The sequence below is a fragment of the Xenopus laevis genome, chromosome 7S, assembly GCF_017654675.1.
Source record: "Xenopus laevis strain J_2021 chromosome 7S, Xenopus_laevis_v10.1, whole genome shotgun sequence".
NCBI lineage: Eukaryota > Metazoa > Chordata > Amphibia > Anura > Pipidae > Xenopus > Xenopus laevis.
In genome coordinates, this window is record NC_054384.1 from 25,735,708 (window position 1) to 25,879,255 (window position 143,548).

The 143,548-nt window shown below is 40.0% G+C and overlaps 2 protein-coding genes across 3 annotated transcripts in view; both read left to right on the top strand.

Annotated features, from left to right (window-relative positions):
- pcdh8l.S (protocadherin-8-like S homeolog) overlaps positions 1–3,999 on the top strand; it is a 6,648-nt gene extending 2,649 nt beyond the window's left edge. Inside the window, exons 2-4 of the mRNA NM_001199796.3 lie at positions 353–420; positions 993–1,126; positions 3,043–3,999. Coding sequence (NP_001186725.2) covers positions 353–420; positions 993–1,126; positions 3,043–3,416 — 576 coding nt within the window. The 3' untranslated portion in view covers positions 3,417–3,999. The remainder of the gene's footprint in view (positions 1–352; positions 421–992; positions 1,127–3,042) is intronic.
- A 35,515-nt stretch (positions 4,000–39,514) lies between these two features.
- Positions 39,515–110,178, top strand: entpd1.S (ectonucleoside triphosphate diphosphohydrolase 1 S homeolog). 2 transcript variants are annotated; one of them, XM_018227510.2, is made up of 10 exons: positions 39,515–39,986; positions 93,103–93,230; positions 95,552–95,669; positions 98,595–98,745; positions 100,192–100,351; positions 100,699–100,932; positions 103,222–103,482; positions 105,310–105,423; positions 107,710–107,847; positions 108,656–110,178. In XM_018227510.2, exons 1-10 carry the CDS (start codon positions 39,971–39,973, stop codon positions 108,860–108,862), a joined length of 1,527 nt encoding a protein of 508 aa, XP_018082999.1. In that variant the 5' UTR covers positions 39,515–39,970; the 3' UTR covers positions 108,863–110,178. The 2 variants fall into 2 exon arrangements, with proteins under 2 accessions (XP_018082999.1, XP_041426957.1); XM_041571023.1 differs by lacking the exon at positions 39,515–39,986 and adding an exon at positions 64,372–64,539.
- Positions 110,179–143,548: the final 33,370 nt, after the last annotated feature.

The following is a 143,548-nucleotide window of genomic DNA, read 5'->3' on the forward strand; positions in this document are numbered from 1 at the left end:
TGCAGTATGTCATTATCAGAATGCAGACAATCCAGCAATGTATTATTTTTTGGACCAGTATAGCATAATAGAATTAGCCAGTGACATCAATTTATTCCACATTCTTACTCCCACAGTACATAATGTTTGTGGTATTTCTGCAGTTAAAGAAAAGCAGAACACTCATAGAAAATAATGCAAACCCATTTTGTCGACACAGTTCTGTATTTCATGTCTAGGGTTCCTAGAGATGTTTTTTACAAGACAATTGGGGCACATTCTCATACTAGCATTGCAATGTCAGATACATATATATGTATTGGAAGAAAATATAGAATATAAACAATAAAAGACTGTTTTCTTTTTCTTTCAGCGCCCAGAGTCTGTCCCGACTTATGAGACATCTGGTTGTCAGCGGGACAGTTGTGCCGGAAGTGTAAGGTAAAAATGACTTTCCTCTTGCCTCATATCAGTTCTGTTTTAAAGTTAGGAGCAGTATATCAAAAATCAAGCTAATATCCCATAATCATAGTGTAGTACAAATGCAAAATATTGAATCACAATTATGTCACCTATTGTCTGTGTAGTACTTTTAGATTTTCTTTGCAGAAAGGAAATCAATATGTAAGCCCTCTCTGTGGTTTACCTGAAAAATTAAACGCATCAACAAAACTAATCATTCTATTCCTATAGTCCATCTTCCAGGGAATTAATAGAAAATAAATACATTTTTAGGTTTTAAAGGATGTTTGACAGGGATAGACAGTAAGATTCTTCAGCTGTTGCTACTACACTTGGCTTCCCCAGTCAGGAAGATGCTGCGATTTGCAGTTGAACAATACCTAGAGGGCGGTAGGATCCCTATTCAACACATCTTCAATTTAAATACTGCATCTCAAGCCCTAGTGTTGCCCAGCAGAGGTTGTGTTATATAGCCACTATAGACATAGGTTATTAGTTGACACTTTGCATGCAGAAAGTGCCTTTGTGATATCATGTGTTTACCATTGCAGTGGAAATTCTCATGTGGAACAGTACAGCACAAAGGACAGTGGCAAAGGAGACAGTGACTTCAATGACAGTGACTCAGATACCAGCGGAGAAGGGCAGAAAAAGAGCTGTGAGCAGCCAATACAGACTCAAGCTGGTAAGTGATAAACTATGTGATAAAATGTATAACACATGAATACTGTTCACTTTCTCTTCACATATAAAGCTGCTCTGCTCAAGCTTACGGAGAACTAAAGCCTTACTTGTACCAGCTCAAAGCAACCACAGCATTTTAGCAGTAAAGATCTATCTCTCTGAAGATGCCACAGTAGCTCCCAATCTTCTTTTCTGCTGATTTACTGCACATGCTCTGTGCTGCTGTCACTTACTGAGCTTAGGGACCCACTCAAAATATACAGTACACATAGAATAGAAATGTCACAATATAAGGCTGATTAGAAATTACTTCATGGCAGCACAGAAACCAGTGCAATTAGCATCAGAATTTAATAATCAGCCCTGTAGCATCAGCTTATATTACAGACAAACCTCATTTTCTGTTTGATAATTTGCAACCACCCAGCAGCTTCTCAACAGTTGCTCAATACTGTGACCCATGTGCCAAGTTTGAAGTCCTGGATCATTGCTGCTACTGAGAAGCTATAACTTTAGGCTGGTGCAATAAGTGCAATATATAAAATATGGCATTTTTAAGCCATATTAATTTTTCGGGTTTACTTTTCCATTAAAGCAGTCATTTTGTGATATTCTGAGACAATTTGCAGTTGCTTTTCGTTTTTTATTATTTGTGGTTTTTGAGTTTTTTAGCTTTTTATTCAGCAGCTCTCCAATTTACAGTTTCAGCAATCTGGTTGCCATGGTCCAAATTCCCCTAGCAACCATGCATTGATTTGAATAAGAGGCTGGAATATGAATAGGAGAGGCCTGAATAGAAAGTTGAGCAAGAAAAAGTAGCAATAACAATAAAGTTGTATTCTTACAGAGCATTTGTTTTTTTAGAAGGGGTCAGTGACCCCCATTTGAAAGCTGGAAAGAGTCAGAAAAAAGGCAACAAATCATTCAAAAACTATAAAAAATAGACAGCCAATTGAAAAGCTGCTTAGAATAGGCCATTATATAACATACTAAAAGTTAAACTAGAGGTGAACCACTCCATTAAGTAAAACAGTTTACACGTGGCACTCCCATGAAATGGTGTAAAAAATGCAGAAGCATTCATTTTCATGCGATTACACAGGATTGCTGTATGTTTTAGACATGCTTTTTGGCACCCATGGGAGAGGCAATTTCCTGCAGATGACAAAGCACCCCGTCTGTCATTGTCCTCAGCCTCAGCACCCCCAGTCTCTGCTTGGGGGGCATGTTTACAGTTAGGGAGCCACTGCTTTAAAATATAACTTTGACTTATGTGAAGTTATTGTGATGCCGACGTTAACATAACAATGCAACAATTGCAACATTTTTACCAACAAGGCTATAGTCATTAATGTCATAATTAAGTGTGGGATATATCCTGGGTGAATTAGGCCAATATTTTTAGCAGAAAGAAGCACAGAGGAAGGACTGAGGTCACATGACAGCTGTATATACCATGTGTGCTACTTCCTGTCCTTCCCTAAAAGAACCTCTCTGTGTCCCTGTGTTGTTTCTGTGACAGGACGGTGCTGCTTCCTCTTTTCTGTTTGATGATGTTTGTTTTTACACATCTGGCTCATTAGCAGGGCAAATGTGTTGCCTTAGGGTAATGGCATTTTATCTAGCAAGGGAAGCAGTTTGACAGGTCCTCTAATGCAAACAAGAGGTGCACCATGCTGTGTTGCTCATGCATATGTTACCCACATGCTGTACTACAACTCCCACATATGATCAAAAGAGAAAGCATACTGGGAGCTGTACATTACGCACTTAATGCAAGAGGAACGTGTCATGTATGTTCTACATAAATTTGCATTATTATTTTTCATAAGACATTCATGTGCGCAAATGTCTAGACGGCTGCAATTTAAATGGAAAAATATTTACTTATTTCTTATTTAATTATTTCCCCCCCAGGTGTGCTCTACACAAAGGAAGTGATGTCATACCGGCATGTAGATAACCAATTTGGCCACAGAAGCATCAGTGGTAATCAATGTGGAAACCTTACATTGCAAAAGGGTTACACAGTGTCTTACTCATTAGCTCCTACTAATTACAACACCTATCATGCAAGACAACCGAACCTGTTGCCTCTCCCTCACAACAACCCATATTACCATATCAGCCAACCTCACAGAATGCGGGCAGAGTATGAAAGAGAAATAGCGGCCAGAAGTGGAACATTATCTCCTCAAAGATTGTCTAGAATAAGGCACCAAGAACTCTATCACAATCCACAGGTTTCTCTACAGCACTACAGCCCTACAGAAATAGCTACAGCCTTCTAAGAGGCTAAGGAAATGTAGCATCGTCTCAGTATTTTAATATGGAATCTTACAATGTATCAACTGCCCATAATTATGACTGATACCTGGGAATCAAATATAGAGCTTGTTAATAACTGGCTTCCTATGACCAGTTTTTTTTTACGCCACGTTTTGTCTGTATGAACCTAAAAGAATTCAAAGCCCCTTTCATCCAATGTGGCTGTTTAAATAGGGATTATAGATGTCCCACCTGAGAATGACAAAACAAGAACTTTTGTACTTATTCTAAACTTGTTTCTGTCCAACCTAACATGGGGCTCCTTGGACATAAAAAATTATTTGTTGAAGTCCCGCATTATTACACTGAATAATATTTTTGTTTGATATTCTTAACGTTTAAGTCAGGAATGACCAATCTGTGGCCAGAATCAGAATCTTATGTTTTTTCCCCCTAAATTTGTGGCCGCATTCATGCTGTATAGTCTGTATATAATAATATATTGTGCATTCATGTACATTTTGTGTCCGAATGTCTGTATATAGAAATTTATTTTGATGTAAAATATTCTTTAAGATTTTCAATAAATATTTATATGAAAATATACAAAACAAAGCTGTAATCATTATTATCCTGTATATATATAGCGCTGGTATATTCCCCAGAACTTGTTCTTTCCCCATAACAATCTAATTTTACAAGATAACCTTAAGTTATACCCTGTGTTCATTACAAGAATTCATAAAGGGGACTACCTACAGTGTATGTCTTTAATTTGAAATATTTGTAAAATGTGTAATATAATAGATTAATATATAAAGAAAGCTTAGAGGCCAAGAGCCCTCAATTAAAATTCAAACTGCCTTGTTTTTTTAAGCACTAGATGCAGGTACAGGATGACAAAGGGCACTTTCCATTGAGGTAAATATGAAAACAATAGTACTCTATCTCTTTTTATTTAAGTCTTATAAGTTTAATATGTGCACAAAAATATTATATATATATATATATATATATATATATATATATATATATATATATATATATATATATATATATATATATATATAGAAATGCTCTGGGTGTCCGCACTCGATCTCAAGTAGAGCAGAGGTGCACTATCAATGTTCAATGGATCAGCACACTCATTGTAGAAGTGAATAAAGTGTTTTATTGGTAACACAGCATTGTTATCCGACGTTTCGGTCCCACCTGGGGACCTTTCTCAAGGATGGTGTGTACAAAATGCATCAAACTTTAAATACCCACCCCCACCAGTGAATTTTGGCTCCAACATGACATCCTCAGTCCATATACAGCTGTGTGGTCTTTTTTCAAACAAGTCTCTTTAGTTGCATGTGTAAAGTGTACTTCAAATTTTCACCATTAGGTGTCAGCCTTGTGCCTCTGTGAGTTTTCTGTGTGTGTGTATAGCTTAAAAATTTACTGAATTAAATGACATACAAGGAAGGAAGGCAGTCCTTTAAGTTTAAATGTTACCTCGTGGAGAATCGGAGGCGTGAATTACTGTTAACAATTATTCAAAAGAAGAGAAAAAGATAGTAAGAGCCCCCTTACTCTCAAATAAATTAAATTAGTTATCTAAATTATATGGTGAACCAATCAATTGATAATTATAAAGTGCTTGTGCTAATAAAGAGGACTTGCTTGATTAATTAAAACCTTCTAATAGGTTTAAGTAGATATTAAACAATTCACAAAACAACAAGTTCAGAGAAGCATAGAGTTGCTTTTTCTGTGTATTAAAAATAGCCAGTGCCAACTTGTTAGTTTATATACTGAATCTGTAAGCGATAGATTCAAAATTCCAATACGTTATAAAGTGCAAGTGCTCAAATGTTTTCAGTCGCTGACTGGGTGTGGTTCAAAATGAATAATTTATGCAATTCATTAGTAAAATTAGTTTAAAGAAAAAGGAACCCGGACCGACATTCAAGGAAAATTAATTAGGAAAAGGAAAATAGTGTAGAGGTGGAGAAGTCCCATTCATTTCCTATTAATAGGGTCAGCCTTAAAGTAAAAAGCTTGTGTGTTCATAGTTCATTGGCCTCCATCAACAATTCGAAGAGACGTATACGGAGTACAGTGGTCCCTTTATCCAGTGATACAGTATCTTGACTTTCAGTGCTTATTTTGAAGTTATAGATATAAATGACCACAAGATGTCTCTAAAGAAGCATGTTAGAGACAGATTCATCAAAGTAGAATGTTTATAGACAACAAAACACATTCAGGCTAATTGTAAAAAGAAAAACCGAACAGCATTCATTACTTTTACTTTTATATATGTTTGTGTGTGAATATACAGTATTATAGTATATACATATTGTGGGAATCTTTGAATCCAATTAAATGGCAGAAGCAACAATACCTTTTTAAAAGAAAAAGATAACACCCAATTTAATTTTCAAGCAGGTTTGCCCCTGTGTTTTATTAACATAAGCAAGGAATTTTTCAATTCATTCAACCTAAGAAAATAAATACGGTGCTTGTTTATACTCCAGAGCAGCCCAAAAGCCTTAAAACTTACTTTTAATTTATATATATACACTTTGAGAAAGGCTAGAGTGCTAGCCGAAACGTCAGCAACTTTTTTTTCTAAATAAAATTCACCTTATTCTTCATAAGACCTGAGAGTGCTCGCCTTCCTTATGGATATCTATGGACTCTTCATGATGATAGCACCAAGGCACATTGTACCTATTTTACGAGTTGTGCCGACTAGACACAGACTTCTCCTAGCACAATATTAATAAGAGAATGAATCACAATGCTTTAGGTGATATCCTTGCAACGTTGTATAAATACGTATTAGCTCTCAAACAGGGTATATGACTCCGTCCAGTCATAGAATCTCAAAGATCAATAAATAAAGCTTACCCTGGAGAACCTTAAAACAATTGTCTTGTTTTTATTTCAATTCACACAACATGTTTCGAGTCCAAGGACTCTTCATCAGGTGCTTAAGCACCTGATGAAGAGTCCTTGGACTCGAAACATGTTGTGTGAATTGAAATAAAAACAAGACAATTGTTTTAAGGTTCTCCAGGGTAAGCTTTATTTATTGATCTTCAATATTAATAAGAGAACTGACCTTCCTGTCAAATTGAAGATCTTCTGAAATAGGATGTGTATACAGACTGAAACACAGAACTGCATCTGTTTCACTGTTGAGTTTGTGATGTATTTTAGACACTGACCAGTCTACACGTGAATGCAGTGTTCTGTTTCACATTTAAAGTGTATTGTCAGGAAAAATATTTGGGTAGCTATGGAATACATCAATTTGAGAACCTTGTTATTTAATACTGAAAGTATTTACGGAGTTGTACATAAAATGTACAACAGCATGTACATAAAAATGTAATCAATAAAGTGCCAGTGTATGTCTTGCCCATTGACATGAATGTTATAATATCATTGTGCAGTTAGCTGACCATAAAACCTTAAAATGCTTCTATACAGTTGGTCATTTTTTAAAGATAATCTGGCAGATTTCGTGGGACAAAAAAAAATCACTGGATTGAATGGTCAGAAATGGGGCAATGCCTGGAATTTAGGTTGCTATGACATACAACTAATGTGAAACTGCAGCAAAAATATGCCATGAAAATTTGTGCCGTAACAAGAAATTCCCCAAGACAAAACAGAGACAAAAAAAGTCGCCATAAGAAGAAACGCCTGACTGCATTTGGACAAAAAAGTCACTGAAAAAAAAAATAGGGTTGCCTAAAGGTTAGGGTACTCCCCATGAATTGTAATCACTTACCTGATACCCCGGGCCAGTGCTCCTGTTAGCAGAAAACTGCACTGGGCTGAGGTACATAAGAGTGAGAGATCCTCCTCTTGCTTCTGTATTCATGGCACTTGAGCTTGTGTAGTAGAGTGACAAGCTGAACTTTAACAAAAAAGCTGGGATTTTTTCACTCTACTGCACATGCATTGGCTGTGGAATTTTGACAAAATAAAAAGGGAGGTAGAGGATCGCTCGCAGTACCCTGGGCTGGTGCCGTTTTCTACTAACAGGAGCACCAGCCCAGGGTATAAGTGAGTACAATCCTTTTGTGGTGCCCTAACATTTGGCACCCCCCATCGATTGGACCTTTCCTTCTCCTTTAAAAATATACTAATGGTAAAGTATGGATAAAATCAAAGGTTGTTTCATACATTCAGATTCTGTCTGTGAATACAGATGTGGTACAGGGCTGTTGGAAAGGGAAAGTATAATTTTGAAAAAGAGACTCTGCTATGGGGGCTGCAAATCTTCTAGGGTCTGTTGTTAGAACTAATATTTTTGCCTACTTTCACCTGTAATAAAAGATTCTGCACCGCAGTGGTTACAGTCTAGTGTCACTAGGCCAGAGCCTGCTTTAAAAGTAAAGACAATTTTTGGCCTTTGTAGTTGTGCTAGACTTTGTACTTATACCCTCTGCACTCTATAACATGTGTGTTTTTTAATATACAGTTTTTGCTCAGAAATACAGTAATTGTCAGCTTTGACTTGTAGATCAATAATGACACTGACCCCAAATATACCTGAGACAGAAAACAAGTATAGGGGTGAGATCAAGCCAGACAGGGTACCAGATTCACGGTCAAGCATATCCAAAGATGGGGCTCACTAAACAGATACAAAACAGGTGCAAAACAGGCCAAAGGGCATGTGGCAACAAGTGAAGGTCAGGTTTGGGTAGGATGATAACAGATAGCAGTACAAAGAAGAAGAGCGGGCTTTCAATGAGGAGACTAGATAACTAAGCACTGATTCCAAGGGCTGGTGCCAGGCAGCAAAAAGTCATAGTGACACAAAGTGCCATTACATGAGTGCAATGTTTGCATATTCACACATCAGGAAACCTAATATATAATTGCACAATGGGAAGGACAGCAATGCGCAAAAATGTGAATCCCAGAGCAGGAGCACATAAAGGGAGCAGTGGGTTCCATAAAGGTAATTACTATATTTGAGAGGCCTTAAGGCCAAGAAGACCTATAACTTTAATACAAGCTAGAATGGAAGACAGGAGGGTTCACTTACATTTGCAGACACGGTGGGCAACTTGCACTTACGTTGCACCTAAAACCACTTTCATTAAAGGTACTTGTGTCTAAATTTGCTATTTGCTCTTCCATATAGTTGCTGTCAGCATCACTCAGTCCTTTCTGCCTTCAGTTTTGAATATGGTAATGTTGTGCCTATTGACGCACAGCCCTAAGAGCACCCCGGAACTACTGCCTGGTCAGGAGGTGGTGGTAGCTCCAGGGGTCCTTCAGCGTCCTGCGTCAATTTTGCTTAATTGGACATTGTTGTGGTAGACACAGCCAAACAAATTGTCCTGTTGCCCCTGCAATGTCTCTAGAAAAACAAGGTGATTTCACGTTGCATAATGCGTCAAAGTAAGTTAATGTGCCCTAAGATCTGAAAAGGTCCCAGAGATTGCTGGCTCAGAATATAGTTTCACAATTATAGTTCAGTCTCTGAGCAGATAATACAGACAGTAATAAGTCATACAGGAGTCTCTCGTGTACTGGAAAGAAGATAAGTTCAGCTAGAGAACAGATAAGTGCTTTCAGGTGAGTAACAATATAGACCAAAAGCAGGCTGATTAATGCAATAAGAACCTTTAATTTTCAGGCACAATGGGGTTTCTGGCAATCAATGGTCCAGAGGCTTCAGTACAGTGTTGGAAAGAGGGTGGATCTTCCTCTTATGCCTTCCACTTCAGGTGGGAGTGGATGTTGCTGTGAGTCTGGGCCTTAGGTCGCAGTAAAGGAAAGACCCCATGGGTGGTGAGGCCCTTAGTGAAGTCAAAGATACAGCGACCCCATGAATGAGGTGTAGTCAGGACAGGGTAGTTCTCTGTAACAGCACTTTCTAGGAAAACGAGGCAGATCAGAGCAAGAGCAGTCTGTGCTCCAACTAGGAGGAATAGCAAGGGGGTAGCTCTCCCCTCAGGCAAGACTGGCATGTAGTGTAGGGATCACTAAGCTGAAAAGGGTTTTATGTTTAGTGTATTCCCTGATCCAACTTGTGGGGATCCAGGTCACTGTCCAGAAATCCTGAGGGTGCACCTATCAATTTAGTGTGTTCTCTCCACAGGAATGTCACAAGGTGCTGGCTTTGAATTAGCTGTGATGTTACCTTACATGTATGTGAATATCTCATGGATTGTAAATATGAAAACCCTAGTTGTGCTTCTGATGTCCATTCTTTTATTTAGTGATACAGCTTAAGTCAAGTGTAGTTGCACAATACCATTCCTTCACCCTTTCATATAGCAAAGGCCCATCCTGTGGAGAGAGGGTCAATATAACTGATGCTCTGCCTGTTTCTTAGCCGGACAAGATCTAGCCTAGCCTAGATGAGGCGCCACTTCTTCAAGCTCCACTTTAGGCAAATAAAATATTGCGTCTTGGGGCTTAAAGGGCATGTAAAGGCAAAAAAAATCCCATTTTAACTTTCTTTAATGAAAAAGAAACATATCTCCAATATACTTTAATTGAAAAATGTGTAACGTTTTTATAAGAAACCTGACTGTATGCAGTGAAATTCTCCCTTCATTTACTGCTGTGGATAGGAATTGTCAGATGGTCCCTAACTGCTCTGCAGGGAAACAATCATACTTATGAACAGCAGGTGGAGCCCCCCCCTTACTTACCAGCCATGCAGACCTCAAGCAGCTTTGTTTATGATGATCCCTAAGCAGCCCAGACCACACTGAGCATGTGCACAGTCTTAGTCTTGCAAAGATGTTTAGCAAAGTTACAAGATGGTGACCCACTGTAGCCAACTTTGAAAGCATAAATTATTTGTTGGATTAGGCTTGTGGTGCAGTAAGTTCATGTTTATATTTAGTATACAAAATACAGCATTTCTAGCCTTATTCTATTTTAGACTTTACATGCCCTTTAACACTTAGGGGTAAAGCAACAAACAGTGTTGTATGTGCCCCTCTTTTGTACTTTGTGCCTTGCCCTATATATGGCAAATGAGGCCCACAGCTTTAATTTTTTATAAAGTAATTCACGTTTACTTTTACTCCTACAGCCTTCACTGAAGCTGAGAGCAGGAGCAGTCATTTGGAACAGGTAAAAATGCCTAATAGTCAACAAACTAACATACTTTCTGCAAGAAAAATGTAGCATGCTGGGATACACTAATAAACCACCTAATTTAAAAAAAAAAATGTAGAATAGATATTTACTGTGTGAAACATCCACTACACTTTGAGTCCATTCTTTGCTTTACACATTTAGCCAGTAGAGCTACCCAAATTTAGCAGACACAAAATGCTGTGCTCCCAGGGGTGCAGTGTGAATGAATACACAGAACAGACGTCCTTCCTGTTGGAAAACAATGTTGTTTAAATTCACAGACCGATCTCACAAAGACTACTTTGTCTTTTTCAGAAAAGTCTATTTTAAAAATGTCTTTTGTGAATAAATTGGTACTAGAGGTACAGTCATTAAGGGGCAGACTTACTAAGGTTCGAATAGTAAATTAGAATTTTCGATTTTTGTTTTTTTGGTCAAAACTCACAATTTCGAATTTAAAACCACCAACTCAAATTTGAATTCAAATGTGAGATTCGACCCTGGAAATAGTTTTAATTCGATACTTCACCACCTAAAACCTGCCGAATTCATGTACAAGTCAATGGCAGAGGTCCATTGAACCATTTGAAGATATTAATAGCCTTCCTGACATTCGAGTTTATTTTTGGAGGAAAACTAGATTTGAATTCGACGTTTGAGTTTTTTCTTAAATAACCTCCCATTCGAGTTGTGAGTACATTCAAATTTACTAGAGTTAAAATTGGTTTTGTATCCAATTGGAGATCCAGGGTTTGCCAAACGTCATTTTCATAAAGCAATAAATAAGGCTTCAGATATATATACATAGATACACCACATGGCCATACAGTATGCACATAGACTATTCTGCAGAAACACAGGCAGCTTGTTTTAGACTATCAACTAACTCATAGAGGGCTTCATTTATTTACGGTGCAAAGCATTAAAATGGATACAAAATTGTACAAATAAAAATGCCAAACAGGATTATGGTCCAGGAGAAGATGTCCAGTATATTATTGGACTCCCATCACAAATACTTCTTGGTTTGGAGTCCTTGGACTGAATATAGATTTGGTACAAACTGCCCAACTACCTTTTTAAGCATTTAAACCGTTACCATTCAATCATGTCATTTGTAACACTTTAAATAGGATTTAGACGTGTCTGCTAGTTAAGTGGTTACATTTGTATTGTCAGTTTTACATTATGTGTAAATTGGCAGTGGAAGATAATAGTTTAGCTACGAGTCATATGTTAAAATTATGCTTCATTTTGGTGTAACTGTATAAAAGAGACAATATGGTGTATTAGAGGTTTCAATCTGTAAAGGCTCTTATTGTATGCTACTGTAAACTACTTTATGTGCAAAACACAATACAAATATTGGAAAATATAAAAATGCCAAACAGATTGGATTTGCACCAAACCACTATTGTATAATTTATGGGCACAGCAGAAAGGATGAGCAGACAACTAAGATTGTCAGCCAAATCACACGTTTAACACATTGCCCATAAATATACGAGGTGCATCGCCACCTCGCTCCCACAATTATGCTGGAATTATTTTAAAAATGCTGCATTGTGGGTAACACAACATGGCAACTTGTGCCTGAAATTAAACTTTGCACATTGCACTTGCTCTTTTAATTAAGCCCTTAGATCTTTTAAAGTCTCTAGTTAAAGTCGACTGTTAAAAATGTCAAAGATTTACTTTTCAACCAGTGCATCATGTTACTCGTGGGCATTCATTTCAGTAACATTCCTCCCCTTCTGTGCCTTGTAATAACACTGCTCTTTTTCCAATGCATGTGTAGGCTACAACTTCATTTGTACAGCTGGATGTGCCTAAATCAGGTTGGACACAGAGAACTTGTTTCCTGGCAAGGAAAGCCTGCAGTGCTTGTTCCACTTAAACCTTACTGACCCTTTTATCTCAAAGGAGTAGCTAGTGAGGCAAAATTAGCAATAAATACCCAAAATTAGCCAACAACACCAAACTAGAATAACAGCCAGAGTCTGGGAATGCTGTCAGTTATGGTTCATCAACCTTAAAGTCCAACAGGCAGCAGATTTATTATCTGTTATTTATCCAGCTCCAACACATTTCTGCAGCACTTTACATCATTCACATCAGTCCCTGCACCAGTGGAGCTTACAATCTAAGATCCCTATCAAATTCATATGCAGTAGGGAAAATTTTATAAGGAGCCATTTAATCTGCCTTTATGCTTCCTTTAGGAGTGTGGGAGGAAACTCATGCAGACATGAGAAAATACAAATTTCTTGCAGCTGAATAGACTGTAATTGAACTCAGACCCCAATACTGCAAGACAACAGTGCTATCCACTGAGCCACCATGACACTGATACGTTATTACTATTATTCTTTATTTACATAGTTTAGAGTCCTGTAGCTGATCTGGTACCCGAAAAAACCTGCGGTACCCTGAGGGTTGCAGGTAGAAGTTCGCGTATAGACACAGGTCGGCGGTTCTGCGGGTTTACGGGTCGCGGGTCGGGCTGTGGGTCTTCTAAATAGGGATATTTACTCCATTTTTCTGATCATGTCTACTTCCGATGATACCACTTCCGGTTTACAATGACAGCACTTCCTGATTCTTGATAGTCAGCGGGTAGCGGATCCGGATTGCGGATAAGGTACTTGCGGGTTGGGTCGGGTAGCGGGTCCAAGCGGGTAAGGACTTTAACATAGTTCTGACAAGTTTCTCTGCTTTTTCTAGGGATTGTTAATTTTATTTTTTTTATTTTTTCATTATTCACCCCCCCCCCCAGTGGAGTGCACAATCTAAGTTCTGTATTACATTTGAACACACACTCCACAACATTTCTCATCACAAACCAATGGACAATGGAAAATGCCACTCTGTGGGCAAAAAATATCAGCACCAGTTATGACTAGCTCCACTAGACCAGACCAGCCCCCCAGTCACGCCTGCAATCAGGAAAAAAGGTACTGCAGGGGGCCGGAAGGGAGGTTGCGGCTGGGGTTGGGGCGGGGGGTAGTGAGGTCCAAACCTGAGCCCTTATTCTGCAAAAATGTATGGTGATTTTTTGACTGAACAGTTTAATCATATTTATTTTCTTACATTAATATGACTGTGCTTCCTTTTCAAACTTCCTTATTTAACTTGCAATGCTTTAAGTTGAAAATGCAAACAAAATAAAAAGTGGATGTAAACAAGTTCCTGTAAAAGGCATGTGTGTATTGTTCTTCTGAACAAATTTGTTTAGATGTGTTGTGAGCAGAGAGGAGAAAGAGAATTTGTATATTGTTTCTGAAATGCAAGAAGTTATTTTCTTTTTTCTGGGCTTAGTAGAAGAGAAATTATATCGATGTACTAAACCATTGAAAGACTAAATGAGCTGCGATAGCAGTGCGCCATAATGAAAGTCTGATGGTATCAGTTTTAGTTTCTTGTAATGATTTTATGGACCTTTGTAGTAGTATCTTATGGTTCTTCATTCATCATCACACACCTATAGAAGTCACATCAGCAGGGCAGGATTTACATAGTGGGTGCCCCTAGGCCTACAGGCGTTCATTTCCCCAACCCCTCTGCCTTTTTTCAGGCAAATTCTCATCTTCAGGACCAGAGCAATGGGGATTGGTGCGCAGGATATTTAAAAAACGTCCGTATCTATTGTGCATGCCCAGTGTTTCTGGGTGTGGTTGGGCAGCATGCCGGCCCCTAAAAGTCTGCCATCCTTGGCCTTGGTGGCCTTTCCACAAATCCGGGCCTGCACACTAGTGCCAGAACTATTATGTGCTGTTGGAAGCATTCCCTGGGCAGGGGGCTGTTGGATAAGATGACTAATTATAGTTGGGCTAGAGCCCATAGTGTGTTACAGCTCTAGATAGGACAGATTTGCTGTCTATAGAAGAGGAAGAGAGCAGAACTCAGTAGCATACAATAGTTCAAAAGACTATGGCTGTATATTGGTGGTGCTCTATCCAGAAACCTTGCTGCTTGTCTTGGTTCCCTTGTTCCATATAGTAAAGAAGTATGGTGTGCCATCCTACTTCTTTACTATATGGAAGAGAGCAGAACACATTTCTTCTGAATAGATAAAAAAACTACTAAAGCAATATACAGGGGAGAGGTACGGGCAGGTGACAGGCAAAGGCAAAGTTCAATTTACAGGCCAAAGGTCAGAACCAGGAAATTCACTGAATAAAAGAGGAACCAAATACTCCAAGAACTCCAAACCAAATGTAGGAACAAGGTAACGACTTGGGAACCAGAAAAGGACCACAGAAACCAGGAAGGAATACAGAAGCTTCTGAAGATAATGTGCGGCTTGAGTGTGTATAACACTTTATAGCCAGCATGGGAATATGGCTGGAAATGAAGCGGTTAATTTGTATACTTACCTGAGGTAAAATGTAGTCTGCGTAGTCTCAGTCTTGATTGCAGGTCTCGAGCGGCAGCTGTGAAGAAAGGAAGTTGATTGGTGGATTGATAGACACGTGACCGAGACAGAGGGGTATAAAAGCCGGTTTGCGCCAAGCTTACAGATCGTTGATTAAGGAACATCGTCGTCATGCTCTCCAGATTTGCACCCACCCACCCAAATTTTGTTAGATATATATTGTTATAATATAATAAAAAAAAATATATATTGTCGCAGCTTGGAGGAAAATTACATTTTGTTGTGTAATTAGTTTCCTGGGCGGAAGAATTAAAAGGCTGAACTATTTTGGGAAAGGTGGCCCAATGAAGGAATTGGGCTGGCTAAATTAAAGTATACTAATAAAACACGGTATGTTGTAAAATGTGTTTATCAATAAATATGCTGCGGCCATTCTCCATCAATAAACAAGTTGTCAAGTGTATTATTGGTTATGGGTTATTTTCTATAATACAGCATACTGTTCCTATGATTTGGTAAGAAAAAGCTTTAATAATAAAAATGATAAATAAATATAAAAAAATAATATTAAGTTTAGTAAAATAATAATAATAAGTTTAGTAAAATACTGTTTAATTCTCTCTTTCACTGTTTACCACCATGTTAAAATGTCAGCATTGTATTTTTTTTGCTGTCCCTTATAAGCAATGTTAAAATTAGAATGTATATTTTTTCCGTCAAACAAGAGTTGATGTGTTTCGCGTCATTCGATGCTTCATCCAAGGAGCTAATGAAGCTTTCATTGATGCAAAACTTATAAGGAGGGAGAAGCTGAGGACCATGGAGCACCGAAGTAGCTCTGTGCTTTTTGGTTAATTTTTTTAATTTTTTGTTAAATGTATAATTGTGCACCAAATAAATGCTTCCTGTGTATTACTGCTGTGACGTATGGTATCCCAAAACCCAGAGTAAACATCAAAGTCCCAGTCTAGGCTCGCACTTCTGCCTTTAGCAGCCGCCTTTAGCTTCGGAAGGAGCTCTCTGCTAATCAGATGCCGCCAGGACTTTACGCGAGAGAACCAAGGGGAAAGCTCTGGCCAGGCAAGGGAACCGTAACGTATAACTGGAACGGAGAAGAAGAAGCGAGGTCAAGGGACAGGCCGGGTTGAAACCAAACAGACAATATGTAACGGTTGGCACCCTAAAACTAGAACCGATGCCAAGCTCCCTGGTTTCGCTCGTGATTGTGCCTTTGGCCTCAGGAGGAGCCCTCAGCTACTCAGATGCCGCCATGTCTTAAAACGAGAGGTGCAAGGCAAGGGGTTCTAGACAGGCAGAGGGGCACAACTGTAATGCAAAGTCTTTGGGCAAAAGGTCGTAGTACAAGGCGTTAGGCAAAAGAGTAGTCAGAGCAGGCCGGGTCGGGGCAGGCAGAGAATAAACGTAGTCAGGCAGGCAAGGGTCAAACCAGGAAGTCAATCACAGGGGTTAAGCAGAATCAAAGTCGGTAATCAGGCAAGGGTCAGAATTCAGAAGTCAGGCTCGTCAAATAGCCAGGCAGGGGTCGCAACAGGAATCAAACAGGTTCAAACAGAATAGCACAAAGCTCAAATAGAACCAGGAACAAACTCCTATAATGGGCAAGGTCTGTAAGCCCTATTAAGCTATTTATACTATTTGAATTTCGCGCCCTCGTGCACTGACATCATCACGCCAGCACGCCTGCGCCTTTAAATATCTCAGCAGTGCGCCGCACGCGCCCTAGAGAACAGGCGCCTGCGGCCTAATAGACACAGCACGGCGGGCGTCCCTGCCGTCCCCCCACTAGACCACCAGGTCGCTACACAAAAAGTACAGAATCAGGAAGCTGAAGCGTTGTCAAGGTCACAGGTGAAGGTCAAACACACCGATATCAAGGTACAAAGCAGGATCCGAAGGAATAGTCAAAGTTCAGGCAAGGGTCTGGACAGGTGGCAGACAATTCAAGAACAGGGACAGGCAAGGTCAAACACAGCTTAAACAATAACAGATCGTACCCAGAAACTACCAAAATAGTCCTATACTGGGCAATGAGTCAGAGCAGAGTAGGGGTTTTTATATCCAGTCAAATGGCTTACACAAATCACCTGTGGCCAAAGTAGCAACAGGTGAAACAAGCCATTCTTCCTAGCAATAGCAAGCATAGGAATAGGAGTAAGTCAGGGACTTCGCTGTCTGTTTGTATAGAGCAGTGGTAAGTAACAGACAGCACAAGAACACCAGGTCCCTGGCTCAACTTCAGGCAGGTTATCACAATTGCCTTTCATTTGTATTAGTATATAATTTTATCACATGGTCCATAGTTGGAATCCTGCTTAGTCACCAAGAAGAGTCCACATCATCAAAAGTGAACTCTGAATCCCTTGTCATTGTGGCTATAGTTTGTGGCATAAAGTCCACCAGGGCATAAAGAACACTTTATAAATTCAAAATAGGAGAAGACATACCTAAACCATGTGTCTTTCTTTAAATACACACAATATAGAGGTTGTTGATAATGCAGTTGATGTTTGTTACTTTTCATTCAGTAAAGCACTTAAGGCTTAACACTAGATCTCTGATAGTGAAGTGGCAACTGATGTGTAACAAATGTTTATCTCAACAGAAATCTTGCTGATCCTATCATGTTATTTTGTACTGTAATGATTACCGTTATAAGAAAGCACAGAAATGCAGCCAGCAAGCTGGTAATATTACGACGTGTTCCTAGGAGTTAGCTTAAATATTTATGGATTTCACAACATTGAAAGTAATAGTTCATGCAAAACAAACAAACAAAAATGTAACTTCCTCTTTTTTCATGTCCTGCAAACACTATGCAGATACCTAAATAAAAATTATTTTAGTATAGGCATGGAAAAAGATGGATAAAGATAAAAAAAAAAGATTAAAAAAAGCAATTATATTTACTCCATAACAAATGAATTATAATTCTTTCTATGGTTCTAATGTTCTTATGCTAGCTGTGCCACACAATTCTATACTTAATCTTACTGCCAGTGCTAGAAAAATACATGTACAATGTTACAATGAATCCAGTGTTAGCGATGGCCTGAATGGATGATGGCAGGCATGGATTCCCCGCAATTTCCACATTTCGCCACCCGTGAAAGTTTTCATGAAACTGAAAATTCGCCATGGAAAATTCCTAGCAAAAAAAAAAATTGTTGCACGTCAGAATTGGGGCGCATCAAAAGTTATTTGGATGACCATTGACTTTAATGCATTTGGACAAAAGAGTCGCACACATACAAATTGTTGCTCGTGTCAAAATTGTCGGGAGTCAAAATTATTTTGGCGCTCATTGACTTCAGTGCGTTCTCCTAATTACTTAAAAAATTAAGCAGCCGATTCTGTTGCAATATACAATGACTAATTGATATAATTACAATGCTCCCCGAGCGTACACACTTTGAAAATGCTTTGTAAATGGCTGTAACGTGCTCACCATTCACATAAACAGCTCAGGTGCTCACATCCCAAACCCATTGCTTCAGATATAAGCATGTGGTACACCATCATCCATGCACATTAGCATATATGGTAGATCTCACTTACGTGCTCTTACCTGGGCACAGCCATCCCAAATCTTTGGTATGGGGAGATAACAATATACACTAACAATCAGTTGTAACAGCATACTCCAGAACTTCAAGGAATGCAACATTATCATTTTTATTTTATTTTACTTTTAATGTTGGGTCTAGATTCAAAGCACTTGTGTTGTTGTGTAACTAATCCAAGGCTCTTATCTCAAGGTGGCCATAGACGTAGAGATCCGCTCGTTTGGCGATGTCACCAAAGGGGCAGATCTCTCCCCGATATGCCCACATTGAATTTGGCTGATCCGATCGTGGGCCCTAGGGCCCAACGATCGGATCATAATGCATCCGAAACAGGTTGTCAGATCGTGGGACTGCAAAAACGCACAGATGAGGGTGCGATCCGTCGGTTTAACCTGCCCGATCAAGATCAGCCAGATATCGATCAGGGAAGCCCGTCGGATGGCCCCACACACTGGCCAGTAAGCAGCTTTTATCGGCCCCCACGCTCACAGTTCAATCATACATCCAACATCATTCCACTTTCCAGTTGGGCTCACAGTTCCCATGCCAAAATCCCATAGTGCCTTTCCCAGATGTTAGGTTAGGTTAACACTCACAGCTCCGCTCTTTACCTCTGCCTGGTTCGGTAATCTGATGCATCGTAGCACCCCTTTACCATTCCACCAAGCCTTCCCGTTTCAAAAAATCCGGTGCTCGTCCAGCACCCCTTTGTTATCCTGATCGGGTTCACCTCAACTCTCTGACTTTAAGCCCTTGTTATCTCTAGCTCACCTAATCCCTTTCTCTGGGTCCCTATCTTGTGGGGTATCCACGGAAAACTGTTCCCACTATACTCCTAGTTGGGGCACAAGCTACCCGTTCTAACTTCCCTAACTCAGACACCTAGTGCCTGCTATATTTACAACTACCGTGCTAATTGCTATCTTCCCTTACTGTTTCAGGTCTTCTTCATCACAGAGCCTCTGTATCTGACAGCTTCCTCCCATCAAAAAGACCTTAAAGTGCATGTAAAGTCTAAAATAGAATGAGGCTAGAAATGCTGTATTTTGTATACTAAATATAAGCATGAATTTACTGCACCACAAGCCTAATCAAACAAATGATTTATGTTTCAAAGTTGGCTACAGGGGGTCACCATCTTGTAACTTTGTTAAACATCTTTGCAAGACTCAGACTGTGCACATGCTCAGTGTGGTCTGGGCTGCTTAGGGATCATCATAAACAAAGCTGCTTGAGTTCTGCATGGCTGGGAAGTAAGGCGGGGGCTCCCCCTGCTGTTCATAAGTATGATTGTTTCCCTGCAGAGCAGTTAGGGACCGTCTGACAATTCCTATCCACAGCAGTAAATGAAGGGAGAATTTCACTGCATACAGTCAGGTTTCTTATAAAAACAGTACACATTTTTTAATTAAAGTGTATTGGAGATAGGATTCTTTTTCATTAAAGAAAGTAAAAATGGGATTTTATTTTTTTGCCTTTACATGCCCTTTAACTCTAGGAGTGGCTCCCTTTTATACTCTTTATCTCTTCGGGCTCCCTCTAGTGGTGGGGGAACAAATTACACTTTTTACCCGTGTGCACCACCTGGTGGCCAGTTGACCACATTACTCTCCCAACACTTTCAACACATACACACACATTATTTAACTAACTTTTGAACATAAATCAGTTACATCAATTTGTTCAACCTCTTACACGTGTATGAGGGCCTTTAGTCAAATGTATGTGTGTCCAATTAATAAAATCCCCATGGTTTCAAACACTACTGTGGAATTGGGCTCTATGAGCTTCCTTATTTAATCTTTTAAATGTTCCATTTTTTTTTATTCCTCCCCCAGCAAAAAATAAGGCTTAATCTATTTCCAAGTCAGCTAATGAACATGCACTCATACACAGCAGCAATTTATAAAAAGCATCCTGGCCATTCCAGTATTCTAAAAGTCCCCTGCTGGCAGGGTAATTAGGTCATCTTACTTAATGTGAGACTACAGAGGATTCGGCACAGCACCCATTTCAATGCAAATTCTTGCTTAATGAGAAGTTATGAAAGGTACTGTATAAGCATATACGTTGTTGTTATCGTTGTCCTTCCTGGTTGCTCAAATGAATGAATATGTATTCCAAAGAAGGGGCAGAACACAAGAATACTGCCGTTTTTCTGTTTCTCAGTTCCTTGTTAGTATAAAGTTAAACTGTTTAAGCCTAAGGATTAACAAAAAAAATGAAAAAACTAAATTAAGATTTAGTTAAAATTAATTACAAAATTGCATAGATCACATCCATCAGCAAGAACTGGACATTTTAAATATACAGAGTTTTAATGTTTTGTGTGTTGAATGACAATGACAGTTTCTATCACACTAAAATAATCCCTGCGTTTAGCTGTGTGTATATATACTATCGTTCAGCAGGGGATGGATTTTAAAAAGAAAAAAGATCCCTTCCCAGGGTTTCTAAACACATAGCAATCTTTGTTCACAAGTGGTCCTTGAGTGCTGTTTATGATTATGTGACCCTGTAAATCTGCACATTTAAGGATCACTGAGAAGTGGCCGTTTATGCATCGGTACTGTTAACCTGGAACAAGTTAAGTCGATTTATTTATTAACAGAAGCAGCTATCTTTATCAGTTCAAGGCCCTATTTGGCAAGGCATCCCTAGCCTATAACAAGATTGCAAACATATGAAAACATTCTTGTGTCAGTCATTCAGCCATAGTTCTAATAATATCTAGGCCATTAAACAAGTCAGTGGAGTAACTACATATTACTTAACCCCACAGCAAATTATTTTTCAGGCCCCCAAAATGTTTAGAGGTTGACTTGTTTTACCAATATTTATTGAAACTGTATATAAATTTGGGCCTCATGGGGCCCCTATACCTCCTGGGCCCTGCCGCAGCTGCAGGGTCTGCTTCCTCTATAGTTACGCCCCTGAAACAAGTGTTCACCTAATCCTAATTTACCTTCAAGATGTCCTATCAGGTGTAACTATAACAGAAAAAGGCATTCTACTCAAATATGTCTAATTAGTCTTCAGGCTTGGCGCCCCTAGGGAAGGCAATGAATTCTGATAGGAAGGTGCACTGGGAGATTTGTAGAGTTTGTCACCCAAGCAATTTATCATTCTCAGGGAAGGGGGAAGCAGCAGGTTTCTACACTCTGAAATCCATGTTAGATGGTGTCTCGATTATAGTCAAAAATTAGAAGAGTGGGACGGACTAAAAAGCCATCATGGCAACTTACAAAAATAAAGTACTATGCTAAAATAGTGCAAATAGGACTCCTGGGCAGGACAGTTTTTTCCTATTTAGGTCCACGAGGGCAACTGTCTAAGGCCACATTAGGAATAAAGAACATATGGTTAAATCCAGTGACTGGGAAGAGGGTTGTACATCTCTTCTATGCAACTGCGACATGTGCATGGATTGTCCTTTGAATTCTCTGATCCTGTAGGTAACGGCAGAAGAACAGGTGCCATGCCAAGGGTTGCATTGTAAATAAATCTGACATTGCTAATGCATCATACAATAACATATTTTAGTGCTTAAAGGAAAATTTAACCTTAAAGTTAAAAAAAACCCTACCCCTCTACCCTACATAAACCCCCCCCCCCAGCCTAAGTGTTAGTGCGGGCAAATCCCCCTAACATTTTAGGGGATTCAGGCATCAGAGTTCACGGCATCCATCTTCTAGATCTTTGTGTCTTCTTCCGGACATCTTGAGCCGCTTCAGTAATCTTCGTAGCGAGATCGGCGCTTCAGCAATTTTCGTGAGCTTCGGCACATGCGCAGTTGTCGCAAAACAGAAAATTGCTCCAACTGCGCATGCGCTGCCAGCTTGTCTCTTTTTTCAAAGATTTCTGAAAAGAAGAAGATGGCGCCCGTAAACTCTGATGCCTGAATCTGCACAGAGAGGTAAGTAAAACGTTAGGGGCATTTGCCCGGGGTAACACTTAGGGTCAAATTTACTAAAGGGTGAAGTGACTAATGCTGGCTGCCTACATTTTTTGCACAGGGTAACTACATTTTTCTTGGTGTTTCATCTTGCTTGCTGTTTTATTCACAGCACAATATGTTTGAATTTGATTTGAAATTTTGGGTCGGGAGTTTTAGATCGAAAGCATACGTTTCAAGTTTCACAGACCTATACATAACAGATGTGTTTTCATGAACAGATATAGAGAGTCAAGTAGTTAACTGGTAAGGTGCCCCGAGCAATAAAGAAATCGACATCCATATGGTTACCCCACCCTAGCAGTGCCACTAATAATTCAGCAGCCAATAGCAGGAATGTTCTTCCACTTCTCCAAGCACCAGTTGTTTAATCTTCTCTGGTGCCCTATTGTTGCACCCCTTAGCACTCTTGGACTTGCACTCTGGGGATCAGTAAATGACCCCTTATTTGTCAAATATGTTTCTGCAATTAGTTTGAAGACCTTGGAGAAAGAGTCTTATGCAGTGCAGCCTTAACAATAAGCCTGTTACGACAAAGAAAGCAAAAAAGTAATATTATTTTTTCATTTTACTTGTTTCTTTAAACTCACAGGCTGTTGTTACTGGCACTAGGACAGGGATGTAATATCCTGCATGGGGAATGTTGTCCCAGGCATCATCTCATCTTACCAAATACATCATCTCACACTTGTCTACCGACGTCCATGGTACATGATGGTGTTACTTTCCTTTCCTTCTGCATACATCCACTCTCTTTTGCATCCTCAGCAATAGCATCTCCCTAATGAGAACTTTGCTTACAGTTTCAGGCTATTAGCTGGTCTATTTAGATCTTAAAAAAATATCCACTTTACAAATGTAAACTGTGCTTCACAGATGTGACTTGATAGAGAACAGATGCTCACCTAAGCATTCTTTTACAGGAAGCAAAATATCCAAGGCTCATAAGAGTAATGGATTTCATTTAAATGATTTCTTCTCCTATATTGTGTTTCCCACAGCACTACTTACAATGATACCAATATCATAGACTAGAATATACATTATTGCAGCTGTATTTTACTTTCTCCTGTGAGCCATGACATATATTGCACTGAATGTGCAACAACTTGATACAATTGAGCCAGCTTTGAGCATTTCTGCACCTAACATAAGAACTTGCTTACCTGTTTTATCTTTAAGTTCCAGAACCAAGGTTCAGAGTCTCTTCTCATGAGATCCTGTGTTCCTGGAATTCATGGGTGCAACAGAGCTGAAAAAAGTAGCAGTATTGCCAAGCAAGTTAGAGAATCAAAATCAAAATGATGGCTGGAAAAGCTGAGATCAAGCATTGACCCTCCCATGTGTAAATGTGATAGAGACCTTTTATTGTTAGATTTTTCTTTTAGGAAGCTCAAACAATCTTCTAAGAGGGAAATGCAGTGTAGGAAAAATCCCATTTGACGACGTAACCCAAAATTTCATTAAAATGGAGTCTGTAAAGTTATGTTTAAGATATAAAGCTAATAAAGTAGGATTTAGTCAAACAAACAAGGGAGGCCACCATGGAAAGAATAATATAACTTTCCATATTCTATACAAAATCCCTTTTTCAAAACAATGGTCTTCAAGTAAGGATGGAAATACCAGGATATAATAAAGATAAACATAGTGGTCAAAGTGGTCATGAAAAATGCTGTTTACAAAGCATTGGAATATAAAAGGGCATTTCTGAACTAAAAAGCAGGACTGCGCACTCATACCCCCATATGTCATAAAAGGCACAAAGGTTGATTAGGTGCAATAACCCATAGAAACCAAGAATTAGCCAATTAGACCTGTAACATTGCACCTTTTACTACATAAGCAGAACACAAGCCTGTCTTTCACGCATCTCCTTCAGGGAAGCAAAGCTTCCATTTTATCAGTTTTAGAAAGTATCTATGGACATGATCTTTGACAGAATCTTTGAAACAGTTCTAGCATGATAGACAATATTGATTCTTGAGCTATGATGTTACTTTAGTAGAAGAGAAATTCAAACTCCAGTTGGTAAAGTAGAAAGAGTACCAATCCTTTGTGGAGTCAAAAAGTCAGTATAGTTCTTCAACTTTAATGCAAGTATCAAGTGTGTAAACACAAGCAAAGGGAATAGGTTTCCAAGGAAAGAGGTTACTTGAGCAGTTGTATTTTCAATGTATTTGAAAATCTCTTGTAAAACACATCTAAGATATAGTGATAGTGTTGGGATACCAGCTGATACCCATCTTCTTCCAAGCTAGCTGATACCTGTCTTCTTCCAAAACAGGATACACAGTTCTAGAAATTATAAAAATGTCAAACTAATCCAGTCAGCCTATGGTTGAATTATGGGCATTTAACCAATAAACAACTAGTATTACAGGAAAAAAGCAAAGATTCCATAGATTTATATTTCATTAAGTCTATGACAATATATGGACAGTGCCAGATGTGGAGACGATTCTAGAATAGAGACTGGAGACCTATCTATGGATCAAATGAATTATGTATTTTACATCCACAAGCTTGAAGTAATAATTTTCTCTACTTCTACTCCCACTGCAGAGAACTAGGGAAGAAGATGTAGACAGGAGTAAAAATTAGCAGATGAAAAAGCAAGCGACCCTCTGATCAGAAGTGAGAGCCATCCTCCCCATAGTAAGAGAAAGGGTTCAGTCATCAATAACGAGAGGACAGTAGATGACATTTAAATACAAGGGTCTACAGAAGTAAAGGTGGTCATACACGTAGAGATCCGCTCGTTTGGCAATGTCGCCAAACGAGCGGATGTCTCCCCGATTTGCCCACATTGAGATGGGCAATATTGGGATGATCATATCGTGGACCCTAGGGCTCAACGATCAGATCATAATTCAGGCAATACGGGCGGTCAGATCGCAGGACCACATCAATGAACAGATGCGGACATGATCCGACGGGATTTTTACTTTCGGTCAGATATCGAACAGGGTAGCCCGCCGGATGGCCCCACACACACAGGCCAATAAGCTGCCCTCTCGGTCTGTCGGCAGCTTTTATCGGCCTGTCTATGGCCATAAAGAGATGGTAAAACTACTTCAGGCAAGCCAGGAGCTAAAGCTGTAGGCAGTAACCAAGGATAATGTAGGAATAGGACTTGCTTGCCAACTGTTATTTCCTCAAATGGCAGCTTATATGTAAGGCAAGTGGAATGAAGTCATCTGAAGTATCATAAACTTTAACTCAGACCAACTCATGATTTAAAGTCTCTGAAAAGCCCAGAGAGTATTGATGGGTGTCCTTATAAAGCCACTGAACAAGGGAGACAAAATGCACCCCTTTTTTCACATGTATAATTTTGCTATGAGGTGGCAATACGGTACTCATAAGCACACACTTATGTGTACCATGTGTGTTCAAAAAAAGTATGTGTCTGTTGCCCACCGGGACACAAACCTATTTTCATTTTCTTGTCCTAAATTTTATTACAGTGATCTGTTTATCTGCCTTTCAATGTTATGTCCATTCTTTCATTGGAATTACAGCTAACATGTTTGCACAACTTGGAACAGAAAGCACTTCAGAGTACAAGTAACCAAGAATCCTACATTTGTAAGAAGGATGCAAATGAATGCAGATTTGTAAATGCATGTAGTGCTTTGTCAGATTTTGTTGTCACTTACCCTTTTATACTGTAGGTTCAAGCTCTCAAAGTCTGTTTATTTTAAAAGTCTCCTGGCATTCTAATAATATGAACGGCTATTTATGTGGATTGACCAGATGGCTATGGAAATGTTATAAAAACATAATAACATTTCTTCAGATCCTCAGAGAGTTCACCAAACCTGTATTGTGAAATCATGCTTGGACATGAAAGAAAGAGAATTTTAACTACAGTGTATACAATTCCAATATACAATATAGATGTAATTAGACACCTTTGGATTTAGCATTGATTTTTACCTACACAACGTCCTCTACTTCATTGTTTCACATCAGTTTAATGTTATTTACAGGGAAGGTTTAATGAATACATAATGGGGTCCTAGTTATATGTTTTGATTCTTTTAGGCCATAGGGCTGCTGTATACTAGACACTATCAGCAGTTCTTTCTATGCCTCATATGAGTCCCCTCCAGCATGGCTTCTTAAATCCCCTGCACCAGTCAGAGTACTGGATACACAATACCCAGAGGACCCATAGCAGTAGAGCCAACGAAAAAGACCAGATGTCTGTGCTATGCTTTCAACACATAAATTAAAGAGACAAGTACAGAGCATAGCTTTTAAGCGAGCATGTAACCAAAATAAAACACAGAGCTATTAATTATTGGAAATGTTCGTACTCATAACTTACTGAAATGAGCAAAATATTAGTGATTACTTATGTGATAAGTAGTTCACCAATCTCTGCATGTACCACTTCAAAGCTGGGACACACATGGTAACATTTTGTAAAGCATTGTGTACATTTGGGGTGGTATATAAATAAGAAATGCAATACAATATAACCAAAAGTCAGCAGCCTAAATACAGAAAGTGCATAGATAGTTTGGGTCGCTGGCACTTAAGGTTGCCATCTGGCTGGTATTTTACCGGCCTGGCGCTTGATGCCAATGTTATTTATAGGGAAAAACCATAAAAATATAGGAAGGCCAGTATTTTTTCCAGAAAAGGTGGCAACCCTACTGGCACTCATAAAGCTGTTGAGCTGAAAGCTTGTCTAGTTGTATACAACTACTAATATGTCAGAAAGCACATGCAATAGAAAAGTCATGTAAATTCCAAGTGCTCTGAGGACCACTCTTCTTAAACAAATCTATTTTTTGGGTTAAGATCCCCTTTAAAGGAAAACTATACCCCCCTAAACATTGTTGGTCTCTATAAAAATATATTGCATAAAACAGCTCATATGTTAAACCCTGTTTCATCTACATAAACCAGTGTCATAATAATATACTTGTTAATTAGTATGTGCCATTGGGTAATCCTAAATAGAAAAATGGCATTTTAAAAAATAAGAGCCGTGCCCTGGGATCCTAGAATTCACGGTGCACACAAACAAACCATACATGTTAGGTCAGACAAACTTCTGTTTTTTGCTTCTTTTTTTTTTTGAAAATATTTTATTAGATTTTCATGTTAAACAAGCGATAACAGTATAGCAACAAATATTTTGCAGATGAAGACAGAAATGCTGAAATCGATACAATGACATAGTATTATTAAAGACTACATATCATTTAAAGAGACTGACAACAATGAATTGAAATTAAATAAAATTAACTAAACTAAACCAGTGGATGTGTACATATTGAAAGAAAGAAAGAAAGAAAAATGACCATTCTTCGACTGGAATGTCAGAAATTGCATCTTACAACTGGAGAAATCGTCCTATTTGTTCACCTGTGTTGGAGGTACAAGCTTCAAGATAACTATGCTCGTACTCAAGATATAGCCTACATTTTTATTTGAGTATGATCTGATATGGTAATTTAACACAAGAGTACATATTAGAACTAACAGGAGCTTACAAATTAATTTTTTGGAATGGAAACTGCATACTTCCGATTTGCCATTGCACAGTTCTGCATTTCAAAGCTGCCTCAGGCACGCAAAAGTGTGTCCCAAATCTGTGCATTCTGTCGATATTGTAAGATACCTGTACTTGTCATGGAGGTACCCATATGTATAAAACATGCATCCAGTCAATGCACACAGATGCTAAACTGAGAATTTATTTTACTTAAAATACATATCATTAGATATATTACCGACGTGGAAACAAATATTTGTACCATATCAGCACTCACTAGATCCCCTTTAAGCTGTGTTTGTGAGGGTGATGGGTTTGACATGTGTGATATTAAAGCAGTGAGTCAGTGTGAGAGTTACAAATACATGCGTAATCTCACATGACTCAGTAACGTCACAGCAATTTACAAGCTTGCATTGAAACAAAGCAATTAATTTTTCGGCACATCACTTAAAATTCATGCTTCAAGCAGAAAAACAGTTTGCCAGCAAGTTCCCTTGCCTTCTGCTTGAATCTTCCCTACAGACACCCACGTGAGGGAACAGATTAAGTTTATCTCCGTAACACCGGGAGCCCCGTCTTCTCTTCCCACATCTTGAACAAAAGAGGGGACCGTGTGACGTAGTTGCAGTCACAGATGGATAAACTGGTTGGCTCTCTGCTTATATTCTCCTCCAGATCCAAAGCTCCTTTAATGGAATTGTTTCTGGCTATCACGTGCCATCCGCAGGCAGCCCTGCTTTTCTTCTGTTTGAGAAAAAATGAATGAAGTGGAACACGAATGCAAGCGTGCCTTATGAATAAATGTTTTGGCCAGGATTTATTATGAAGAGGCGTATGAGTAAATCCGCTGCATGTCTGCTATCCTCATCCTAATGATAACTGTAACACAAATATTCTGTATAGCTGAGCCATAAAATGGCAATAGATATGATAATGCATGACTTTTTTTGGTGTGAAATTAAGGTACCGGTAATTGATATCCACCATCACTCCCATATCTGCTGCTACTCTGAAACCTAAATGTAATTAGTCACAAAGTTTGCCCCTGATCTATAAACCAATCCGATGCATCATTTCATACAGTTTACCAATAAATGCTACCTCCTGATTGGTTGGTATGGAACTGGTGAAAATTTTTGTGAGTTTTGTTAAATTAACCTATCATCACCAATGACCTCAACTGACAAAAAGATATGTGATACACACCAGAAGTAATACAGGATGGGTGCACAATAAAGTACACATAGGGGCACATTTACTTAGCTCGAGTGAATGAATAGAAGAAAAAATACTTAGAATTTCAAACTTTTTTGGCTACTTCGACCTTCGACTACGACTTTGAATCGAACGATTCAAACTAAAAATCGTTTGACTATTCGACCATTCGATAGTCAAAGTACTGTCTCTTTAAAAAAAACTTCGACCCCCTACTTCGCCAAGTAAAACCTACCGAACATCAATGTTAGCCTATGGGGAAGGTCCCCATAGGCTTTCCTTGCAATTACTGATCGAAGGAAAATCCTTCGATCGATGGATTAAAATCCTTCGAATCGTTCGATTTATCCTTCGATCATTCGATCGAACAAATTGCGGTATTCGACAGTCGAATATCGAGGGTTAATTAACCCTCGATATTCGACCCTAAGTAAATGTGCCCCTAAAGGTACAATAAATACACCTGAAACCCTGGGTACCCTGTGTATGTTTTGCATTCGGTTCATCATAAAATGTTTAAATATAACAGACATTATATCATTCACTGTTTATATTTAACTTAATATATATTGAAAGGGTATTCCATCCATTCATATTTAGTAATATCATATAGGAGATAGCACTGTCTGCAGCTCATTGATTTTTAAGCAAAGATTCTAAAACCCACCTCCAGCAAGTCTCCAGTTTGTACTGCCCACTGCACTATATTTTAAAAATAATTATTAGCCTTCTGGGTTAACAGTTCTTACAGTGAGAAATGGATATGGGTCTATTGCAATGGATGCAGAACAAATTTGTGCGAATTCAGCATGCATTTCTATATTTTATTATATTTTAGAAGAAATGCCGAATGAAACATGCTTTTCCTAAAACACATATCTGAATGCTCATGGCTACAACCAGGCAGAACAAAATGAAATCAATTAACACATTAACCATGCATGAAAAGTCCATGTTTAATGGTCATTGCTATAACACTGAGTACCACTGACATACATATGCTGTATGCCTGACAAGGGATGGGTTGAGCTGCATTCTAAACAGTTACAGAAAAATCTAAAGCTTTCATAGGAACATTGTAATCTCTTATCAAGCATTTTTGGAGTATATTCTGGTAAAGCTGACCATGCACATTAAGAGCCGCTCGTTGGGCGTAGTCTTTTCCTGATTTGGCCACTACACGCAGAAGCAAATTAGGCCCTGGGGCCAAACAATAGAATCATGATGGAGGACTTTGCCGAGGACCCTCTGGGATTTTTAAATCTTTCCAATATTTGTAGGGGAGGAAGCAGGCCTGGACTGGCAATCTGTGGGTTCTGGCAAATGCCAGAGGAGCTGTAAGGTGGGCTGGTGGCAGGGCCGGAACTAGGGGTAGGCAGAGTAGGCACGTAAGCTGGGGGCGCCAGGCATGTACCTTCTCTGTCGCCTACCCCATGTCCGGTCCCAGATGTCCCCGACTATATCGCTGCATTTTCATATATCTGTTTTTGCGCATGCACACACGAGCATGCACCGATTTTTACAAATTGCCCGCACAAGAGCGCACTATTTTGTGCAGTACTGAGTACTTGGAATGCCTATTTTGACTCCCAGTCCAGACCTGGGAAGAACTGCCATCTTGGTGTGAAGGGCCCAAATGGGCAGCTTAAATCTGCTCATTTTTAGCCAGCTTAGTTTGTGGTTATTACACAAACAGTTTTCAGATTACTACTTTAGTATACTCAGTGTCAGACTGGCCCACTGGGATATCAGGAAAACTCCCGGTGGGCCCAGGTGTCACCGGGCCCTCATGCTGCTAAACATTGGGTCTATTTAATGGCCATTCCCTATTTCTATGAGAACAAAGAGGCTAAATAGTAAAAAAAAAGAGACTAGGAGAATAGAGGTTGAGTGAGGAAAGTACTGAGAGTGGGCCCCTGGTCTAAGGTTTTTGGGTGCGCCGCTGTGTCCCAGTCCAAAACTGATTATACACTCAGGGACAGTCACTGGTAAATGTTTAGACCATGTGATTTTTTTCCCATTAAAAACCATAAAACCTTTGAGTCAAACTTGCATTATATCAAACAGGTAGAAACTTTTACTATTCCTTACAAACAAAACAGCTAGAAAATGATCAGACCCTATCTAGGCTATCATCCTTCTACCTGAGATATCCTTTTGCTGGTTAGCACTGACTACATCCAAACTCATTTTTATTTTCTCAATGTAAAGTGATGAACTGGTTAGGATGCTCATAACCTCCAACATTCCATCTTAATATAGTATATTTCTAAGGAAGGAAGAAGCCTTCTATACTGAGATCTCTGTATAGATCTGTTTAAGTGTACATTGTTGAAGTGGGGGTTGGAATGTTTAGATTATTTTTCCTTATGAGGTTTTGAAGAGATAATGTGCAACCCATCAGTCATAGCCAGTTAAAACTGAACAACCAAAAATATGCAATATCATACCTTCAGCTGAGAATATATACAAAATAGGTACTGCATGGATGCACAGATAAGTATAGGAGGTTCTGGAAAGGCCACAAACTGCAGGGCTTGTTTACATTACAGAGTAGTATAGATAGAAAGCAATACACCTACCAGTATGTATCACAGTTTATTAGTTATCAGCCCTGCTGCATGGGTCATTTACTGTAGGTGCTTGTTTCTGCACATAAAGTCTGAAAAGTCTAAGCTATGTATGGATATGCTCCATAGTGTTCTGCAAGAGTTAGGCACATGAATGTTTGCATAGATGAAAAAATATTTTTTAACATCAGGAAGAACTCCGACTGACTCCCTGACCTTCTCAGATATAGCATATCCTGCTCAATGGACAAGAATCTATTGGTAGTCCATACACATTGTTTTATTGAAAATATATACTTTATTATATAGATATACATATATAAAATAAGTATAATATATATATATATATATATATATATATATATATATATATATATAAAATGCAGGGATTGACAGCACTCCAGGGAAATACATCAAGTCAATAATTCAAATGAAAGAGAAGATTTATTGGTGATCCAATGTTTCGGCTCCGCACAGAAGCCTTCGTCAGAGAAAGACGAAGGCTTCTGTGCGGAGCCGAAACGTTGGATCACCAATAAATCTCCACTTTCATTTGAATTATTGACTTGATGTATTTCCTTGGAGTGCTGTCAATCCCTGCATTTTGTCTACATACTTCTCAGACTAGCACCCAGGTTTCTGCATACTAATGGTTGTGCATTCCATTCTGTTTGATTATATATATATCTATATCTATATATATATATATATATATATATATATATATATATATATATATATATATATATAGAGAGAAAGAGAGAGAGAGAGAGAGAGAGAGAGAGAGAGAGAGAGAGAGAGAGAGAGAGAGAGATATAGATATATAAAATATACATTTACCCTATGTTCACAAAAGATCTTGGCAGTTCTTAAAGGGGACCCGTCATCCAAAAAAATGATTCAGAATCCTATTTTATCACGTTAGTCAAGCAAAATAAACTTTGATTACATTTTATAAATTATTTGAATCTTGTTTCCTTCAGTCTGGGAATTCATAATTATAGCAAGCAGATAGGAGCCATTTTGTGGACACTGTTATTAAGACAAGCCTTGCATCATCTCAGAATCTTGTTTGTGCACCAGAATGGGGGACCTGATGTCCATCCCCATGCCCTGGTTACACAATTAAATGGTTAAGAGAACTGGGGGAATGTGTGGAGAGCAGTGACATCTAGTAAGTGCTGAATGAAAAGTGAAAGTAATTGTCTGCCGCCTCTATGCCTAAGGCATAGAGGAGGTGCAGACAATATTTGATTGACAGCTGAGATTTTTAAATGAGCTTACAACAGCTATGAATGCTTTAATAAAAAATAGAAATTGGATTTCATGTTTAATTTGAAAAGGACTTTTATTATACCGATTTTTTTGCCTAGATGACAGGTCCACTTTAAAGGACATGTCAACCCAGAAACACATTTTTTGCCTAATAACAGAAACCGTATATTGTAAGCAACTTTGCAGAATACATTCATTACAGATTTTCTAGTGTTTTAAGGTTATTTGTATTTGTATTGCTATTAAAAGCAGCGTTTTTCAGTCTGTCCCTTTCTATTCTCGGTCCTGGTGGCTTTTGAAACAATGTAACACACATCAAGGAATTAACAGACCTGCCTTGTTTGAGGACACTGGTTTTTGCAACATTATTTAAAAAGTAACAACCAGCTGCTTTCAATAGCAGTTACATTTACAAATACATTTTAAAGCACTAATAATGTTTAATAATTCCAGAATTCCATATTGGAAAGTTGATTATGTGTTTTCTTTAGGCAAAATGTTTTTTTTTTTGAGTTGACATGACCTTTAACAATAATAAAGCTACATAGGGTAGGGGGAGTGAGAGGGCAGAATTAAGTGGGGAAGGGGTAGTGGAGTTACTGGTCCAAAGCTTTATTTTCAAGCAATATGAGGGGAGGATGGGGAGAAGTAGAGAGGTTTTCAGTCCTCTTCTTCTTCAAGGATGTTGCAGACTGTGGCAATCTCGGATGATCATTCTTACTCTCCTTAGAATGAGGCGGTTCCTGGCAAACCACAAAACGTCCTTAACACAATTTATATGGCACATGGCTTCCGGGATGTGTGGGTGCCCTGAAACAATCATCCGTACAACACCACGTAGTGATTGAAAAGGTTTCTGGGCACATCAAGTAGGGCTTGTTTAAATTCACAATCACAAAAAGTGTGCATAGATGTTTCTTCATGTATAATGGTCCGTAGGCAATGACGGTACTTGCACAGGTTACAGGCATCCATGATGCCCTGAAGGGAAGACCCCACTGAATAGCCATCCATGCGATGCTCTTGTGCTAGCTAAGCTAGCAATAGATATAAAGATTCCACCCTTGTATCGGATGAATGATTGCAATCTTCTGACTTGCCACTAACCATTCAGATTAAATAAAGCAGTAAAAGAACAAATCAGACGATGTTCTGGCCATGACTGCAAACGTATAAGTTATATCGACAAATTCTAGTGACAATCACCCATTCATATCCTCAGATAGGCAATACATGCAGAGATATTATGGTTAGCCGACAGAAATCTTTTAACCTGTCCGATCTACGAAATGACTGATTGCCGTTGTATAAAATGTTGGGACGATCCACACATAGTCCGAAAATCGGCGAAACTTTAATTTGTACAACTATATCTTTGCGTCTATGGCCAGCTTTAGTCACTCTGTCTAACGAGACATTCTCCCAAACAGTCTTTACATTGTCAGCAGAAGAGACTCCATAACATCCTTGGCTCTGATCAACTTGTGAATTGTCTTTGGTTTCCACAAGTCGGCCTTGACGCTCTCTAGTTGATGTGCCCTCACAAACTTTGTAACATCCAGGTAGAATCATAAAAGTGGCTAACTGGCTAAGATCAACTAATAGGACTAGAAACCTGTGCTAGAGGCCTTCCTGAAAAAGCCATTAGTAGTAGTAATAGCAGTAGTCATTATAAATCTGGAAGTGATGTCATTTAAATGCATGAGCAGATAAAAATTACACTAAGAACAAAAAGTTTTTAGAAAAATACTAACTCCTGATTGAACCAAATCCAAACCATTTATATCACATAAGAGATTAAACATTGCACTTTACATACATAATAATACCTGCTCCATCCTTAAGATTTGGTCCTATTATTCATGGGGATCCAGATGCAGAACCTGCATTAGATCCTTGGGAACTGACGTCAATCACTGTACTTACAGCAGCAGTGCATAGAGTGATAACACCACAAACACCCACCTATACCGATGATTTATATCAGCAGCACTACATAAAGAGAATTGTTTAGGTAAAAGAAAAGCCACAGAAGTTGCCACTGGTGATTCAGGCAGCAGGAAAATAAATTCTACAGATAGCTCTTTAGAGGAAAAATAAATATAATCCCTAGTGTAAAACTGGATTTGGGGCCTCAAAAGGAGGTATGGCACTCCTTGATATACACACACAACACACACACATGCATTTCAACAGGATGTTAGGAATTGCATTTTGAGAGCTGCAAGTCATCTGCCATGATATAGTTTCTAAAAATATTTGGTTAAAACTCTTCCCAAAGAGAGCCCAGAATAACCAACCAGCTACTCAAATCACATCAACTTAAAGAAAAAGGAAAGGCTTGCAGCACTTAGGGGTGCCAAATATTAGGCACCAGGCCCGGACTGGCAATCTGTGGGTTCTGGCAAATGCCAGAGGGGCTGCTATAAAGTGCCATAGAAAGTCAGTATTTAGTGGGCTGGTGGGGTCTGTTTGGGCCTCTGTGTAGGCTGATTGGGCCTCTTTGTACCTGAAATGCCAGAGCCTATTTTGACTCTCAGTCCAGCCCTGTTAGGCACCCCCAAGTGATTGTATGACCTCGAGCCGGTGCTCCTATCAGGAGAAAACTGCACTGGCCCGGGGTTATAACAGTGAGCACCACGGAGCAATCCACTTCCACCTTCTTCTGTCTTCAAATTTCCCGGGGCAAACACATGCGCAGTTGAATGAAATAGCCGACTTTTTAGTTAAAGTTCGGCTCTTCGTTCTACTGCGCATGCGCAGGTGCGTAAAGAAGGAGGAAGACGGAATAAGATCTCTCCGTGGTGCTCACTGGTATAACCCCAGGCCGGTGCAGTTTTCTGCTGATAGGAGCACCGGCTCAAGGTTTCAGGTAAGTCAATACAATCACTTGGGGTGCCTAACATTTGGCACCCCCAAGTGCTGCAAGCCTTTCCTTCTCTTTTAAGTGCCAGTGAGGAGATTGCACAGACTTCTTCCCATTTATGGAATCTGAAAAAAAATGAAAATAATGTTTATACCTCTTTCCTGGGAAAATAGTGTTACTCCCATTCTCTTTAGTTTCTTGTAGGTCAGATCTTGGTGTCTCAATTTGCCTCCATTTACTAAACTGAAAATAAGGGTAGTAATTAACAATGAATCCATCATTTTTGGATTCAGTCAAATACTAAGACCTCCAGAAATACATAATTGAATCCAAACCCTAATATGCATAATGAGATTAGAGAAGAATTAGAAAATTGCATTCATTCCGAGCAAAGAATTTGAAGTGTTGAGTTGTCTAGAGCTTTAAAGCCGTGTGCCTTTTAGGGCAATGGCACGGGACGTTTTGGGTCAGGAAATTGCCTCTTGTGTGGGCAACAAAATGACCGAAAATGCCTTTCACAGAGATCACCATATCCCAACCAGTGCATCACATAATCGTGAAAAATTGCTTCGGTCTGCATTTTCATCCTATTCACTTAGGGTTTGGCTAAATGTAGCTAAATCCAAACTTAATACTGGATTGGGTGCATCTCTAGAGATAATGGCTGTCAGGTGTGAGCACTCATTTTGGGCTGGAACTACAGGTAGGCAATAAAGTTGACTGCTTCGGGAGAAACAGGGTGGGGGCAGTAAGCTTGTGATTGGTGGAGGAGGCGGTAAGTGAATGACTGGTGGCAATTGTGAACTAATGAGCTTCTGGGGCAATGAAGGGAAAGCATGATGATAGGGTGTCAAACACTGATCATCAATATAACTTGGCCCAGCCCTGGCACCAGTGCACACTACAGTTTCCCACACTGGAGGTTCAAGCTATTCACTTTCAAATGAGGGGAAATAGCATTTTTTTAGCATTTTTTCTTGTGACTAGTACACAGCCCACAGCAAGACACGCTGACCAATCCTACATGACATGCATGTGAATAATGAGCGAGCTGTGGCACACATACATCATGCCCAGGTGTGTGCCTCAATGTTGCCATCCACACCCATAGCCCCCTCCTGGTATAGGCAGCATTGCTCTTACAGAGTTGGTATTGTTGACAAAATAATGGTAGTGTGGCTCAGAAGTTAACATTTTTTCTGTCAATTTGACCACTGGAGGGCACTGTTCACTGGCAGTTATACTGTAAGACAAGTAATAATCACAATCAATATGGCAGCATCCCTGTATATAGGTATACAGAATCATATTCTCTTTCAATAAGATGAAAGGGGCAAATCCCAGTGAAAAAATCTGTATTATTATAAGTTTTTAATTTACAGCACCACACATGCTTCAACCCTCCTCCCTCTGAGGACAATAAGATATTGTGTTACCCGTGGGTGATCCAACCAGTTCAGCCCTCTGCTGTGGTGAAAGCTGAGAAGCCATACCAAAGAATGAGAGGTGAGGATCGTACCACAGGTGTCCGCAGAGGGGGAGTGGGTTCTATTTTCATTGTAAACCACAGCCTGGTCACATGATGCTGTTTGAGATACAGATGAGAGACTGAATATACTTGTTACTCTGTGTGTGTGTTTGAGTGCATTATTGTGTATTATTGTGCAGTAAATGGGCAGCATGTCAACCTGTAGCCGTTGCACCAAGGGAACCCAACAAAGCCCAGTCTGAGAAAGTTTCATTGTTCGTTTATCACTTCCCACAAAGCCTGTTATGTTTTGGCTTAGTCCCCCTATTGATTGGCAATTCTTCCTTGTTTGCCAGTCCTGCTTTTAAAGTATTCCAATAAGTCTCTCAATATTAAATATTTAGGCACCATCAAATTAAATATAAGCTAGTGGCTGGCCAGACTTCTACGTGTCCCCGAAATGTTGCACCATGCATTAAATAAAATTGTAATTGCTTGCCCCGCTAAACGCATATCTTGTGTGCCGGTGATATTACTACATGTACAGACTTCTACGTAACCCATATAGTGGACTTTTTGGACTTTTGCCAGTCCCAGCTGGGATAGCCACATTAATGACTGTTTGCATATGATTAATATTTAAAATAGACATTAATTTGGAATAGAAATTTCTATCAAGTGTGGAAGGAGAAGGAAATTCACCTCTCAGTATTATTATTAACATATATTTATAGATATTGCACAGTGCTGAGAAGGAAATTCACCTCTCAGTATAGGAAAAGAAAATTTTCTTCTGCCAATGAGAGCTGTGTAGTTCAATAAGAGCTTGAGGGATGCAGATAGGACTAATTATTTTTTTTGTGTATTTATGCTAATATGGGGCCCTCATCAGCATGGAGAATAATGTCACTCATAGGTGGGCGTTATCACCCTATGTGCTGCAAGTACAAGTAAATTACTTGAGTTTGCAAGGATTTGATATAGGTATTGAACCTGACCCCACATGATATCACAACTGTGTCTATATATATATATATATATATATATATATATATATATATATATATATATATATATATATATATATATATATATATATATATATATATATATATATATATATATAAAAGAGAGACCACCAGCAGCACCGAGATATCTCGTGAAAAGCTTGAAAGTGTATTGAACATTACATGAACATCTGACGTGTGCAAGTGGTAAAGCATATCTGGCTTGTGTTGGTGCAGAATAGATAGTGGTGTTGAATAGATAGTAATATAACATTGGTGGCCCCCATAGCCAGAGGAGTACAATGGGAATAAAGTAGAAATAAGAGACTGACCAGTTTGCACATGGAATTTTTTATTATCCTATATGTATTTTTTTTAATATCATCACATGAACACTGTCATAGATGCATTTTATGTAACACATGCATATACCATGTCTTAACTGGTTAATAGCACAACAGCACTTGTTTTTTAACATTAGTTGAAACAAATGTACAATATCATTAGCTGCATATTTTTGATGTACTGTGTATATCAATATCTGATCATTGTATAACACTGGACACTTTACAGCGCTTGGTCACTTTGTAACATTTCACAGCGCCTTTGCGCTAATTATTTGCAACAGTCACTTTATGGTATTGATGTAACTTCCCGTTGATGGGTTTATGGGTGTATATATATATATATATATATATATATATATATATATATATATATATATATATATATATAAGTTTGGGGTATATGCATGGTTGCCTTGAGAATGGTCCCTGTGTGGACCAAAACTTCACGTCGGCTGTTCATGTAATGTCCAATGCACTTACAAACTTTTCACAAGAGATCTTGGTGTTGCTGGTCTTTAAATATTTAAACTGTTTACCATGCCGATGCATCCAAGGCAAATTTTACAAGCGGAGTGCTGCCCACAGGGATATATGAATACATTGCAATGCTTTTCTGCTATTAAGCAGCCACCTAGTTGTGAAGTTATATAAACTGCAGGTTGCTTGCTGGGCTTTGCCACACCTGGCTTTACCTTAACCCTCAGTTATTGCATACCGGCTCAGGTTAGGGAAACAGGTTGCATTTGGTTTCTGACTTTGCCCTCCCCTGGAAAATCTTCTGCAGCCGCGCATGGTGGGAGCTGCATTGTGTGTGTGTGGCTGCTGCCTCTTTAAACAGGTCTTTTCCCCTCCCTCTCCCCTGTGCATTCTCCTTTCCAGTGAATAATGACGCCTCTCCCTGCTCTCCAGGCTGATCCCATGTGAGAAGCTCAGGCTGCTGCTGCTGCTGCTACTCGGGGACTGCTGCTGCTGCACTTGCTGGCTGCGCCAGGGAGCTGGGGGCATGGGCTGTTTACGTGAAGGAAGCCGAAACCCAGAAGGATAGAAGCCAGTTGAGACTCCCTGGTTTGTATCATACAGGAAAGCACAGCATCTGCAGCCCAGGCCCCCTGTTCCATCCCAGGAACCAGACCACACTAACCTCCTGCTACCAGGCTCTCCCATGTCAGCGCTGTGAGTCCACCCCCAGGCATGGACCTTTAAATAGGCAAGTCCCCTGTGCATCAGTCAGTGAGAGCATTCCAGGCACAGGCTGAGCCACGCACAAGCTGAGCTGAGCTGATGGACGAACCAAAGGGTAAGTGCAACAACACTGACTTTTTTATGATATAATAATATAAACTTCCCCATTAAACCTCTGGCATTTTAAGGGTTAAGCCTTGTCTGCATAGGGGGCCCTGGATCAGTAGGGGTCACCGTGGAGAAGACTTCATACAAAGTTTCCATTGAAAGAGCTCAGAAGATGTCAGGCTTGCCTGCTGTGTCCATCCGGCTTCTCGTTTACTTTACAGTTCACTTCACTGGGGAGATTCGCCTCAGTCTGTAGTGACATGTAGTAGAGAGTCAGTTCCTACAGTACCTGGGAAAGTTCTTGTCCCTTGGGAGTTTCTCACACAAACATTCTGAAAAAATGCTCTTTAACTCCCCGCCTACCTGATAGAATTGGTACCTTTGTGTCAGGTTCTCAATCTCAATCATGCTAAACGGTTCTTTGCCAGCACACGTTGTGTTACCGCTGCAGACAGAACACTTCTGCATATCATCCATTCTTCATTAGTGATGCAGGACCCTAGGGGGTCCCACAATTCCTACCCTCCAAACTATGCTATGGGCAAACTCCCTGTGTTACTGTCGGACACACTGGTGGAGGTCAGGATATTAAAAACTGGTGTTCTGATTTATGGCACAAGAATCTGGAGAAGGAATTTGCACAGGATATTATCATTATTGTAATTGTTTTGTTACAGCAGGGAGTATATTTATAAAGAAGTCGTTCATCTTTAAATTAACTATAACTTTAATATACCATTTGTAATTTATGACACTTTTTAGGTGTTTTTTTTAACATAAGCTCTTCGTCTTAGACTTTCAGCAGCGTTTTGGTAGTTTAGCTTTCAATTCACCTTAGTAACCCGGCAGTGGTTTAAATAACAAAGTGGAAGATGAATAGGAGAGGAATTAAAAGAAGTGATGAGCAAAATTTTTCTGACTCCAATGGGTGAAAAAAAATTGTCCAGCATCAAAAAATTTGTCACCCATAGACTTCAATGCATTTGGCGAATATTTTGCCGTTTGGGAATTTTGGCGAAGCAAAATAATCAGATTCGCCCATCATTAGTAATAAGCATTAAAATATTTTTTTTGCCTGCCAAAAAGGCAAAATAGGAAGGCAAGAAGAAAAACCTAAAAAGCATTAAGGCCAATGTAAAAGGTGCTAGTAATCCGACATTCTATAATTTCTTTAAAAGTCAAAATTTATGGGATAACCTTTTTCAAATATTTATGTCAGTCATACATGTTCTTAAAGAAAATTAGTAGTTCCAAAACAACAAAAGAGGCAACGAATAACAATAATGTTCCAAAGAGCTGACAGTCTATATATAAAGTGTATTTTAAATCATGTCATTAATACCAACCATGGAGGCTAAAATACTCAATTCCTTACAAAATGTATTAACTGCACTCCCCAGAGTCCTACAGAGAGATGAAGGCAGTCAATGCTTTGCAATGGATATAATGGCCCATTTAATCACTGTTCTAAAGCCTCATGCAGTCTGGGTGTCACTCTGTACTATCTGCCTTTTAGGCAGATTCGAGGAGATTAGTCGTCTGGCGACAGATCTCTTCTTTTTCGGGGCGACTAATCTCCCCAAACTGCCTCCCCTGCTTTACCCCTGGCACATGGAGCAATTACTTCGCCCAAAGTTTCCTCGTCAGGCAACTTCGGGCCGTTGTTTTGCATTTTAGGCAGGAAGGCAGGGGAGGCAGTTTGGGGAGATTAGTAGCACCGAAGAAGAGGAGATTTGTCGCCGGGCGACTTATCTCCCTGAATCTGCCTCTGTGCCCTGACCCTTAGAGACAACTTGCATAAGGGCAATAGCTCTTGGGGCACTTTGCTTCCCGCAGGTGGCAAAGTGCCTGAAAATACCTTTTCATTAAGGTGAATGGGAATCACTATGGGTAAAAAAAAATTCACATAATCATGCGAAAATGCAAACCAATGCACCGTAATCAGTCAGTGAGAGCAGGTGAAATCTATCAGTGACTCACAGCATGAGTCTGTTGGTTGCAGCCAAGAGGAAAACATTAGGTTGAAAGTGTCACAAATTGTTAAAAGGAACAGTAACATAAAAAAATGAAAGTTTTTTTAAAGGGGAACTATCATCAAAATGAAAATTTAATATAAGCTTCAGCATACTAAAATAAGAAACTTTCTAAATACAATCAATTAAAAATTCTGTACTCATTGGACTTCTATTAAAATCTTGCTATAATGGTGTCAGGTGCATGTTGTTTACCGTATGGAATGTCTATAATGTAATTAAAGGGAGCACCCACTCTCGCCAGTCTTCCTCTCTCTCTCTTTTCTTCTTCTAACTCCTTCTTCTGTTCTTTTCTCTGTGTTTCATGTTGTAATATGAAAATTCAATCAATAAAAACAATCTGATAAAATCTTGTTTGTTTATGTAAAACACAATAAAAATCTTGAAATTCAAAAAATTCGATACCGTTTCTGAAATAATCACGTTTATCTTCGCTATTCCTGGATTGGATTGAACTGTCAATGAATATCTGACACCCAACTCCTGCAAGAAGACAGAATGAAGAGCAACAGATGCTGAGAGAGAGAAAGAGAAGATAAACTTGATTATTTCAGAAATGATGCCGAATTTTTAATTGATTGTATTTAGAAAGTTTCTTATTTCAGTATGATGAAGCTTAACTTAAATTTTCATTTTCACAATAGTTCTCCTTTAAGTAATAAAATACAAAATGTAGTGTTGTCCTGCACTGGTAAAACTGGTGTGTTTGCTTCAGAAAAACTATTATAGTTTATATGAACAAGCTGCTGTGTAGCCATAGGGGCAGCCATTCAAGCACAAGACGAATAGTAGATAACAGATAAGCTATGTAGAATTGCATTGTATAATACAGGGCTTATCTGTTATCAGCTGTGTAACCTGTGCCTTTTCTCCTTTTTTAGCTTTGAATGGCTGCCCCCCATGGCTACACAGCAGCTTGTTTATAATACTATAACAGAGTTGCTGAAGCAAACAAACCAGTTTTACCAGTGCAGGGCAACAGTGCATTATATTTAATTAATTTAATACACTTTCATTTGTTGGTGTTACTGTTACTTTAAAGGAGAAACAAACCCCTTATTAAAAAAAACCTATCCCCCACCCCACATAGACCCCCCCTCCCTGCTCTCCCCCAGCCTAGTTGCTACCCAGAGCAAATGCCCCTAACTCATATTTACCCCTCATTGCAGATTCAGGGATAGGAGTTCACGGCAGCCATCTTTCGGGTCTTCGTGTTTTCTTCTGGCGCTTCTGCAATTTACGTCCATTTCGGTGCATGCACAGTTGTTGCAAACCATGAAAATGCTCCAACTGCGAATGCGCCGCTCACCGGTCTCATTCTCAGATTACCGAAGACCCGAAGATGGCGGCCATGAACTCCGATCCCTGAATCTGCTACGAAGGGTTAAGTAAAAAGTTATCACAATAGAACAAACTAAGTAAATAATCAAGGCATTTGTTGGAAAGCTCTCTCCAACAATGCTTCAAAAGTTTTTATTCAGTTTATGCCATGTTAGCTCAGTTAAGGTCAGGCCATAAAATCAGAGCTAGATTTCCATCTGATGCTTCCCTCCTGCTCCAGATAAAGTAGTCAGACAAGGCTTCCACCTTGGTTTGATATGTTTGACTAGAACTTAGAATAAGGCTTCCATCCTGAGCTCTTTGCCACATGGGACTGCCTCCTGTGTCAAAGAATTAAAAATGAAAGTCTTGTCTGCTTATCCCAAGTTTCAGCCGTAATATTTGTACCAGTTGTCGGAACTCATTGAGGGTACCGGATAAAGACACCTTTTGTGGAGTTTTTTGGGAGCAAAACTCATTGTCAAGCTGCCATAGCATGTCAAAGTAAACCCAATATGGTGGTCCTAACCATTTATCTCCAGTCAAACTTTAATTAGACTGGCACCTCCCTGCATGGTTGCCTTCCTTAGGAAAATGTCTCACAGACATGACCCTCTCCGTTATATAGGGGGAAAGATTGGAAGTATCAATACCCATTTTAAAGGCATAAGACCTTCAATAAAGGGAAGGGTGTGGAGGTTCTACAACCACATGAACATTTGGCCATTCTTCATATGTTCCCAATAAAGGGAGGAATGGGCATGGAGTTTGCTGCTGTGTAACATAAAAATGTGCAGCAGAGGAATTAAAGAAAGTAAAAACTTGCTGGTAGTGCCTTTACCCAGACCACACGTGGCCTGTGGTTTTAAAGGTAAAGGTTTTTCTTTTCTAGGATCATAACTTAAGGCAACTAAGCTCCAGTTAGATAGTTTTGCCATCAGTATGGCTTTATCTTAGCTATCATCCTAGTATGTACTCTCATTAAAAAACAAATCTGTCAACGAAGGCTTGTTAATGTAAATAGGACACTCTGGGGAATGGCATTCCAATACTTCAGCACTTTTCGGATACCGGGTAACCAGATAATACAGGAAAAATTTCCTGACATTCCCTTCATTTTCTCTTCATGGTGCAGAAGTTAGCTACTCAGCAACAAACAGAGAGCTGCTTTATAAAGCATGATATTATCCCCAAGCCTGTCGGAGTGACTTGTAAGGATAGAATGGGGGAGGGCTGCCCATCTATTGCTGTAAGTGATGTTTATCATTTTACTGAACAGAATGACCTTGCTCGGCAGTGGAAGTTTGAACTGAAAGGCAGTCTTGTTGCTGTGGCAATTCTCAATAAAGAAATAGTAATGCTAAAATACTTTTGGGGTAGAAATGTTGTACAGTAACACATACTAGATAGAATTCCTGCTCTTTCAAAGCAGGTTGAGGGGAAAATATTCCAGGCTTTGGCATCTTGGCCTGGTAATGAGTTGCTATCCTTCACTAGGGGTAAACTAAAATATTTAGATACAACAGCATTTTGCAGCCCTAGAGCCTTAGAAAACTGCCAGCACAGGTGTGCTCTTATAAGGGAGCAACAGCCATGCAGTCTTTCTATTCTCTGTCTATTGCACTTGGTCATCTTTAGTCCACATGAGCTTATTATTATGTGCCTATATCAGTGCTGCCTAACTGTTTCTATATAGGAGAGCCGTTGGTCACTATATAACATGTTTGTGGACCCTAAAATAATAAAAGGATAATATCATACAAAAAGGTCTATCGCAGTCTGGGTTACATACTAATGTGCAACTGGGCAGCCCTGGCCTTGATGCTTATGTATACAGTCTAAGGCCCAGCTCAAGGGAAAAAGAACTGACATCCGTAGACATTAGAGTCTGTCTCTCATAGCAACTCAAAGGACAGACGCAGTGGGTGTTCAATTGGTCACATTGCCCCAATTTTATATACATGTGTATGTTTATGCAATGACACAGCAGTTAGGTCTTCTTAATTTTGTTCATTCCTAAACAAACTAAACACAGGGCAGTTAAACCACTCTCTTTCCACTATAGCAGAATGCTGTACACCCCTGGGGACAACAAGGCCAGAAACAGGTTACTGACCAGTTAGTGTTAGGGCATTGATCACAACTAGTAGCTTGTCAGCAACATGTTGCTCTCCAACCCCTTGTATGTTGCTCTCAGTGCTCTCAAACCAGGTGATTATTTTTGAATTCCAGGCTTGGAAGCAAGTTTTAATTGCATAAAAACGAAGTATAGTGCCAAGCAGAGCCTCCTGTAGGCTGCCAGTCCACATTGGGGCTACCAAATAGCCAATCACAGCCACCTTTTTCATGCTTGTGTTTCTCCCCAACTCTTTTTACATTTGAATGTGGCTCCCGGGTAAAAAAGTTTGGGGACCCCTGTGTTAGGGGGTCATTGTTGTGTGCCTACAAGGGCAAACAGTGCCCTGCAGGTTAAGTCATATCATATAAGGAAACTTACTCTACGGGGCACATTTACTTAGCTCGAGTAAAGGATTAGAATGAAAAATACTTCGAATTTCAAAGTTATTTTTTTGGCTACTTCGACCATCAAATTGGCTACTTCAACCTTCGACTTCGAATCAAACTATTCAAACTAAAAATCGTTTGACTATTCGACCATTCGATAGTCGAAGTACTGTCTCTTTAAAAAAAACTTCAACTACCTACTTTGCCACCTAAAACCTACCGAGCACCAATGTTAGCCTATGGGGACCTTCCCCATAGGCTTTCTAAGTAATTTCTGATCGAAGGAAAATCGTTCGATCGATGGATTAAAATCCTTCGAATTGACGAAACGATTTTTCCTTCGATAGTTCGATCAAAGTAAATGCGGTAAATCCTTCAACTTCGATATTCGAAGTCGAAGGACTTTACTTTGATGGTCGAATATCGATGATTAATTAACCCTCGATATTCGACCCATAGTAAATGTGCCCCTACATGTATGTTTGTGTTTCCTGCAGAATGACATGCTAGGAATAGATATGTTTGATAATAAATCCCTATTTATTATACAATAATTCTGTTAAGCACACTACTGCACAATGTGTTTGGATGTTTATCCACATCTTAACTTATTTAGGAACTCTATCAGGTACACTTGCAGCTTTTTTGCCAGAAATCTCTCTTTTCCAAGGACAGTGCCAATCTGCAATGTCTTATGAACAGAGGTCAATGTTTACCCCATTTTAGTAACCCATAACATCCACTCTGCATAAACACTGCTCCCCGATATACCACCTGCTTGACATACACAGTTGCCTTATAACAAGGATGATTACTTTACTTAGTTCCAGAAAATCAATTAAGGTGGGTGACGGTATACAGAGGTACTTTAGCTTTGATTGGCCATTTGGAGCAAGACTAGGAGATGTACAATTGGCTATTATGTGTAGATTAATGTAGCAGTGTTAAAGATGCACTTTTGTGTTGAATTGGGAGCAAAAACATCCCCATATCCATAGGACCAAACAGGTACAGTAATTACACATCAGACAAGAAGGTCTATATCCTCAGTCAGCTGCACCACCCATCTTACATAGTTACATAGTTAAATTGGGTTGAAAAAAGACAAAGTCCATCAAGTTCAACCCCTCCAAATGCAAACCCAGCATCCATACACACACCCCTCCCTACTTTTAATTAAATTCTATATACCCATATCTATACTAACTATAGAGCTTAGTATCAGAATAGCCTTTGATATTATGTCTGTCCAAAAAATCATCCAAGCCATTCTTAAAGGCATTAACTGAATCAGCATCACAACATCACCCGGCAGTGCATTCCACAACCTCACTGTCCTCACTGTGAAGAACCACCTACGTTGCTTCAAATGAAAGTTCTTTTCCTCTAGTCTGAAGGGGTGGCCTCTGGTACGGTGATCCACTTTATGCCGACTGAGGATATAGACCTTCTTGTCTGATGTGGAATTACTGTACCTGTTTGTTCCTATGGATATGGGGATGTTTTTGCTCCCAATTCAACACAAAAGTGCATCTTTAACACTGCTACATTAATCTACACATAATAGCCAATTGTACATCTCATAGTCTTGCTCCAAATGGCCAATCAAAGCTAAAGTACCTAAAGAGGTTGGTCATTTAAGGAAACTCCCAACACACTGCCATTTAGTGTATAACTTGCATTTATATTATCTTTACCAAAGTGCATAACCTGCATTTATCAACATTGAACCTCATTTTCCAGTTTGCTGCTTAGTTTTCCAACTTAGACAAATCACTCTGCAAAGTGGCAGCATCCTGCATGGAACCTATAGTTCTGCACAATTTAGTATCATCTGCAAAAATAGAAACAGTACTTTCAATGCCCACCTCCAGGTCATTAATAAACAAGTTGAAAATCAAGGGACCTAGTACAGAGCCCTGCGGTACTCCACTAACAACACTGGTCCAATTAGAAATTGTTCCATTTACCACCACTCTTTGTAGTCTATCTTTTAGCCAGTTCTCTATCCAGGTACAAATACTATGTTCCAGGCCAACATTACCTTTTGTGTGGCACTGTATCAAATGCTTTAGCAAAATCTAAGTAAATCACATCCACTGCCATCCCAGAATCGAGGTCTTTACTTACCTTCTCATAAAAAGAAATTAAGTTAGTCTGGCAAGATCTATTACGCATAAAACCATGCTGGCACAAACTCATAGTATTATCTGATCATTTTCTCTGTATAGTGCTGTCAAATTCCAGGCCTCCTTGTTTGGTAGCTGGTCAGATAGGCTGATGTTTACATGTATAGGAGGCTTAAAGAGCATCCAACCCCAAAAAAATCAATTGATGCATCCAACCACAAAAAAGTAAATGGATGTTTTCAGTGGTTTGGTCTGATAGTGTGTTTATTTGTTTCTGACATTAGCAATTTACAACAGTTTTAGAGTGGCCCTAACTCTATCTATGAACTTTCTGTAGAGTCAGTTAACCCTAGGGTTGCTGTGTATTACTTTCAGAGAGATCTGTTAAGCCAAAATCCTGGTATTAGTATATGTAAATTGCAGAAAGTTCTTATAGGCTCACTCTGAGTACTTGAAATCAATTAAGTGTTTTGGGTTTAAAGCTCCTTTATTACATATATATCCTAGGCACATCTCTGCCACCACTGGACATGAAAATGCATTAATACGTAATTGAGCTGGTATTTTTATTCATGTTTATCAAGTTTGCTATAAATGCATTTTGGTTTTCAGAAAAACATTTGGATATTATGGCTGTTGAGGCTGCTGGTTTTTATTTACAGTATGTGTGCTATGTTTTAGTTTTAAGGTGCATTCTTGCTATTTCAAGTCCGTTTGACAAACAGAGTACAGCATCTAATCCAAGCTATAAGCAAGGAATTTCATGTGTTGTGTGCACGTCATATTACTCCTTGTTAAATTTGTTTCTTATGGCGCAACTGATTTAAAGACACAGGAAAGGGGAAGTAACTGCTCTTGCATTCTTTTGTTTCCTTGAGAGTCCCGAATAGCAGTGAACAACTTCATGACCTGAAAATGGGAACTGAAAAAGAATGACTTTCCAGTCTCCGTAAAGCAATTAGCTGAAACGTTTCTTAAAGCGATAGTTGTGTTAACCTCTTATGTGCCATAGAATCCAAACCCGTAGAGTGTATGTTTCTGGGCTTCGCTTTGAACAAAGTTGTCTGTAAACATACAGGGTGGACAGATCAAAACAGCCTAGCACACATATGGTTAAACGATAACGTGTCTTTTAAAGGCCCTGCTCTGCTTCAAATGACCAAAAGAACTGTAAAACCTATTTGTTAAAGCCTCCAGTAGTTTATTCCTACATGACAAGGATAAAGGTGGCCATAGATGTTAGAATTACGATCTTTCCTGGAAAAAATATTTCCAGGAAAGATTGTTTCTTTCAATACACACGTGTAAAGCTGAATCATCAGAAATACAGGTAAAAAAATAGAATTATATCTGTATCTGACGATTGAGCATTAACAATGGCCGATGTTCGGGTGTCTTCAAAGGCACCCGATCAAAATTATCTGGCCAGCCAAGTCTTCTGCCGATATCGGTCGGATCGTCTCCCACCTTACATGCACCGAATATCGTATGAAAATTCGTTTTGTATGATATTATCTGTGCATCTATGGCCGCCTTTAGAGTGCAGTCTAACTAAGGAACGTAACTCTAAGCATCAGCTTTCCCATGTCAGCAGAGAGACAATGATGCAGTGTTGCCATTAAGAACCTTATTTCAAACTTTTTTTCTGGTTTAAACTGCATTAAACACTTTAGAAAGGCAGAGAATTGTTTTTTCTGTCCCTAAAGAAAGACAGTTAACCTATATGTTCCTTAGTGTGGAAGGTACAAAAAGCTACCACAGTGGAGCACAGTTAGAAAAGCCCATGTGATTAATTAATGTAACACCCACAGTCAGGTTATGCTGCAACATTTGTCTGTGGTTACCACATCTCCTCTTTAAAATCACTGACACTCAGCACAGTTAAACAGCAGTGAACTTAGAAGCACTTCATTCAGACAGTCGTGCAGCAGTAATGAATTGCTAATTAACCAAAGAGATTGTGAATCTAATGAGTGTGGTTTCATGGGGTGAGGTGGCACTCATAGAATTAGGTGCAGCTTTGATACAAATGACTCAGGTTCATGTTTCATCTGTTTGACGCAGAAGGAAATCTCAGCATACTCGTAGGTGTGCGTGAAGCCTTCACGTCTATGATTTATAAGGAAAAGTGTTGCTCATGGGAAATCTGGTCTTACAGAAACCAGAGCAGGAAGCAAAGCAAAAAAAACAACATATTGATTTTTACTTAAAATTCATTTCTTTTCTTACATCATATTCCCATGGGCATTTTCCTTTGTGAGTTTATGATAATAGGCTTGTCCAGGAAGAATATCACCCATGGTTGTGTCAAGGCACCAGTCATGCATAAATACTTATCCTGAGCACTAAACCCATACCCTTGAATAGACACACCAAGAGTCCAAAAAAGGCCACAACTATATTAACACAATGGTTAAAGGGATACTGTCATGGGAAAAAAAAATATTTTCAAAATGAATCAGTTAATAGTGCTGCTCCAGTAGAATTTTGCACTGAAATCCATTTCTCAAAAGACCAAACAGATTTTTCTATATTCAATTTTGAAATCTGACATGGGGCTAGACATTTTGTCAGTTACCCAGCTGCCCCAAGTCATGTGACTTGTGCTCTGATAAACTTCAATCACTTTACTGCTGTACTGCAAGTTAGAGTGATATCACCCCCTACCCTTTTTCCCCACAGAAGCCAAACAAAAGAACAATGGGAAGGTAACCAGATAGCAGCTCCCTAACACAAGATAACAGCTGCCTGGTAGATCTAAGAACAGCACTCAATAGTAAAAACCCATGTCCCACTGAGACACATTCAGTTACATTGAGAAGGAAAAACAGCAGCCTGCCAGAAAGCATTTCTCTCCTAAAGTGCAGGCACAAGTCACATGACTGGGGGCAGCTGGGAAATTGACAAAATGTCTAGCCCCATGTCAGATTTCAAAATTGAATATAAAAAAATCTGTTTGCTCTTTTGAGAAATGGATTTCAGTGCAGAATTCTGCTGGAGTAGCACTATTAAATGATGTGTTTTGAAAAAAACATGTTTTCTGATGACAGGATCCCTTTAAGATAAACAGTAAAATGCAAGTTCAAAAAACACTATCAAGGACAATAGCAACATTGGAATGCTTGTTAAGATCTCCACGGAAATGAACGGGCCACCCACCATGTCAGCCAGGCAGCACATGGTTGCCAGATTAGTAGAAAATTCAGGGATGTGACTAATAATTAGTAATCTATCTGGATATTCTAGATTTGGGCCTGAATTTTAAACTGATCTGGTAACTTTAACCCAGTGCTGTGGCCAAGCAAAAGCAAAGTAATTTTGAAAAACCTAGCTACCTCCTGGGACCAATGCCCAACTTCACACCAAACTGCTACTTAATAGAGGAAATAGCAGCCGCCTCCCAAGTCTGGTAGATTATCGGTGACTGGCACTAACCAATCCTAGCAAGAGTGATTATGACAGAAACCCTGCAGTGCCTAACAAGAACGAGGGTGGGATGCTGCTTCCTGTTGCCAAAACTGGACTGGGACCCTTATTTGTCACTACCCTCTTTTTTGCCCCTGTCCTCTCATTCTCTTTTATTTATGGCCTTTGGGGAGCACTTATCAATGAAAAGTTAAAGATACTTGCAATAAAAGGTGCAATTTGCACTTCACAGTCGTGCCTAATGACAAAGGGAAACCCTGGAGCTATGGCTTGTTTGGAAGTGGCAGCAATTTCTTGGTTCCTACAGCAGCCTGCATTAATGAATGCACATGCCACTCACATACTGTATGCCTGAAATTATGCCAAATGGCCAATTTTCAGTGCAATTGCTTCTGATGGGCTTTGAGTAGGGCCGGATTTACATAGCGGGCGCCCCTAGGCCCACTGCCGTTTGTCCCCTCTGTCCCCTACCCTTTATTCATGCAAATTTTCACTGAGATTGTATCTCCTGCGCATCCCCAGTGTTTTTGAACCAATGTGGGTGTGGTTGAGCAGCATGCCGCCCCCCTAAAATCCTGCCACCCTAGGCCCGGGCCTAGGTGGCCTTCCCACAAATCTGGGCCTGGCTTTGAGGTTTTCAACACCCGGCAGGCACAATTTTAAGAAAAGGCCAAAATTGTATCAGGCACAAGTCTCCCTGTTGACAGCAGCAATGCTGGCATTTCTGGGGAAAAATGCTGCATTGAGGGGTGGGAAACATGTACATGATTCCTATTGTTTTTTATACCAAAGTCAGTCTAGATATGACTTTTTAACACAGCAAGATTTAACAAAATCTCCACACAAAGCTGTGGCAGAATTGGACAGAAGGTTACAAAGTGTTTAAGAGGTTTGTGCAATCACATACTGTAGAGCAGTGAGAGAAAAATGCACCTTCCACTTAATAGAACATGTTTGTTTCTAATGACCTATGAAGAGTCACAGAGATGTATCATGTTTTCAAGTCATATTTACAGTACAGAATTGCAGTGTGTGTGTTTAGGGGGATGCAGCTAAACTGCCGGTAAACAGTTCCAGGATCACAGTTTCATAGATACCAACTCCGGCTGTACATGAGAAGTTGCACAGCAGCCTTGTGCACCAAACAAGCATATATTTTTAGGGGCATTAGCTGCTTATAACACATTTTGTACATAATTCAGATTTCAGTGGCAGCCCGTGCCAGTTCTCTGTTCAGCGGCAAAGCTAAACAAGGTAAAATCATTAGGTAAACATAGTCATCTTACTCAGGCGAGGGATAAGTGGGAAATAAAGCAGGTGTGCATACAATTCCAGGTATCTTCTCCAGCTCCCACAGTTTGAGAGATGGACATTATAGTAAATAAATAAACCAATGACAGGAATAATTTCCCTTTATTTAAAGGACGCATTTAACTAAACTATATTTTTGTCACATTTACAGTTTGGGGGGCTACTGACATTCTGCGTGCTTTTACACTCCATTGCATGTCGCTCAGAAAAGATACTCCCCACAACAACATTCTCAGCTATGTTGCCAGGGTTGGTAGTATTGTGTGGCCCACAATACTACCAACCCTGGCAACATGTGGCATACCTAGCAGGCGAATAGCGAGTGACTATTGTATTTGGCAGCATTAGCCCTGGTGGTTGGAGTAGTGAATAATTGGACTTAGTGAGAGTGGGTGAGTTGGGAGGTTGTTTGTGTGTGTTTTGTCTGTGATTCTTTATACAGGTAGGTATGGGGCCTGTTATCCAGAATGCTCGGGACCTGGGGTTTTCCGGACAATGGATCTTTCCGTAATTTGGGGCTTTGTGCCTTAAGTCTACTAGAAATTCATTTAAACATTAAATAAACCCAATAGGCTGGTTTTGCTTCCAATAAGGATTAATTATATCTTAGCTTAGATCAAGTACAAGCTACTGTTTTATTATTAGAGAGAAAAAGGAAATCATTTTTAAAAATTTGGATTATTTGGATAAAATGGAGTCTATGGGAGACGGCCATTCCTAATTCGGAGCATTCTGGATATCGGGTTTCCGGATAAGGGATCCTATACCTGTACAACAAAAATCTCTTCTATTTTTTAACTACATAGGTACAATTTTACATAGATATTTGTTCCATTTATAGTTAACTCCCAGTCTGACAAACTACCATACAAACACTAGTAACACACTGTTCATTAATGACTGCCAGGCTGAGTAGAGTGAAATCTTTGTCATCTGTGTCATATTAATAGATCTGATGTATAGATGCCATGTTATCCCATGTGTCACCCACTTTAATTACACTTTGGGAGGAAAAGGAAGTGAGGCACACATCATCATCATTATCATCATCACATTAAGATAACCACAAATTGTTATCTTTCAAATCACTGGGGATTTTAGTCCTGGTGCGTGTGAGGAATTTCAGCCACACCTGATGTAAAAAGGAATTATGTAGCATATCTGAAACTTTCTCCATCATGTAGGCAATGATGTATGATATAGAGCAGGGGTCTCCAACCTTTTTTTACCCTTGAACAACACAAGCATGAAAAAAAGTCTCTTGGGTATCAAATAAGGTCTGTGATTGGCTATTTGGTAGCCCCTACTATATGTGGACTGGTAGTCTACATAAGGCTCTGTTTGACAGTACATCTGGGTTTTATGCAACCAAATCTTGCCTCCAGGCCTAAAATTTAAAAATAAGTATATTTTGAGGCCACGGAGAGCAACATCCAAGGGGTTGGTGAGCAACATGTTGCTCGTGAGCTACTGGTTGGGGACCACTGATATAGAGGGCCCCTAACTTCAATTAGGGCTTAGAATGATTATTTACTTTTGAAAATGACACTTTCATCGGAGCTTCTCATAGGTCCTCTCTGGCATATCTGAATATCCTGAGAAGGGGAATAGTTGGCTTGTGCTAACAAAGTTTATTTGGGAAAGTATAAGCCATTAAACCATAACTTTGTCAGTGTCAGGTCTATCCCTAACATACCCCTATGCATGTTTTATCCTTAGTATCCTTCATTTTCTGGCTACACCCAGGGCAGCCCTGTCCTGGCAACTGTACAACCCCTCCAAATTACAATCCCCTTAACACCTAGCCTCATCTATTAAAGTGGCCTAATTTGTCCCCAGTTAGGGCCCCTTGTTTCTCCACCAGTCTGTGTGTGCAGGATATCAGACAAAAGTCAGGTGCTTGACCCACATCTGCTTTGTTGCTGTAGCAATGCAGAAGGTGAGTGAATTAGGAAGGGTGGCCAGCAAGACTTTTGAATTAATTATAGGTTAAAGAGTTGGGTTTGAGCATGTTGTACAGATTTTTGTTTTTAGATTCATAAGCAATTTAATTGGACCCTCTTCTGCTCTGGTTGGACTGCATTAAATAAATGTATCCAGAACTAACACTATCTTTATACAGCCTGACCTTCCTCCCCTGATTTCATACTTGTCTGAACAACGCTGGTGAGCACACACCCTTTTACACCCTGTGATATTTATATCTGATTTGTGTATATATGTCTTGATTATATATTCCAGGAAACACTAGTACTGGGTGGCATATGGGTACTGCTTATTACTGCAATTGAAGTTCAATTACATCCATGACACGCAGACCTAAGACCACACAGAAGTAAAATAGTATCATATCTTGTTTTCATGCAATTTGTTTGCGTGTTTTCTATTTATTAATATTTTGAAGGTAAAAGTAATCTAAGCAGCATTGCAATTGGCCTTTGTAGCTCTAGCCAGTAGAGTCATATCTCCCAAAATGGCATCATCACACTCCAGCTAGTTGCCAAATTTAGTATTGAAGCCTGCTGTGACCAACTGTTATTAGAAGTCTATGGCTTTGGTTGCTTTTATGGGAGATTTTGGCGTTGATGCGGTCCTGCAATCCAACAAAGCCCGTTTACCCTTTGTTATGATAAGCCCAATATCAGGGAGAGATCCGCTTGTTTGGCGACATCGCCAAATGAGCGGATCTCTCAGCGTATGGCCACCATTAGAATGGATGGTGTAAAATACATGTACAAGTACTGCAAAAGATATTACCTAAAACTAGCCATACAGAAGGTAATAAAAGCTGCCAACTATGTCCATCCACAGCAAATTGCCAGCATATTAGCCAGTGTATGGAACACTTCATACAGTTTGCATGACCAACATCTGGCCAAATATTGGGCAGGTATCTATTGGGACGGTTTCAAAATCCTGGCGAGAATCACATCTAGGTGTTGCTGAAGGCCTCTCTACACAGGCCCCATTATGACAACATTGTTGACAAAGAAGTCAAACAATTGGATCATCCAGGGACCCAGTATGTGGGTGGCAAAAAGGGTTAAGATCCACTAGGTAAGGTTAAAGTGTATGGCCAACTTAAACCTTCTTACAAATCTGAGAGGGACAATGGTTCCAAATACACGACTGGAATAGCAACAAAAAGGTGAATGTTATGCTGCAAAAGGTGGCTCCAAAATGTGGGTGCTGAACCCCTTTGCAAAAAGCATATTTCAGGTTATGTTACTTTACTTGTTTCCTAAGATACATTTCACCTCTTTTGAAATAAAAGTACCACAAAGAACACAATTTCAGTTTAGAATTTGTATTTCAGTAAAATAAGAGAAGGGGTCGACGGGATGAATACTATTGCAAGGCATTATATGTCATTACTTGTAAAAAGGGAACTTTGTAGAAAATTGAAGGAAGTCAGTGTGGTGTAACTGTCCATTTTTCTTTCTTCAGCTATAAATACTTTGCGCACTATGCAGATTATTATAAATATATTTTTAAAGTGTCAACATATTGTGCAGCGCCATAAAATAAATGTGTTTATACATACAAGAACATACAAAATGACATACATAATGACCAGTAACCAATACAAAGGGGGACCGTTTTTTTTTTTTTTTTACATTTTAGTAGATGGGGCCAATGTATATTTAAAACATTGACATTGCTGGTTTCCTTTGAGACTCGGTATAGACTACCCTTTAGTTTGTCACGGATGGTGATGCTTGTGGTCTCTAGCATGTGCAGCATATTAACCACAATGGCTCTGCAGATTTTAGAAAATGTATAAATGTCTAATCCAAGTCACACAATACAACATCTATTTTCTCCAAACCTTACATTCAGAAATGTGTATCAATAATTGACCACAAAGGAACTTGATATGCAGAATATACTTTTCTCTGATTCTGTACCATATCCACCTGTGGAATGTAAATTTATATTTGCCTGAATGTTTTGTCATCTGATTTCCAGATGTAGTTTTGTGTGACTTTGTTGCCCAGTAAAAATTCTGCAAAAATAGTCATTGCTGTGCCACACCCTACCATAAAAATTCATGTATAACAGTCTAGCTCATAGCAGTGAAATTGTATAATGTAACTTTGCTTGGGATCATTTTTGGGTGACTGGTGAATGAACTTTAGCAAGTGAGATTGGTATTTTTATGATTTAGGAAATAATATATTAGAATCTGGTTGGATTATATTTTGAAGGGGAAGTTGTATACTATTTATTAGTGGATTTTTTGTTTTTTCAATAAATATGGTGCTTGATGCGTTCTGGAATCTGGTGTGCACAAGGAATGCACTGGGTTCTGGTACAATCCTCCCATTAGGGAAGGAGCTGTGGACTGATGAAGCGTCCCACTCACCTGCGGAGAGACATCTCAGTATGTAATTGCTTAGAATGGAGACTGAGTACCTGAGCATAGCTGTGGTCATGCAGCCCAAGAACCAAGAGTCCACATAAAATTTACTTTGAGAGCTTAACTATGGCCACACGGACCTGAGAACTGTAGGCAAATAGTATCTTTTTCATACATACAAGGGTTTTCTTCATCCAGGTCAGGATATACAGAATCGAGTAATGATAAGGCTAAAGAAACCAGCTCTACTGAGTGAAAATGTTTCACTGATGTTCACAACCTAAAGGTCTGATGCTCTAGGACCAGCCTTTTCTCAAATCCAGACTTTGTAGTTTCCCTTTACTGGATATTATTTGTAGGGATGCACCGAATCCACTATTTGGGATTTGCCGAATCCCTGAATCCTTTATGAAAGATTCGGCCTAATGCCGAATCCTAATTTACATATGCAAATTAGGGACGGCAAACGAAAAAGGCTGAACATTTTTTTAATTTCCTTGTTTTTGTGATGAAAACTCACATGATTTCCCTCCCTGCCCATAATTTACATATACTAATTAGGATTCGGATTCGGTTCGGCCAGACACAAATATTCGCCTGAATTCCAAATCCTGCTGAAAAAGGCTGAATCCTGGTTGAATTCTGAACCGAATCATGGATTCGGTGCATCCCTAATTATTTGCGCACACAGGCATAATCTACAGATAAGAAAACATGATTTTGATAACACTTTCACTTTTCTCAGCTTACCATAACAACAAATGAATCAAGAAAAAGGGGAAATCTGTCATTAGCAAGGAACTTTGCCCCCTTGAACTCGCTTCCTAAGATATGGTATGTGGGTATATGCCAATAATGGCAATAATGGCAAGGAAAGTTAAAGAGGATATCCAGCAATTACTAGGGTTTCAAAGTTTTATTTACACAGCAGTGCTGTCTTGTCCTGTCTAGGAGGAAAATACAGAAAGTGCCTGTTATTTATGTGTCTAGTGTTAGCTCCTCTGTTGCAGGACTCACCATGTGACCACACTCAAAAAAAGGAAGAGAACACTGGAGACAGCATTTATTGTAGGCCAGAGATTTCTTATTTTCTGGTATTTGTTAATGTGTTATTGTTTGATATTTGTTAATTAAAAGGCAGTACCTAAATTCATGTTTGGGCTATAAAGCTAATTCTCTGATTTAATTTGAGGCCCATGAGAAAAATGTTAACAATGTTATAGGCCAAATAAAAAACTTGAGTTTACTTAATTAAATGTTTTATAAAATTAAAAAATAATAAAATCAAAGCCCAATCTGCAAAGGGTCTATCTAGGTACTACAACATTTTAATATGCCCCCCTAGGTTTTCTGGGTAACAGATCTTTCCTTAATTTGGATCATTCCTAAAGTCTACTAGGAATTAAATTAAACCATTAGACTGGTTTTGCCTCCAGTTAGGATGAATTATATCTTAGATACTTGTAGGATCAATTACAATGTACCGTTATTTTATTACAGGGAAAAAAGGAAGTATTTTTTTTTTTTTTTTAAATTGGATTATTTGGATAATACTGAGTCTATAGATGACATCCTTCCTGTAATTCAAAACTCCGGTGTTTTCTTCCTTTTTTTGAGTGTGGTCACATGATAAGTCCTGCAACAGAGGAGCTAACACTAGACACATAAATAACAGGCACTTACTGTATTTTCCTCCTAGACAGGACATTCGTAAATCTTATGGGTTACAAAGTGTCTTTTCTAAAGGAAAAAGGGTACAGGTATGGGATCTGTTGTTCTGGATTACAGGACTCAATATTATCCAAATAATCCATTTACTGTGCCAAATGCAAACTGCTCCATTCCCTGACTTCCTGGAGGAAACAGATGAAGTGGGCAGAATACATACTGAGAAATTAGCTCCCCTTTTATTGGGTCCCAAATAAATGGACTCATGGGCTGAAAATAAGAATATAATTTTTCTAGTTTGAGGCCACTAAAATGCACTGCGTCTCTTGTTTCTGATGTATTGCACATTTGCCCTATTTACTGACCCTTAGTGACGTTCTGTAGGTGACTATAGTTCAGTGATGAACTGAAAAAAATAAATCACCTTGAAGTTGACCAGTTGCTAAAAATGATATATAGTCATTGCTTAGCCACGAATAATGTATATTTCAATGATGCTCATTTCCGGGCCTCACCTTTTTATGGTCATGGAAGACCTCAGGGATTTAAAGTATTCTAATATTTTACCATAGCCAGCATATTATTCACTATGTAAAAGAGCCGTAAATATCTCATAAATTATATTCCTATAAGCAATGCACCGTGATGTCATCAGATATAAATAGTTCTTTGTGATGCAATTTGCATTACTGGAACGTGTGCATCATAAAAAAATAATGTGACCCCGTATAGGCAAGGCTTGACATGATTGCTATAACTGACCCACATTTACAACACAGTTATGGGGAACTCTTAAAGGGGAATTTCAGAAGCACAAAAACTTGCATGCCATCAACGACCGAATATCTTAAAAGTGTGTGCTCAACTGAAAATGATATGTAATGCTTGTTGCGTGACTCTTCACAAAACATGTTTCTTTCTGTGCTGTGTTTTCAGCTTCCATGGGCACCAATGGAGCAAAGCAGGCTAGGAGAAGAGTCCCACGGGATGTCACTGCTTGAGCAGCTAATTGTGTGACAGTTTTACCTGCACGCAAAAAGGCTCAATAGTCACCAAAGACATTTTTAATTAGGGTTAGGAATCTCCTCCACTTTCCACTGGTTTTTTTTTTGCCTACTAAAAGTCAATGTAATTCTAAGCCACTTGTCAAAATTCCAATTCTATATTTTCTGTGCTTCTAACATTATGGGGCAGAGTCATCAAAGGTCAAGGTTCGAAGTTAAAAAAAACTTCGAACTTCGAATTCAAAAAGACCAACCGAATGGTGTTCGAAGTTTTTTGGGGTCGAAGTGGGCCTACTTCGAATCGCACAATTCAAAGAAGCGCTACTTCGATTCAAAGTTTTTTTAACTTCAACCTTCGATCTCCCAAACTCTCCCAATTGCCTCCATACAGGTTCTAGGAGTTCCCCCATAGGCTAAAACAGCACTTCTGCAGCTTTTAGGTGGCTGAAAGCAGTATTTGTCTGTCTGTAGTCTCTTCACTTTTGGTTCTCCACTCCTGATTAACAGACTTAGAGGTCCTCTAACTCCTGCTAAATAGTTAATATGGGTTGACAAAAGACCGAAGTCCATCATGTCCAACCCCTTATAATGAACCCCCTGTGCATGTATGTATGTGGGGGATTAAGTTTAGCTTTCATTGGTGTTCCAATTCATGCCACAGGTGTTAAGTTGAGTTGAGGTCAGGGTTCTGTGCCAGTCAAATTCTCCGTCTCACATCTAATATCCTTCCATAAACTGTTGCCACAAAGTAGGAAGCTTGGTATTGCCAAACATGTAATTGTATGGTGGAACAGCACCTGTGTTATATTAAATCCAATGCACTTGTCACTGTATTTTTTTTCTGTGAGAATCCTGTGTTTAATATGAATTGTCAGGTTCCTGAGCTATTGATTCATTTGGGGGAATGTAATAAAAGTCGCAAAGAGCAAAACAATTATCACAAATAAGAATGAAAAGTCTAATTTCGCAATGTAATACTCTTCCTTAAACTGTTATTACATTGTGAATTTTAATTGCGCATTGCCCACTTTTAAGAAGTGCTTGAAGGTGTCGTAATCTTTTGGAGCAAACTGGCGCTAACTATAAGATTCTCAAACCTTCTTCCACTGTCGGAAGTGGTCACTAAACAGTTTCCGGGTTTGCAAAAGCTATATTAAATTCGCACAAAGGCAGATTTTTTTGCACAGAGGCATAACTTTTCGCATTGCGAATATTTTTTCCGTTACCGACTTTTATTACATTCCCCCAATTGTCTTTTACATCATCAGATGACGGCTTCTGACTTGACAGTAAGAGGGGAATACCCTCATATATATATATATATATATATTTTAAGTAACACCATTTTGCACTAAGCGCATAGACGCTTGTTAAAAGTATTCTGCACAGAGTATGATGCACGTAAGAGATGGGAATAAGCCTACACGAATACAATTGAACAGGCCAATACCATGAGAGGGGTGGTCTGACACATTATCCATAATTGGGGTCACTATGCACATTGAATGATGACATCAGGGGTGGTTTTTGGCGCCAATGGGGCCTTTTAAATGGGGGATTTTGTTTGTATGATTTCACTTCCTGATGACGGCTTAAGTGATTAGCCGAAACGTCGAAATAAAACACCAGTTTGGTTTGCACCAATAAGAAGACCTGTGAGTGCGGTGATCAATTTTGACCAGCACCAAGGCAGTACTTTGGACGTGAGTGCATCAGTTTGGGACTTAATATATATATATATATATATATATATATATATATATATATATATATATATATATATATATATATATATATATATATATATATATATATATATATATATATATATATATATATATATATATATATAAAGATAGACCCAAATGTTGGCCGGTTCCATTTTTAATCTATTTAATAAACATGAAGTTTTAACTGAAAAATCCTGGTGTGCACCTTTTTCCATCGAATAAGGATAATGAAGCTTTTTTAAGGTAGCACCCTTACAGGATCTTTACCCAAACAGCACTGGCACCCAAAATATTTTTGTAGCTGATGCTATGTTCCTATTCAGCAGATTTAGGTGAACTTCTACATCAGTTTAGCTGCAAGAGATAGAAACCTCCATAATGGTAAAGGTGCCCCCCCTCAAAAACATTTTTTGCATAATGAATAAAAAAAATATTTCAAAGCAATTCCAACTGATTTAAATATGTCAATGCTTTAAAGGTTATTTGTAAATGTAATTGCAATCGAAAGCAGGGTTTGCTTATTCCTGGGCCCTGAGTGCAGAGAATGTAAACAGCTAGACAAACATTGCCTTTCATTAGCATTTACATTTGCAAATAGCTTTTTAAACCATTGACATTTTCTAAGTAATGTATATTTGCAAATAGCTTTAAAACCACTGCTTTTCCTAAGACAAGAATAGAGAATATGCTGCAGAGACTAATTTACATTGTTAAAGGGGTTGTTCACCTTCCAAACACTTTTTTCAGTTAAGATGTTATTGTTCAAGAAAACTAAAGGCTTTTTTCAGTTGAATTCCTTTTATTTATTTTATTTTTGTACAGTTTTTCCAAAATTTTAAGTTTAAAGTTTAATGTTCCTGTCTCTTTGCTGCATTAGTTGATACATTTCTCAGCAGTATAGAATATTTGCAACTATTGTATCAATTCTAACAGCTGTCTTTAATGAAACTCTCTACTCAGCCATGGCAAAGACAACAAATGTATCAATTTAGGGGCAAATTTATCAAGGGTCGAATTTTGAAGTAAAAAATACTTTGAAATTCGACCATCGCATTAAAATAATTCAAATATTCGAAGTCAAAGTCGTAGTATTCGATGGTCGAAGTATCCAAAAAATTACTTTGAATTTAGAATTTTTTTACTTCGACCCTTGATAAATCTGCCCCTAAATGTATCAATTTAGAACAGATACAGAGTCGGTGACCCCAAGCCGTTTCAGAAAGACATAAGAAGGAGAAACGTTACACTTCAATATTTGAAAAAGAGGCGCAAATAGAAAATATGAAGTAATGGAAAAAAAGCTGACACCCGTTGAACTGAATAAAGTGTTGGAGGGTGAACAATCCCGTTAAAAAATCTGCCTGAAAGAAGTGAAATATGATTTATGACATTGTTTTCCATGTTTAGCAGTGATTTAGCTACAAATACTGTATAAAGGAAAAGTCTCCTTTATTATCATTTTTGCACCAGAGGAAGGACCCATGTGGTCTAAAACATTTAGTGTTATGTGCCTCATATAGACCGTATTGCACCGCAGAGCTCTCCGGTGGTTTTCTTATGTCTATATAGATTCTGTTGTGCACTAACCCCTGACTGTTAAATGGGGGGATCCCTTGCAAAGGCTTGAGCTTGCCCTTGCACAGTATACTAAAATTGGAGTCCCAAGCATAAACAAGAGATCCATGGCATCCGAGAAAGATGGTAAAACTCAGGAAGATCCCCAGATCAGTGTTCCTTTTTTAAATAAAATGCACTTTCCCTGAGGATCTTCCTAAGGAAGTCATCTTTCTTCTACTTCTATGGATCCCCTGCACAGGCTTGAGCTTGCACGTGTGGTGTATAGTAAGAATTTTTGAGGACAAAACTTGGAGATTTAATTAGCCTTTTCTTGTCCCTTAAATCTAACTAGTATTTAACCGCAGGCACAAGACTTCATTCCCCAAAACACTATCATTCTAAACAAAGACAAGAGCTTTGACGGGTTTGCTACTCACGATCCATGACTCACCCTCTCAAAATGCACAATTAAATAAATAAGTATATATATCTGCATTTGTATTCCAGTTCCTAGCCATTATTTTCCTTTCTTAACTGATGTTGACCATTGCAGAACAGAATGAATTGTGCAAAGAGCACTGTAATTATTTTAATCAGCATGTTCTGAAACAGATATTAACTCTACTGGGAATGTATCACAGTGAGGCCTTTCAGCGTCCGTCATTCTGTCAATATAATTTAGTAGATTTAAAGGGATTAACTGTTATTTATGCATCCGTCAGAGCAAGGCGGAGCAGCAAGCAACATGTTGCTCACCAACCCCTTGGATGTTGCTCCCAACATTTAAGCATGTGCTTATTTTTGAATTAATGGCTGGAGGCAAGTTTTAAAAACAAGTGCATAAAACCATATGTACTGCCAAACAGAGCCTCTTGTAGTCAGACAGTTCACATCGCGGCTACCAATTAGCCAATCACAGCCCTTGTTTGTTACCCCATGTAACATTTTTCATACTTGCATTGCTCTCCAACTATTTTTATACTTGAATGTTGCTCACATGTAAAAAAAAGTTTGGGGAACCCGAGTATGTTATGATTGGCACTTCGTACAGTAAATTAGTTTTCTCAGAAAGTAACTCATCACCACTAAACACATGACATAACACTACTATGACATAAACCTGGCAGCAACCAGGTCCAGATGGTAGTTGCCAAAAATTCCATTCCTTGGAATTTTAGCTGACAAACAATTTCAGTGATTCACATGAGAATAATTTAATTTCCAATTTGCATGTACTTCCTCTCATATAGTGTACTTTATCATCAGCCCAACAGCCAATTTTACATACGTAAATCATCCACAACATTTTGGAAGAGAATTCATAACCATTGCTGTTCCATTAAGGCTGTGCTTGAGTCTGGCTCAGGAGGTTTACCTGCAACACGCAGTTGAAATGTTCTCTGCCAATACTGAAATATATGATTATTGACTGTTCCTTAGATAAGCATGTTCCTGATATTCGTCAGGAAATAGGGACATGGTACCCCTTTAAGAAAAAGACCCAATGGATACACACGGTAAGTATGAGTAAATTAGATGGTTTATCTGTTATGATTTATATCATATGTGTAATATATGTGTTTATTAGGGATCAATCTAGTGTGCTCTCTGAGGGGGTTTTTTAGGTCTGGTATTTCAATGTCTGTTCCCTTACTTCCGCTTTTTGTTTCTTTTTTACATTTCATCCGTTTACTTGACTTTAGTTGTACATAATATTCAGTATGATCCCGTTATGCTTATTGCTGTACTAATATCAGAACTGGAGCATGAAAATGGAGCAAACTAAAATACTTTTTCGGATACAGCATTTAAAAGAGCAAAATAATCAGCGACAAAAAGTTTGCTGTGTGTTTATCATGTGAAGTTTGTGATTTGAACCTGAAACAGTATTAGTGCAGACTATTGATTATACTATGTACATTCCATATATTTTGGCTATGGAAAGGAGTGATTCCAAAAATGGGGAGCCACTTAGATCAGGATTTCTTTACATTTTTTGTAATGGTACCCCAATTTATTCTGTGATATTACCTTGGGACTAGTGATGGTCGAAAAAATTTGAGAAACGCTTTGAAGTTAATAGGGTTCAAAATAATTTTGAGGCGCATCAATTATGACCGCGAGCGACATTTTTTTTAGGCGCATCCAATTTGGTCCAAAAGCATTAAAGTCCACGGGCGTCCGAATAATTTTGATGCGTGACAAGTTTGATTTACGCAAATCTGTCGAATTTTGCGTCCGTGAATTGTCGCCACAGTTTCAGGAATGAATTTATTCGCCCATCACTACTTGGGATCCAAGATTCAATGTTGAATTATCTATTTCTCTTTAATTACTATTGTCTATTGCAGAAAAAAATCTCACTATATTAAAGGGGATTGTGGGGGCTTAACAGGAACACAATTATGTTATTAACATAAGTGACAACTTCTGTTTGTTTTAAGTTATTGCTCATTATTGATACCGTTGCCATTTTTCAAGACAAATGTATGTAGCAAGCGTTCTGGATATATGCATGGCTAAACCTAATGGGATAAGCCGCATACTTTCCACAGATATTGTTGAATATGTTTTTAAAAATAATTATATTTTTAGTATCAGAATCAATGTTTATGTAAAGGAACAGAAAGGCATCAGTCAAATATCCTTAAATCAGTCACAAATAGCAAAAGTAAGGTTTCCTTTGGGTTGGAAAGTATGGCTTAGAGCAGGTATTGGAGAATTAGCAGATGAAGCCCTACTCTTTTTCTTTATTGACATCCCAGCAACTTCCTAGGACATTGCTACCCACCATATTAATCAAGTCCAGTTACCCACCATAGTGAAAGCCAATTTTTAAATTCTACATAATTCATGCATAGAAGAGCATGAGCCACTGTGCAAGAGAGAAGTCTCCAATCACTACCCAACTCAGATCCACCCTTTCCATCAGATGCAAATCCGCTCACAATCAAACTCGTAGACCTTTAGTTTAAAATCTTTCTTTATTGACTTTTAACAGGAGATCAAAACAGTGTACTTTCTCATATCACATGTACATTCTCATACATTTTCTGGCATACCATGTGGGGGGGGGGGTTTAGTATAGGAGAGGTATAAGGGGAAAGGATAGAAGGAAGAAAGAAGGCACTTCAGTTATGACCTATTGCTACGTTTAGCTCTATGTTGTCCCATTTCAATTTATTTGTGTTACACTGGTATGTCCTCCATGTAGTGGAAGCATTTGTCTGCATATTTCCAGCACTTTTGCCTGAATCCACACCTTCCATAAGGCTGCATTTCTAGTTCTCCCTTTGGTGACACTATCCAGCTGTTCTTCCATTAACATGTGTTGTGTTTCTTTAAGTACTTGCATCATTGTAGGCTTGTAGACCTAGATTGTAAGAACTTGCACTTAGAGTCCTCTGATCCTATTAGGTGCTCTGTAACCCCTGTTTGTTAAATTGTTGTTTGTTATAAAATAATGTAAAATGCTGTGTATCTTGGTGGCGCTATATAAATGATGATGTTGATGATGATTATGAATACAGTATTTATGTGGCTCAAGAGCATTGCAGTAACCATGATATATTCTCCCTTAAAGGAAAACTATACCCCCCAAACAATGTAGGTCTCTATAAAAAGATATTGCATAAAACAGTTCATATGTAAAACCCTGCTTCATGTAAATAAACCATTTTCATAATAATATACTTTATGAACTATCTGTTGCTTAAGTGTTCATTTTGGGGGTATAGTTTTCCTTTAAGCCTGCCGAGTAGTCATTGAGCTGAACTTTTAAGTCTGGAAACATTTTTTTCTATTTTACAAGATCCTCTTTTGTGTGGGAAACAGTCCTTCTCATAATTAACAACATTAAAAAATATTTACTGTTTTCAGCAATATGGAAACAAAAAGGCTTTTGTGAGTGTGATTAAGGCTTTGATGCCGTTGTTGTGTGAAGTCTTTTCTCGCACGCTTTATAAGGCGCCCAAAACAAAGTTTGTTCCTATGGATACAGATTGTAGACATCTGTAGGTTAAATGTCACCCATGCAAGAAGCAAAGCTGTGTCGGTAATTTACATACACAGTCCAAAAGATTTGTTTATTAATAACAGAGCCAGGTTTCTGCTAAGATGTTTTTAGGGTTTTGCAGTCTGTGGATAAAGTAATTCCACTGTGGATAAACAGTTTCCTAACTCTGGGCCTGCCCACCAGCAAGCCATATCTTCAGGGTGTTGTCCTCTCTCACAAGCAAATTCATAAGATGGAACAAGAGCCCATGGCATGTCTCCCGGCCCAGAACTTCGAAGTATTTACACTATGATACAAATGAATAATGCAGATTATCCTATTCGCCTATTCTAAATGCCTCTTATCTGTTGTTGTTCTGCTGATATCTGCAGGCGCGCAGCCGGACTGATTACATGTCCCTAAATTATTTTATTTTGGTACAGTTTGACAACAGTACTTCTTTCATAGAAAATAATAGACACCCTGCTTTAAAATAGGTCAGTATTAACAGTTAGAGGTTTCATGACCCCGACTGTCACTGTATCATACAGACCTCTCAAAGTCCCGTTTATAAGGAAATATTTTACAGGGTTATTTATGGGTGTTATTTAGTATGGATATATATATATATATATATATATATATATATATATATATATATATATATATATATATATATATATATATATATATATATATATTTAATCTATCGAATAGAAGCCGCACTCACAGCACTTATGAAAAACAACAAAAATTTTAATGAAAGCAACAGACTAACGTTTCGGCTGTGGCACCATTATTGGACAGATTGTGTTACATTATACCTGTGATCTGCACCCAGGCATCCAAGACTGCATTTTCGAGAGTGCCAATAATTATTTTATATATATATATATATATATATATATATATATATATATATATATATATATATATATATATATATATAAATAAAGTTCCAGCTGTGGTGCACTCCAGTCAAGCTTTCTCTTCATGCCTGGTTGCTGTCAAATATATTGTAGAATGTAGTTCCCCAAGATTGACGCACTCCAGGACTTCATAATGCAGTTTAGAAAAGAAAATTTATTGTCAACGTTTTGGTCCCTTTTTGGGCCTCTCTTAAGACATTGAGACAGGCCCAGAACGGGACCAAAACGTTGACAATAAATTTTCTTTTCTAAACTGCATTATGACGTCCTGGAGTGCGTCAATCTTGTGGAACTACTATATATATATATATATATATATATATATATATATATATATATATATATATATATATATATATATATATATATATATATATATATATATATATATATATATATATATATATATTGTAACGTCACTCGTCCAAACGGTGCCGTCTCGGGGGGTTTAGGTAGATTGCAGGGATCGGATTGGTCTCAGAAAACCACAGTTCACACTCAGCATTGAGTTTTAGGCTGACCGCAATCAGCTTTATTCACATATAACCGGCACACAGGAGCATATTGGAAAACAAAACATAAAAAGAAATCCTAGCCTGTCCGGCTCTAACTAACATACAGTCGCTCCCTCTCTATACAATAGAGAGGATCTAGCATCCAACTCTACAAAAAACAGTTGTTTGTTTGGTTACTCACTGTGTCCGGCTCTCCCCTTACTGCATGCAGGCAGTTCCCCAGGAAGAGAGAGAGAGAGAGTAACTTTGAGACACACTGTTTAAAGGGGTTTCCCCTGAAGTCTAACGAGGCCACTAATTAGCCAGGCTTCACCAAAACCTGGATAGCCTGGTGAATGGAAGTCCCACCCGCTCACTTCCATTCACTCCAGGGCCCTTTTTACCGGCTTTTCCAAAAGCCAAATGCAGTGAAAGAACACTCTTTCACTGCTGACATACTTTCCCTGGAGCTTAGTATATATAAGAGAGAAATCTGGGAGAAATATAAACACCTTCCACCTCTAATCCAGCATTTCTCTCACACACCCTCCCCCTCTGTTTCGACGTAGGGGTCGGAACACAATTAGCCTCAAGACAGTGTACCCGGGATAAGGCATCTGCATTTCCCAGCTGGGACCCCGGTCTATGCTCCACTGTGAACTTGTAGTTCTGAAGGGCCAGGAACCATCTTGTCACCCTTCTATTCTTTTCACGATTTTCACACATCCATTTAAGGGGGGCGTGGTCAGTAATTAATGTAAACTGGCGGCCTAACAGATAGTATCTAAGCTCCTCCAGAGCCCACTTCACTGCTAAGCATTCCTTCTCTACTGTAGCATAGTTTCTCTCATGGATGTTCAACTTTTTACTCAGGAAAACTATAGGATGCTCTGCACCTTCTCTGATTTGGGATAGTACTGCTCCGACCCCCACATCGGATGCATCAGTCTGTACAATAAATGTCTGTGTGAAGTCTGGGGTTATCAGTACTGGTTGGCTACATAAGGCTTTTTTCAGGGTCTGAAAGGCCTGCTCTGCCTCAGAGTTCCACTTGATCATTATGGACTTGGTCCCTTTTGTAAGGTCAGTCAGAGGGACAGCTATAGTAGCAAAGTTAGCTATGAACCGTCTATAGTAACCAGTGATCCCCAAAAAAGCTCGAACCTGTTTTTTTGTGACTGGCCTAGGCCATTCTTGAATGGCCTGCACCTTGTTAAGCTGAGGCTTAACTAGCCCTCTACCAATGTTATACCCCAAATACTTGGCTTCTTCCAGGCCTATGCTACATTTTTTTGGGTTAGCCGTCAAACCGGCCATTCGTATGGAATCAAGCACGGCCTGTACCCTAGGTAGATGGGATTGCCAATCCGAGCTATGGATAACGACGTCATCAAGGTACGCTGCTGCGTAGTGCCTATGGGGCCTTAAGATTTGGTCCATGGTACGTTGGAAGGTTGCCGGGGCTCCATGTAACCCAAACGGCAACACTACATACTGGAACAGACCTTCAGGAGTACTAAAAGCAGTTTTCTCTTTGGCTTGATCCGTCAGGGGAATCTGCCAATAGCCCTTGGTCAAATCTAAGGTTGTCAGGTATCTAGCCGTCCCTAATCTCTCAATTAACTCGTCCACACGAGGCATAGGGTAGGCATCAAATTTGGAGACCGTATTTAATTTTCGAAAGTCGTTACAGAAGCGCCAGCTCCCATCCGGTTTAGGTATTAAAACAATGGGACTGGACCACTCGCTATGCGACTCCTCAATGACTCCCAACTCTAACATCTTTTTAACTTCCTGAGATATGGCTTCTCGTCTAGCTTCAGGCACCCTATAAGGTTTTACGTTAACCTTTACCCCAGGTTCAGTTATGATGTCATGCTTTACCAAAGAGGTTTGTCCAGGTTTCTCAGAAAAAACATCCCTATTCTGGGTTACAAAGGTCTGTACTTCTTTCCTCTGAGTGTCTGACAAGGAGTCTGATACGTTAACCTCTGGCACTAAGGGTTCTGCCCTTAGAGATGAAGTAGGTTTGGTGAACAATGACATTCTTTCTTTCCAGGGTTTTATAAGATTGACATGGTAAATTTGCTCGGGTTTTCTTTTACCTGGTTGGCGAACCTTATAATTTACTTCACCAATCTTTTCAAGGATCTCAAAGGGTCCTTGCCACTTTGCCAAAAATTTGCTTTCTACCGTGGGTATTAACACAAGTACACGATCACCAGGGGAAAAATTGCGTACTCTGGCACCCCTATTATACACCCTCTGTTGAGCTTCTTGCGCCTGCTCCATGTGCTCTCTTACTATGGGCATCACCCCGGTGATCCTGTCCTGCATTTGGCATACATGCTCAATGACACTTTTAAAGGGGGTGGGTTGTCCCTCCCAAGTCTCCTTTGCTATGTCCAACAAGCCCCTAGGGTGCCTACCATATAGCAACTCAAACGGTGAGTATCCCGTAGAGGATTGAGGGACCTCCCTTATGGCAAACATCAAATAGGGTAACAGGTAATCCCAATTTTTCCCATCCTTGTCTACCACCTTCTTAAGCATATTTTTGAGCGTTTTATTGAACCTTTCCACTAATCCATCAGTCTGGGGGTGGTATACTGAAGTGCGAAGTTGGACTACTTTAAACAGCTTGCACAGATCCTTCATGACCCGGGACATAAACGGGGTGCCTTGGTCAGTGAGTATTTCCTTTGGGATTCCTACCCTGCTAAAGACATGTACCAACTCTCTAGCAATGGATTTAGAGGAGGTATTACGTAGAGGAATGGCCTCGGGGTATCGGGTAGCATAATCCATTATTACTAATATATGTTGGTGTCCCCGTGCAGACTTTACTATTGGGCCCACCAAATCCATGGCTATCCTCTCAAATGGTGTCTCTATCACAGGGAGAGGGACCAAAGGGCTCCGAAAATGCGGCTTAGGAGCCGAATACTGACAGTCTGGACAGGAACTACAGTATTGCTCGACTTCACCATGTATTCCTGGCCAGAAAAACCGTTGCAAAATTCGCTCTTTGGTCTTCTCTACACCTAAATGTCCGCCCATCACATGTTTATGTGCGAGGTCAAGTACCATACGCCGGTATGGTTTTGGGACAAGCAGCTGCTCTACCCGGTCATTTCCCTTTTCTACTACCTGATATAGTAGGTCATTTTGGAGGGCTAAGTAGGGACAAGAGGGTCTAGAGTCAGAATCTATAGATTTCCCATCTATCATTTTTACATTGGCCCTTGCTCTAGACAGTGTGGGATCCTTTAACTGCTCTGAAGCAAAATTATCCCTCCTAATCTCCAAGTCAGGCATGTCATTGTCTTCCTCCAACGGGTCTACCTCATCAGATTCCCCTGCTAATACAGAAAAGGGAAAATCTGTAGTAACCTCACCCTCCGGTACACCCTCAGACACTTTATTACCGGAATCAGGGCGGCTTCCCTTTGAGTAGGATTGGTCCATAACCTTGTCAGTTTCCCACAATTTCCAGAAATGTGGGAAGTTCCTCCCCAAAATTATGTCATGTGGTAAAGTGGGAACCAACCCTACGGGGTACCTTAATGTCCCGTAGGCAGTTTTGATTTCCACTTCAGCCATAGCATACTCGCGAGTATCCCCATGAATACATGTGACCCCTACCGTCTCAGGCCCATACTGAGGCGTTTCAATCAACAAAGATTTCATCAGGGTAACCTGGCTACCAGAATCTAATAATGCATTTACTAGCTTTCCTTCCACAACAACATCACACAGGTACTTATCCTTCCCTGTCTTTGGAAGGGCAGTACATAAAACCTGAGCATACATTGACATACGTCTCTTTGTTAAGGCAGTATCACACTGCATAGGCTCATCAGTTAGGCTGCAGTCGGCAGCAAAGTGTCCCAGCATATGGCACCGGTAACACCGCACCAAGTCTTTATTGGGTCCTCTGCGAGGAGGGGTCCCTCCTGGCACATTTTGGTAGTCTCTGGGTCTAGTGCCTGTAGATTCTCCACGTTGGAGCATGCTCTTCTCGGTCGTAGGTCCCTTTTTGCTGAGTTTGCTGGATATGCCAGGAAGTTTCCCTTTGGGAGCTAGGGTGTGCTCCACTTGTTGAAAACTGAGTAGCTCTTCGGCAGAAAGGTACCTCTCTACCATTTCCACAAGCTGGTCTGCAGTTGTTGGGTCTGCATGGCTTACCCATTTGCGCAAAGGTGAAGGCAGAGACCTAAGGTACCGGTCCATCACTATCCGCTCCACGATCTGTGGCCCTGTTAGGGTCTCTGGCTGCAACCACTTTTTAGTTAGATGAATTAGGTCATGCATCTGGGAGCGTGGAGGCTTTTCTGCCATAAACATCCACTGATGAACCCGCTGGGCACGGACCGAGAGGGTGACCCCCAGCCGGGCCAAAATCTCAGCTTTTAGTTTGTCATAATCTTTAGCGGCAACATGATCCAGATCAAAATAGGCTTTTTGTGGTTCCCCAGAGAGAAAGGGTGCCACCAGGCCTGCCCACTGCTCTTTAGGCCAGTCCTCTCGCTCTGCTGTCCTCTCAAATGTGGAAAGGTAAGCTTCAACATCATCACTTGTTGTCAGCTTTTGCAGATAGTAGCTAGCCCGTATAGCAGTTGGTTTAGCAGTTTCTGTAGGGGGTGCTGCAGCACTCCTTGCAGCTAGCTGCTGCACTACCTCTTTGAGGAGCTCCCGGTCTTGTCGCTGCTCCTCTCGGTTTGCGATCAGCTGTTGCTGCTGGACTCTGGTGGCCTCTTGCTGAGCAGCCGTAGCCTGTATCAGGGCCTTGAGAACGTCGTCCATAATGCCTTGCAGCAAAACACTTTATAATGCACAGCTGGAACTGGGTTTCTGGCCCTTTAAATCTTCAAAAAAAAAAAACCAAACAAAAAAAAAAATTTTTTTTTTTTTTTTAAATTGCCAAAGCCTCCTCCACCATATGTAACGTCACTCGTCCAAACGGTGCCGTCTCGGGGGGTTTAGGTAGATTGCAGGGATCGGATTGGTCTCAGAAAACCACAGTTCACACTCAGCATTGAGTTTTAGGCTGACCGCAATCAGCTTTATTCACATATAACCGGCACACAGGAGCATATTGGAAAACAAAACATAAAAAGAAATCCTAGCCTGTCCGGCTCTAACTAACATACAGTCGCTCCCTCTCTATACAATAGAGAGGATCTAGCATCCAACTCTACAAAAAACAGTTGTTTGTTTGGTTACTCACTGTGTCCGGCTCTCCCCTTACTGCATGCAGGCAGTTCCCCAGGAAGAGAGAGAGTGTAACTTTGAGACACACTGTTTAAAGGGGTTTCCCCTGAAGTCTAACGAGGCCACTAATTAGCCAGGCTTCACCAAAACCTGGATAGCCTGGTGAATGGAAGTCCCACCTGCTCACTTCCATTCACTCCTGGGCCCTTTTTACCGGCTTTTCCAAAAGCCAAATGCAGTGAAAGAACACTCTTTCACTGCTGACATACTTTCCCTGGAGCTTAGTATATATAAGAGAGAAATCTGGGAGAAATATAAACACCTTCCACCTCTAATCCAGCATTTCTCTCACAATATATATATATATATATATATATATATATATATATATATATATATATTTATATATATATATATATTTACTATATATATATATTTATATATATATATATTTATATATTATTTGTTTACATAATATAGATATAAGGAATAAATATATAAAGCATACTATATGTATATGTAAAGCAGCAACTTCTACGGTGGCTTAAATGTTAGAAAAAAAAGATGAACTGGGGAGGACCTCAAAATAAATATAAATATCTAGCCAATGAAGTATCCTAATAGTCTCTGATCGTAGGAATCAGATTAAATGTTATTCCATATATGTATGGAATTTCCGTTTTATAGCCCTCTATTACTTCTCCTTTGCCAATTACAATACCTGACTGTGACATCAGTGCTTCCTTTAGATCACTGTAATTATGTGCTTTCAGTAATTATCTCAACATGTGCTGGTATTCAATTGTCTGTTCTTTGGATGAACTTCAACACTCCATTTCAGGAGGAGTACGTTTGTTGTTTACCAGTGTTAGGTGTCTGACATAAGCATGAGGACACCCTCTAATTTGTAATGAAAACCACATTGATGACCTAAACCATTAACAAGTTCCATGTGTTTATAAGGCTGCAGAGGCATTTGCTAATCCCTGAATTTGTGTTTGGATGCTACTGGAGGTAAAGTTGCTATACCGTGTTAACCAGTTAAAATGTTACAGTCCAACCCATTTGAAATAAAAAATAACAAAAGTGGTATAAAGGTGATACTTTTATTGGCCAACTAATATATTCATAACAAGCTTTCAGAACAAAGGTACTAAAATGTTCTTTAAGCTTACTATGATTATATTAGTTTGTCAATAAAGGTATCATCTTTATACCACTTTTGTTATTTTTTATTTCAAACGGGTTGCTCTGTAACAATGCTACTGGAGTGAGATGGATTGCAGTGGCAATAAAACCAAGATTTAAGAGTGCATGTAGCAATAGTGTACTTTCTCAAGCGTTCACAACTGTGCTTATTAAAGGGGAAATATGCCCCTTTCACACAAACAAAGCCCTGCATATTTGGTTTATGTATTCTAGAGGTGTCTGTGACTTTTAGAATGTTTGGCATTAGTGATGGGCGAATCTGTCTTATTTCGCTTTGCCACGAATTTCGTGAATTTCCCTTAAAATTCACGAAACTGGCGAAAAATTCACAAAACGCCAATTTTGAACCGTCGCTGAAAAACTTTGACGCCGGCATCAGAACCGTCACCGGTGGCAAAATGTTTTTGACGCTGCAAATTTGCAGTGAATTTGCACCTGCCGAATAAATTCACCCATCACTATTTAGCATGTCTCATTAGAGGCATTGGCCTTTAGTAAGCACCCTTGTTTATATGCACTAAAATCTACAAATCACAACTGTATATTACAAGTTGACTAAAAGAGCAGCTTTAAAATTCTGCCCCATTTCCATTGTGTTAAACCTGGACTTGGGCACATTGAAACACTAAGGGGCACATTTACTAAGGGTCGAATATCGAGGTTTAATTAACCCTCGAATTCGACCCTCGAAGTAAAATCCTTCGAGTTTGAATATCGAAGTCGAAGGATTTACCGCAAATACTACGAATGATCGATTGTAGGAAAAATCCATCGATAGAAGGATTTTCCTAAAACCCTTAGAAAAGTAATGGGGAATGTCCCCATAGGCTAACATTGTAGCTCGGTAGGTTTAAACTACCCAAGTATGTAGTCTAAGTTTTTTTTAAAGAGACAGTACTTCGACTATCGAATGGTCGAATAGTCAAACCTTTTTAGTTGAATCGTTCGAATCGAAGTTGAAGTAGTAGTCAAAGGTCGTAGTAGCCTATTCGATGGTCGAAGTACCCAAACTTCAAAATTCTAAGTGTTTTTTATTTCGAATCCTTCAATCGAGCTTAGTAAATGTGCCCCTATCATTCTTCTCATGACTGATAAAAACAACCATGGCAAAGGTCCCAAACATTACAAAAACAGTTACCGTCGGTGCCACATCATCTTTTATTGAGCACACCTCATCAGCAAGAAAGCCATCATTTCATGATGATATATTAAACACAGCTTCATTTTCCCGTTTTTTTGTATTCCATTGTATAGAACCAAATGTGTCATACATTTTTGAGGTTTGTTAGATACTGTGCTTGGAGCTGATTAGGTTTCTTTCTAGACAAAAAAGAAAATGAATCACGATGACCTCAGTGGAAATTTCTGCAGCGTTTCAATACAATGCCTTATAGTTGCAGCCTGGCTTAGCCATAGATGCTCAGGAGAGCTTGATATATCAGCAGCACGCAGAAAAAAAACAAGATAACAGTCAGAAGGTCATGGATAAAATTCATGGTCCTTGAGTTTCTAACAAGGATTGCATGAATTTTAACAAATACATTTTCATTAATGATTTATAGCTCAGTCATCATGTATGTGTTAGTGGTAGTGAAGATGGGAATAGTCCATAGAGGGGACTGGCAGAGTGTCTAGTGATACACTGTCCTATCATTAACCCTTGTGTCTTGGTCACATTTATTTGCTTAACTTGTTTACTGTTCCTGTAGAAGGGAACCCCCACTAGGGGTCCTTTACTACATGGAAAGCAAAAAAATGTGTGCAGACTACCATTTTTTGTTGTTGCTTTTTTACCCTGGCTAAAGTGCTGCAGGTTCTTTTCTAAGCAGAAAGGCCACACCCATGAATACAGTGCTGCTGGTATCATCATCAGTGCTGTATTCATTAGAGATTGGCAGGGGGCGGCACATAGGTGTCTCTCCCCCCCACACACACACATCCCTACCCATCCCCCTAAATTGAGTCATTTAGATGTGCAATTTAGGGACAAGCAGTGGTGACAGGTCTGGCTTGCGGCTACCAATGCTGTGCTTTGTGCACTTTGAGGCACATTTTTTTATTCAAAGTAAGGTAAAGAGCACAGCCAGACCCTGGACAAATATGTTCTCTGTAAAAGCACTAAGGGGCATTTTTTTGGGACCTTAGTGCCCTTGCACTTCTGTTCTAGGTATTTTTAAATTACCCCCTAATTAGTTACATGTAAGGACATGTTTGGGTGTTATTTGTTTTTAACTTGTGTCTGTTGTTCCTTAAATTCCATATGGCAACCCAAACCTTTTGCTTTACACTTGTAATTTCAAGGCTATAACACCAAATATTTAAAAAAAAAAAGGAAAATGTGAGTATCCCCAGAAATAATGAATCAATCAATTAATTAAAAAATTGAAAAATGTATTAGGACATAAGAGCAAGACCTAATGCGTTTCGTGCCTGCTGTTGCACTTACTCATACTCATTACTTACCTATGAGCAAGTGCCCCAGCAGGCACAATATGCATTAGGTCTTGCTCTTATGTCCTAATAAATTTTTCAATGTTTTAATTGATTGATTCATTATTTCTGGGGATACTCACATTTTCCTTTTTTGAAATGTTGACTTGGACCCACACCCTAGGACTGGGGTGAATTGTGAGTATATTCTCCATGATTAGCTTTAATATTTGATTTTGAACTATTAATTATTTTTGTAGTAGTACCTATACATTTACATATTTCTTTGGCACCAACATAAATGATATTATTATATAACCCCAAATAATCGTAATTCTTTGCATGGTGGGATACAATTAACCACAGGTTATATAAGATTTTAAAGGCCACTGAAGAATGTTTTTAATTTAAAACTGGGTTATTAATGTTCCATTTTGTTACAATTCAGAAGTAAACCTTGGCAGACATCTAAAGAAAAAAAACGCTTTATTGCGGTGCAGCCTTGTTGGACAGATGAGAAATATCGCACTTGGCACAAAACACTGGCAAATATTTGCAACTGCCTGAGTTTCTAAGAAACAGACTACGGAACATGTACAAGTGTTAGACATTCACTATTTGGGAGGCACATGACAGAGGTTCATCATACAGCCGCTATTCTCAACATTTACACATTGGGTGGGATTATGTTGGGCAAGACTAGGTGGATTGGTTGTACTGTTTCATACTGACTTTGCCCTATGCAAATACATCTGATCAGTCTGATAATGAATAACTATTTAGAGCGCCAGCAGGTTAATACGTTAAATCACAATCTGTGCTGACTTCCAAATACCAGGTGTGAACACTAATGTTATGTTTATTATAGTGCATTGCCCAGCTTGCGCCATGGATGCATTGGGTTGAAAATACCAGAGATGAGTGTGTTTATGTAAAAATTGCTGAATCTGGACATAACAGGGAAATAGAATTCAGTTTGAGTGGAGGAGGATGAATGAATAAAATATGTTGTATTTTTAAGGTGTTTATTCTGCATGACTGTTGCACTGTTTCTCCCTCAGAAGTTATAATGTGCACTGAAGGCCCATTGTGTTTTCTGGTCGCACAGTATGGGGTACATTGCTATGTACTATCGTAGGGGAGTAGGGGTTAAATAGTTCATGCCTGTGTGCCAGATGGGGGATGGTGGGTGCTGGTTTCTTCTGTATCTGTATCTATCTGTCATAAGCTGTGCATTTGTAATATACTCAATATCCTCTGTGCTGAAAAAGTTGCATGCAGCTGGTACACTTTAAAGTGTTGGCACCTTTACATGTCAAGCACATTTCCGTTTGTTGCATAAACCATTGAACAGGATACCAGTGATGTACTTTTGCTTCATTTACTTTTCATTTTTTAACAATATTTTCATTTTAAAGCACGGTGGTGAGTCTGTCGGTTAAACCTGCCAGCCGGAATTCTCAAAAACGGACTTTCTGGCAGTTGCTGGATTGTACTGTAACATCCCTTGTTAGCTGTAGAGATGTGGCAGATGCTGTGAGTCATCAGCAAGGCACTGGTTAATACTGCTGTGTGTATTGTTTTGGACAGAACTGACTTTTGCTTTTAAACTCCTGAAAAAAAATGAAATCAGACACAAATTAAGAACATGCTGTCTGTACTGTATAACAGCGGTGACAGATGCTTCCTGTTAAGGTTAATAAATGAAGTAAGCAGCTTTCTTATCACTTAAAGTAAGTTCCTTTTTTATTGTGAACAAAGACTGAGGTTATTGGGTTAATTGGAATACTTGCAGGGTGTGGGGTTTTGATAAGTTGTCTCTTCTTGGTGGTCTATTGGTTTGAGGAATTTTGAGTATGTTGGTCAGGGTTTCCTTACTATGGGGCATTAAAGGGATTCTGTCTTGATTTTTATGATGTAGTTTTTATTTCTAAATGACATTGTTTATACTGCAAATAATTCACTCTACAATATAAAATGTAATTCCTGAACAAGTAAGTGTATTTCTTTCAAGTTGTAATATTGGTGTGTAGGCGCCATCTCAGGTCATTTTGCCTGGTAATGTGCGTTCAGAAAGAGCCAGCACTTTAGGATGGAACTGCTTTCTGGCAGGCTGTTGTTTCTCCTACTCAATGTAACTGAATGTGACGCAGTGGGACCTGGCCTTTTCTTCTTAGATCTACCAGGGAGCTATCTAGTGTAAGGGAACTGTTATCTGGTTCACATTGTTCTGTTGTTAGGCTGCTGAGGGGGAGGGAGGGGAGGGGTGATATCACTCCAACTTGCAGCACAGCAGTAAAGAGTGACTGAAGTTTATCAGAGCACAAGTCACATGACTGGGGGCAGCTGGGAAATTGACAATATGTCTAGCCCCATGTCAGATTTCAAAATTAAAGATAAAAAGATCTGTTTGCTCTTTTGAGAAACGGATTTCAGTGCAGAATTCTGCTGGAGCAGCGCTATTAACTGACGCGTTTTGAAAAAAAACAATTTCCCATGGCAGTATCCCTTTAATAACACATGCTTAATCTTAGAGAGCAAGCTTGGTCAGACGTCTCCATGACTGCAGTGTTTTGTTATTGAATTCAAAATAACGGTGTCCTTACACGGTGCCTTGTTATTTATGTGCCCAACTTTGTTCCATCTTTCAATATTTTCCTGTTAGAGCTATATATTATGCTAATTTGAAAAATTCAGAAGTACATTAATTCAGCTTTATTTTTTGTCTGTCTTCATAACTGTGGAGCAACCAGCACCGTTCCTGTATATATTGCCGCCTGAGACGGCTCCAGTTACGCCGCCCCCAGCCCGAATCCATTTCCAGGGGAGGCAGCAACACTAGTGCGGAGAGCGCAATTGCGCTCTCTTGCCCTAGTAAAGCTGAAATTCCGATTTAAAAAACGGAAATTCGGCTCTTAAAGGCACCAGGAGCCTCTTGCAGCCCCTGGAAACCTAGCTGGTGATGCCGCCTGAGGCGAGCGCCTCAGCTCGCCTCATTGGCGGTTTGCCCCTGGGAGCAACCAGCTAATGAAGGTTTCCTTTTTAATAGACCCAATTCTTGTAATATAACTATTGGTTCATGGGTCACTCTGGAGAAAATCGACTAGAACTTGTAAAACAAGGTAACGATGTAGAAACATAGTAAACAAAAGTCTGGAACACTGTCAAAGTCTGGAAGTCTTCATCACAGGGAATTAAATGAGCTAAGCTCTGTGATACAGTATGTTTAATTTTTCAGAATTCATTGAGGGCTAACATGGTGCTGAGTGACTGGAGAATTGCTAATGTGGTGCCGCTATTCAGAAAGGGAACCAACTCTAATTCTTGAAAATTATAGGCCTGTTACTCCGACATCAGTGCTAGGAAAACTTTTACAAGGGGTAATAATGGATACTGACTACGGTACATTGCAAATCAAAATACTATAAGTTTGTGTCAGCATGGTTTTATGTGTAACGAATCTTGCCAGATGAATTTAACTGTCTTTTATGAGAAGGTGAGCAGGAACCTTAACTCTGGGATGGCAGTGGATGTAATATACTTAGACTTTGCTAAATCTTTTGATACAGTAAAACACAGAAGGTTATAAGAATACTGACCATGAACATTGTATTTGTACTTGGATTGAGAACTTGCTAAAAGATAAACTACAAAGAGTGGTGGTAAATGGAACATTTTCTTATTGGACCTTTCTTATTGAACATTGGACATTATTGAACATTTCTTATTTCTTATTGTTAGTGGAATAACGCAAGGCTCTGTCCTTGGCTTTTTAACTTGTTTATTAATGACCTGGAGGTGGGTATTGAATGTCCTGTTTCTGTTTTGGCTGATATTAAATTGTGCAGAACTATAGGTTCCATGCAAGCAGTTGCCACTTTGCAAACTGGGCAGCAAACTGGAAAATGAGGTTCAATGTTGATAAATGCAAGGTTATGCACTTTGGCAAAAATAATATAAATGCAAGTTATACACTTAATGGGAGTGTTTTGGGAGTTTCTTTAATTGAGAAGGATCTAGGGGATTATGTAGATAACAAGTTGTCTAATTCAAGGCAGTTTCATTCTGTGGCTACTACAGCAAATAAGGTCCTGTCGTATAAAAAAAGGACATTAAGGGCTCTTACACATGAGCGTTCTGACCTGCGCTCCCCTGCGTTCCGTTTTTTGGCGTTCAGCCGCAGGGGAGCGCAGGAATAGACGCAAGTCATTATTTGAAATGGGGCTGTACTCACTCAGGCGCGTGTAGGCGCCGAACGCAGGAAAAATGCAGCATGTTGCGTCTGAACCTGCGTTCGGCGCCTACACGCGCCTGAGTGAGTACAGCCCCATTTCAAATAATGACTTGCGTCTATTCCTGTGCTCCCCTGCGGCTGAACGCCAAAAAACGGAACGCAGGGGAGCGCAGGTCAGAACGCTCATGTGTAAGAGCCCTAAGTCAAGGGATGAAAACATAATTCTGCCTCTTTATAGGTCCCTGGTAAGGCCTCATCTGGAGTATGCAGTGCAGTTTTGGACTCCAGTCCTTAAGAGGGATATAAATGAGCTGGAGAGAGTGCAGAGACTAAAGGTGGCCATACACGGGCCGATAAAAGCTGCCGACAGACCGTGTCGGCAGCTTATTGGCCCGTGTATGGGGGCCCCCGACGGGCTTCCCCGATCGAGATCTGGCCGAAAGTCGGCCAGATCTGGATCGGATGGGATTAAAAATCCCGTCGGATCGCGGCCGCATCTGTTCGTTGATGCGGTCCCGCGATCCGACCGCCCGTTTGGTGAACGCTAGGATCCGATCGTTGGGCCCTAGGGCCCACGATCGGATCAGCCCGATATTGCCCACCTCAAGGTGGGCATATCGGAGGGAGATCCGCTCGTTTGGCGACATCGCCAAACGAGCGGATCTATCCGTGTATGGCCACCTTTAGTGCAACTAAATTGGTTAGAGGGATGGAAGACTTAAATTATGAGGGTAGACTGTCAAGGTTGGGGTTGTTTTCTCTGTAAAACAGTAGCTTTCGAGTAAACATAATTACTCTTTACATTAGAGGGCATTATAGACAGATATCAGGGTTTTTTCCTATAAAAACAATCAAAGCACCAGCCAATACTTTTACATTAGAGAAATTGAACTTTCATTTGAAACAACCTAGGTGGTTTTTGACAGTGAGGACAGTGAGGTTGTGCCCTGCCGGATGATGTTAAGATGGCAGAGTGGTTTGGATGATTTTTGGAGAAGCATAATATAAATAAATATAAATAGTATATTTATAGTGTATATATGTGAGTGTATATATGTAGGTTGGTATCAGTGTGTGTATATATGTGCTCTGTGGTTCTTTGGGTGGGGTTGAACTTGAAGACCTTTGATCTATTTTTTCAACCCAATTTAACTAAGTAACTAGTAACTATGAGTATTTTCTGCCAAGTTAACCTCAAATTATGTCTTTGCTGACACCAAACTAGCCTTAGATATCTTCCTGAATCCATTGTAATGTGTGTCTGGGTGGCAATATAGTGAGTAGATTTTAATGGCACTTTAGTGAGATATAGGCCAACTGCATAATTATACAATTTTTCAAAGTGGTCCCATTTACGATGTGTCATATCTCTCCTACTATATACAACTGTTTTCACAATAAACCACTCACTGATAAAGAAATTGACAACAATTTTATCTTTGTTTGCGACTATTCTGTTGCTTGCCTAGTAAATTATGCAAAATAGCTAATGTGTGCAGATACAATTATAAGTGATAATATATAAATACTAATAATATATGTGTGAGCCAGAAAATCCCCAGTGACAGAGGGCTTTGCTCTTTACAAAACCTGCTCTGACATCGTTATTGCTGTGTATCACTCTTTAGGAAATGTTCCATAGTAACTACAGGCAGTTAGTTGATGGAGGTGTTTATCAACATGAAACTGCAGTTGGGATATTTCCTTTTAACTGTTGTCCCACATGAGTGGCCATGGCTGGCAGTAGGACTGGGGGGGCGGGCCCACTGGGGCTGCCACGTCAGGGGCCAACACACACCCACCCTGGGCCCCCAACCTCTGTAAACCCTCCAGGGTACCTTGCACCAGCACTAACCCTCCTCCATCTGCCTCACCCCACCCCCAACCAGCGCGTACCTACAATCCATCTTACAGTCGGGGTAAGGGGCAAGGAGGGTTTTTTCCTGGTGTCCCGCTGGCCCAGTCTGACCCTGAAGGCTGGACTTTTGGGACAGATGTTACTCTACTTAAATGTCAAAAATGTGTAAGAATATCATTACATTGGATACTGCAACGTTAGCTGATTACATATACATAAGGCTGACATGAATAGGAGCAATTAGTGCCTCTCTAAGGAGCTGATTGGGCATTGTGCTTCTGTGAGCTCATTCACTTTATCCAAGGGTTCCATTCACAATTTTATTTTACGTGGGTTTCGGGGTTTGGCAAAAAGACGTCATCATTTAAATTCTGCAAATTGTCAACAGGTGTTCCTGCAACAATCCTTGTTTGTGCCACAAAACGAAGTCTACGTCTGAAAGCTTTATTGCCTCTCAGATGTTTGTTCATTGTTTTTATAAGTTTTAAGGTTTTATAAGTCCCCTTTTTTGTTGTGAGACAAATTATTTGGAGTTTGGGCACTTCTTAAATTACAACTGTTCAGAAACTAAAGAAGCACAAAAGTGGCGGAAAAACAGTTTCCTTGACTACTTTAATGTCATTTGTGCAGAGCTGCCAAATGACACAGCATCTTCAGCAGCTACAGAATGTGTAAAGGCTTCCATACAGATACTGAGTTCCAATTGCAGCCAGCTGGAGAGGTAATCACTATTCTTAAACTGACATATTTAAGCTGTGGCTTCTCTCCCTTCCACATCTGTAGCTGCTTAATCCCAACACCATTGAAAGCAGAAATTTGCTGTTGGATAGCACGACATATTCTTACTAACACCGGAAATGAGTAAGGGACACAACAAACCATCTGGTGCACAAAATAGTCTCTAAAAAATTAGTTTTATAAACAAATGTTGGATGGTGTGTTTTTATAAACAAATGTTGGATGGTGTGTTTTTTTCAGTTAATAGATCCCATACCTGTGAAACCAACTTTGTCCAGTCAACATGGCGAGTCAGGATTCTAGTTCTGAAAGCAGCCCAGTAAAGTGTTTGTGAAGTAGATTCATTGAATGTGCTTCTAGACAGTAGACTGCTGAAACTATAAAAGTCCAGGGATATATTAACACGTGCACCATTTCCAAATAAGGCTAGCAGTCTCCTCTGTGTTGTTTCTGTTTCATTAATCTGGTGAGAAGATTATCTAGTGTGCTAGCCAAAGGATTAAAAGGAAAAATGTACTTTTGCTCTTGAAGAAGCACAAGATGTTACCTCAGTGGCATTATATCATTATTTCAGGACTCAAACCTGTAGGGAAATTGCTCATCAGAAAGGGTATCACTGGGCCCCTACACACATAGGGGAAAATTCACTATGCGCCGAAGCGCCTAATGCTAGCGTTGGCCATTTTCGTTACTTCGCAAATTCACTAACGGACGCTGGCGTAACTTCGCTAGTGTAACTTCGCACCCTTACGCCTGGCGAATTTGCGCAACGGACGTAACTACGCAAATTCACTAACGCGCGCATTGTTCTGAACGCTACCTTTTACGCTAGACTTCCTTCGCCACCTCAGACCAGGCGAAGCGCAATAGAGTAGATAGGGATTTCTTCAAAAAAAGTTAAAAAATTTTCTAAGTCCCAAAAAACGCTGGCGTTTTTTCTATATTATGGGTGATAGGCTGAAAAAGATAGAAATTTTTTTTGGGGCTCCCCTCCTTCCCCCCTACATTTCCTAACTCATGGCACCTTAACTATACAGTGGGCACATGTGTAGGGCAAAATCAAAATTTTATTTGCTGTTTTGAAGGTTTCCCAGGCTTGTGTAGTGCTGCTACATATACCTCCATTGTAACTTGATTTTGGCGCCGTATGCAAATTAACCATCGCTAGTGTAACTTCGCTTCGCTTAGCGAATCAACGCTAGCGCAACTTCGCAACCTTGCGCTACCCCTGAGTGCAACTTCTGATTTTAGTGAATTTGCGAAGCACTGGCGAAACTACGCCTGGCGAAGTGCGGCGAAGTTACGCCTGGCGCAACTACGAATTTTAGTGAATGTCCCACATAGACCCACCATTAGTGGCTGAGTGTGCACCCACTGCTTTAAGTGTATTTATGAAACTTTATCTAAATACACATTTTTCTCCATATTTAGCCATTTCAAATAATCAAGTTCTTTTTTGGCACCATAAGAGCAAATCTACTTGGCAATGAGCCTAGCAAGGGAACGTTTAACATACTTTAATACGTAATAGTAGTCTAGTTACCAAAGAGATAAAGTGTTAGGGCAGAGACACACGTGGAGATTCAGGAAGATTAGTCGCCCGTCGACAAATCGCATCTTCTTCAGACGACTAATCTCCCCGAACTGCCTTTCCGTTGGCTACAATCAAAATCGCCGGTGGGATGGCACTCGGAGCGATCCATTTTCTGAAATCACCTGAAGTTTCCTCGTGAGGAGATTTTCGGGCGACTTCGGAAAACGAAGAACTCCGAGCGCCATCCGGCCGGCGATTAAGATTCTAGCCGGCGGGAAGGCAGTTCAGGTCGATTAGTTGCCCCAAGAAGAAGATGCGATTTGTCGCCGAGCAACTAAATCTCCCCAAATCTCAATGTGTGTCTCTGCCCTTAGGAGGAGTGGTTCTCTGAATCTCCTGATGCTCGTCTTTTGAGCCATCTTCCTATTTTTGGGAGATGGCCCAGAAGAGACCATTGCTGCCATATCTTGAGACTTCTAATGCATTTTCATATAAAAGCCATTGAGACAAAGTGTCACCTACCTATGTAAAGAAGTACCTGAAGGAGGATGCTTTGAGCTCAACAAGGAGTGGCTCGTGTTGGCCATACCTGCTTTATTATAGTTATACGGTGCTGTTAAAGGTTCCGTTCTCAGATCACACACACAAGAATTCCCTCAGAAAGAGGGGCTAATAGCTGCCTTACAGAGGATGGTCAATACTGCCTTAGAACTACTGCAGAAGGTTTCAGTTCTTTCCAACTCAGCAAGCCTGGAATTCCCTACATTGGGGGATCCCTGCTATTAAGAGATATATTTAGAAGTTATTTTCCTTAGATGACCTCTTAATTTTTCCTTTGGTTCAACTTGCCCGAGGACAATTATAGCCAACAGATCTGGCTTCGTTTTTAACCTCAAAAGTTTTTAAGTTTAATGCGTTCACATTGAAAGCTCCAAGCCAGTGACCCATTCTGTTGCTTATTATGTAAATGAAGCTGAAAGGAAAGAAAGGCCTTCAGCTGTGGAAACTGATCCTATCTTGGGCATTTCTCTCTCTTTCATTGCAGCGTTTGGCTAAGGAGAAATGTATCCAGATGGAAAGAATGTGCTTTGTGCGAGGCAGTGAATGGTGCAGATTGTTAATATGTATAAAGCAGTGCTGCAGGGAATTCCTTCTTTTAAAATGTGACATAATTCCACCGGAAAACAACGTATTACTTCCTCGCCTGCAATCAGAAAATACCAACTTCCTCGCTTCAAAGCCTGTTTTGCATTAAGAACTCAAACTGAATGGAGCTTTTCTCTCTCTAAAAACCCTTTAACAACTGGGGAACATGGAATCTTATGAACTTGGAGTCCTGTTTTCTTTGTAGTTACGTGTACACACAGCTTCGGGGAGCAACCAAGGCAGATTGTTTCTTTTATTAACTCATACAGTGCTCTCGATCTGTTATCTACCTGTCATTAGAAAGATACTAGATTCATAAAAACAGTGATGTTTAATTGAATTGATAAGATGCTATATAACTGATTACATATTTGTCTAAAGTATTAAAGTGTAAGGTCCTATAAAGTGAGGGAAAGAGCAAAGGTTAGTATGGGAGCAGGAACATGTAAAACTACATGTAGAGACAAGTGTAGAGGCCCGCATTGGTCAAGCTTTTATTTTGTGAGCCTGCACTAAAACCTAGTATTTTCCCTTCTCACTAGATCAGCAACCCACCTTCCTGCAGAAAACATTGCCAAAACGAGACGATCTTTCCCCCATATGCCACTAACGGGCATGGCTATATCGGGAGTAATCTGAACGTTCGGCCCTATGACCGAACGATCAGATTATGTTGAGAGCGCAATGGGCTCTCCACACACGGTCCGGAAATTGTACGAATCCTCGATTCGTACAATAGGATCTTTGCGTCTATGGCCACCTTATTAGGTTCAGATGAAAGGGAGAAGTAGTAGCTGTGGAGGTGGTACTGGGTCTACAGAATCATGCAGCAATCTCACGTCAGAGGCAAACAATTCAAAGACTTACTAAGGAATGTAATAAAAGTCGGTAACAGGAAAAATATTCGCAATGCGAAAAGTCATGCCTTTGTGCGAATTTAATATAGCTTTAGCCAACCTGGAAACTGTTCAGCGACCATGTGTTTGCGAATTTTATAGATTGCACCAGTGCGCAGTAAATGTAATAAAACTTCTTACTGAAAAAGTTATGTTTGCTCCAAAAGATTATTGGAGCAATGTAAAAAAAAGTCAGTAACGGAAAAACTATTCACACGAACAGCGAACAAATTCTGCTTTGCGTGAATTTAATATAGTTTTTGCGAACACGGAAACTGTTTAGCGACCACTTCCAACAGTGGAAGACCGTTTACGAATTTTACAATTCACAATCCGCAATTACAATTCGCAATGCAATAACAGTTTAAGGAACAATATTACATTGCGAGATGAGGATTTTTATTCTTATTGCTGCGAATTGTTATTACATTCCCCCGATTGACACCTTCAAGCAATGTGCAATTAAAATTCGCAATGCGCAATTACAATTTTCAGTGAGCAAATTTGCAATGCAATAAGAGTTTAAGGAAGAGTATTATATTGCAAAATGTGAATTTTTATTCTTATTTGCGCAAATGGTTTTGCTCTTTGTGACTTTTATTACCTTCTCCCATTACTTTTTTGTTACAGTATGGGCTTAATTCGATTGTTCCAGGATTTACTTTCACATCTGTTAGCCATCCCTAATATTTTTTTAAGTTTTTGAGACTGATCAGATGTTGAAATGTATTTCCTATGATAACAAAGTGCTTCTCATTCTGCTACTACTGTATTTTGTAAGCTACAGTTAATTAAATGCACTGACTTTGATATTTTTGGGTGCAGGGGCAATTAGCGATCCACCGTGTATTTGTTTTATCCACCAGGTTTGCACAATGAGTCACAAGGGTTCCAAGGGACACTTGGGGTCTAAACCTGGCAACGTTCTCACAGTTCCTGTTCCATCGAATGGGCTGCATAAATGAGTAACATGCAAAAAATATACATAATATACGATGGTGACAATTGTCTTCTAACTATGTGAATTATCTAATTGCTACCCTTCACCAATGAGTTACTGCTGTTTATCTTGGGCCTGCTCACGGGTAAAAAAGGTTGGGGATCCCTGCTCCAAATGATGAATTGTCATCCCATCATGTTGGACTACTATAAGTTTCTATAAGTTCTATGATGAATTGATGTTTCACAGCCCAAGGAGAGCAGGTCCATGGCTGGTTATGATAATCATCTGAAAGCAATAATGTCAAAAGACTGATACTGTAGAAATGTATGTGAGATATGAAACATTCAAGTGAAGCATCTCCCAGTAATATCAGGGCATACAAATGAGCTACAATTATATATATATATATATATACATCTTCATGAAAAAGGTAATCCATCCCATGTTATTTCAAAGAAACATCTGGTAGTGGTGGAACAGGTGTTGGTACTACTGAAGCTTCTAGCTTAGCCCCCTCTAACTGGTTGGCACATGAATAAGCTTGTCCAATTCAGATGGAGTCCTACCTGGACCCCTGGCAAAGACTCCAGGCAGGTCCGGACTGAGAATTAAAATAGGCCCTGGCATTTAAGGTATATAGAGGCCCAATCAGCCCACAAAGAGGCCCAAACAGCCCCACCAGCCCACTTAATACTGACTTTCTATGACACCTTATAGCAGCCCTTCTGGCATTTGCCAGAACCCACAGATTGCCAGTCCGTGCCTGACTCCAGGCATTGCGGGGTAACTATACTTACTATTATGCACTGAGTTAAATATAAGACAGGATTTCATCACCCCTGCCCTGACAGGTTTGAAGTAAAATAAGATGAAAAACAATTCAAGACAGATTAAAAGAATGTAAGCAAAAGAAGTGGGGTTTCAGTAATCCAAGCACTATTACAATAATGCAGATTAATGTAGTGGTACAAGATGTACTTTGTATGGTTGCTGCTGTCATTGTTATGATTAGATTAATATCTGTTGTTTGCTGCCTTGACTACAAATCCTCAGAGTCCATGTACATAATCATAACAAAGGTATTATGGATTCCAGGCACTGCCGAGCTATTCAGAGGTAGATCTCACATGTACAGGTTCATAGACAAATCAAAATGCAAAAGAGGGGGGTTGTGGGAGCACTCAAAGAGAAATAAAAAGTATATAAATACAATGGAAGAGCTACTGATTTGGCTAAATTAACTACAAGCATACAAAAAAGAGAGGGGATTGATCAATGCACAATGTCTGGTCCCCTGTCTCATAAGTAATCTAGTATCTATGGAAATACATTACAAAATCAGGGGTCTTTAGTTACAAAGTTACCAGGGGCCACAAAAAAAGCTCCTGATAACTCTAAGAGCTAAATATCCATTTTTTAAAGTAGAATTTTGTCTCTTCTAGTGCAAGAGAGCACAACTGCACTCTCTGCACTAGTGATGCATCACTAGGAGCTGCTTAGGTGCCAGAAATGTCAATACCGGTAACTAATGTGCATACTGATTTGGAAAGAGTCTGAGAAAGAATCCATGACACTTTCTGAATCACTAAAAAATATTTTCTGTATCTCAGTAGGCATGGTAATAATAGTACAGGTAGGAATGGTAATTCAGTAGTAATTTCCATTTAAAATAATCATAAATATAAAACTCTTTTTTATGTTACTGCTTGTTAAAGAAGAACAAGCGTTTATATATCAACCCCGTAGTGTTCACATTAGTCTATCCAAAAATGTGAAACCATTTCTAAAAATACCAAAAAGCTCCTGATTACAAGAAGCCTATTGATTTTATTAGAAGCAAATTTATTAGAAATTGTTTCTTTTTTTCAGTAATAGTAAAACAATACTTGATGGTAACAATCCTATTAGGTTTATCTAATGATCCCTTATCTGGAAAACCCCAGACCCCAAGCATTCCAGGTAATTGATACCATACCTGTAGTATCCAAGGCTCCATTGAATATGGTAGACACACCAAGGGGGTTATTTATCAAAGTCCGAATTTATCTAAATTTTTTTCAGACCAAATCCGCACAGGTTTTTTTTGCTTATTTATTAATACTCTTTCCGGAAAATTTTGTTTGCGTGAAACATTTTTTTTGGAATTTCCACCCGATTTTCAAATTTTTTTTGGATTTTTCATCAAAAACTCAGATTCTAATGCTTTTTGCCAGAAAACTTCGGGGTATTGCATAAAACCCAGTGCACATCAAAAAATCTCATGCAGAGAAATCATTGTAAGCCGACAGAAATCTTTTAACCTGTCTGATCGACTAAATGACCGATCGTCATAGTACGGAAAATGTCGGGACAATCCACACACGGTCCGAAAATTAAAGAAAACTTTGTTTTTTTCGTAAATCATTTGAAGGAAAGAAGGAACGCTTTAGATGCCCTTGTATTTGATATATTTAGACAAGGACAAGCTACAATCTATAGATATTCCTTATAGTGGCCTTTTCATAACTGGCCATAGAACTATATTCATCTACATTTTCCATCCATTGTATATAGCAGATAAAGGATGGGTGAACATAGGAGAATTGATAGCTAACATGCTTAAAAAATGAAATGCATACATATGAAAAATACAGAATGACAAGTGAATTAATGTTTTTCATTTTTTGGTCCTTTAAGTTTTAAGAAATGTTCTTTTTTTTCTCTCTGATTTAGTCATGATTATAACATGGCCTGCCAAAAACTCCAGGGTGATAAAATAAACAAGCCAAAAATAGGAATGAATCAAATGCATGAATACAATATATCTGATGATAGCTATACAAATCCCAATGTTTAGGATATAGCAATCTGGGTTTTCTCTATCACAAATTTTGTGTCAATCCTGATTAACTTTTTGCGTTCCTTTGAAATAAAAAAAAACAAACTATTTTGTCCATCTTGATAACACTTTTATTACCTCTTGAAGTCAAAGGGTTAGTTCACACGAGGAGATTCGGAGAGACTAAACGCCTCTTCTTCTGGGTGACAATCTCCCCGAACTGCCTCCTCGTGTCTTCCCATCCGCTATAATGAAAAGTCGCCTGCGCTAAAGCACACGCGGTGCTGCGTTTTCCAAAGCCGCCCGAAGTTTCCTTTAGCGCAGGCGACTTTTCAGTATATATAGAATGAAGAAAACTGGAGAGCCTTCCAAAGTAGATTAATGTAGTTTTTTTATTGAAACATTACATGTTTCGGATCTCAAGGATCCTTCCTCTGGTGCAAGTTTTGGACGGAAGGATCCTTGAGATCCGAAACATGTAGTGTTTCAATAAAAAAACTACATTAATCTACTTTGGAAGGCTCTCCAGTTTTCTTCATTCTATATGATACTGCTGTGGAGATGGCTACTCCATTAACCTGTTAATGAGCCTGAATGAAAACTTTGCTGGGAGGAACATCTAGGAAATCACTGACTTTTCATTATAGCGGATGGGAAGACACGAGGAGGAAGTTTGGGGAGATTGTCGCCCAGAAGAAGAGGTGATTAGTCGCCAGGCGACAAAATCTCCCCGAATCTTCTCGTGTGAACTAACCCTTACAGTGGTCAGAGAACAGCTCACTGTTTGCTGTATATGAGGATAAATATTAAACCTTTATTTATTAGGCCCGGATTTGTGGGGAGGTCACAGGCCCAGATTTGGGCCATGATTAGGAGCCACGTAACCCCAAATTGCACCTTTAAAGAAGTCAGGGAAGCCCTCCAACAGAAATATAGAATCATTTCAACATTTCTGCTAAAAGGAAAGTGAGTTTACTTTAGTAAACTTTCAGAATCTGCTAGTTGGATGCAAGTAGACTGCAGTGTACACTTGTTTCCTTGCCAAATGGAAGAACGCAATGTATGTTTCAATACCTACTCAATTGCATTGTGTTCCTTTTTCTTTTTAAAGAAAATTGAAAAGCCACCTTGTGTGATGGGTGTGGGGGCTGTGGAGGCATACAGTTTGGGTGGCCATCCTACATAAGTAGATAATGCAGGCTATTTTTTGCATCCTCATTATAACTATGCTGTGATGTATTTCTAAATTACAGGTAACTGTCTGTTTAAATGAAAACGCAAATAACCGTAATGCTGTGCATCCAAACCAAATTTAGTGGATTCAGTGGATGACACTACAAACTCTTGAGGTTTAGAGGCAGCTGTTTCAGAGTTGCTCATTCTTTTTTGCCTTGCAAGTCACACCAACACCAAGGTCCAGGAGTATGCACATTATTGCACTGATTACCACTGCTTCATGTCATCATTGCCTATACCTTTTGTAACTAACTAGTTCTGCCCTCACTTACCATCTCTTCCTTCTCTTATAACAGAAAATATGGCAACCCAACATTTTATAAAAGTCCCAGAACAATTTTATTATGGCATAACTATGTGGAAACAGTACAAATGTTCTGATCACTCGTTTGTCTCCTTTGTTGCAGCTGCAAAACAGAAGAAGACATGGCACAAAAAAGTCATATTCTTCCTAGGAGCTCTGTTTACGTTGGGTGTTATCGCTTTAGTCACAATCGCAGTAGTTCAGAATAAACCTCTTCCAAAGAATATTAAGGTAACACAAATCAACACTGATAAATATTGTATAATTTATTGGGTTTCTTGAATAGTGCACACATATCAATCTGCACAGCTCGAAAATCTCATTGATGGGCTGAAGGCGCAAATGTTGAGCAGCATGGCGAGTTTTCTCTTGGTATATGCATTATTGCACTGTGAAAAACAATAACTTAATAAGAATCTAGATGACTCACTTGTAACATATTCAATGTTGTTGGCTACTGACAAAACACTCTTCAAAAGATTAAACTCCTAGAAATAGTAAAGCCTCCCCCCCCAGCTTCTTATCCCTATCCTGCATATAGTGTTTGTATGTTTATCTCATGGATGTACACCTCTCCCTAACGACCACTCTATACACTGTACCCCAATCTTTTTCATTTTCAGGTCAGCTTGACATCTTTCTATATATTTCTAGCTACCTAAAGCTTCTTATCTCGTTCTTTTCCTCCTCTGCAATACCTGAGGCCAGCTTCTTCTGTAGCCTTTATCTCTTTATAAAGCTCCTATGATTCTCATAGTGTTCCTCAAGTAGATAAAGCCTTGAAAGTATTTGTGCTACTATTAAAAAAACCCTCTTTATTAAGATTTTTCCTATGGTTCCGTTTCTATATGCTGCTTAAGTTCTGCCTGAAGCCCACCTCAAGCCTAAAAATTCTAAACCCCCCCCCTCCAAATTCTTCTGCCTTGCATTTCATTTTGCCCTATTTTCCTGCATAGTACCCTATTGGCATTTTATTGGAGGCCCACTCTGCTGCTCCAGCCTCTCTATAGGATACTTGTTGCTTCATAGCTCCAGCATAGCTCATCCTCTGTTAGGCTTACTGTAATGGCGTAACCCTGCAACATAGAGGTTTGTCTGCCTGGATAGCCATCTCAAAAGATTTCAGATTTCTTCTATTACTAAAGTTTGGCAACGTACTCAGTTAGGTAAACCATAGAGATGTTGAAGACACAACAAAAAAGGGAATGAAATTGTAGTAAATTGTGGTAGTATCTTTTTATCTTTACACAATGCCTCTTGGTCAACTTCCCTAAATAAGTTTTATATATAGAAACAATAAGTTTGTCATTGTTGGGTTTGAATGAGTATAGAACTACTAAAATGTTAAGTACAAAATTAGGTGGAGCGAGGGGGGGCTAGCAGAAAGGTGTTCCTATTAGTAAAAATGTATTATGGAATGGGTATAAAATTACAATGTGTAACTACCGGGGAAGCAGGGGGTGCGATTGGGCCAGGACCCCCTGGCAGCTTGCACGCCACGAATTCCGGCCGGTTCCAGGCTGAGTCTGGGTGGTTCCAGTTTTACGGAGGGGGGCGGGGGGCCCTGCCCCAGTTTTACGGAGGGGGCGGGGCCCCGCCCCCCTTCTAGTTACACTGCTGCTCCATGGGCAGCTCAAAGGCTGCAAGGTTCTAGCTCCTACCCCCCCATTCACCCGAGCGAATGTGTGCATGTAACACCGGCACACTGGGGATTACACTCACAACAGTAAAATAGCTGCATGACCCCATGTGTCTGGGCAACATGCCGCCCCTAAAATGTTGCTGTCATAAGCCCAGGACTTTGTGGCCTTTCCACAAATCTGGACCTGTATACATGCAATCACACAATATTCATTTATATCAAGGAGTGTGATAGGGTTAGTATCTTAGGTAATACATGATGGTGTGTTCTTTTTAAAATGTATTAAATAGGTGCCTATAATTGGCTGTTTTTGAAACCCAAGTGTGGGTACCAAAAGGGCAGCTTTTTCACACACTAGACACTCATAAAAAAGCTGGGTAGGTTTCACATAGTAAAGGGGATCTAAACCAAATCAGGTGTTGATTTAAACTTAATTCAGATTGATCTGAAATTTGGAATTTATATTATCTATTTTTAATGGTTTTTGAGATTGTAGCAGTTTTAGGCTGCTAATTCAGGCTTTAAACTCAGCAGCTCACATTGAAGGTCAGGGTGTTAGAGCAAACATCAGGCAAAATCAGCCATTTTCATGCACTTTGCCTTCCTTTGTTGCTGTTTTACCCATAGTGTTGTAAAAGTGAAATGTCACGAACAAACTAGGAATGAACTGAATGGCTGAATACTTAATACTTCACAAAATATTCAGCCTAGTACTAGAATGATTGGCAGATTCAGAGTTGACATAAATACAAAAATTGTGTCATCTGTGAACAAAACATTGGCAACTTCATTTGTACAGAGCTTTAAAGTCAAGTCAAGTTTATGTTTTTTTGTTGCTCCAAATACCTGCCCTAAAGATTCATCCCACTGCCCAAGATTTATCATAATCGTGGTCTTTTCTTCTTCACAGTATGGCATTGTGCTGGACGCTGGTTCGTCCCATACCAGTGTTTATATATATGAGTGGCCAGCAGAAAAGGAAAATGACACCGGAGTTGTACAGCAGATAGACGATTGCAAAGTTGAAGGTTAGTAAATCGTTTTGTTTTTAAAAAATATTTTTTAACATAGTATTAAATTGCATGCATATATTGTGATGGCATTAGAGCAAAACGAGTAATGCAAGTGTGGATTACAGGCTCCTCTTGTCTTTCTCCTGACATTTGCTTTGGCAGCTTGCTTACACTTGGGATTAGCACTCAAAATTCCCCATAAGGTGGCCATAGACATGACAATTGCGATCTTTCCTGGAAAAGATGTTTCCAAAATTGTTTGTTTCAATACCCACGTGTAGAGCTGAATCGTGATACACAGGTAGAATCAATAGAACTCTTCCTGCATCTCACGAGTCAGCGCTAGCAATGGCCGATGTTCGGGTGTCTTCAAAATTTAAAACATTTTCCGGCCAGCACGATATCCAATCTTCTGCGGCTTCTGTTGGCTCATCTCCCACACGTACCGAATATTGTCTGAAATTTTTTTTCATATGATATTATCAGTCCGTCTTGGGCCACCTATAATCTGCATAGAAGTAGTGATGGGCGAATTTGGGGCGTTTTGCTTCGGTGAAATTTGCGAAACGGCGCAAAATTTGCAAAACGGCGCCGGCACTTTTGAGACCGGAGCTTTTGTTTTTTATGACGCTAGCGCAAATTCGCTGGCGAATTTTCGAGATGGTTTTCACGTATTTATCGGCGCCTGCCGAATAAATTCGCCCATCACTACATAGAAGTCCTGGTTCTACCGACTCCAAGGAGATGTTATGGGAAAACTGTGCTGCACTTATTTTGAAAGGTGTTATTTTGTCCTTTATCTGTGCATAAATACATGTCACTATGTTGCTTGTATCTGCAATCTAATCTCACCCGGTTCACTAATTCCTTGTGATAGCATGCCTTTGTACTATCACTGAACTCTCTTATATTTCTCACTTTTTGAGCTGATAATCCTGCAGTGTGCTGAAGCGGCTGTCTCATTATTTTCCTTTTTTAACAGATAGCAGTCACATTTCAACTGCTGCAACATTGGTCTTCAATAGTGATGAGCAAATCTGTCCTGTCTGTAACTAAGAAATTAGTGAAACGCATTGAAGTCAATAGGCGACAAAAAATTTCTTGCGCACACTCTCTCCAAATGCAGTAAAGTCAGTGGGCATTTTTTTCTTATGGCTACTTATTTTGTCTCAGCGACTTTTTGTCCAAATGCATCAAAGGGCGTTTATTTTTTCAAGTTTTTTACTCACTCCAAATGACTTTAATGACTCCATTAAAGTCAATGGGTGGTTTGTTTTTTTTCTTATGCGTGACATATTCTCACTCCAAATGCATTAAAGGCAATGGGTTTTATTCTTGTGGCGACTTTTTATGTCTTTGCAATTTTTTTGTCTCACACCCCATGCACACACCCTGACCTGCTCGCACTCTTCCGGGTAGCAAAACGGGTTTAGCACTTGTGTTAATAATGCAAGTTTAATAATGCAATGCTGTCTTGTTTTGTCAGTAGCATTAGCAGTAGCAGTCATTATGGTTTCCGTTTCATCCATTTAGTACCAAGCACACATGAAATGGTTTTGCTGTGTGGCTGCAGACTGCACTGCACTGAAATTCATTTACTAACAGACACAACGCAACATGAAGATTTAATATGGATCCTGTGGAAAAGCTAACATCTATAAATACAGTGTATGAGACAATAGCTGGCTGAAGAAATATCTCGTAGACATTTGCTTGTTTCATATCAAACATAATGGGGTGATCAGCAGACTCGTTATTTTATTTTTGACTCACAATTGGAAATCTCATGAAGTGTCACCTTAAGATAAACCTGGCGTATGAGCATAAACAGTGAAAACCATGCCAAGAATAGCTCTAAACTTACTGAACACATCTGCCTCTCTCACTACTGACCAGTAGATACAGAATGTTACAGTAATACAAGCAGGCTAACCAATGCATGTCCTTTAAAGGGATTGTTCACCTTCCAAACACTTTTTCAGTTGAGTTATTTTCAGATTGTTCCCCAAAAATAAAGCATTTTTCCTTACTTTCTATTGACTGTGTTGAAGATGCTGCTGAGAAATGTATCAACTAATTGTATCACTAAATGTTGAAAAATTTTAACCATTTTGTTACAAACTGTAATTAGAAGCCCGTAAGTTATCAGGGCCTACCTTGGATGGAGTAGGAGAGCCCTACCAACCCCTGGTGTTCACTGACCCCTTTTCGGGGGCCCCGGGCTTTCTGCTGTGACAGATGGCAGGGAATCAAATCTCGGCCAAGGTAGTTCAAACGCAGTAACAGAAGGATCAGGCAAAGGTGTAGTCAAATTTCAGGCAAGGCCAATGGCTGGCAGCAAGATTCCGTGGTCAATACAGGCAAAGGTCAATGGCGGGTTGCGAAGATTCAAAGTCAAACAGGCGAGGGGGCAAAAACCAGGCAGGAACAATAATAATAGGCTTAGACAACCAGCTTGGGCAAGGTCTGGAGTACAAAAGTGCCTTTTATTTTTGAATTTGGTGTCAAAGCGACGTCATCACGTCTGCCGGTGCCTTTTATTTTTGAATTTGGTGCCAAAGTGACGTCATCACGTCAATCTGGACACTTTTCTTGAAAGTGCGTCACCACAGAGGTGAGAACGCCCGCTGGTCTCCCGGGGCTTCTTACAAGTTTCGAATCTGCACCTGAATTACTAAGCTGCCAGAATCAATCACCAGAGATAGGAACATTCAACTTTAAACTTACAGTAGATAAACTCTAGAAAATAAAAAATGGAAAGTAATTGAAAAAAGTATTTATTTCTGGTGAATTATCTGAAACCAACTGAACTGAAAAAAAGTGTTGGAAGGTGAACAACCCCTTTATACCCCACAAATGAATTAAGTATAAATGAGTTTTCTAATTTTATAAGTGAACCTGAAATCTCTTCTTATAATGTGCTTAATTTCTCTATGAAAGGCAACGGCATTTCCAGTTATGGGCACGAGCCACTGAAGGCCGGTCTTTCTCTACAGAAGTGCATGAATAAAGCCCGTCAAGTCATTCCTGAGATGCAGCAAAGGGAAACACCAGTTTATTTAGGGGCCACAGCAGGAATGCGTTTGCTCAGGTATGAAAAAAAAAAGCCTAGAATATTGCTTTGAAACCTATCCTGTCATTAAAGGAACGGTAACACCAAAAAAAGTAAACGAACGTATAGTTTTCTGTTGCCTTGTACTGGTAAAACTGGTGTGTTTGCTTTAGAAACTCTACAATAGCTTATATAAACAAACTGCTGTGTAGCCATGGGGGCAGCCATTCAAGCACAGAATACACAGTAGATAACACAAGTACTACTATAGTTTATATAAACAAGCTGCTGTTTAGCCATGGGGCAGCCATTCAAGCACAGGATACACAGTAGATAACAGATAAGTAGGGATGCACCGAATCCAGGATTTGGTTCGGTATTCGCCCAGGATTTGGCCAAATCCTTCTTCCCAGCCGAACCGTATACAAATCCAAATTTCCATATGCAAATTAGGGTTGGGGAGGTAAATTGCACCGAATCCACTATTTCGGATTCGGCCAAACCCCCAAAATGCTGCGCGAAAGATTCGGCTGAATACCGAATCGTAATTTGTGTATGCAAATTAGGGGTGGGAAGGGGTAAACATTTTTTACTTCCTTGTTTTGTGACAAAAAGTCACACAATTTCCCTCCCGCCCCTAATTTGCATATGCAAATTAGGTTTTAGATTTGGTTCGGCTGGGAAGAAAGAATTTGTCCGAATTTGGCTGAAAAAGGCCGAATCATGGCCGAATCCCGAACCGAATCCTGGATTCGGTGCATCCCTACTGTATAGTATACAATGTGATTGCAAGAAGTGAATTGCAAGAAGGGGAGCTACTAATATAAAGGGATATTATTAGTGCCTCTAATAATATGCACACTACATATTTCCCTCCCCCTGTAGAATACCCCAATCACATGATGTGAATGGCCTCAGTTTGTCTGTGCATGCAGAACAAATTTTTGCAGAAAATGCCAATTTATGGAAATTGTACCATGTGCAAAGTTTGCTATTGGTCTAATCACCCCTAGCAACCAGCATGTAGCATTTACTGGTTATCTAATTTAAAGCAAACAGCTTATTGATTGCTATGGGATTCTGCTTCTTTGCAAATGTATTACATATGGCGAATAATTTCATGAGTTTGGTACAGAAAGTAAAAAGCTGCCTGAAGTAGGGACCACTGACCTCTACAGGCAAATAACAGAATGACATGCGACATCGGTGCAGTGGTTTCTTGCAATGTCTCGGTCGGAACCCAAAGAATTCTACCCTGATTCAGTAATTGCTGTAATTTAAACATTTGTTTTTTTTTATAACCTTGCACATTTGTAAAATAGTATAAAAGGGAAGGTTATAATTGATAGGATGAGAACCTTGCCATTTTCTTTTCTCATATTTTTACTGTTGTCTCCTTTATGCTAATAACCCATTGAAAAGTAGATGATACATTTACAAAAAAAATTTATGGAGTTCAACCGTGTTTTTTTTTATTACTCACAGGCTAAATAATGTAACGATGGCCGAGGAAGTCCTGTCTTCAGTGGAAAATACGCTGCGTTCTTTTCCATTTGATTTCCAGGGTGCCAGAATAATTACAGGACAAGAAGAAGGCGCTTACGGATGGATCACAATAAATTATCTGCTTGGAAACTTTATCCAGGTTAATTTATGCTTTTGGTGTACTTCGCTTACAAAGCCCTCGGTGGGGGAATGTGCAATTTAAATGTAGAGTGGGAAAGAGGGGAACAGTAGACAGTAAATATACTTCATATTCCTATGCCAGAGCTTTGTAATCTCTCTGTGCCAAACGTTGCCCATTCTTTCCCAGAAAAGTCACAGTTTTAGATGATACTGTTTTTGGTTTGGTAAAAACCTGAGACCCCCTTCTGCTGTCACCCAATACAGGTTCTATGATCCCCTAATTCTAGGTGTGAGTTGTGGGGGACCCAGCAATTATGCCATATACAGGTTATTATTGCTTCAAACCAGATTTTTCCTATTTTCTAGGATTCAGGTTGGTTCAAATATATGCCAAATTTTAAACCCACTGGAACATCTGGTGCGCTGGATCTTGGAGGTGCTTCAACACAGATCACCTTTGAGTCCAAAAGAGAGATTGAATCCCAAGAAAATTCCTTGCACTTCCGCCTTTATGGTAAATCCTATGATGTCTATACACACAGCTTTCTCTGCTATGGAAAGGACCAAGCTCTGCGCCTTCAGATAGCTAAAAGTGTACAGGTATGTATAGATCTACCATACAACTGTATGTTGTTTAAACAGGATCTCTTATCCAGAAATCCAATATCCTGAATCCAAATGACATCTCTTATAGAGTTCAAATATTAAGTAAGGTACTGTATGGAACCAGTCCTTGAGTGAAGCTCTTGGTATAAAGGTTCCAGGCATATTATTAGAAGTAAACAAAATAATATTATTAGAAGTTATTAGACGTTTCTTTGTTTTCACCAAGAAGACCTCTTGCTTTTGTGAGATCCCCAATGACAGTTCTCCGAGTGCCAAGGGCTGAATATTAGACGAATGATTCGGAAGTAGAAACTGGGAAACCAAATTTCACAACACTTAACAACTTTTCTATTTGCCTGCAAAAAAATGTTACAATTGGAATTTTATTGCCGCCTCCCACATTATGTAAACTTATAATTTAATCTGGCTTCAGTATATCTTACTATTCTTGAAAGCCAATTGTAATGGGATCAGAAACATCTCATTTACTCAGTGCGGCTTTGCCAATTTTCTCCTGCTTGCTACACAATTGCAACAATTACATTTTTATCATTGCCTCTTCACCAGATTCTGAAATCTGTACCGAGATATTATAGAGCTTGCCTCAAATAGTTGATGTATTTTAATCATAATGGCTCCAATAAATTGTTCTGATTATCTATATATGCTTAGATGGGTTTCCAAAATGGTTCTTACTGTTTAACTTACAGTGAAAATATTTACTTGCCAATGTGTGAAACAATACTGTTTTGATAATGAGGGTTATTTATATCATCTAAGTTAGCAACTTTTCAAATTTAGGATTTGATTTCAGTTGAGATGCCTTTGTTTCATAAACTGCTTAAAAATCTAGCAAATTGGAAAGATAAGTATGCAAAGCTTTAGCAGGAGAGAGAAATTGTGCCCATATTTAGGGTCGGACTGACAATCTGTGGGTTCTGGCAAATGCCAGAGGGGCTGCTGTAAGGTCCCATAGACAGTCACTATTTAGTGGGCTGGTGGAGGACTATTTGGGCCTCTGTGTACTTGGAATTCAAGGGCCTATTTTGACTCCCAGTCCAGACCTGCCCATATTAGGGAAATGGTAGCTCTAAAGAAAGAGACCAAGACAGTTGGCGGTCCTGTACTGAGCCCTTATAACCTGCCCTCTCATTATATTAACCAATTGGAAGCCATGCATTTCTGTACCTATAGATGCTTACACTTTTTTTTAAATGCCACCATAATCATTTTTGATAGTAGGAAGAACAAGTCTTGGTGGCAAATCCACTAAGCGCCGAAGCGCCTAACGCTAGCGTGAATTCTCTAGCGTTGGGCATTTTCATTACTTCGCAAATTCACTAATGGACGCTGGCGTAACTTCACTTCGCTCCCTTACACCTGGCGAAGTTGTGCAACGGATGTAACTACGCAAATTCACTAACGCGTATTGTTCTGAATGCTACCTTTTACGCCAGACTTCCTTCGCCACCTCAGACCAGGCGAAGCGACATAGAGTAGATAGGGATTGCTTCAAAAAAAGTTAAAAAATTTTCTAAGTCCCAAAAAACGCTGGCGTTTTTTCTATATTATGGGTGATAGGCTGAAAAAGATAGAAACATTTTTTGAGGCTCCCCTCCTTCCCCCCTACATTTCCTAACTCATGGCAACTTAACTATACAGTGGGCACATGTGTAGGGCAAAATAACAATTTTATTAGCTGTTTTGAAGGTTTCCCAGGCTTGTGTAGTTCTGCTACATATACCTCCATTGTAACTTGAATTTGGCGCCGTATGCAAATTAAGCATCGCTAGCGTAACTTCGCTTTGCCTGGCGAATCAACGCTAGCGCAACTTCGCAACCTTACGCTACCCCTGAGCGCAACTTCGGATTTTAGTGAATGTCCCACTTGGTGTCTTAACTGTGGACAAGATTCAATTTGAAACCTTAACTTCTCCTTTAACACATATTTTAATGTACCTTAGCTTTAGCAGTACAATGTCTGCCCTACTGCTATTTGAGGACTATGTTATATCACTAAGGAAAAATTGCAGAATAATCTCCCAGTAGGTATCAGCAAGGTCACAGATGTTGCACTGGTAGGCTGTATAACCATTTGAGAATTCTGTTAACACTCTAATTAAGTTGGCACCATCTAACATGGACACCTAATGGATATAAAGGTTGATTAGGCAAGGTTTACTTACCCTTTAAGCTTTCTATAAAAGGTTCCGTCAATAATTCAAAATAAAGATCTTTTGAAATTGTCCATTAGCAGCTTATTTTAATTCTCTTTTATTACAGGCTACATCAGATTCTATCCTTATGGATCCTTGCTTTAACTCAGGATATAGAAGGAACACAAGCACCAGTGACCTCTACAGTAGTCCCTGCATATCTAAAATGAGGATATCAAGAGCACCCAGCTTCTTAGATATTAGAGGGACTGGCAATTACCAGCTATGCAAGCGCAATGTCGAGGCAATCTTCAACAGAACACATTGTACTTACTCACAATGTTCTTTCAATGGAGTTTTCCAACCAAATGTGGATGGCACATTTGGGGTAAGAGAGCTGAGTTGGGGGATTTTCATTCTTTAATACTTTTTAATACAGTTACTCATAAGTAAAAACTGCAACGTTGTTGTACCTGATGTCAAAGATTATTCAAAATGCCAAAAAGTCTGTAGCCTAGTGCTTTAGGGGTTATTTCCTTTTTCAGCCTGTCCATCCTGGGTGCTTATGGTATGAAGTGATTATCAAAAAACAAAGATGTTTGCAGTGAAGAGGTATATCCTGAGGCTGGAAGCATTTATGCGAGAACAAAATAGAGGGCAGGGATACTGTGAACAAGGAGTAGCAAGATTAGATCTGACATGTAGCCACTCTCTAGGAGCTTGGAACAGAAAGTCATATTTAGATACCAATCTGTGGTTTATAAGAATATAGTGGTTTAATATGATTGGCGTGTGTTCATCAGTGGAAGGACATCTAAGCAGCATGCACATTTTACGCTCTCCCCTCCCACCCAGCTGCCCATCTACCTGTTTGCTTGTTTGCAATGAGCAACAAAGTTGATGCAGCAAAAGGGGCTGGGGAGGGGGACGCCAAATCAGCAGACCCTACTGTATGGTAGTTCCACTGGGTAGAGAATATATTTCTTGGTCCCTTGGAGAGCCTTAATGGTGCTGTTGAGGAAACCCACAGCGGATTAGCGAATTTGCTGTTTTTTCTATATAAACTATTGAGAATTTGTATATAATACAGTGGAACCTCGATTTTACATCCCCAGAATTTAAATTTCCCCTCATTTTACATTGTTGGTTAGTGGTCCCACCTATATATTATGTATAATACATTTCCCTGATTTTACATTTTCCTTGATGTTTCACCATTCTTTTCTTGTCCCCTGAAAAACGTAAAATGGCGGTTCTACTGTACACAAAATCCATGTACTGTATATCCTGTATATATATATATATATCCTTATAGATGGCTCTTAGTGATGTCATCAGTTATAAAAAGAGCTTATTGATGTCATCTTTGTCACATGACTCACTAAAACTTTTGTGTTATAATAAACAAGTATAAGTACCCCTTGTTGGAAAATATTAGGATACAAGAAGTCACCTCAGAGTTCCATGACCTGTATAAAAGCACCATATATTTTACAATTGGGGTACTTTAATCACTATATTAACCATAACTACCACATTGTTACACCACAGTGAGCATGCTGACCATTCTCTCAGTTTAAGGGAAACCTCATTATTCAGTGTACTAAGACAAGAAGGGATAAATCTATAAAATATATTTTACTTATGAAACTGCAAGATGTTCTTGCACCACAGCAGTCTGTATTTTGTGTTGTCCTATAAGCATACAGACTGGCTTAACATTCCCAAATATTTGATTACAGATATGACCATAGAGAGTGATTTTTTTTAAATGTCTAATGGAAAAACATAATTTCTAGTAAAGTAAAGTAAAGTGTAACGTACATGAAATATCATGTGCAGATTTGCATACATATACATGGTCTCTGCCACTCTGCTTCCCCTAAATTATTGTTTTCCATTCACTGCTGTAGCAGAATCATCACATAGTAGTCTTACTGTACATCAGAAAAATATGGCAGTAACTGGTTTCTAAATAAGGTTTGTGTGCAAGTAATTAATGAATATCGTATAAATGAATGCAGGTATGTGCGGTTTTCCTCCCACTGAAACCTTAGAGTATTATTGAAAGTCAGTCATGTTTCTATTTATGATTTTTATTTACAAGGCCCGTGGCCAGAAGTTCCTCCATGCCACGGATGGCTATGTATGATTTAAAAGCAAACTAAAGCTGTAGTTAAAATTCAGCCCTAATTATGTTTTTTCCCTGCTCCAGGCATTCTCGGCATATTATTTTGTTATGAATTTTTTAAAACTCACCAATGGGGAAATATCTCTTGACAAAGTAAAAGAGACAGTGGAAAGACACTGCTCCAGATCGTGGGACGAGGTAAGACAAAAAGGAAGGTTTTTATTCTGACATGCAGATAGGCAGATATTGGAGGGTCAACATTACCACTGCAGGTCCCATTTTGTTCTGTTTTCTGAGCTGTGGGCTACAAGGTTCAGCTCATTACTGATGCTAACATCCCATCAAAGACCTAGGGGCAAATTCACTAAACGCCGAAGCGCCTAACGCTAGCATCAATTCGCTAGCATTGGGCATTTTCGTTACTTCGCAAATTCACTAACGGACGCTAGCATAACTTCACTAGCGTAACTTCGCACCCTTACGCCTGGCGAATTTGCGCAACGGACGTAACTACGCAAATTCACTAAAGAACGCATTGTTCTGAACGCTACCTTTTACGCTAGGCTTCCTTCGCCACCTCAGACCAGGCGAAGCGCAATAGAGTAGAAAGGGATTTCTTCAAAAAAAAGTCCCAAAAAACGCTGGCGTTTTTTCTATATTATGGGTGATAGGCTGAAAAAGATCGAAAAAAATTTTGGGGCTCCCCTCCTTCCCCCCTACATTTCCTAATTCATGGCAACTTAACTATACAGTGGGCACATGTGTAGGGCAAAATAAAAATTTTATTTGATGTTTTGAAGGTTTCCCAGGCTTGTGTAGTGCTGCTACATATTCCTCCATTGAAATTTGAATTTGGCGCCGTATGCTAATTAACCATCGCTAGCGTAAGTTCGCTTCGCTTAGCGAATCAATGCTAGCGCAACTTCGCAACCTGACGCTACCCCTGAGCGCAACTTCGGATTTTAGTGAATTTGCGGAGCACTGGCGAAACTACGCCTGGCAAAGTGTGGCGAAGTGCGGCGAAGTGCGGTGAAGTTACGCCTGCCGCAACTACGAATCTTAGTGAATTTGCCCCTTAAACTTTAAACTGTCCACAGGCGCTAATCGACTAGTTGTGCATCCTAATCAAGTAAATAGAAGGCAATCCAGGGAGGGAATAGTGGCGCTGGACATTTGATCACATAGAAATGGAGGTTTTTGAGGATAGGCCTAACAGAAGAGGACAGTGAGGGAGAATGGCCTACTGTATGTGGATGAAACTGAGATGCGTACTGAGGCTGTGATTTTGAAAACCCATCTGGAAGCTTCATGTGAGAAATGGGATGATACACTGTCTGTTGTAAAGTATTTCAATATTAAAGGCTACTTGGGCGTTGGTTGCAGAACACAGGTCACAGTTCAGGGACATAACTATAGAGGAAGCAGACACTGCGGCTGCAGGGGGGCCCGAGGAGGTATAGGGGCCCCATGAGGCTCTAATTCATATACAATTTCAATAAATATTGGTAAAACAGGTCAACATGGGGGCCTGAAAAATAATTCGCTGTGGGGCCCCGTGATATCTTTTTACTGTATATCACAGTTGCTCAACTTTAAAGTCAGCACTTAAGGCCTATTTACAAAGGGGTAGGTGAAAATGCATAAGCTCTAAGGGTCACAAAATCCTCTTTATGCACTAAGGCTTGCTCTTAGTCAAGGATTAAAAACCTGTGCAAGGGATCAGGCTGCCTTACTGAATACCAAATTCTATGTAACCAGTCAACTGAATTAAAAACAAGATTGAGGTCATATCCTACTTGCCTCATATGGAAGTTCTGAATACAGAGTGAGTTGAGCCATCCTTTTTGAGCAAAGTTCTACATTTCATCATGCAGCCCACAAATATGTCTCCACTGCAAGATGTAAAGAAACATGACACTGTGAACTCTTTGTTTGCCCTTTTTTTTGTAAATGAAGCTCTGAAGTTTGAATTTAAAAGCCTATCTATCTGCTGTGCCTTACTTTGCCAAGCAACCAGGAAGAAGTTAGTAAAAATATAATTAATTAAACCTACAAATGTAGCCTTATGGCAAATCAGTTTTTGCTTGTTGAAGTCAGACAGATTGCAGTTTAAATGCAAGCCTGATAGGGTCAGAATAGGATGAAAATAAATAAAAACTTTAAACATAAAAATCAAAACTAACTTGATTATAAACCTGAGTATAATGTCATTATATAACATATTAGTTTATATGTGTAGTTCCAAATTGAGTTAAGATTATGGAGACAGTAAACACACTTAATTACATAATGTATTAAATTAAATATAATTATTACTATTACCCACCAGATAAAAAAAGCTTGTCTTCCGTTGGTTCTTCTGGCACATTAACTGTAAAGGAATCAGTTCATATGCATTATCTATTAATAACTGTTGCAAAATAACTATAATATCACAATATGTTTTGATGCAATTTGATTACATTTGTTTTTCTTTCTCTTAAGGTAAAGAAAGAGTTTCCAAAAATAAAAGAAAAGTACCTTAGTGAATACTGTTTTTCTGGAACATATATATTAACTCTTCTCGAATATGGATATGGCTTTCACTCTGAGAATTGGAATGATATCAGATTTTTAGGCAAGGTAATAATAGCTAAATGTTTTCCCATTGCAGCTGAACTGTACTGTCTATTCAGTTCCACTTGTCTCTGGAAACATAATCTAAAGTTGGCCATAGATGGGCAGAATTCTGCCTATTTAGGCACTTTAGACCAATTTGCCAGTTTATCTGCTCATTTATGGGGACATCCAATGGGCCAACCCAATTGATACCTGGCCAAAAATCGGGCAGATGTCGTTTGGAGGGGTTGATTTTTTTTACAGATTATTCATGGTTCCTGTGTATAATATATTATGTTCTTGGCAAGAACACTAGAATATTTCACAGTTCATTTCACTGTAAAATAAAAAGACGCTGGCCAGATGGACGGACAAACTAGCACTAGACAGTCAATATTTAACTCTGTGAATAAGAGAAGCAATTTGAAAGTATATAACAGAATTTAATTTGAGAGAGAACAATTAAAGCTGTCAAAGCAGCAGGGGATGGAGTGAAAGAAGGAGAAAGCAAAAGATGAAAAGTAAGGAAAGACAACTTTGGGGAGAGAAGGGGTGATAGAAAGAATTTTAGAATTTATGGAATATAAATGGATGGGAGGATAATGTAGAAAGAAAAAAGGTAGTATTTATTGTAGTTGAATCAGCATGAATAAATTATAATATGGTTGGTTGGCCTTTTTAGTCTTTTTTTCTGGTGAAAGCTTGATGGCCCAGTGACTAAGCTAAAAAATGCCAAGACTTCCAATGGTTTATTGTAATATTGATGACCAATCTTATATACTATGTGAGCTTCTCTATCACTACATTGATTTATGTTGTGATCTCTTTTTAGATTAAAGACAGTGATGCAGGATGGACACTTGGCTATATGCTGAACCTGACCAACATGATCCCAGCAGAGCTGCCTTATTCCCCTCCTCTGTCCCACGCTAGCTACATTGGACTTATTGTCTTCTTCTCCATCTTGTTAGTCTGCATCATTTTGACTTGCTGGCTGACTTTAAGGAAACCAAAATGTCTACACAAGGGCATCATCTAGCAAGAGTAAAAAGAAGACAATTGGAGATGAAAGGGAAAATATTCTGTATGCCACTGGCTGCGGAGATGCCTCTTGTGGGCAGCACAGTCCGTGTCTACAATGAAGGATTTGAGAAGAAGCTTGTAAAAGAGCATTAAGCTTGAACACAATATAATACGTTTGAACTCTTTGGAAACAGTTCTTGCTGTACATGGATTTAAGTTGTAGTTCTCGAACGGGTAGTTTTATCCACTTCATATTTATGAAGCGTGTTTGCATTATGTTTTGAAGGAGGACACATTGAAAGCTTGTCTGTGGGTGAATGAATAAAACCAATGAAAGTACCAATGGGACTTTAAAAACTGATCTCAGGTTACAAGACACGATTCCCGCTACTAGTACATTTTTATACGTTTTCTTGCTTTATGATAGGAATCTGTTCTTAGTTCTTGTTGAGAGTCCCCTTTATGGGTAGAAGCCACTCTTCCATAGCCATAAAACGGTCAATATTTTAAAACTTGGATGTACTTTGCAATGCAATATTATTCTTAGTAGGGTTATTGTTGCATTCAGTGTGTTGGCATAAGGGGCTTTTAAGTAAGAGATGGTATTCCCATACAACTGTCCTACACATGTACATATTGTTACTGAATTGTAAATCTGCATCTGCCCCAGCTTTAGCCCTTTATTTAGCTATCTCTATATTATTATGCTTCAACATGCCAGTCTCCATTTTCCAGAAATAATATACAGTGAAGATCTATGGACTTTTCCTCAGGGAGGAACCCCTACCTAGACAAATCTACTTGTTAAATAAATTATAGGGACACTGCCATGGCCTCGTTAAACTGTGAATCTTCTTCCAAAGAAGCAGACTTTGCAATTTGCTAATGCTGCATAATGTAGCCTCTGGGTGTCCCCACAAAATCTATTGTTGTGACTATTAACATGCACTTTGGCTTTTAGACACATTGTCACCCCTTTTACTTTGCTTCCGTGCTTCTTTTCATGTGTTTGGTAAGTAGATGAACACTGAAGTCCATTGAAGTTTGCACGCCCCAATCTTTGAAACTAGAGCCTGCAAGTTTGACAGACAAACACAAGTGAAGTCCATGAATCTTTGGTAATATTGTGAATCTCCTCCTGGCAAATTGCTAAGGCTGCTAAGGGAACAGGTTTGCATTGGCACGAGGGTGTCCTTTAAGAGGCAAAGTTATCCATTAATCTTGATAGTAGCTCTTGAGCACTATTTTTGCATTCTTCTGCCATAACCTATTGTTATTGTTGATGTATTCCGAATCAATTATGTTTATATAAAGTAAAAAAAACTTCAGTTATCACTGTGTTGTGTATACTTTACTGCAGGGTTCCCCAACCACAGGGCCGCGGACCTTTGCCAGGCCATGGGCTGTGCCAAACTGGACCGCTCCCGGTTGCAGTCTATAATAGCTACAAAGACAGTAGTGATGGGCGAATTTATTCGGCAGGCGCGAATATATTTGTGAAACGGCCGTGAAAATTCGCTTTCGGAAATTCGCTGGCACCAAAAAAACGGTTGCCAGCGTCAAAAACTGAAAAAAATTAGACGCCGGCGCCATTTCGCAGTTTTGAGAATTTCACGCCAAATCACAACAGCTGCTGTGTGAAAACAGAAAACTTTCTACTGATCGCAACAAGGACCAAAATATTATTATGAGATATGAGAGCACACACATTATTACATATCTTAGCCATACCTCCCAACATTTTGGAAATAAAAAGAGGGACAAAAAAAATAGTCACGCCCATTTTTTGTGCCACACCCCCTAATTACCATGTTCATTTTGCAAAATTTGACAGGCTATGAAAGTTTGAACATATTTCTGTGGTTTTTTTTTCAGTTATTACAGTTTTGCTAATGAAGGTGAATTGCCCTTTAAGCTGTGAGTCTAACTTCTCCCAAGGGACCTCCTTATCTAAATTGTTACAATTACTTATTTGCTTATCTCAAAATTGTTACAAAGTATCTTATTTGCACCTGGTGGCTGTTCTGGGCTCTCTGACAAAAAAATCTAGGGGGGGTGGTGGAAGCACTCTTAAGGCTAATACAAAATATATTTAAGTATAAGGGAAGTGCTACTTACAATGCACTTCCCAGTTCCCTGGGCCCCTGTCTCATAAGTAATTCAATATAAATGCAAATGCATACAGTATGTTTACAAAACAGGGGTTTTTAGTTACAAAGTTATGATCATAAAGTTGAAAAGCCACCATACCACGTCAAGGTAAACCCCATATGGCGGTCCCTAACTTACTTAACTCAGGTCACATTATAAAAAGATACTTCTCTGCATAATAGCATTACCTGTACACAATGTGTGTTGTGCATTGGTTTCAATCTGAAGGCTAAATCCTCCCGCGCCAGCAAGGGCTTTTAAGAGAGAGAGATTGCTCAAACCAACGCCCATATTTAAAAATTAGACACCGGCGCCATTTCGCAGTTTTGAGAATTTCACGCCAAATCACAACAGCTGCTGTGCGAAGCCCAGAAAACTTTCTACTGATCGCAACAAGGACCAAAATATTATTATGAGACATGAGAGCACACACATTATTACATATCTTAGCCATACCTCCCAACATTTTGGAAATAAAAAGAGGGACAAAAAAAATAGTCACGCCCATTTTTTGTGCCACACCCCCTAATTACAATGTTCATTTTGCAAAATTTGGCAGGCTATGAAAGTTTGAACATATTTCTGTGGTTTTTTTTTTCAGTTATTAGAGTTTTGCTAATGAAGGTGAATAGCCCTTTAAGCTGTGAGTCTAACTTCTCCCAAGGGACCTCCTTATCTAAATTGTTACAATTACTTATTTGCTTATCTCAAAATTGTTACAAAGTATCTTATTTGCACCTGGTGGCTGTTCTGGGCTCTCTGACAAAAGCCAATTAAGTTAGAAACTTTTTCTGTATGTTCAGTGCAGAGAAAGTGGGGACTTTCCAGTACAAATCAGGGACTGTGGATTGAGCTGTCAAAAGTGGAACTGTCCCGCTGAAAACGGGACAGTTGGGAGGTATGTCTTAACACTGGTCCTTGACTACTGCTTTACTGGACAAGATGCTGTGCCTTTGTTTAATAGAGACATTTGTTACTCTTTAGCTCCTGTATAAAGCATTTTAAGTTTATAAACAAAACGTTTTTTGTTTATAAATTAGGCTTTCTATGGAATAACACCAGAAACGAATTTTTAAATAACAAAAGTATGTAAAAGATGGTTAATATTCAAAACCAGTTTCTTGGTCACATAGAAGCAGTGTGAGGCCTTTTCATCCAATAGTGTAGAAGTAAGTCAGATGCATGTGAAATTCATGCAAGTTATTAGGGCCTGCTCCCTACCAGCTGACTATGAGAGAAAATTCAAAAGAGATGCAGAATTCTACAAATGTATGTGCCTCACAATGGGTTACAACTCATATTTTCCTGCATTGCATCAAGTGCAGTCAAATCCAGATTAGCAAAAGTGAGGTTAATGAATCCTACTTCCATTTTTCAGCACTGGAAGGATAGAATTCCCTGAAGATCTACGAATTTAATCTGCATCTACAGATTTTGGAAGGTGGTATGCAAATCTCACCCTTGTGCATTTTGTGCCTGATAAACAAAATTCATTCATCATTAAAGGAAAACTATACCCTGAACAATGTAGGTCTCTAAAAATATCTAAAAACCTGCATCATGTAAATAAACCATTTTCATAAATATATACCATACAGTTTTGGCCTCCAGTGCAGGACATTATTGAATTAGAGAGGGTCCAGAGAAGGGCAACTAAGCTGGTAAAATGTATGGAAAATCTTAGCTATTAGGAAAAACTGGCCAAATTAGGGTTGTTCACGCTGGAAAAGAGGCGCTTAAGGGAAGGATATGATAAATATTTATAAATATTTAAGATGATCATATGATAATCTCTCCAATGCTTTATTTACCAGTAGGTCTTTCCAGCTGACACAAGGTCACTCATTCCAATTAGAGGAAAGGAGGTTCCGCCTAAATATTCAGAAGGGTTTTTTTTACAGTGAGAGCTGTGAAGATGTGGAATTCTCTCCCTGAATCAGTGGTACAGGCTGATACATTATATAGCTTTAAGAAGGGGTTGGAAGGTTTTTTAGCAAGTGAGGCAATACAGGGTTATGGAAGATAGCTCATAGTCCAAGTCAGGCCCGGACTGGCAATCGGTGGGTTCTGGCAAATGCCAGAGGGGCTGCTATAAGGTGCCATAGAAAGTCAGTATTTGGTGGGCTGGTGGGCGCTGTTTGGGCTGATTGGGCCTCTGTGTACTTGAAATGCCAGGGCCTATTTTGACTCTCAGTCCAGACCCGATTATAACCTTGTATAGGTACCTCACCAGTAACACTGCCTCTTATTTGTACGAGTTTAGGGGAGTCCAACAGTCCCTGATGTTCATATTATCGTATCTCAATTCATCTTCATATTATCTTTAGAAGGTTAGTCCCTAGAAATGTCTCTGTTTTTTTAAAATGAACAACTGCATATAAAATGTGACTAAAGCTTGCAGTGAAATTCAGTTGATGGTCAAAGCAATCTAATGGCAGAAATACATGCTACAGGAAATGATGGCTTTATATATAAAAAATAAAAGGGGTCCCATCTTTAACAACAGAAAAAACTAAAACCAGCCTGTATGGACTGGCAGGAGTAGTCAGTGGCATAGAGGTCAACAATGATGTAGGTGGCAGGGCAGAAGGAGATGGAACAGATAAGGTCCAGCAAATAAGGTGGGTGTTTTATTAACTAGGCCAGAGAAATGCTAGTCAGGAACCAAATCTATCCCTGGGGTTCCTTGCAGCTGTCAGAACCAAGCACATGCACAGTACAGTACAGGTATGGGATCAGTTATCGGAAACCCATTATCCAGAGAGCTCCAAATTACGAAAAGGCCGTCTCCCATAGACTCCATTTTATCCAAATAATCCAAATATTTTAAAATGTTAAAATATTTTCTCTGTAATAATAAAACAGTACCTTGTACTTGATACCAACTAAAATATAATTGATCCTTACTGGAAGCAAACCCAGAGTTTTGGGTTTATTTAATTTTTACATCATTTCCTAGTAGACTTTAGGTATGAATATCCAAATTATGGAAAGATCCATTATCCGGAAAACCCCTGGTCCCAAGCATTCTGGATAACAGGTCCCATACATGCACTGGGCATATGCATGGTCACTGCAGTGGACCTGGAATCTAGACTCCATTTTATCCAAATAATCCAAATATTTTAAAATGTTAAAATATTTTCTCTGTAATAATAAAACAGTACCTTGTACTTGATACCAGCTAAAATATAATTGATCCTTACTGGAAGCAAACCCAGAGTTTTGGGTTTATTTAATTTTTACATCATTTCCTAGTAGACTTTAGGTATGAATTATCCGGAAAACCCCTGGTCCCAAGCATTCTGGATAACAGGTCCCATACATGCACTGGGCATATGCATGGTCACTGCAGTGGTCCTGGAATCTGGGGGCATTGACCAGAGCCGGGCCAACCCGGCCAGGCGCCGTAGGCAACCTAGCTGGCCATGGCGCCGGCTGAGTGCGCATGCACAAAACTACCCTCGGGTGTGAAACTGCGCTCGAGCATGCACAGAATCGAAATTACGGAGAAAATATCCGCACCAGTCGGGGAGAGACGGGACCAGACAATGGGGTAGGCGGCAGAGCAGGTACATGCCTGGTGCCCCCCCAGATTTGCACCCTAGGCACGTGCCTACTCTGCCTACCCCTAGTTTTGGGCCTGGCTTGACAGGACTTTTTCTATTTGACATGCAGTGAGATGGATAAAAAACAATAGCACAGCACATGCACAAAAAAACTCCCATGTGTATAAGGCAAACAGATGCAGTGAGTGATCACAATTCAGAGTATCCCAGTTGGGCAAGGAATGTGGACAGGCTGGGATTAACATCAACTGAAAAAACAGTTATACTATAAGGGTAACTACATAACATTGCATCATAAAGATAGTGCTGTACAAAGCATATAAAATTAATGGCAGGTGGTATAATAAATGTGATTTTGGTCTAAATAGACATGCTTTCAATGTGATGGTAATAATGTTTCTCAGCCAGTTATTTTACAACAAACAAAGGCTGTCCAGATTTCCTGTCTGCAAAACGAGAAGCTTTAATAGTAACCTTACAGCTCTGATGACTGGTCCTGTAATTATATGTGCTGGTTATTCCACTACAGCTGCGATCACCAAAGATAAATGCTTTTCAGATGCCAGAAGTTTAGTCCCACTATGATCACGCAGCTCGTAAATCCAGACTCAAGACACCAGACACAAAAGTGGATGATAAAGGCAGATCTGTGTCTTTAAGCAGGGCTGCTGTTAGTGATGGCAGGGCCTGTAGAGAAAATTTGTTCTTGGGCCCTGTTGGTCTTAAGTGAATTACAACAAACATAATTCCCATGTTGGTGAACAACAGCTTGTGTAAAGTATTACTGACACCGTCTTGCCTTAACTCACCTTACCCACTATCTATACTTTTGCATAAATTGTGTAAAAGAGTGTGCTGCATAAAAATAGCACCTAGGGCTCCTCAAGACATTGGGATCCATACGACTCCTCCTCATCCTTTTACTGTGATGTTCACTGGAGATCAAGACATGCTGGTGCTGCTGACTTGACTGATGGATACACCCTCTATGTTGTCCTTTAGGAGCACCCACAACAGAAATCTAACCCTTCCCCATTTGTTGTCCCCCTTACTTTTTGGTTCTTCCTTCCAGATTGATATTTCTTGGCATCTAGAACTGAAACTTAACCGCTTCCTAGCCTTTTATACCAAAAGTGGACCATGTGACTTGCAGGCACCAACTAGACTCTGCCAACATGGCACATCCTAAACACCAGGTGGAGTTATCCTAATCTCTCGGGGTCCTACCAAGCTCTTAATTCGAGCACAAGACATTCTAGTTACTCAATTTAGAGAAGGGTACCTCTCTTTTTAGGCATGTACCTCCAACCTCCTGAGTCCCTCCTATACTATAATTCCCTAAGCACAGATACAGTAATAAAATATATAATAATAAAATATATAAATTCTAAAAATGACATTAAAGAATCAAGAAAACATTTTTTTCCATTGTGGTTGGCACCTGATTCACCTGCCAGTAAATAGTTACCAGGGGCCCCCTGGCCCCTCCGCCGCCTGAGGCAGCAGCAGTTGCTGCTGCCCCCCCTCCCCTGGAAATTCGCTCTTAAAGTACCAGGAGCAGCATTTTTGCTGCCCCTGGTACTTAGTGGGGCGCTGCCGCCCGAGGCGACAGCCTCAACTCGCCTCGTTGGCGAAGCACCCCTGATAGTTACATAGTTAAATTGGGTTGAAAAAAATACAAAGTCCATCAAGTTCAACCCCTCCAAATGAAAACCCAGCATCCATACACACACCCCTCCCTACTTATAATTCAATTCTATATACCCATACCTATATTAACTATAGAGCTTAGTATCACAATAGCCTTTTATAATGGTCCCTGACACTGATCTGACTTATTACAAATAGTTATATGGTTACTATAATAATGGTGTTGTGAGTACTGAACTTACTGAAAAAAGTAAACGGTGCTCTTGGAAACTGAAATTATCCAGAGTTGTGTGGGAACTGAGCTCAAATGTGTCAGGAAAGTAAGGGTTTTATATAGGCTTTTCTTTCTCTGCTTTAATATTTGTCAATTGCTGCATTTGGGGAATTTTGGCTATTCCTTGCACACAAAGTGATTCTTTGTGTTAACATTTTAGATACAGAAAGGGTTAATACTGAATATCCACAGAGCTACCTAGCAAATGTACCCATCTGCATTACATTATTACAGAGAAAATGTACAGTATCTTCCCTTTTTTCAATTTACATTACTTTTCTGGTTATTTGCATAAATAAAGAGAGGAACCTGTGTGCTTTGTAAACTGCAAATAAATGTCATTTTGCATGCTTTATTTCCATGTATTTGTCTGTGCTGTTTTTCTCTTTATTATTATTCATGGTGATAATGCTGTTTGAGAAGAAGAGCTGTTTGCAAAAACTGGCTCCAATTCCAAACCTTTCATCATTCTTTTCCATGGGCCACACTAATGTCTTGTAAAAAACACAAGCCTGAAGTCAGTGGTAAATAAGGTGCTCATACTCTACTTAACCACTGTACTATATCGCCTGCTAATTCTGTGGCTATGGATCTCTCCCCTCTCTTACAAAGTTATTCCCTCTTCAGTACTAGCCAACAAAATCATGTGGGTTGCCATACCATGACAAACTGCTCTCTTCTGATCTCTCTAAACAATTACATGGTACCCCAGAGTATAGATTGTACTGCACAACCATATTGGCCCAAATAGCCACTGGTAGAGACTCACAAGTGGGATATTTTAGTACTAAAACCTTGCTCTTGGGAGGTTTCTGGTAAAATAGAGGATATAGACAACTGGGATGCAACAATACAATGTTTTGGGTCAGAGGCCTATCAAAAAGTGCTATGCACCTCTGTGAGTTTTTTTCTGTTTTATCAAAATAAAAGCTGGTATTTAATCCACTGTGAGCCCTGTTGCTTCAATGATGGTGATCAACCACCTGACTTGAGCATTTCACTGCATTATTGTCCAGCTCAAGTTGCTTAGAAACTCCACCAACAACTTTTAAAAAAAATGAAGACTTGCTACTTGACTTTTCATGAGAAAGCAAGCTTTGTGGCATGTTACCTCTGTCTAGTCCCAACACAAAATATGCAACAAGTTGGTGTTTCCATTGAGGCTGATTTTACACCTAATATTAAAATACACAGATTCAGTTCTGTGACTAACTAACTATAGACACTTCAATATGGTTGGCATTCTCTGACCTTTCATGTGCTTTCACTGAATCTGGCAGCTGGGCATCCTTCTGGAGGTGCCAGGGTCCAATTGATATAGCGGGTGCCCCTAGGCCCACTGCCGTTCATCTCCCCTGTCCCCTCCCCTTTATTTGTGCAAATTTTCATCTTCCGGACCGGTGTGAAATGGCGCATGAGAAATTTAAAAAACAATTGTCTCTCCTGGTCATGCCGCCCCTAAAATCCTGCCGCCGTAGGTCCGGGCCTTGGTGGCCTTTCCACAAATCCAGGCCTGACCAGGCCTTTCTGAGTTGACTGTCATCCACTTTGTGAACATTTTTAAGGGTATCCAAAGGCTCTAAGGTGACCAAAAGTGTATAGAAAATCAAAACAAATAGGCTAATAATGGTCTCTCATTATTACACACAGGCACATATTGCCATATATAAAAACATTGTTTTACATTTGTGTATCAGACAGGTTCGGACTGGCCTCCAAAGGCCCGCCCAGAGAATCTCTTTGTCCTGGCCCTAACAAAGACCAATTGCTTTCAGCCCTTTCTTATTTCCTCTGAAAGTCTATATAACATCTTATAACATTTGGCACTCTAGATTTTGTGAGAGTGGGCCTGAATGTGAGTTTCGCTGGTGGGACCTAGGAAGCCGGTGTCAAATATTTGCTTTGGGTTGATATGAGAATAATGTTTCTAAAGGTGGCCATAGACACACAGATCGGATCATACGAATCGAGGATTCGTACGATTTTCAGATCGTGTGTGGCGTGTGCCGACATCTTTCGCCCGGCGGAGATCGGTCATTTGGTCGATTGGTCAGGTTTGATTTTGACCCGACCGATCCCGCCGGAGCTCATGGCACATCGTAATATGATCGTTCGGCCATACGGCTGAACAATCAGATTACCCCCGATATAGCCATGCCTGTTAATGGCATATTGGGGAAAGATCCGCTCGTTTGGCAACATCGCCAAACGAGCGGATCTTTGCATCTATGGCCACCTTTAGCCACACAGGCAGGACAGATTTGCTGTTTTTAAATGGAGAAGTTTTAATAATTGCTTGTAACCTAACAGCTTTGATGACTGGTCCTGTAATTATAAGTTATTCCATTACAGCTGTGATCACCAAAGATAGCTGCTTTTCGGAAGCCCGAATTTCAGCTCCACTATGATCACTCAGCTAGTAAATCCAGGACTCAAAACATCAGGCATGTCAAAGGCAGATCTGAGAACTCCCAGCACTCAGCAGGGATTGTTCCTTATGGGTAATGTTTTTGGCCACAAAGTATGGCAGAAGACCACACTAATAAATATGTTAATATGATTTATCAATAAATTGTGCTAATAATTTGGTTTTTCAAATTTATCAATGTATTATTCTGTTAATTATAGCCAGTTATCAGATATCAGTTATTTTTTATTATACCTGGATATGAATCATTATAAATTAAAACTCTAATAACAATTTTGTCATTATGTGTCGTACTTCCATATTTAGAAACACTAATAAACACTGGTCATATTAAAAATATTACATCTCAGCAACTACAGACACCGCACCCTGAAACTTTTATATATTGGGTATTTCATGGCCACATTCAACACCCATCTGTTTCATCACAGGAATATTCTAGTTACAAATGTGTATAGAGTAACATGGATGTCATATTCAACATTCTATTACTGGAAGGAGTTAGTGAGAGTTAGCATCCTAGTTGTAGTAACCTAGTAGTTATGATTCAAAAATTCCAACCCGACCCTAACCTGCTACTTTCCAACCTGCACTGCACTTTCCAAGTCATCTTCAAATTTATGACCTGCACTTGACTTGACTCTCTTCTGATGACTAATATATGGGTAGGATCAGCTACCATAAAGGAGAGGTCACATTTATTACATTATTATCAATGGGGAAGAGGCCTTTCTTGAAGTTTGACCCACCAACCCGCCAAACCCATACCAGTAGCTCAATTTCTTGGACTAAACCTGCCCAAACTGGTTTTCAGTCAACTCATTCATCCCTATATCCTAAGTGTTACCCACCAGCAGATTGGCTCATGGATGGAGAGATCCTAAAAAGAGCCCCCTCCCTGTGATGCCTTCTACCTTATCTACTAAGTCAGGGGTCCCCAACCTTTTTCACCCGTGAGCAACATTCAGATTTAAAAAGAGTTGGGGAGCAACACAAGCACAAAAATGTTCCTGGGTGGTGCCAAATAAGGGCTGTGATTGGCTATTGGTAGCCCCTATGTGGACTGGCAGCCTACAGGAGGCTCTGTTTGGCAGTACACCTGGTTTTTATACAACCAAAACTTGCCTCCAAGCCTGGAATTCAAAAATAATCACCTGCTTTGAGGCCACTGGGAGCAACATCCAAGGGGCTGGAGAGCAACATGTTGCTCACGAGCTACTGGTTGGGGATCACTGTACTAAGTCATTATTAAAGTTTGCTCTAACTACTACCCTGCCTGTGCCCATGTCACCGAAGAGCTGAATATAGCAAATTAATCAAGTACAAGCCCTGGAAGAGCAGCAATAGAGGTACTTTATGTAGCTCAACCATTTATGCCCCTTTTTGGCCAGGATCCCTCCTTTGAGCAGCTACAAGAGGTTTAGCTGACATAAGTTATTATTATGGGACTTGCCAGCTAGTGTCACTATTTTGCTTGGTTCTTAAACTTCACCAGTGTATTTGTCCATAGCAACCAATCAGAAGTTCAATCAACTGCATGCTAGAAACTGAAAATAAAATATCTAATTGGTTGCTATGGGTAGCCTCAGCAGTGCACCTATGTTACCCTCACTATGACTAGTGATAAGCGAATCTGCCCCATTATGCTGAAAAATTTGCAAAACGGTGAAAAATTCACGATGTTCATTAAAGTCGGTGGGCAACTTTTTTTGGCGTTATTTCCTTACTCCAAATCCATAGAAGTGAATGGGTGTTTTTTTGGCCAAATTTTTGCCACAAATCTATGTGTGGAGAAATAATTTGCTCATCACTATGACCAGTAATATTTTTTTTAATACAGTCTAGACCAGTAATCCCCAACCAGTGACTTATGAGCAACATGTTGCTCTCTGATCCCATGGATGTTGCTCCCAGTGGCCTCCAAGCAGGTGCTACTTTTTGAATTCCTGGCTTGGAGGCAAGCTTTAGTTTAAAAAAAAAACATGTGTACTGCCAAACAGAGCCTCCTGTTGGCTGCAAGTCCACATAGGTGCTACCAATACCCAATCACAGTCCTTATTTGGAAGCCCCATGAACTTTTTTGCAAGATTATTTTACACTTGAATGTGGCTCATGGGTATAAAAGGTTGGGGACCCCTGGCCTAGACATACATGATGTTTGTCAGGTTTATGTATTATGGTTGAACACCCAAGAGATTGTCACTGCATGGAAGTTTCCTATCTCATCTGCACACTTGGGTCAGTTTCATCAGCAATTAATTAACCTGCCTATTAAATTACAGTCTCTAGTTACATGCATTTATAACTAGATGCACTTTTATACCGGAGTTGCTTTGGAACTGCAACAATAGCTTTAGTTTGATTTTTTTTCCAATACTGTGCCTTCCTGGTTCATATTAAAAACTTTAAAGACTTAACAGACTGGGTGGGTGCAATGGTGCCAAAATGTACAAGAATACTTGGACCCAAATGTCTTTAATGCGTGGGCTCAATAGGCACACCAACATAATCAATTTTAGCATGACCCCCCCCACACACACACACCAGGGCCGGAACTAGGGGTAGGCAGAAGAGGCAGCTGCCTAGAGTGCAATAATAGGGGGGCGCTGGGTAGCTACCTCTAGAACTTCTGCCTACCCCTAGTCCTAGTCTTCTCCCTCTTTACACCCTCCCCTCTCTTGTCTCTCCCTCCCTCTGTTGCTGTCCCCTCCATCCTTCTCCGTCGCTTGTGCATGCAGGAGGTGGGGCTTGTTGACATGGGGCGGAGCTTACCAGACGGGTTGCCTAGGGCGCCCAGCGGGCCAGGCCCGGCCCTGACAAACACAGTGGTTGTGGCTGTAAATGACCCTACAATAATAACCAAAGAATAACAAAGAGAAAACATGGAAAGAGTACATGTAACTTAGGGTAGACAAGAGAGAGACTTAATAACCTAAGTAAGTTGGGAAGTGGGAAAATGACATTCCTTATTGCATGCACCAGTGTGGCAGCTTTTAAAAGGATTGTTCAGTGTCAAAATAAAAACTGGGTAAATAGATAGGCTGTGCTAAATAAAACATGTTTCTGATATAGTTAGTTAGCCAAAAATGTATTTCTGTGTGTTTTTTTTTTTTCAGTTATTACAGTTTTTCTAATGAAGGTGAATTGCCCTTTAAGCTAACTTCTCCCAAGGGACCTGTTATCTTATATTGTTACAATTACTTATTTGCTTATCTTGAAATTGTTACAATAGTATCTCATCTGAAGCTGTGGCTGTTCTGGGCTCTCTGCCAAAAGCCAATTAATTTAGAAACTTTGTTTCTTTTTCTGGCTGTTCGGTGCAGAAAAAAAACAGGACTTTCCAGTACAAACGAGGGACTGCAGATTGAGCTGTCAAAAGAGGGACTTTCCCTCTAAAAACGGGACAGTTGGTGGGTATGCATATCAATTATTTTCAGCAGACAAAAAATATTATGATGTTGTGGAATTTTTTAGTTGCTTTTAGATGTTTTGTGAACTATGCTGCCACCTGCTGTTTCTGTGTCATTACTAGACTAAATTGCAATAAGTTCCCACAAACGTTTTCAGAATCTAGATCAAAGGATCAAACCCAAAAGTGCAGTGTACAAAGTGCACTTTTAGATGCAAACACACTGTTTTTTTTATCTACAATGTAGTGTTTTGTCATAACTGCCGCGTAATTGTGGCCTCTGATGCAATTGTGTTCAGTTAATTTAAATAAACCCACTTGAGCTTGCACTTCAGGGCCAATGGAACACAATTGCGAATACAATTTTTTTTTTCGGGATCCTGTCATTTCCACCATGAAAATGACATCTGCGGAGGATTCTTTAGGCGCATGTGCGCTGCATGTTGACTTGGGCTTCTGTAGGACAATGAAGCTTGAGGCATCCCATCAATACACTTGTGCAAAATTCCTAACAGGAGTGCAAGGAGTGGTTTTGATAAAAGTATCCTTAATGAATGGAATTCTTTTGTCTAATGACTGCATGCCATTTTGAACAACTACAACTGCAGCTTTTTTCGTTGCTGACCCCTCACATTTTTATGGAGAATTTTACTAATCTGGTGCCTGGGAAATATGTATTGCACAAACCTAACACTGGCCAAACCAGTCTGGATTTTCTGTTATTGCACCCAAGGCTTGGATCCCCCCAACCATGTCTAAGATGCTGGTGCTCCAATATCTATATCAATGATTAATTTTTGAATATCGATATCTAATATTTTAACAATATTCTAATATTCTGCCATAGGTATTGCCAATATGCTGGCAAGTGGTGCAACAGCTGTTTCAATCTCCCATTTAGTTACTTGTGTTGCTTTCTTATTTCCAGTAATAACAACAATAAATCCCATGCATGTAACAAATACATGCATGGGAGAATACTCGGGCCTGGGGTTTTCCAGATAAGGGATATTTCTATCATTTAGATCTCAATATCTTGAGGTATATTTAACACATTAAAACATTAATTAAATCCTGTAGGATTGTTCTGCCTCCATTTCATTTGGAATCAAGTGCAAGGTACTGTTTTATTATTACAGAGAAATTATTTTTACAAAAGGATAATTATTACAAAAGGAAATCATTTTTAAAAATTAGAATTGTTGGAGTCTGTGGGAGATGCCATCCTGTAATTTGGAGCTTTCTGGAAAACAGGTTTAATGGACCCCAAAAACACATCAAACTACAATAAACAACTAACGCATTTCAATTAATAGCCACCCTTCTTTCAAATGGAAAGAGTACCCCTCCAATAGTGATGTAAGCTGTAAGCTGGAATGAGTCAGAAGAAGAAGGCAAATAATCCAATAACTATAAAAAGGAAAAAAATGAAGGCCAATTGAAAAGTTGCTGATAATAGCCATTCTATAACATACTAAGATAAACCGCCACTTTTAGGGGGTTATGTACTAAGCTCCGAATACCTTAAATCCAAAAAATTTGTGATTTTTTTTTGTGTTATAATAGGCTTTTAAAAAAATCTTGAATTTTTCGGAATTTATTAAACCCCGAGGGCTAAAAAGGCCGAATATAAAAACACGGCATCTCAAACCTGTCGAGGTTGCATAAAAGTCAATGGGAACAGTCCCACTGATTTTTTGTTGTGTCGGGGGTTTCGGCAATTTCACAAAGTTTTCGGAGCTTCCGGGTGAAAACTCTGAAAAATTCAGAGTTTTCGGGGGGAAATTCACAGAAAAATCGTGAAAATCTGAGCTTTTCCCACAAAGCGAATTTTTTCGGGAAAATGTAATAATAAATAAGCGTTAAAAACAGAGCGGGTTAGATCGGAGTTTGTAGCAGCCGATACTGAGATTAATTCAGACCTTGATAAATAACCCCCTGAGTGTTTGCCCCATTGGGTTACCACATTATAAATGGCTTTGTGTGCTAGAACAGCATTAGAAGTTGGTATGTACTTAGCCCAGAATACTTAGCACTGTTGTTGCTGCACAGATTGGCTCTACAGAATACAGTGTGGGAGCAGTAACATTGAGCAAACTCTTTATTGCATGTTGGGTTTTTTTCTGAAGATTTTCTTTACAGAGTTTTACAGAACAGAGAAGAATTTTGGAAGATGTTTATGTTATGTGGAACAACCACAAGAGGGCAGCCAAAGATTCTGGTTGGAAATTCCTGTGTTCCTTCCTAATCTCTGACCCTTCCTGCTTTGCCACTTTATTCTGCATTGCAGCGACTTATGTATTTTGAATGTATGATGTCACACACACACTAATGGGTTGCTCTTTTACATACAGGCATTAGTCCAGCACGTGTTCTATACCCAATCAGTGTTGTGTGATTTTGTTCTGTATTCTTTACAATGATTGGAAAGAGAACCCAGAATGTGGGGAACATTCCCAGATGTTGTGCTAATAATGCATTGCTGAACTATACAAACTCACAGTAGTAGGATAACGAAAATATATTTAATGAATGCAGCAAGTACAAGAAATAATGATTGCTTAGGCACCAGCGTCAGATTTGGGGGGAGGTCCAGGGCCAAATGGAGCTGCCACACACACCCTGGGCCCTCCAGCCGCAACTTCTCCCCCACCCACTTGTAACCCCCTTCCACCTCCCACATGCACCCTTAGCCACGTGGGAAGGTCAGGGGGCAGAGCCCAGGGTTCCCGGCTAGAGAGCCGGTCTGTTTTACCAGTGTCCTGCTAGCCCAGTCTGACCCTGTATGGCATGCAGGAGCAGAGCCAATGTCTGTTGTTGTGGAGACCATTCAGAAAAGGAAGGCATAGATGATAGAAGTAATATAGAAGGTACAGGTATCGTAGGCAGTGGCTTAACTAGAGAGTAAGCAGGTCCACCCCATGGCCATGTGCAAGTGAGAGCATGCCCTAAAACTTGGAAAGTACTAAATTGCTCTGATTTCAGCTTCTGCTGGGATCCAAGCATTTGAGAACCCTTATCTGGGAACCCATTATCCAGAAAGCTCCAAATGGTTTCCTTTTTCTTTGTAATAATTAGAGATGTCGCGAACTGTTCGCCGGCGAACTTGTTCGCGCGAACATCGGGTGTTCGCGCTCGCCGGAAGTTCGCGAACGTCGCGCGACGTTCGCCATTTTGGGTTCGCCATTGTTGGCGCTTTTTTTTGCCCTCTCACCCCAGACCAGCAGGTACATGGCAGCCAATCAGGAAGCTCTCCCCTGGACCACTCCCCTTCCCTATAAAAACCGAAGCCCTGCAGCGTTTTTTCACTCTGCCTGTGTGTGCTGAAGAGATAGTGTAGGGAGAGAGCTGCTGCCTGTTAGTGATTTCAGGGACAGTTGAAAGTTTGCTGGCTAGTAATCGTTTTGATACTGCTCTGTTATTGGAGGGACAGAAGTCTGCAGGGGTTTGAGGGACATTTAAGCTTAGGTAGCTTTGCTGGCTAGTAATCTACCTTCTACTGCAGTGCTCTGTATGTAGCTGCAGTGGGCAGCTGTCCTGCTTCTGATCTCATCTGCTGACTGCTGCAATAACAGTAGTCCTTGTAAGGACTGCTTTTATTTATTTTTTTGTTGTTTTACTACTACTACTACTACTACTACTATAAGAGCCCAGTGCTATTAGTCTAGCAGTGTTGGGGAGTGGGACTGGTGTGCTAATCTGCTGCTCCTAGTAGTTCAGCAGCACCAACTTTAATTTTTTTTTTTTTAATATTCATTTTTTTTTTATTTTACTTTTTTTTATTTTACTACCGCTGTAGTAGTGTATAAGTTGACCTTTTAGGCATTATTTGCCCTGTAGGCATTATTTGCACACTGTTTTCTTCAACCCGCCATCGAGCTGTGTGACCTTGTTCACATTCTGTCTAAATATCCATAATATTACCGTCTCCAGAAAAAACACCGGAGTCACTTTTTTCAAGCAGCCATAATATATTTTACGTAATCCGTATCCACCGCTGTAGTAGTGTATACGTTGGCCTTGTAGGCATTATTTGCACACTGTTTTCTTCAACCCGCCATCGAGCTGTGTGACCTTGTTCCCATTCTGTCTAAATATCCATAATATTACCGTCTCCAGAAAAAACACCGGAGTCACTTTTTTCAAGCAGCATTCATATATTTTACGTAATCCGTATCCACCGCTGTAGTAGTGTATACGTTGGCCTTGTAGGCATTATTTGCACACTGTTTTCTTCAACCCGCCATCGAGCTGTGTGACCTTGTTCCCATTCTGTCTAAATATCCATAATATTACCGTCTCCAGAAAAAACACCGGAGTCACTTTTTTCAAGCAGCATTCATATATTTTACGTAATCCGTATCCACCGCTGTAGTAGTGTATACGTTGGCCTTGTAGGCATTATTTGCACACTGTTTTCTTCAACCCGCCATCGAGCTGTGTGACCTTGTTCCCATTCTGTCTAAATATCCATAATATTACCGTCTCCAGAAAAAACACCGGAGTCACTTTTTTCAAGCAGCATTCATATATTTTACGTAATCCGTATCCACCGCTGTAGTAGTGTATACGTTGGCCTTGTAGGCATTATTTGCACACTGTTTTCTTCAACCCGCCATCGAGCTGTGTGACCTTGTTCCCATTCTGTCTAAATATCCATAATATTACCGTCTCCAGAAAAAACACCGGAGTCACTTTTTTCAAGCAGCATTCATATATTTTACGTAATCCGTATCCACCGCTGTAGTAGTGTATACGTTGGCCTTGTAGGCATTATTTGCACAGTGTTTTCTTCAACCCGCCATCGAGCTGTGTGAGCTTGTTCACATTTTGTCTAAATATTGATAATATTATCGTCTCTAGAAAAACCACTTGAGTTACTTTTTTTCAAGCAGCATTCATATATTTTACGTAATCCGTATCCACCGCTGTAGTAGTGTATACGTTGACCTTGTAGGCATTATTTGCACACTGTTTTCTTCAACCCGCCATCGAGCTGTGTGAGCTTGTTCACATTTTGTCTAAATATTGATAATATTATCGTCTCTAGAAAAACCACTTGAGTTACTTTTTTTCAAGCAGTATTCATATATTTTACGTAATCCGTATCCACCGCTGTAGTAGTGTATACGTTGACCTTGTAGGCATTATTTGCACACTGTTTTCTTCAACCCGCCATCGAGCTGTGTGACCTTGTTCACATTTTGTCTAAATATTGATAATATTATCGTCTCTAGAAAAACCACTTGAGTTACTTTTTTTCAAGCAGCATTCATATATTTTACGTAATCCGTATCCACCGCTGTAGTAGTGTATACGTTGACTTTGTAGGCATTATTTGCACAGTGTTTTCTTCAACCCGCCATCTAGCTGTGTGTATTATCGTTTCCAGAAAAACCAACTGAGTTTTTGTTGTTGTTGTTGTTTTTTTAAAAATAATGCCAGGCAAAGGCAGGCCGCCACGCAGAGGCCGTGCTAGGGGCCGTGCTGCTATGCAATCCTGTGGCCCTAGCAAATTGCCCAGTTTTAAAAAGCCAATGACCCTGAACTCCCAAAATGCTGAAGAGGTAGTTGACTGGCTTACACAGCACACCCCATCCTCTACCGTTTCTAACTTTACCACAACATCCTCCTCATCCTCCACTGCTATGGCCACCCCACGTAACACTTCCTCCACCACCGGTGCCCCTTCTTCACTGGGGTCAGAGGAGTTATTTTCCAATGAGTTTCTTGAACTGAGTAATGCGCAACCATTATTGCCAGAAGAAGATGAAGGAGATGAGGACCTTACACCAGATTTAATTCTGGCAGAGAACACGATAGAGATGGACATAATGAGTGATGAGGAGGAGGTCCCCGCTGCTGCTTCCTTCTGTGATGTGTCAGAAGAAATTGATGCATCTGAGGAGAATGATGATGAGGAGATTGATGTTTTGTGGGTGCCTAGTAGAAGAGAGCAAGAGGAGGGTAGTTCAGATGGAGAGACGGAGAGTCAGAGAGGCAGTAGGAGAATAAGACTTAGAAGAAGCAGGGAGGACAGCCCGCAGGGATCAGCAGGGCAACAACATGTATCGGCACCTGTGTTCAGCCGGCCAACGCACCCGCCATTGCCGCCAATACCGCCAACTCCGCCAACTTCTACTGTTACCGCCAGATCGCACACTTCCAAAAAGTCAGCAGTGTGGGATTTTTTTAATGTGTGTGCCTCTGACAAAAGCATTGTAATTTGCAATGAGTGCAGTCAGAAACTGAGCCTTGGTAAGCCCAACAGCCACATAGGTACAACTTCTATGCGAAGGCACATGAGCGGCAAGCACAAAGCACTTTGGGAGCAACACCTCAAAGGCAACAGGCAAACTAAAAGCCACACTCCTTCTGGTCCAGCATCTTACTGCTCTACCTCTGCTCTCCTTGACCCGTCTGAACCACCCTCCACTCCGCCTTCCACCTTGACCACCTGTTCCCATTCCCAGTCATCTGCCACCAGCCAAGTTTCTGTGAAGGCCATGTTTGAGCGTAAGAAGCCAATGTCTGACTGTCACCCCCTTGCCCGGCGTCTGACAGCTGGCTTGTCTGCACTCTTAGCCCGCCAGCTTTTACCATACCAGCTGGTGGACTCTGAGGCCTTCCGCAAATTTGTAGCAATTGGGACACCGCAGTGGAAGGTACCCAGCCGCAATTTTTTTTCTAAAAAGGGAATACCACACCTGTACCAACATGTGCAGAGCCAAGTTACCGCATCTCTGTCACTTAGTGTTGGGCCAAAGGTCCATATGACTACTGACGCATGGTCCTCCAAGCATGGTCAGGGCAGGTATGTCACCTACACTGCCCACTGGGTGAACTTGGTAATGGCTGGGAAGCAGGGAATGGGTAGCTCAACAACAACAGTGGAGTTGGTGTCACCGCCACGGATTGCACGCGGTTCTGCCACCACCTCTACTCCTCCATCGCTCTCTACCTCGTCTTCTTCTTCTTCTTACTCTGCTGCTGGGTCCTCCTTCTCCTCCTCCACACCTGTGCACCCCCAGCTCCCCCTAGGCTATTCGACGTGCCAGGTACGCCGTTGTCACGCTGTCTTGGGGATGACGTGCCTGGAAAGCAAAAACCATACCGGATCTGTACTCCTGTCATCTCTGCAGTCACAGGCCGATCGGTGGCTGACCCCACACCAACTGCAGATCGGAAAAGTGGTGTGTGACAATGGAAGCAATCTGTTGGCAGCGTTGAGACTAGGCAATTTAACACATGTGCCCTGCATGGCACATGTGTTAAATTTAATAGTCCAACGTTTTGTCTCCAAGTACCCAGGATTCCAGGACGTTCTCACCCAGTCCAGAAAGGTGTCGGCCCATTTCAGACGTTCCTACACAGCCATGGCACGCCTTGCTGACATTCAGCAGCGCTACAACATGCCAGTCAGGCGTTTGATTTCTGACAGCCAGACTCGCTGGAATTCAACGCTCCTTATGTTGGAACGTCTGCTGCAACAACAAAGGGCCGTCAACGAGTACCTTTTTGAACTGGGTGGTAGGACTGGATCTGCACAGCTGGGGATTTTTTTCCCCCGTTACTGGGTGCTTATGCGCGATGCCTGCAGGCTCATGCGACCTTTTGAAGAGGTGACAAATATGGTCAGTCGCACCGAAGGCACCATCAGCGACCTAATACCCTTCGCTTTCTTCCTGGAGCGTGCCGTGCGACGAGTGACAGATGAGGCTGTAGACCAGCGTGACGAGGAGCTGGAAGCGCACGATTTCTGGTCGGAATCACCAGAACGAACCCAGGCACCTGCTGCAACGCAGGGAGAGGTGCCAGAAGTGGAGTCAGAGGAGGAAGGTGGCTTTGTGGAGGAGGAGGAGGAGGACCAACAGGAGCAGGCTTCCCAGGGGGCTAGTGGTGACCTTTTGGGGACCCCTGGTCTTGTACGTGGCTGGGGGGAGGAGACCGTGGATGATGCAGTCCTTGATAATGAGGAAGCGGAGATGGATAGCTCTGCATCCAACCTTGTGAGAATGGGGTCTTTCATGCTGTCATGCCTGTTGAAGGACCCCCGTATCAAGAGGCTTAAGGAGAAGGACCTGTACTGGGTCGCAACGCTACTAGACCCTCGGTACAAGCATAAAGTGTCAGAAATGTTACCAACATACCACAAGTCCGAAAAGATGCGGCATTTACAAACCAGCCTGCAAAACATGTTGTACAATGCTTTTAAGGGTGATGTCACTTCAGGAACTCATCAACATTCCAGGGGCAGAGGTGCCAGTAATCCTGCCACGAGCACACCTGCAAGGACAAAGCCCTTTGGCCAGTCTGTAACGTCAGACATGCAAATGTTTTTCTGTCCAAGGCAGCGCCACAACCCTTCTGGATCCACCCTCAAAGAACGCCTCGACCGGCAGGTAGCGGACTACCTGGCATTAACTGCAGATATCGACACTCTGAGGAGCGATGAACCCCTGGACTACTGGGTGCGCAGGCTTGATCTGTGGCCAGAGCTGTCACAATTTGCCATGAACCTCTTGTCTTGCCCAGCCTCAAGTGTGCTCTCAGAAAGGACCTTCAGTGCAGCAGGAGGGATTGTAACTGAGAAGAGAACTCGCCTAGGTCACAAAAGTGTCGATTACCTGACCTTTATTAAAATGAATGAGGGGTGGATCTCGGAGGGTTACTGCACGCCGGAAGACTTGTTCTGACTTCTATGCAGCTGTCCTTCTCTTCAAGCCTCATGACTCCACACACAGCTGTCCTTTAGCGTCCTCCTCCTCCCTCCGCCACCGTTACAAACTAGGGTGCAAACCCTACTGGTTTAATTTTTTCTGGCCTCTGTGCTTCAGTGGCTGCAACCAAAAAAACTGGGCAAACAATGTCTACAAGGTCAACGTATGGCAAAAAATGACTATTTTCAGCATTTATATGGCATATTTTTTCTGGCAACTGTGCTTCAGTGGCTGCATCCAAAAAAATGCATATTTTCTGCATTTATATGGCATAATTTTTCTGGCCTCTGTGCTTCAGTGGCTGCAACCAAAAAAATGCATATTTTCTGCATTTATATGGCATAATTTTTCTGGCCTCTGTGCTTCAGTGGCTGCAACCAAAAAAATTTATATTTTCAGCATTTATATGGCATAATTTTTCTGGCAACTGTGCTTCAGTGGCTGCGACCAAAAAAATGACTATTTTCAGCATTTATATGGCATATTTTTTCTGGCCTCTGTGCTTCAGTGGCTGCGGCCAAAAAAACTGGGCAAACAATGCCTACAAGGTCAACGACGTTGACCTTGTAGGCATTGTTTGCCCAGTTTTTTGGCCGCAGCCACTGAAGCACAGAGGCCAGAAAAAATATGCCATATAAATGCTGAAAATAGTCATTTTTTGCCATACGTTGACTCAACGTATATGGCAAAAAATTACTATTTTCAGCATTTATATGGCATATTTTTTCTGGCAACTGTGCTTCAGTGGCTGCGACCAAAAAAATGCATATTTTCTGCATTTATATGGCATAATTTTTCTGGCCTCTGTGCTTCAGTGGCTGCAACCAAAAAAATTTATATTTTCAGCATTTATATGGCATAATTTTTCTGTCAACTGTGCTTCAGTGGCTGCGACCAAAAAAATGCATGTTTTCTGCATTTATATGGCATAATTTTTCTGGCCTCTGTGCTTCAGTGGCTGCAACCAAAAAAGTTTATATTTTCAGCATTTATATGGCATAATTTTTCTGTCAACTGTGCTTCAGTGGCTGCGACCAAAAAAATGCATATTTTCTGCATTTATATGGCATAATTTTTCTGGCCTCTGTGCTTCAGTGGCTGCAACCAAAAAAATTTATATTTTCAGCATTTATATGGCATAATTTTTCTGGCAACTGTGCTTCAGTGGCTGCGTCCAAAAAAACTGGGCAAACAATGTCTACAAGGTCAACGTATGGCGAAAAATGACTATTTTCAGCATTTATATGGCATATTTTTTCTGGCAACTGTGCTTCAGTGGCTGCGTCCAAAAAAACTGGGCAAACAATGCCTACAAGGTCAACGTATGGCAGTTGTTTAAAGAGAACAGTAGATTACTAGCCAGCAAAGCTACCTAAGCTAAAATGTCCCTCAAATCCCTGCAGACTTCTGTCCCTCCAATACAGAGCAGTATCAAGCAGATTACTAGCCAGCAAACTTACTATCATCTGTCCCTGAAATCACTAACAGCTCTCCCCCTACACTATCTCTTCCAAGCACACACAGGCAGATTTTTCAGATACATTTTTGCCCTTGATCCCCCTCTGGCATGCCACTGTCCAGGTCGTTGCACCCTTTAAACAACTTTAAAATCATTTTTCTGGCCAGAAATGTCTTTTCTAGATGTTAAAGTTCGCCTTCCCATTGAAGTCTATGGGGTTCGCGAACCGTTCGCGAACCGCTCGCGTTTTTGCGCAAGTTCGCGAATATGTTCGCGAACTTTTTTTCCGACGTTCGCTACATCCCTAGTAATAATAAAACAGTAGCTTCAGCTTGTACTTGATGCCAACAAAATCGCATGACTCCATACTGGTGGCAAAACAACACTACTGGGTTGGTATCATCTTTAAATATTATTTAGTAGATTTAAGGTATGGTGATCCAAATTATTAAACCTCTATATAATTATCCAGTTCAAACCCTATGCACATAACACTGCCAGTGAGTGAGCAGCGGGGGAATAAGAGCACATCTGCACTTTATGATATTGGGAGAAGTTAATTCTTCCAATATCATAAAGTGCAGATGTGCTCTCATTCCCCCCCTCTTCGGAAGTGAATGTGGAATGTCACAAGCAGTCTTAATATGTACTGTCAGCACTCGGCATGGCTGGTTTCTTTTAACTTCTCCTTCCTTCAAGCTTTTAAGAAACTGTCATGTTGGCTTGAATAGCTCCCTATAAATCCAGTGCCCTTAGCATGGTATGTGCATATGTTCATATTAGTTGTAAAGCCCCACTGAGTACACACTACTTGCTGGGCTAGCATGCTCTTTTTTGTTTGGTTAGAATGATTTGTGTCTGGTGACAGGCATATTGTGTCTCTAACCTTTGCTTCATTTTAAGAGGCACCCCAAAGTGTAATCGTTACATGTCAGATTTCATATGTGAATAAGCAAAGTGTTTTTTATTCCAAATTACAGTGCAGTGCTATTGCTCATGTTCCCAATCACAGTATTTCCCTTAGGCATGTGCATAAACAGTAGCAGGTTGGGCAAAAGACTTCTGAAGAACTACGCTCTATGATCTTTGGTCAAAGGGTCGGACTGGACCAGAAGGACACCGGGGAAAAACCCAATGAGCCCCAGAACTTGTGGGCCCCAACCCGTCCCAGGCACAATCCCTCCCAGCAATTCAGGTCCCTAACCCCATAAGAACATGACGCAAGTAAAAGAAAGCAATGTAGCATACAACATGGCATTCAATGCAGCTTGTGCACAGGGGGTGGAGGAGGCATGCCTTCAGGTTAAGGAGTTTGCAACTGGGTTTGGGGGGCCCCAGTGGGCCCCAGACACACCAGTCCAACATTGTTTCACCAATATAGTTTTAACAGTTTTACACTATGTAAGTGAATCATATCTGCTGACCCCTGTGTCCTGACTGGCATCAAAGTAGAAGTAGAGACAACTGAAAGGGCAGACTTATACTGTGGGAGAAGCAGCTGTGCAACTGTTTAGTGGGTAGCAAGAAAATGAGGCTTTATGTTAAAGATTAAAATGTATGTGCTCAGAAATACAGCAGCCACTACGATACCTTAGAAACTGCCATTCCAAGTCTACTTGCTCCTGGAAACACAGGGGTGTCAGCAGGGGATTTTCCATTGGGGCAGGGTCACCAACCAGTGCCTATTTTCCTAGAAAAATCCTGTGTACAAAAACGAGGAGTTAAAGTATGCCAGGTCTGAAAGATGGTTTGAAGGAATTCATTTCTTGGCAAATCCCAACAAGCAACCCCAAACTGATGTAACTAGGAGGGCTGTTTAAATAGAGTATGTAAATAATAAAATATTTATATAAAACACAATAATAAGCAATTTGATATATTTTATTAATTAGCAATTTAATAAGCAATAATATAGCAATAATAAGCAATATAATGTTAAAAGACTTAATTTGTTTGCCCTAGTCCTATTATTCAAGGGCTTTGGTTCAATTTCAGCACAGGTATGGGATCTGTTATACGGAAACTCGTTATTCTGAATTACAGAAAGGCTGTCGCTCATAGACTCTATTATTATCAAATAATCCAAATCTTTAAATAGGATTTCCTTTTTCTCTGTAATAATAAAACAGTACCTTGTACGTGATCCCAACTAAGCGTATTAATCCCTATTGGAAGCAGAACAGCCTATTGGGTTAATTTAATGTTTACATGATTTTCTAGTAGACTTAAGGTCTGAAGATCCGAATTACAGAAAGATCTGTTATCCGGAAAACCCCAGGTCCCAAGCATTCTGGATAACAGGTCCCATACCTGTATTATCCTTTGGGATCTAACACAGTGATTCTTAGGAATATTTCTTCTGTGGCCACTAACTTTGGTAGCTGTATAGTCATTATCCTGGGGCTGCTGGTGCCAAAAAACCAAAGCACACATCATTCATCTACATCATTTTAAGCATTGATTAAGGGATATATATATATATATATATATATATATATATATATATATATATTATTTTCTCTTAAATATATTGTTGATATTTATCGTTTTACAGTGAGAGGCCCCAGCATAAATATAGCAGTGGAATAACGAGTAAAGCTGTGATGTGACTAATTAACGCATCCTGAATTGGGGAAGTCAAAAAGCCACTTAGATAGAGAAGTCTATAAGAAAGTGCAAGCTAGTGTAGCTAGTGTGTCGTAAGTATATGACTAAACTTCTGATGTGCTGTGATGTGCTGTTATTAAAAGAAACTACTGACTGAGAAACAATTGCAATGTGTTTAAATTTGGAATCTGGTTCATAGGGTGCCATATGATAACATTCTCTTTAAATAAATCAGAAAAGTGCAAGCATCTTTAATTTGCAACTACAAGTGTCCTGCTATCATTGCACATTTTCACTTTTTGTCAGCATGCCACTTTCCTGACATATTAAAATATATATATATATATATTAACATGATGTAAAGCAGATGCTGAACACTGTTAAAATAAAAACTTTTCCTGTTGAGCCAGTGGAAAGTGTCCATATTGCTCTGCTGGCTACAAAACAACCCCAAGTAAAAGCCAAGTTATGTGACTCATTCAGCCTTTACAGTCCCATTTTAAGAAATGATGACCACCACCCCCATTCTGTTACATGTGTGTTAGTATTTACAAGCTGCCTTCTTTCTTCCTCTTCTAGAATATTTTGCTGTGCAGCCAAAATTGTCCCTATAATTAGGAACCATACAATTTGGATAAGCCTGGAACGCATATTCTTCATGCACTACATCCACTGTAATTCAAAGTCTTCCATAACCAGCATTACTATGTGGTTTAGGTCCAGATTTAGCCTGTAGCAAAATATACTCTGACTAATACTGTTGTTTGGATTTGAATGTTATTACATTTCAGCAATCTGTTTTCGGCTTTATACATCTATTATGCAGAATGCTTGGGACTTGGTTTTCTGGATCAGGGATATTTCTGTAATTTGGATCTTCATGCCTTACTCTACTAGAAAACATAAATATTAAATAAACTTAATAGGATGGTCGTGTTTCAAATAAGGATTAATGACATCTTAGTTTAAATCAGGTACTGTTTTATTATTATAGAGAAAATCATGTAAACCATAAATAAACCCAGTGGGCTGGTTTTGCTTCCAATAAGGAATAATTATATCTTAGTTTGGATCAAGTACACGGTACTGTTTTATTATCACATTGAAAGATGAAATTATTTTTAAATATTTGGATTATTTGAATAAAATAGAGTCTATGGGAGACAGCCTTTGCGTAATATTTATTTTAAAATGAAACTGAAAGGTGAACCACCACTTTCAGAAACACTCCAAAATGGGGGTACAGTTTGAGAAGCACTGCACCACGATCTTGTTCTGGAGTCCCAGACATCTCCGACTCCTGCTGATATTAAAGCTGGCCGAATACGCAGTTCAGAAATCAAGGTTTTGTACTATGTATTCGCACCCCCAGGGCAGTGTAGGGATGCCTGGGACACAGGAACAAGACAAAACAGGTAGAGGAGCTCTAAGGGACACAGTTCTTAGTGCCGGACATTCAAAACTTGTATTTAATCCTTGTACAGTGTGATTGTATAAGAGCAGACACTTTATTGCAGGGACTGGGGAGTAGGGAGTTAGTTTTAGTGTGGGAGGGTAGGGAGAGAGAGTTGTTGGTGGCTTGGAGTTCTTGCCTGTTTTATGTGGTATCTCATTAAAAACTAATAAAAGCCACTTACAACTAAAATTATTATTGTGAAACCAGAAACAGTTGTAACTATTGGCCTGGGATGCTTTTAGCTATAGTTGCGCATAGATTTGTTCCCCCTAGACATCTCTGGATATCATTCATTTACACCCATCCCATACTTGCACACACTACAGAATTGAGAAGAAATACAGAACAAATTGTGGTGATCTCATTTTACCATGCGCCAGACTCAAACACCAGAGACTCGAACATTCAACTTTACACTCAAGGTGACCATACACTATAAGATCCACTCTTTTCCCCGATATACCACTAACGGCAGGGCTATATCGGGGGTAATCTGAACGTTCGGCCCTATGGCCCTATACGATGAGCGCAATGGGCTCTGACGGGTCTGTCGGGAGAAAAATCAAACCTCCCGATCGATATTGTGTCCAAATATCGATCGGAAAGACCTGTCAGAAGCCTCCATACACGGGCAGATTAGCTGTAAATTTGGTCTGAACGACTGATATCGGCAGCTTTATCTGCCCGTGAGTGGCCACCTTTAGATTTTGAAAAAAACGGTAAAAATTTAATAAATGGAAAGTAATTGAAAAAAGTCTTTATTTATGGGGGACAATCTAAGAACAAGTTAACTGCAAAAACTGTTTGTAAGGTTTGTAAGGTGAAGAACCCCTTTAAGTACAATGGAAGGTGAATAACCCCTTAAAGTACAATGGACATAGACAGATAAAAAAATGCTCGAACATAAGCCTCTGCAATTTCTTTCACTGACTGAACGGCACATAAAGTCATCAACAGGGCTATTACTGTTTATCTTATTTTATAATCTTTACTTACTCTGAAAAGAGGCTCAGTTCCTTGACTGATAATAATAATCCAGTTAAAGGAGTAGTTCACCTTTAAATTAACTTTTAGTATAATGTTGTGGGAGCATTTCAAGTTAAATATATTAACACAATAAAAGTGCAACTGTTCTAGCCAAATTAGCTACAAACATATATGAGAGGGGTTTGAGCTAGTGATGTGCGGGTCGAGAATTTCTCGACCTGCACCGACCCGGGCCCGCTGCTCCCCTTTATTTATAGATCCGCAACCGCCCGCCCCGCAGTGACGTCACAAAAGGGGCAGGGCAGGCGGAAGTCTATAAATTCCCACGCCGGAAGCCAGCAGTACTAGGTCGCGCATTTTGTCCATCGGTCGGTATCTAAGCAAGTGAGTGTACCGTACTTCCAAAAACTGTTTTTTTTGTTACAAAGTTACGATTATAAAAATGACAAGCCACCATACCAAGTCCAAGGTAAACCCCATAGGGTGGCCCTAACTATTTACCTCCATGCTGCTTATATATTTCACTTGGTATGTTCTTTAGCAGAGTAATTCTTTGGGAAGATGAAGTAGGACCACCATATTGGATTTACCTTAACACGATACAGTAGCTTGCCAATTTTATAATCATCATTTTGTAACTAAAACCCCAGTGACCCCATTTGAAATCTGGAAAGTGGCAGATGAAAATGGCAAATAATTCAAAAGCTTAAAAAGACAGATCATAAAGACCAGTTTAAAAGTTGCTAAGAAGAGAATTTTCTATAACATAGTAAAAGCTTACTGAAAGGTGAACAACCTTTCCACTGCAAATAAGAAGTTAAAAGGCATTTAAGGAGTTCAAAAATCTTTGCCTGCTCAGTGGAGCAGGTCGAATAAAATTTACTTTTGATTTTTCCTGTCTGTTATGTTACCTATAAAAAATATTTTTATAAAACTATTGAAAACAATCACAGGCCCAGGCCTGCCCAGTAAAGATCCATTTAAGTGGTCTTTAAGGGATTAGCATGAGAGGAGATCTGACTTTAAACAATTAAATAAACTTTTATTTTACAGTGGTGGGACATGGCTATGCTCAATACCAGAGGGCTTCCTGTACCAGGAACCATAGAAAGTCCAAACAAAAAGACTCAGAGGGGACATAATGTCTGCAAGAGCAGCTTAAAACATGTTTCTTTATAATAAAATGTAATCACCCTATAGGATCCACAGAAGAAATTCCAAAGGCAGTGCTCTTGAAAAGATTTGTTCTCTGTGGTTTTTTTTTGTTTTGTTCTCTGGGAAAACTGCAGTTATCAAGATACCCAGAATTTCCCTTTCAGGTGGAATGAGTTGAGGAATGCCATAAGCACTTCACACTAGCAAGAACCCACTGAATGAACTGAAAGACCTGAAGGAAGAATCAGTATTGGTATTTGGTGCAGAGGGAATAACAGTGACGAGAATTGTGGCTATGGGATAGCAGGTATAGTAGGGAGAGGTGGTGCCCATAGTAGCAGTGAGAATAATAACCTCTGGGAATGGACTGTGGCTGTGGGATAGCAGGTATAATAGGGAGAGATGGTGCCTATAGTAACAGTGGGATAATAGTCTCTGGGAAGGGAGTGTGACTGTGGGATAGTAGGTATAGTAGGGAGAGATGGTGCCTATAGTAACAGTGGGATAATAGTCTCTGGGAAGGGACTGTGACTGTGGGATAGCAGGTATAATAGGGAGAGATGGTGCCTATAGTAACAGTGGGATAATAGTCTCTGGGAAGGGAGTGTGACTGTAGTATAGCAGGTATATAGGGAGAGATGGTGCCTATAGTAGCAGTGGGATAATAGTCTCTAGGAAGGGACTGTGGCTGTGGGATAGCAGGTATAGTAGGGAGAGATGGTGCCTATAGTAACAGTGGGATAATAGTCTCTGGGAAGGGACTGTGACTGTGGGATAGCAGGTATAATAGGGAGAGATGGTGCCTATAGTAACAGTGGGATAATAGTCTCTGGGAAGGGAGTGTGACTGTGGGATAGCAGGTATAGTAGGGAGAGATGGTGCCTATAGTAGCAGTGGGATAATAGTCTCTAGGAAGGGACTGTGGCTGTGGGATAGCAGGTATAGTAGGGAGAGATGGTGCCTATAGTAACAGTGGGATAATAGTCTCTGGGAAGGGACTGTGGCTGTGGGATAGCAGGTATACGTAGTAGGAAGAGATGGTGCCTATAGTAACAGTGGGATAATAGTCTCTGGGAAGGGACTGTGGCTGTGGGATAGCAGGTATAATAAAAAGAGATGGTGCCTATAGTAACAGTGGGATAATAGTCTCTGGGAAGGGACTGTGGCTGTGGGATAGCAGGTATAGTAGGGAGAGATGGTGCCTATAGCAACAGTGGGATAATAGTCTCTGGGAAGGGAGTGTGACTGTGGGATAGCAGGTATAGTAGGGAGAGGTGGTGCCCATAGTAGCAGTGAGAATAATAACCTCTGGGAATGGACTGTGGCTGTGGGATAGCAGGTATAATAGGGAGAGATGGTGCCTATAGTAACAGTGGGATAATAGTCTCTGGGAAGGGAGTGTGACTGTGGGATAGTAGGTATAGTAGGGAGAGATGGTGCCTATAGTAGCAGTGGGATAATAGTCTCTAGGAAGGGACTGTGGCTGTGGGATAGCAGGTATAGTAGGGAGAGATGGTGCCTATAGTAACAGTGGGATAATAGTCTCTGGGAAGGGACTGTGACTGTGGGATAGCAGGTATAATAGGGAGAGATGGTGCCTATAGTAACAGTGGGATAATAGTCTCTGGGAAGGGAGTGTGACTGTAGTATAGCAGGTATATAGGGAGAGATGGTGCCTATAGTAGCAGTGGGATAATAGTCTCTAGGAAGGGACTGTGGCTGTGGGATAGCAGGTATAGTAGGGAGAGATGGTGCCTATAGTAACAGTGGGATAATAGTCTCTGGGAAGGGACTGTGACTGTGGGATAGCAGGTATAATAGGGAGAGATGGTGCCTATAGTAACAGTGGGATAATAGTCTCTGGGAAGGGAGTGTGACTGTGGGATAGCAGGTATAGTAGGGAGAGACGGTGCCTATAGTAGCAGTGGGATAATAGTCTCTAGGAAGGGACTGTGGCTGTGGGATAGCAGGTATAGTAGGGAGAGATGGTGCCTATAGTAACAGTGGGATAATAGTCTCTGGGAAGGGACTGTGGCTGTGGGATAGCAGGTATACGTAGTAGGAAGAGATGGTGCCTATAGTAACAGTGGGATAATAGTCTCTGGGAAGGGACTGTGGCTGTGGGATAGCAGGTATAATAAAAAGAGATGGTGCCTATAGTAACAGTGGGATAATAGTCTCTGGGAAGGGACTGTGGCTGTGGGATAGCAGGTATAGTAGGGAGAGATGGTGCCTATAGCAACAGTGGGATAATAGTCTCTGGGAAGGGAGTGTGACTGTGGGATAGCAGGTATAGTAGGGAGAGATGGTGCCTATAGTAACAGTGGGATAATAGTCTCTGGGAAGGGACTGTGGCTGTGGGATAGCAGGTATAGTAGGAAGAGATGGTGTCTATAGTAGCAGTGGGATAATAGTCTCTGGGAGGGGACTGTGGGATAGCAGACATAGTAGGGTGGTAACTGCTACTACTTATATTATCAAAACACAACAGAAAGTAAATAATAATTTATACTGCCCACAAAGACCACCTACTATTACTTTAAAAGTTAACTCTATGTTCCATATTACACGTTAGGGAGGTAAATGTAACCCCCCCATACACTGTATCACTTACCCACAATTTTAAGCAGCCACATTAATCATACACATAGGAGCAGTAGGCAGAGCTGAGATTAGGTTGGGTGCTGCTAAATGTTTATATCTCTGATTCAAATCAATCTACTCAAGACTTCTAATACTAATATTATAGAGATGTTTATGGCTAAAGAACTACAGGAATATTTGCCAGGTGAGTGACTGATTAGGGGCTTAAATAAAGGTAAGATGCATCTCACAAAATCATACTTTCAGATGTTCCCATTAGCTCATTCCATAGTGACCAAGTGCATCAGTCTACACTAATTACTCTGAGTAACTATATAATTGAATCTGTGCACATTTAACAAAATGTTATTGTTGGACAGAGACCCCCCAAGCACTTCTAATAAACAAGACAGTGTCAGCTTTGTTTAAATGCTAGGATGCCCTTGGTAATAAATATTATGAAAGGGAAACACAAGAGATGACTTTGCCGGCAGCATGACTATGACAGCAGTTCTATTTATTCATGGAAAAGATATTCACGCTATTTAGGAAGCAGAGTGAAACAAAACGCTGAAGTCTATTGCTTATCTGTAGACATCAGATACTAAGGGTTTTTGCTGTTAATGGGTTTGAGAAGTTGAGAGCTTTTGTGGCTTATTTGCAAAGTGCAAAATTTGGATACATAGCCCCATGTTTTTGAGCCACAATGCAGTGCAGTGGGGAGACCTAAGTTACATTCACTGAGCAATGCACCAATAAGGATGCAAAATATTAACTATTTGATAAATGACATTTCGATTCCGCCAAAATTGGGGCCCGGTTGCATAGCCTGCACCCTGCGCCTCGTAGTTCTGTCATTGCATTTCTTGACTAGGACTATAGCACATATAAGGGCTCTTACACACAGGTGTTTTTTGCTGCACTCCCCTGCGTTCCACTTTCTTCCGTTCAGCTGCAGGGGAGCACAGGATTAAATGCACTCAATTATTGTCAAGGGGGCTGTACTCACATAGACATGTAAGCACCAAACGCAGGTGGGACGCAGCATGTTGCATTCCACCTGCATTTGGCGCTTACATGCGTCTGTGTGAGTACAGCCTCCTTGACAATAATTGAGTGTGTTTACTCCTGCGCAAAAAATGCCCATGTGTAAGAGCCCTAAAACTGCAGCAGTCCAAATTGCTGTAATTGCTTTACTATGCTCTTACTATGCAGACATTAGGGGTAAAAGTAAGGTGCCAATCAAACACTGCAAAATTTTACATGTGCCAGCGGTGACAGGCAGTCTAATTGCCATGATTCCACTGGGAGAGCAGAAACAGTTTAAATGTTCTAGCACTTACTAGGTGCCATAGAAATAAGGGCTGAACTACACGATGGGCGCCTTCAGATCCGACACAATGAGAGGAAGCGCAGACAGTAGGATGCACCAAATATAATGTAAGTAATACAAATGTTGCATCTACTGAGTGCATCCGACACGGCACGACTGATGGATGAAGACGCAACGTGCAGTGTTCACATCTGACAGTCGTGTCGTATGCAATCAGTTTGTAGATGCAACATTTGTATTACTAACATTATATGCGGTGCATCCGACGTGATGCCTGCGCTTTCTCTCATCGCATCGGATCAGAAGGCCGCACACCATGTGGTTCCAGCCTTAAACACTGGACACCAGATTTTGTTGTTGATCTAACACTTTAATGAGCTAAGGCGTATTTAACTGTGGGAATTAAAGTTTTACATTATAGCTTGGGTTTATTACAGTTTCAAACCTGTATATAACACATGCATGCAGGTGGGCTGCTTAGCTGTTTTGCCCCAGTAACACCAACAAATGAAAGTTTTTTAAAGTCATGAAAATACAATATACTGTTGCCCAGCTGGTGTGTGTTTGCTTCGGAAAACCTACTGTAGTTTATATAAACAAGCTGCTATGGGGGCAGCCATTCAAGGCACAGGTTATATAGAAGATAACAGATGTAGTCTGCAGAATACCATTGTATTCCATTACAGAACTTGTGTTATCTGCTGTGTTACTTGTGCCTTTTTTTCCTTGTTCAGCTTGAATGGCTGCCCCCACAGTTACAGAGCAGCTTGTTTATATAAATGATAGTAGTCTTTCTTGAGCAAACACATATGTTTTAACAGTGTAGAGCAACAGTATATTATATTTGAATTACTTTAAAACACTTGTTTTACTGTTCCTTTAACTTCTTGGCTCTGTGGAGCACAATTTTCCACTTGAAAA

Bases quoted from the DNA above. Each gene is read 5' to 3' on its own strand.
- entpd1.S (XM_018227510.2), top strand. The intron at 93,231-95,551 runs GTAACACAAATC...TCTTCTTCACAG, and splicing joins CTCTTCCAAAGAATATTAAG to TATGGCATTGTGCTGGACGC. The intron at 100,352-100,698 runs GTTAATTTATGC...CCTATTTTCTAG, and splicing joins TGCTTGGAAACTTTATCCAG to GATTCAGGTTGGTTCAAATA.